This window comes from Dermochelys coriacea, chromosome 20 (assembly GCF_009764565.3).
Source record: "Dermochelys coriacea isolate rDerCor1 chromosome 20, rDerCor1.pri.v4, whole genome shotgun sequence".
Lineage (NCBI taxonomy): Eukaryota > Metazoa > Chordata > Testudines > Dermochelyidae > Dermochelys > Dermochelys coriacea.
Genome location: NC_050087.2, coordinates 19,074,032 through 19,199,869, shown reverse-complemented (window position 1 = coordinate 19,199,869; position 125,838 = coordinate 19,074,032). Strand labels below are relative to the sequence as shown.

Below are 125,838 nucleotides of genomic sequence, written 5' to 3'. Positions count from 1 at the left end.
TTGAAACTTAGTGATCAATACAATCATGGTGAAATAGCCTAACCCTAACCCTAAAACAAGCACAGACTGGTGGAACCGCATAGTGTTGTGGGTCTGGGACGATTCCCAGTGGCTGCGAAATTTTCGCATGCGTAAGGGCACTTTCATGGAACTTTGTGACTTGCTTTCCCCAGCCCGGAGGCGCAAGAATACCAAGATGAGAGCAGCCCTCACAGATGAGAGGCGAGTGGCAATAGCCCTGAGGAAGCTTGCAACGCCAGACAGCTACCGGTCAGTTGGGAATCAATTTGGAGTGGGCAAATCTACTGTGGGGGTTGCTATGATGCAAGTAGCCAACACAATCAAAGATCTGCTGATATCAAGGGTAGTGACCCTGGGAAATGTGCAGGTCATAGTGGATGGCTTTGCTGCAATGGGATTCCCTAACTGGGGTGAGGCCATAGACGGAACCAATATCCTTATCTTGGCACCGGAGCACCAAGCCAGCGAGTACATAAACCACAAGGGGTACTTTTCAATAGTGCTGCAAGCACTGGTGGATCACAAGGGACGTTTCACCAACATCAAGGTGGGATGGCTGGGAAAGGTACATGACGCTCGCATCTTCAGGAACTCTGGTCTGTTTCAAAAGCTGCAGGAAGGGACTTTCTTCCCAGACCAGAAAATAACGGTTGGGGATGTTGAAATGCCTATAGTTACCCTTGGGGACCCAGCCTACCCCTTAATGCCATGGCTCATGAAGCCATATATAGGCAGCCTGGAGAGTAGTCAGGAGCTGTTCAACTACAGCCTGAGCAAGTGCAGAATGGTGGTAGAATGTGCATTTGGACATTTAAAAGCGCACTGGAGCAGTTTACTGACACGGTTAAACCTCAGCGAAACCAATATTCCCACTGTTATTACTGCTTGCTGTGTGCTCCACAATATCTGTGAGATTAAGGAGGAGACGTTTATGGCGGGCTGGAATGTTGAGGCAAATCGTCAGGCTGCTGGTTATGCACAGCCAGACACCAGTGTGGTTAGAAGAGCACAGGAGGGTGCGGTGTGCATCAGAGAAGCTTTGAAAACCAGTTTCATGACTGGCCAGGCTATGGTGTAAAAGTTCTGTTTGTTTCTCCTTGATGAAACCCCCCGCCCCTTGGTTCACTCTACTTCCCTGTAAGCTAACCACCCTCCCCACCTCCCTTTGATCACCGCTTGCAGAGGCAATAAAGTCATTGTTGCTTCACATTCATGCATTCTTTACTAATTCATCACACAAATAGGGGGATAATTACCAAGGTAGCCCAGGAGGGGTGGTGGAAGAAGGAAGGACAAGGCCACACAGCACTTTAAAAGTTTAAAGCTTATTGAATGCCAGCCTTCTGTTACTTAGGCAATCCTCTGGAGGCCCCCCCACTGCCTCTGATAATCCACTGATAGGCCGCCATTAGGAGGGACTATCCAGGGTTTGATAATTTACTCCCCCCCGAGAGACTGGAGGGAGATGGGGACCCTGAGGACAGCGACTCATCACTTGGAGAATGTCAACCCCTGATTTTCACTGAGATTTCTCAGGATCTGTTCTCAGCCCCCCGAAAGACAAAAAAAGGAGAGGAAGGCTGCGAAGGCCTTGGGAACCCGGATCCTGACCCAGGGCCAGAAGACCTCCCTAGTAGGCAGATGGACGCAAGTAGCCAACAGAGAAACTTCCACCACAGAAGGTGAGCCAGAAGCTGCCCCCAGCATAACGGTGGTGAGCCATTGGAAGAAGCAGAAGCCGGCCCCTGGGAGCTTGGGCAGGTTAGTCCCGGGAGAGAGACTTTTGGGTGGGACCAGGTGGAGGACCCCAGATATGATAACGCCAGGAAAGAGGTGGCCAAGATCGATGGAATACCCATGGATGGGAAGGTCCGGCGTCCCGGACCTTACTTTATAGTGAAGAAAGATCTCCTGTACCGCATGGTGCAAATGCAGGAGCAAGAGATACAACAACTTCTGGTGCCACGAAAACATCAAAAAGCCATATTGTCCACAGTCACCTGTTTGGAGGACACCTAGGGGTAGAGAAAACCCAGGCACGGATCCTGCGGAAGTTCTTCTGGCCAGGAGTACATAAAGATGTCCGGCGATACTGCACCTCTTGTCCAGAGCGTCAGTTACATAGCCCTTGGCCGCACTTGCGGGCTCCTTTGCTACCTCTTCCAATAATAGAGGTTCCTTTTGAACGAATAGCCATGGAGCTGGTAGGGCCCCTAGAGAAGACAGCTCAGGGCCACCAACATGTGCTTGTTGTACTGGACTATGCAACCTGGTACCCAGAAGCTGTTCCCCTGCACAACACACCTTCCAAGACAATATCTAAGGAGTTAGTACAGATCTTTGCCCGCGTTGGGCTACACAAGGAGATATGGACTGATCAAGGGACACCTTTCATGTCCAAGTTGATGAAAGATCTCTGTTCATTACTCCATGTACAAGCCCTACGGACCTCTGTATACCACCCGCAAACAGATGGCCTTGTGGAAAGGTTCAATAGGACCCTCAAGGCTATGATCAGGAAAGTGGTGAGCTGGGATGGGAAAGATTGGGACACCCTATTGCCTTACTTCATGTTCGCCATCTGGGAGGTTCCGCAAGCCTCCACAGGTTTCTCTTCCTTCGAACTACTATTGGGGCGCCACCCTCGGGGCATATTGGATATAGCCAGAGAAGCCTGGAAGAGGAGCCAAATCCCAGAAGGAACATAGTTGAGCATGTACTGCAGATGAGAGATCGGATAGCCCGAGTTACGCCCATTGTACGGGAACACTTGGAGAGAGCACAGGAGACCCAACGAACCCATTATAACCACCAAGCGAAGCTTCGACGGTTCCAACCAGGGGATTGGGTGATGGTACTGGTGCCCACAGCAGAAAGTAAACTGTTGGCCCAGTGCCAGGGACCCTACGAAATAATCAAAGCTGTGGGAGAGGTGAACTATAAGGTGCGGCAGCCAGGCTGCCGGAAATCAGAGCAAATTTACCACATCAGTCTTCTAAAACCTTGGCATGATCGAGAGACATGCTTAGTCACGCAGGAGATCCTTCCCCAGGAGGATAACTTACATGAGCAACTGAGGATATCATCCGACTTGATGCCAATCCGAAAGATCGAGGCAGCTGACGAGATTAATCGCAACAGAGATGTGTTCTCTACAAAACCAGGGCGGATGACTGAGACCTATCACCATATCTGCACGATCCCCGGAGCCAAGGTAATATTGAGACCCTACCGAATCCCAGCAGACAAAAGAGAGGAAATCAAGGCCAAAGTAAAGAAAATGTTAGAATTAGGGGTTATTGAAGAATCTTGCAGTCAGTGGTCCAGTCCAATTGTTCTAGTGCCTAAACCTGACGGTACCATGAGATTCTGTAATGACTTTCGCCAACTGAATGAAATATCCCAGTTTGATACATACCCCATACCACACATCAACAAATTGGTTGATCGACTGGCTAGTGCCCAATTCTTGACTACACTGGATCTGACAAAAGGGTACTGGCAGATTCCTCTGACCAAAGAAGCTAAAGAAAAGACAGTATTCTCCACCCCGGATGGGCTATTCCAGTACACTGTCCTCCCTTTTGGGCTACATGGGCTCCAGCCACATTCCAGCGCCTCATGGATAAGCTGCTGCGCCCCCATACTAGTTATGCAGCTGCATACCTAGATGATATCATCCATACGCCAGACTGGGGAACCCACTTGGAGAAAGTTGAGGCAGTATTGCGCACCTTAAGGCGGGCTGGCCTCACTGCTAATCCCGCTAAATGTGCCATAGGGCTAGCAAAGGCTAGGTACCTGGGATATATTGTGGGAAGGGGCATAGTGAAGCCCCAAACGAATAAGCTAGAGGCAATTCAAAACTGGCCCCGGCCGACCCGAAAGAAGCAGGTCCGTACGTTCCTAGGCGTGGTAGGCTACTACCAACGGTTTATTCCCCACTTCGCCACTACGGCAAGTCCCCTAATAGACCAGGTGAAGGCCCGAGGTCCAGACATGGTAAAGTGCACCGATGCAGCAGAGGGGGCATTTACAGACCCGGGCTCCCTCCACACCTTTGCCCCCTGATTAATCACTGATACTGGGAGACAACTTCTCCTTACCTCCCTCGCTGGCTTATGATGAAAATGGCTCAGCAGACCGTGACCCTTGTCTCTAGAGAAAGAAGGGTTACGTGGAAGGTCACAGTGAGCCTCTGAGGCTAGCGAAATCTGCCAGGAAACACGGGACCCACGGAGGCAAGGACAGAGCTTTGTCACACCATATATTTAGTAGTCTATGGGGGAAAAAAAAAAAATCAGCGTTCTCACTCCAGCTCCTAGGACAGGGACCCACAATGCAACTGCCAGTACCACACCTCCCTCAGCAGAAACCATGGAGTGAAAGGGCCATGGGGAATCAGGCTCCACTCATTTCTAGGGCTCCTCCAGGTCAGGGAGGAAGTACATGGGTTAGGCAGTGCAAGCAAGTCTGTACCACTGCTGCCAAGTTGATCAATAGAAGACTTCACTCTCCAGTGCTGTGAAGCCAGCACTAGATTAAAATACAAGTTGGTGCTTGAAGAAGTCAGCTCTTGCTGTGCTCCTTCCCCAGCACTCTGGGCTGTTTGTGAAGAAGCAAGAGACAATTCAAATCATAGCCAAAGATTTTATAAAAACAGGAAAGTTTTGGTTTTACAGAAAGAGAAGACTTCAGCTTATATTAGGGCACATCATAAGCAGGAACTGGCAGCATTTCACCCCTCCTCCCCAGATACCCCCAAGAGAACATTCAAGGGTCATGAGCAGGGATCCCAGAATCCGTTTGCCAGGGAGAAAAATATATACTGTGTTTTTACAGAGAATCTTAGTTTTTACATTGAGGAAAAACAAACTACATTTTACTGAAAGTACCAGTAGCACTTTTTCAATGTGCACAACCTCCCGCTCTTGTGGTTGATTTTTGAACGCGCTTTAAATTCACATAGCTAAACATACTCCAATAAATTGCTTGCAGTATATAGAGGTTAATCAATGCCAAATAGGGCGTCGTATTTTAATGCATCTCAAATTTCACTTCAGCCTCCACACATGAGTAATTAAAGTTATAAAAAGATGCTGAAAACTTTAAAAGTCATCCCAAAGACCATGTCACCAAGTTTGGTAAGGACAAATTTAATGTTGATGGTAACCTGCTGTTCTGTACTGTATGCAGCAAGGCTGTAGGTGAAGTTTGAAGACAGACAATCACAAAACACATGGAAAGAGCTAAACTGACTGAAAAGAAATGAAAGGCTGAAACAGCAGGGCCCTTGACAACAGTAAAACAATGCACTGTGACTGGATCATTCCAGTGTTTTACAACTGTAAATATATCAAAACATTGTGTTCAACTGATACCTATATATTTTGTGGCTAGGGAAAAGAATGTTCAGTATTTCATTTTAAAAATCCACGTTTTTCCTCCACAATTATGTTTTTTTATTGGAGAATTTTGTTGTTTTTTTTTAAATCAGAGAAAACTAGAATTCCTGATCATGAGATACATTCCTAGCATAGATACACACATGGCAACAGAGGCAGGAAGACCAATGTCCTATCCAGTATCAATTTCCTAAACCAAAGAATAAAACTTCTCCACTACAATAAGCAACTGTGTAAAGATCTGTGCTGAACCACAGAACAGTGGCTGACTTGATGGACAAGGCAAACCTGACTTTCTCCAGCATTCTCTCTCAGAGAGTCCTGCAATAGCAGAGGTCAGCAGGTCTTCAGCCATGACCCTCATTGGCTTTGTCATGTAAGTGACTTTACTATTATATTCTTGGACAGAACGAATAATCCCAGTAATCCCCATGGAAGGATGTTGCTATACCCCTTTCCTTGCTTTCTACTCCTGCTCCAACACACACCATTCCTTATCATGGTCAGTCCCTTCATCCATTTCCTAGAAGGGGCCTGCTTTGGTCATAGCTCATCCCGGGCTGTACTGTCAAGAGGTGATTGGAGCACATCTGAGTTCTTGGCCTCCTTGCTAAGCTCCTGCTGTTCTTTCATTTTCTGGGATTTGGCACGGTCCCAGTCAGTTTTTACTCTCTCATTATTCCAAACCACAGAGGTCTCTGTGTCGCTGATGTAGCCATCATCACCAGTGTAATGTGTTGGGTAAACCAGCAGTGGTTCCACTGAAAAGGCCAGCAAATTCCGGTTTTCAAAATGTTCCATGTATTCAGAGCTGTTCAGAAAAGGAAAAAAAAAGTGGTGGTGGGGGTGGGAAGGTGTCACATCTTCTGCATTTACCCTACAATCCATCTTCAGCCTCCCACACCAGTGCATTAATCCCTCCATCTACCCTGCTTCCCACACCAGTGCATTAATCCCTCCATCTACCCTGCTTCACTCCAGACACTCCTCATCCTCCCACTGCACACTCTGGCATTCAAACCACACATCAATTTACTTAATCTTCTAACCCACAATCCTTCCAGCCCGCTCCCAAGAGAGGGACATTCATCTTCCAGAAATGTTTGTCTTTCCCTAAAAGAACAGCAGCTGTGGAAAAACATGGCTGCTCCAACAATTCCTAAGAAATGAGTGTTTTAGAGCCCTTATCCAACCCCCACCCAAGTAGCTCCAACCAGATCTCAGCCTCCTGGGGCATAATCAGGCTACAAAAGCCAGAAGCCATCTTGTTACTACTACCATGTGGGAATGAGCCTAGGACAGTCAGGAAAAACACTGCTTGAACCAGGCAGTGTTGAGCAAGATGGTCTGAAGGTGTGATGTCAGCTCTCACTGACAGGGCTGGGTTGCCCACTTGATCCTCAGTAAAGTGGCAGATTTTAGAAGCTATATCACGGAGCAGACTGGACTGCAAGTCCCTTCACAGAAATTCCAGTACAGTGATCAAGTCAGTCAACAGTGAAGGGGCTACAGCAGGCTTGTGCCCTTGCTGCGTAGGAACTCCAGTAGCCCATCCTTGGATTAGAACTAGAACCAGTCAAAGTTTTTGGCATTTAACAAACGGCTTGTCAAAATAGAAAATTCTGCAGGAAGTGTCCGATTTCACCCACGTTTCTCAGGTATTCATTAAAAACCCCATGGGTGCTGAAGACAAACATTTCTGGTTGTTCAATAAAAAAAATAAAAAAGCTTTAAGAAAAATTAAGAAAAATATAGGTATGTCAATCAGTTAACTCACACGATTAACTCAAAAAAATTAATCACAATTAATTGCACTTATAACAGAATACCAGTTGAAATTTATTAATTTTTTTAATTGCACGACAGCCCTAGAAAAATGTTTCCATTCAAATTTTTCATAGGAACTGTGATGTGTCATGCCATATTCTTTATTAAATTATGCTTATGATATAAATGACATAACTGAGATCACTTTATTTCAGATGGCTCATGCGAGATCATTGGAGGTTATGATTTATTGAATGCAATTATCCAATTTGTATACCTGTATCATTTCTGACAGGTTTCAGAGTAGCAGCCGTGTTAGTCTGTATTCGCAAAAAGAAAAGGAGTACTTGTGGCACCTTAGAAACTAACAAATTTATTTGAGCATAAGCTTTCGTGAGCTACAGCTCACTTCATCGAATGCATCCGATGAAGTGAGCTGTAGCTCACGAAAGCTTATGCTCAAATAAATTTGTTAGTTTCTAAGGTGCCACAAGTACTCCTTTTGTATAATTTCTGTATCTGAAGTTAGGAATATTGGCTATGTATCTGTAATTCAACTATGCTACTTTGGGTGACACCCACTGCTAACAATGGAAAAGCCAGACAGGGCAGATGGCCCATCAGCAAGGACAATGAGCTGTGAAAAGCTTGGCCTTCCTGTGGACGTTCCATACTGCCATTGACTCATGGACGCTGTGATCCTACAGAGTCAGGGGGTCTTGCCCCCTGATACTAAACATTACCTGGGACTTCTTGTAATTTTCCACTGTAAGGGAAGGGGGTTCCAAGTTTGGGAAACAAAGGATTCCTGCCTTATGTAAATCCTATTTAAGGGTGGGGAGGAAGGCAAACAAGACTCCTCCCCCTTCATGGCCTATCTGCCCAAGAAAGACAGACTGCAAAAGGGAAGGCAAGGTGGGAGTCCAGACTGAGACAGGGGTCTAGTCTGAAAAGAACTATAACTGGAACTCTGAACCACAGAAGCTTTGCAAACTGCCCGCATCAATATCTAGGGTGAGAAACACTATTTGTAACCAATTTCTTTAGTGAAACTAGCTTAGTTTGCATATTTGATTTCGTTTGCTTATTCTACTTTGTTCTGTTTGTTACCCCTTTTACCATTTAAAATCTGCCTTTTATAGTTAATAAAACATTATTATTAAACCCAGTTTCTGTAATTTCTAACAGAGGGTGAGGACGGGGAGAAGCGTGCACATCTCTCTCCACATTGAGGGAGGGGGAAATTTCATAATACATCTTTTGGTCTGCACTCCAAGGGAGGTTGACATCTGAGTACTGGAGCAAGTCTCTTAAGCTGATCTTCCTAGAGCTGATCTGCAGCTGTGTGTGTGAGTGACACAGACAGACAGACATGCAGTTTTAAGCGCCTGGCTCAGCAAGACAGGCTAAAGGGGGCCCATGCTGGCAGAACAGGTAGACTCGGTGGTTTCTAGGCACATCAGGTGGCTTCCCAAGGGGTCCAACCCTTCACAGGAACAATAACCATTTCCCCAACCAGCTCTAGTTAGAATCTCTCACAACAAGTTCTCATGCTGCTTCCAGGGACAAGCAGGAAAACTCTGCAGTACCCTCACACCCACTCCATATGCTACTACTGGGATATGTGAGGCTTCACTGCCAAGTTCAGAACACAGGGGTTATTCCCTGTTCAGCTACAGCAGCTGACTACAGACTCCATCTCCAACTACTGCTGAAGAAGCAGCAAAGAGTGTTTGTTCAAAGCTCTGCCTGCAACAGGCTTCTCACTTCAGAATACAATGCTCCAGGATCCCTTCCTCCTCGCACCCCTGTTCCTATAGGCTGATACACCCTTCTTTCCCCAGCACTAGGCCCCAGAGGATGCAGTCCAGACTCACACAGGGTGTTTGTCAAACATGACAGGAAGAAATTCATCCACCGGTAACATCTTGGAGAGTGGCTCAGCTGCCAGCAGCTTCTGGGCACCCTGCAGTGAAATCACATAGGCTAGAGTCCAGTAGGAATAATCTGCCTCCACCAGGTTCCGCACGTGAGGCACAGACTTCTCTGGATGCTCCACCTGCATTCGCTTCCTCCCAATGTAACTGGGGGAGACAGACAGCAGTACAAGATTATCTTTTAGAAAGAGACACACTCTAGCTCAGGGGTTCTCAAACTTCATTGCACTGCGATCCCCTTCTGACAACAAAAATTACTACAGGACCCCAGAAGGGGGACAAAGCCTGAGCCCGTCCAAGCCCCACCATGGGATGGGAGGGAAGGGGGCAAAGCCAAAGCCCCACTTCTCCAGGCTGGGGGGGCCAAAGTCCAAGGGCTTCATCCCCAGCAGGGGGCCTGTAACCTTAGCCCTGCCGCCCAGGGCTGAAGCCCTTGGGCTTGGGCCCCAGCAAGTCTAAGATAGCTCTGGAGACCTGATTAAAATGGGCTCCCAACCCATAGTTTGAGAACTGCTGCAACCTGCAGTTAGGGCCTCATGCAGGAAAGATAGGGTGGAATTCTCTGGCCAGCTTTATGCAGGAGGTCAGATTAGATGATCTAATAGCAGGGGCCTTAAAAAAAAAAAAAATCTATGAAATCCCCATGCCTGGAATCAGTCAACATGGGTGGCGAGAAGAGGTGGCAGGTATCCTTGTAGCATATGGCAGCAACTTCTGGCATAAAACAAACCCACTTTCTGGTTAACAGGGTACATGGTCCTCTCTGATATTGTGTTTGTGGTACAGAAATCTTGTGTAGTCATTAGTGGGTGAGCCTATGCTCTGAACAGAGTGCAGCTCAGCATTCTCACCAGCACCCAGGCCCTACCAGAGTTATTCCATTGGAGCTGTTGGTAACTGGGAAATCAATGACCTCTCTGTTCCCAGTTTGCCAAGTCAAAGTATCACTCTCTCTTTATTCAAATCCCTTTCAAAAAGCCACTTCTTCCTAACACCTACAAAAAGCAAGTTTTTAATAATCAAAGGTAGGTTCTCTCTCTCTTTAAACTGCAAGCTCTTTGGGGCAGGATTTATGTATTGTATAACACCAAGTGTACTGCCAGAGGTAAACAGATTATTAAAGACAAGTGCCCAGGGAAGCTGAGTAGAACATCAGTATAATATTCTGATCTTCTGCACTTACATCAAGTCCCAGTCCAGACCCTCTTCTTCTAGGTCATACATCAGATTCATTAGCCGTCGTTTAAAGAATATTTCAAACCGCAGGTCATCCTCGAACACGAGTGATTTCTGCAGCCCTCTCTCCACAATCTAGCAGACCAGAAGCCAAGTCAGAGAACCTGAAATGCCTGCCCCTCCATTGCCCCACCCCCCGTGACATGTAATTTATCTCTCCTTCTTTCACAGCATTGGTATCTATTGACTTTAGTGCTGAGGAATTAGCTCTCTCTTGCCTCCCAACCTCTTCCATGTGTATTCCCTTTTACCATCTCTAGGGCAGATCTAGGCATCATGAGTAAGGTTCAGATTTTGTCAGTTATTTTTTAGTAAAAGTCATGGACAGGTTGTAGGCAACAAACAAAAATTCACAGAAGCCAGTGGCCTGTCTGACTTTTACTAAAAATAATGGGATGAGGCCTGACAAGGGGATGACTGAAGCCTGAGCACTGGGGTTGGGGAAGAAGAGATGAGAGTCTGAACCCCGCTGCAGGGCCTCCCGCCACTCATGGTGGCTGAAGAGGAAAAGGTCAGAGGTCTCTGAAAGTCACGGAATCCGTGACTTCCATGACAATCTTACCCGTAATCATGAGATCTGCAAGACTGCTCCCAACCTGATGTGTATAAATATACCCATTGTGGCTCACACAGTAACCCAAAAAAACAGAGGAAGGCACCACCCTGCTATCTACACACTCCTCTCACCCAACTGAAACAGAGTCAGCATGTGAATTCCTGCTCAATGCAGGGACAATGCAAGTCTCTGGATGGTCCTGAGCATAAATCCCCATCACCTCCCACAAGACTATGTCCCTGCTAATCTTTTGTTCAACTGAAAACCCCCTGCCAAGAGCAGTGGGAATGCTGGAAATGGTAGAACCATGGCAGGAGCACAAATTGAAAAGGTCCTGGTTTGGCCATCACACCCACACAGAACAAGTGTTCTGAAGGGGTCAGAAGCACCAAGATTCCTGGAGCTCTCCTGAGAATGCAGACTCCCTCACCTCCTTCCAGATCTTGTAGTGACTGAGGAAGCAGCCCAGCTCCCCTTTGGTGAGTGGACGGCCATGGTATGGATCCTTATATCCTGGCAGCATCTGAATCCCCATGGCTTCCACCTCACTGCTGTTCATGGCTCTGCAAACAAGCACAATGTGGTTAATGCCTCCATCAGCTCAGAGCAGCAGCTGGCTTTGGAGTCTCTGCTAATGCTCATAAATGCAGCCTCTCCCCAAGAAATCTCCAGGCCACTTTATTTTAAGCCTCTCTTTTTGAAGAAGAGATGATGAGAAACAGAACAGAAAATGCTAGGATTACTCATTCTCACAGCCATTTTATAAAGAATGCAGGCAGTTTAGGTCAATACAACAGCTGTTCTGGCAACAGCTCAAGGCACTAGACAGCCATTGTCTTGTTTCCTCACCCTGAGGGGGCTTGTGTGCACGTGCAGGGAAGGCATTATTAGAGGAACTATATAGGCTATTCACTCAGCAGCTTCTTTGTCCATTGACAGGGTGGGATGAAGGGAGACAAAGCCTTACAATCCATAAGGGGCTTCCTACAGCAGAGAACTTTGGGTGTCAGTGCTTCCCAGTCACTTCATAGAGAGTCTAGCTCCTCCTTCTCCCCTCCACCAAGCAATGGAGTTGCCCTACTTCCCTGCATCTCCTAGGGACAGCATCAGCTCCTCCCAATAAGTCCACCCTCCAGGAACCCTCATTGGAATATTCCAGTTAATTATCATCAGGTGTTGGACTGGGCACATGCATGTTCTCTGGATGCACTCACTTTCCATCCACAGCCTCAATGATTTTGCAATCGATCTGCTGCTCGTACAGCGTCCGCAGCATTCGCTCTCGTCGATCTGCCCTGTGCTTTAAGTTAATCATGAAAACCTGAGGAAATAAAATCCATGGCCATGATTGTGTAGGGAGGTCCCTACCACATCCAGGGAGGCAAGAACTCAAGTGCAACCGTGCTGCATCCTGCACTGAACACAAGGGAAGAGACACCTTGTGCTTTATTAAGACCTAGCAATGAAGCTCAGGCATTCGAGAGTCTGAAGTGACCACAGGAGGAAGCTCAGCTTGTGCAAGCTAAACATTATTCTTCATCTCAGTAACGTGCCTGTATGGACCAAAGTCCTGACTCACCTCATCAAAACCCATCTTGTCAGGGACCTTGGGCAGGACGGACAGGTATTGTGAAGGTTCCACCGGAGGGTTCTTCACTAAGGGAAAAGACATTATCTTCCAGACATAAGGCCAAGGGAACCCTCTTAGCCCCCACAACTCCAAATGGGGCACAGCTACGGCCACACTAGGAACAGCCCTCCAAACAAACCATCACAGAGTAACCAGGTACAAACAATCCACTGGGGCTTGCGAAAGCAAAGGATCCTCTAATTTTCTATTCCACAACTGATCTCCTATATCCCTTCTCGCTGCTAGCCTTTGGCCAGTGCCCCACAAGTGCCTGACATGGATGTTTATGCTTATTAGTCCTGTTGACTGACATGCTGCTCTCTCATTTCTTATTTACTTCAGGTTTTTGCTCTTGTTGAAAGGAGATTCTCCAGCTTCAAGGAGTGAACAAAGAATACTCAACACATTAATTAGAGAACGTTTGCAGGCAGTTTTGAACAGGAAACCGCTGTCTAGAGCTGCATTTACAGAAATATTCTGCCTCTAAAGACAAGGAGAATGTAAGCTTGTGCAGCATGCTCTGTGTGCAGCCAAGGGGAAAAAAAAAAAAAAAAAAAAAAAATCAAAGGAATAAACCTCTGGCATCAAATTCTCAGATATATAAAACTATTTTAAAAAACAGTTAATATTATCCTATGACCTGGGCTCTCCCTCTTGCATTACTCAAGTTTACAGAGACATGTATTTAAATGGCTAGGAATCAGTCCCCATCCCTTTAAGTGTTGATAGGGAATGGTCAGAAAAAGAATCTCTGTGCAGCCAGGACCAATATAAAGAGATACTGTGAACCGGACCTAGGAATATACCCAGGGGAGAAAACATGGAGTCCAACACGCTCCCTATACCACACACACCAGAATTCAGATTCCCCCTCCCCCACACACACACACACACAGAGCAGCTAGGCACTGCCATACAGGCCTTCCAGACACCAGAGGCCAAGAGGAGGAAAAACAAAGAGGCCTGTGTGGCAAACTGCAGTCACAGGAGATGAGGGGCCCTTAAGGTTAGTGGAAAAAGCAACAGTCAAGTCAGGAAGAAACGCTCTCTGTTTTTAAGTGGTACAAACAGCAACCACAGGAGCTGAACAATTCACCCATATGTCAACAGGCAAGACACCATGCTGCTCCCTCACTACCTGCAGCTCCAAGCATGGCCAAGGGAACTGTGGAATCATTTGAGGTACAGCTTCCATAGAAACTACCATTCTAGCCATCCTGCTTTAACAATTCCTCAATACATTTTCCTTCTTCCGTCCAACCACCACCTATGAGGAAGCTGCAGCTGAATCCCCAGGACAGAGACAGGTCCCAAATTCAGAATGTCAGAAGTAAGAGGGAAGAAGGAAAACTGTCTAAACAATTCCCAGTCCAAGCCCATGAATGTTCTGTTTCTGTTGGCATCCAGCACTTACCCATAATCTCCAGCTGCACGTGCATGAAGCTTTCCACCTCATCCCGCATGGTGCTGTGGGCTCTCAGTGGCACCGGCAGGAAGCCATAAACCTCTTTGTTGCATACAAACATCTGGACCTCTGAAGTTAATACACAGAGTGAGAAGATGCTAGTAGGACACTGCTCGAAACCCACTCAGTGGCAAACCCAGCCCATATCATGGGACTGCATAAGGCACCCATGTCCCCGGCTTTCATAAGTCAGCCCAATAAGACCTCAAATGGTCCACATGAGACAATTGCATTAGAGGGGCATACTGTGCAGTGGCCTGTACTCTAAGCTGTCCAAGATAACAAAAACGCCAACCCAGTCCATTATATACAATTGTTTACACAAGTACAAGACAGACTGACACTCGCTGGATTGTTAAGCTGGAAGAGCTGTGCTAAAGTCACAGGGTGGCTTGAGTTGGGAAAGGAAATGTTTGTAGTTGAAATCACTTAAATGGGTTTTCTTAGTTACTGTATCATGGAATGATGTCTCCTTTCCTTTTTGAACATTGCTTCTTCACTATGTCACAAAAAAGGTCAGAGGGACAAGGAGAAGCAAGCTTCTCTATCATGGTTGCAGCTCCCCTACCATTTCCTGGAACCCTGGGATCCGCCATGACACCATTGGGCCTTTGTCATCTTGATCCTGAAAGATGTTGTGACCAGGCCAAGCCACAGAAAGGGAACCAAATGACATCATCCCCTCCCCATCGGCTTTGCCTAAACCTTGAATGTCTGAGATGTGAGTATTGGGTTCCAGCTATTGTTCCTCCCTCATGTCATTTTCCTTCCTTGCCTTATTTCTTCTGTTTCTAACTTCTCTTTTTGCCTTTGGCCTAATAAGAGTCCGGCTTTAGCTGGCCAAGACAACTCCACATTTGCACACTGGTATGACAGGAGAAGCAACTAAATGCAATTCTTTAAACAGACCAACACCGGTAAAAGGTTGCCATGTCTCAGAGTAGCTTATAAGATCATTTACTGGTCCTATAGTTTCCCAGCAGCAAGGTTGCAAGCCAAAAACAAAATCCTCACAAAACCTAGCAGAGACAGATGCTGCATTTTCTATCTTTTCTATTCTTCTCTTTCCATTTGTGTGCATTTATCTTGTCTGGTATTAAAGGAAACAGGACTTTCAACAGCAGCAGCAGCTCCAGACCATCTAAACTAACTTTCCTCTCTTCTCCCTCATCTCCCCACAAGAGGGCAGCTAATACCATCTAAAAAACTATAAAGCAAGTGTTCCCCCCATAAAATACTCTATACAGCTAAAAGGAATAAGGAAAGCTATTAAAATGAAAGCCTGAGTTAATGCAGTACATTTCAAATCCTTCAATTGTTTTTTCTTCTTTTTCTGACTTTAAATGGTTAAAAAGATTTTATAATGGTGACTGTTACAACAATAGGAGTTATAGCAATTACTTGATATGATACCCCAAACCATGCCTAACTGAACTATTGAGCACTGCAACAGTAAACAAAGGGTTTTTTAATATTTTATCCCTTGTTGGGCCCAAGACATCCCCTTACCAACACAGCAGACAACCTAATCCCCCTTTGGAAAAGGATGGCTGCAGGCTCCTCATCTCTCAATCCAGAGCAGCACCACACACCCAGCCTATGCTAGCAAGAAGTGCATAAGCAGCAATATCCATTAACTCACCTGCCTGCTTGCAGGCAAATGCAAACACAATGATGTCATCAAAAGACCAGGTGTAATCTGGGTGTGGTGGGTAGAAGGCAAGGTCCTGGGAGGCCTCTTTCCGCAGGTCAACTAGGAAAGTGGAGTGCACCATGGGGACAGCAAAGCAGCCACGGCGATCTCGCTTTCGAATGGGAATGTAGGCAGGAGTGCGTTTGTAATAACCCTAAAAAGGGAAAAAGGAGCCTCTTGCAGGAGCCCTTATGAGGGGGGCAGCTGGGAGCTGATCATGCAAGCAATGGATCCTGTACGCAAAGTCCTACTGTACACAGGGACTGGAGGAGGAACGCATGTCAGAACCCCAGGCCTCCTCCTACCTGCGAGGTCATTCCACACCAGAAGTTAGAATAGGCAGCACGAGAGTCCAACATGGGTGCCACTACAGTCTTGTTCTCTGCCATCAGCAGGCCCAGGGTGTCAGGGTTTGTCAGGAGATTATCTGCATCCACAAACTGCAAACAGCAAAGAGAGACAACAAGCACCTTCAATTCCACTGCAGTCAGTCCAGTCCCTGTGTTAGCCTGGTGTGCTCCACCCTGAGCCATTCTTGTGTAAACCCTATGAATGCTTTCTAACTACTTCTAAAGACACTCTCAGAATGTCCACTGACCTTAGGAGCTCCACAGCAACTAGATATTATTGCTTTCATTTTGATAAACACAGGTATTTCTGTTTCTCATTCTCAGTGCTGACAGAAAGGATCCATCAGCCAAGCCTGGAAACACATGGACTGCTGAGCTACAAAATATCCCATGCCAGCACATCAGCATAGCACAGGCAGTATTTGAGTCCAAATGGATTTCTATTACCTAAAGCCCAGTCAAAAAATTCCCTTAAAGACAACTGCTATTCCAAATAGAGAAAAAGAGACCCATCTTAAGAAGTGCACCCTCAAGGGAGAGGTTCCTTAAATTCAACTAGTCCTTCCTGTTTGGACATGAGAAACACAAAGATAGGTGTGACAGACATTTATACGTACATTAACTACATTTATACCTAAGCCAGTTAGATCATAAAGCTACTAAAGAAGGCTACAGCCTCAAAGCCCTCCAGGTTTGGAGCAACATCTTCACAACAGCAATATTTTAAAGATGCTTCCACTTCTCCAAGCAGGCAGGACCACCCAGTGCCAGCAGACACAAGTGCTTGGCACCAGCTGCATGGGGGGGGGGGGAGGGAGAAGACACCAGGAACATTTAGAAAACACTCATTTTCATACCACTGTCACCCGCATAGTTACTGCATGACACTGCATTGATAGCAATTGATTGGTCAAACAGAGGCACCAGCAGAGCCCAACTTCATGCATCTGAGGGACACAGAGTGCTTGCAGAGATCCAGTCAAGGACATCATATGGATTATTCCCACCCACTAGGTTATCACCATATATTGGTCGCTGCCAAAAGCAGAACACCAAAGTACATGGATATTGGGCCATGGATTGCCAGGATGCTGTCTGGCTATTCCTGTGCTGATGCAGCTCTGGTGTGCAGGACCAGGCTAGTGTAATCAGCAGCATTAGTCCAAGTGAGAGGCAAACAGAAACCTGCACAACAGACCTTGGATTTGGTCTGAAAACGGAAAATGACTGGACATAAACATAGAATCTGTCACCACAGTACCAAAGGCAGGGAGATTTTCTTACCAAGATGTAGTCAGCCCACATGTCCCTGGCAGATTTCAAGGCTGCTTGTCTGAGCTTCATCACATGCTCATAGCGAGAATTTGACCAGTGCTTCAGGCCTTCCTCATCTGGATAGGACCTGCCAGGGATTAGCCTGTGTTAAAGTCCCAGCTAGGTTTATCCCTCCTTACTGCTTTCCCTTCCCAAAAGTTACATGATGTGAATATGTAGCTGGAATGAACTTGGCACAAATGTCAAATCTGAGGGGTGAAAGGCAAGCTAGTTGCAAAAGCTGCCCAGCCCTCTTTTAGCCACACCACAACCCAAGAGGCCTTCTCTGCCAAGGAACTAACAGATCTCCTGCTTGGTTTTGGAGTCTACTCCATAGACAACCGCAAGATTTCTGCTCAGTAATGTCATGGAGGCCCTGAGACTCTACAGAAAAGGGAAGGCATTTGATAGACAGACATGTCTTGTTGATCTCTATGGACCCAATTAAACCCTTGGGCTACCAGAATACCCTCTATATGCTGTGGAGACCATTGATGCAGCAGAGTCAATAGCTCTTACCCACCAGTTTATGAGCATCTCTGAACAACCTTGTCTAGAACTGCAGCCAATCCAATCCTGCCATAAACAGTGACTTCTATCAGAACCCTGACCTGCTCTCCAGCACACTGCTCCCAAGCGACAAGCATGCTGAATTGTCTAAAACAAGCAAGACCAGATAAGGCAGAATTTAATGCTGTCTCCTTGGTGTCTGCAGATTTTGAAAAGGAAACAGATTTTTTTTCTTATATATTCAAAAAATGAGAATATTGAAGAATTTACAGGGGATTCTCGATAGCACTTGGAGACCAGCTCTGTTCAGTAATTTGCAGGCAGGTCTGCAAGGTTGTATGACCTGGGTGGGCTTCTGACAGTTGCAAGGCGGGGCAGCTTGACTTTCCTAACTGGAGCAAACACTGCATCAACCATCCTCCCATCCCTGGCACCCCCTCCCACCATCTGAGTGCATGTCTGTGAGGTCAAGGGAGATCATTGATGGGAAGGAAGCCAGAGGTTAGAAGGGAGCCAGGGTACTTGCTGGGGGGAAAAGGGGTTCAGTCATTCACCCATCCTCACTTTGACAGTTCAGTGGGACTAAGATGAAACTTAACAAAATCACATGCCCCAGAGAAACAAGGATCATCAACAAACCCTATCTGCTTCCTGGCCATGGGGCAGTCTTTCACAAGGCTCACTTAGGTCCTTTCCAATGAATGCCTACCCCTCCCACAGAAGTTAACTCCACCTTTAACCAAGTATTCAACCTTTTAATTTACCCTTTTACTGAGGAAATCAATAAACCTGAGCAGCTGTCTCTCTTCCCACTGAATGCAGATTCATTGGCAGGCAAGTTTAGCCAGGTGCTGGTAACAGTCTCTGAGGCAGGGTCTCACCTGGGCTCCTCCATCGGCCTCCACTCCACATAGTGATACAAGGTCTGCACATTTATCAGCCATTCTCGTAGCACAGCCGTTGTGTTGTCAGTATTGTGGTCTGTTGCCACCCTGAAAAACACCCAACAGTGACACACTGCTAAGTAGGGACATGAACCCTCCTGGGGCTTTCCCCCATGCCCTGCAGGGGAAGCTGAAGCAATGCTCATGGTTAAGGCAATTTAATCGTGAGTATCTTTAGTAAAAGTAATGGACAGGTCATGGGGGGGGGGAAATCACAGTCCCATGACCTGTCCATAACGTTCACTAAAAATACTCATGATTGAATCTTAAGGCAGGGGGCACTATGGGGGCAAAGCCAGGAACCCGCCGCTGCCAGTGAGGGGGTAAGGAGCCCCATGGGGGGAGAGGCAGGGAGGCCACCAGCTGAGTGGGGGAAGCCCCGTGGGGAATCGCTCCGGCTGCTGCCCGGGGGGTGAGGCGCGGAGTCCCGGGAGGCCCACTGCCGCTCCAGTCACCACCAGGGATGAGGGAGCCCTGGGGCCAGACACACTGGCAGCTGCTCAGGCGGTCCCTGGGGCCAGCTGCCAAGGGCCACCAGAGCAGCGGCCAGTGCTGCTGGCTGCAAGACTGCCCAAGTACCTGACTGCAGAACCGCTATAGCAGTGGCCAGTGTGGCTGACCCAGGGCTACCTGAACAGCTGGCTCCAGGGCCAGCTGCATGGGTGGCCCTGGGGTCAGCAACACTGGCCACTGCAGAAGTCATGGAATCTGTGACTTCCGTGACCTCCATGACAGAAATGGAGCCCTGCTCTTGGTCCACTCAGCCCACAGGAGACACCCATGTTGCCAGAATTCTGGGCTCTCCATTCTAACCCTGCTCCACCTCATACCCTATTGAATCAGGAGCCTCTTGTCCTCTCTCATCCTCTCTAGTGCAAGGTTTTGCTCTAATGTAAAAAAACCAGGCAATCAGCATCCCAGATACCCTATTCTAGTCTTGTTGAGAGTGGATCCCTGACACAAGATGCACAGCTATCTTTAACCATAGTAGCTAACAGGGGTGGGAGATGGGCATAACTTCACTCTCCACTTTCCAAGCATACAATTCACCCACCAGGGAAAAAGGGCTCACTGAGCCCTGGGACCGCTCCTTCAGCCACCATGAGTTGGCAGGAAAAGTTCTCTTCCTCAGTCTATACTTAACTCAAAGTGGTAGAGAGTTTGCAGTAATGCCTTTCTTTCCTGCTGCTGTAACGCAAGCTCCAGTGAGAATTTCAAAGCAGGTACTAAATCCCTTGGGGAAGATACCTTCCCTGTTGACAACACTACCCACCCAGCTCATCCATGTAACAGCCACATTATTTCTCTAGTCGCATGGAACGCTGGCTACATGCACATGAAGCTGTTAAAGCCCAGACACTTGGGGCAGGTTTGCAAGCATTTCATTGGGGCCAAGGTGGCTTTAAAGTGCTAATCAGCAACCTAGAAAAGGTAACAGAACTCTCCCATCCAACAATACCCAGATTGGCCCAGGGTCTCACTAGAATCCTGTCTGTTCTCAAGAAAGGCCCCAGGCCCACAGCTTGGGGCTGCAGGGAGCAGGCAAAGATTCATAGATTCATAGATACTAAGGTCAGAAGGGACCACTCTGATCATCTAGTCCGACCTCTTGCACAGCGCAGGCCACAGAATGTCACCCACCCACTCCTATGAAAAACCTCACCCATGTCTGAGCTATTGAAGTCCTCAAATCATGGTTCAAAACTTCATGGAGCAGAGAAGCCTCCCTCCAGTCAACCATGCCCCATGCTATAGAGGAAGGCAAAAAAACCTCCAGGACCTCTCCAATCTGCCCTGGAGGAAAATTCCCTCCCGACCCCAAACATGGCAATCAGCCAAACCCTGAGCACATGGGCAAGATTCACCAGCCAGATACCCAGGAAAGAGTTTTCTATAGTAAATCAGATCCCATCCATCTAATATCCCATCTCAGGGGATTTGGCCTATTTACCCTGAATATTTAAAGATCAATTACTTACCAAAATCCCATTATCCCATCATACCATCTCCTCCATAAACTTATCGAGTAGAATCTTAAAACCAGATAGATCTTTTGCCCCCACTGCTTCCCTTGGAAGGTTATTCCAAAACTCACTCCTCTGATGGTTAAAAACCTTCATCTGATTTCAAGTCTAAACTTCCTGGTGGCCAGTTTATACCCATTTGTTTTTGTGTCCACATTGGTGCTGAGCTTAAATAATTCCTCTCCCTCTCCTATATTTATCCCTCTGATATATTTATAGAGAGCAATCATATCTCCCCTCAACCTTCTTTTAGTTAGGCTAAACAAGCCCAGCTCCTTAAGTCTCCTTTCATAAGACAAGTTTTCCATTCCTCGGATCATCCTAGTAGCCCTTCTCTGTACCTGCTCCAGTTTGAATTCATCCTTTTTAAACATGGGAGACCAGAACTGCACACAGTATTCTAGGTGAGGTCTCACCAGTGCCTTGTATAACGGTACTAAAACCTCCTTATCCCTACTGGAAATGCCTCTCCTGATGCATCCCAAAACCGCATTAGCTTTTTTCACAGCCATATCACATTGGCAGCTCATAGTCATCCTATGATCAACCAATACTCCAAGGTCCTTCTCCTCTTCCGTTACTTCCAATTGATGCGTCCCCAACTTATAACTAAAATTCTTGTTATTAATCCCTAAATGCATAACCTTACACTTCTCACTATTAAATTTCATCCTATTACTATTAGTCCAGTTTACAAGGTCATCCAGATCCTCCTGTATAATATCCCGATCCTTCTCCGAATTGGCAATACCTCCCAGCTTTGTATCATCTGCAAACTTTATTAGCACACTCCCACTTTTTGTGCCAAGGTCAGTAACAAAAAGATGAAATAAGATTGGTCCCAAAACCGATCCCTGAGGAACTCCATTGGTAACCTCCCGCCAACCTGACAGTTCGCCTTTCAGTAGGACCCGTTGCAGTCTCCCCTTTAACCAATTCCTTATCCACCTTCTGATGTTCATATTGATCCCCATCTTCTCCAATTTAACTAATAATTCCCCATGTGGCACGGTATCAAATGCCTTACTGAAATCTAGGTAAATTAGATCCACTGCATTTCCTTTATCTAAAAAATCTGTTACTTTCTCAAAGAAGGAGATCAGGTTGGTTTGGCACGATCTACCTTTTGTAAAACCATGTTGTATTTTGTCCCATTTACCATTGACTTCAATGTCCTTAACTAATTTCTCCTTCAAAATTTTTTCCAGGACCTTGCATACTACAGATGTCAAACTAACTGGCCTGTAGTTACCCGGATCACTTTTTTTTCCTTTCTTAAAAATAGGAACTATACTAGCAATTCTCCAATCATTCGGTACTATTCCTGAATTTACAGATTCATTAAAAATTCTTGCTAATGGGCTTGCAATTTCAGGTGCCAATTCCTTTAATATTCTTGGATGAAGATTATCTGGGCCCCCCGATTTAGTCCCATTAAGCTGTTTCAGTTTCGCTTCTACCTCTGATATGGTAATATCTACCTCTATATCCTCCTTCCCATTTGTCATGCTACCATTATCCCAAAGATCCTCTTTAGCCTTATTAAAGACTGAGGCAAAGTATTTGTTTAGATATTGGGCCATGCCTAGATTATCTTTAACCTCCGCTCCATCCTCAGTGTTAAGCGGCCCCACTTCTTCCTTCTTAGTTTTCTTCTTATTTATATGGCTATAGAACCTTTTACTATTGGTTTTAATTCCCTTGCAGGTCCAACTCTACTCGACTTTTAGCCTCTCTCACTTTATCCCTACATCTTCTGACCTCAATTAGGTAGCTTTCCTTGCTGATCCCTCCCATCTTCCACTCCCTGTATGCTTTCTGCTTCTTCATAATCACCTCTCTAAGATGCTTGCTCATCCAGCTGGTCTACAACTCCTTCCTATGAATTTTTTCCCCTTTCTTGGGATACAGGCTTCCGATAGCTTCTGCAGTTTTGATTTAAAGTAATCCCAGGCCTCCTCTACCTTTAGATCCATAAGTTCTTCAGTCCAATCCACTTCCCTAACTAATTTCCTTAATTTTTGAAAGTCAGCCCTTTTGAAATCAAAAACCCTAGTTGCAGATTTATTTTTGTTAATCCTTCCATTTAGTTTGAACTGAATTAGCTCATGATCACTTGAGCCAAGATTGTCCCCTACAACCATTTATTCTATGAGGTCCTCGCTACTCACCAAAATTAAATCTAAAATGGCATCCCCTCTAGTCGGTTCAGCAACTACTTGAAAAGGGAATTGTCTGAATCTCACCACCCCCCAGAGCCACTGAATGGCAAGCAGTGCGGCAGTGGAAGAAAATCCCAGGCGGGTCCCAAGCCCCATCAGCTCCTTCTGGGGCCAGGGAAGGAAACAAATATGTGTTGAGAGAAGCCAAGATCCTAGGTACCTGAGTGGGGAAGGAGAAAGTCCTGTGGTGGCTGGGTGGGTCCTAGTAGTGTATGTGAGAGATTCCCAGAGATGGGGCTGGGCGGGGATGCCGTGGGGATGAGATGCCCTGGGCAGATGCCGGGGGGGCTGGGGTGGGGAATACCCTAGGGAGGTCCCAGGGGGAAGATGCTGCGGAGGGATGCCCAAAGGTGGATACTGGGGAGGATGCCTGGGGTAGGGGGCGCTGGGCAGGTACTGGGGGCAGATGCCATGGGGGGGGCAGTTAGGCAGGTCCCGGGGGCGATGCCCGGGGGTGAGGGGGGTAGGCGGGGATGCCAAGGGATGGATACCAGGAGGGATGCCTGGGGGTGAGGGGCTGGGTGGGTCCTGGGGGCAGATACCAGGAGAGATGCCTGGGGGCGGGGGGGCCTAGGCAGGTCCTGGAGGTGATGCCTGGGGGGCATATACCAGGGGGCGGGTCTCAGGGGCGATGCCCGGGGCTGGGTGGGTCCCGGGGACGATGCCCAGGGCTGGGTGGGAGGACCAGGCAGGGATGCCAAGGGGCAGATACGGGGGGGAAGGGGGACAATGCCTGGGGGCAGGGCGTCCTGGGGGCGGGAGGACTAGGCAAGGATGCCAAGGGGCAGATACCGGGGGTGGGGGTGGGCGATGCCTGGGGGCGGGAGGACTAGGCAGGGATGCCAAGGGGCAGATACCGGGGGAGCGATGCCTAGGGGCGGAGCATTCTGGGAGCGGGAGGACTGACAGAGATGCCAAGCGGCAAATACGGGGGCAGGGATGCCAAGGGGCATATACGGGGGGGCGATGCCTGGGGGCGGGGGGACTAGCAGGGATGCCAAGGGGCAGATACGGGGGGGCGATGCCCGGGGGTAGCAGGGCTGGCAGGTCCCGGGGGCGGCTCTCACCACAGCGCCGTTCGCTCCTTCGGGTGCCGCAGCCGCTCCAGGGCCCCCAGCACCGCCGGCAGCGAGTGCGCCGCGTTCCGGGCTAGCAGCGCGATCAGCACCCGGGGCGCCTGCAGCGGCGACTCTGGGCTCCACCGCTCCTCGGGGAAGTAGGCGCCGCCCAGAGCAAGCAGCAGCAGGAGCCAGAGCCCAGCGGCTGGGGCCATGGTGTGTCTGGACCAGCTACACAGCTACCCTCCGACAGGAAATGGAAATTAAAGGCAAAGGGAAGACGAGCCCGGTACTCACAGCAGTCTTCCCCTAGGGGCACCTTTAACAGGCATTCTTACACGCCGACTAGAAAGGCCGGGGGGACGGGGACGGGGACACGCACACGCCCCTCGCCTTCCTCGGGGGCTGGCCAGCGCCCGCACGTAACGCCTTAAAGGGATGGGGCCAGGCTCCGCCCCCACGTGAACCACGTTCCGCTTCCGTGCCGCGCGCGCGGGCTGGCGGGTGGGGCACGAAGCCCCGGCCGCTGCTCTGGGGCCTGCTCCCAGCCCGTAGGTGACCGAGCCTGGCGCTGCGCCGTGGTACCGCGCCCTGGACGGCTCGCACGTGGCTGCCCCTGGACTAGCCGCGCAGGGGCCTCGCTCGGAGAGCAACGCTCCAGCCCTGGCCCCCGTTTTCTCTAGCAGCGGTTCTCAAAGTGCGACTCAGGACCCCATAGTGGGTCACGGATCCCTTGGAATGGGGTCACCTGATCCAGCATGGGAGCGGACGGTTGCCTGTTTGGTTCACTCCCTCTGACGCTTCTGGCATCAGCTGTCAGCAGGCAGGAGACTGGACTAGATGGACGTTCGGTCTGACCCAGTCTGGACGTTCTTATGCCTAATAAGGAATCTATATGCCAAAAAACATTTCCTGAATCCTTTTTTGTTCTCAGTATTGTTACAGACCTACTGGTGGACAAGTATTTTGAAATTACCTAAGTAACTGAAACTGGCATGTTTATATTATTTGTCAAAAAATGTGGAATTTTAAAATAGTGTGCAGAATTTAATTTTGGCACAGAATTCCCCCAGGGGTATACAGTGAGAATAAAGTTTATCTGTGCAGAAGACAGATTTCTGGAGGTCCCAGCTGAGAGTGTAGAACAGGGGCTCTCAACTGGGGGGTGGGACCCCTTAGGGCATCATAAGGTTATTACGGGGGGGGGTCACGAGCTGTCAACTGCCACCTCAAATCCCACTTTGCCTCCAACATTTATAATGGTGTTAAATATATAAAAAGGTGTTTTTAATTTGTAAGGTGGGGGTCGTACTCAGAGGCTTGCTAGGTGAAAGGGGTCACCAGTAAAAAAGTTTGAGAACCCCTGGTGTCAAATTAACTCCCTTACAATCACCACAAATGGAGTACCTTCTCCAATGGCAAGGACAGTTTCTTTGTCCCTGACTTCTCAGAGAATACAACCACCCAGGTGGTGCTTTGTTTAATTTAGATGGAATAAATGCACCAGAGATGTTAACATAACCCAGACAGTGTACAACATTAAACATGCTTAAATAGGTCCAGAACTTGGAAATACAGTCATCACCCTACTTAGTACTATGGCAAAAACACCATTAAAAATCATGTTAACCTTTTATTAAACCTAGAGAAAAGAATAAAAACAGTTAAAAGTATTTGAAATGTAAAGTGTTAAGGGAGGCTTTAGTTTTAACAATATTCCTTTTTTCTTTAGCTGTATCCAGCGTTCAGAAGGAAAAAGTCCATGTTGCTTGACAGTATCTTGGATGTTACTAAAGATAGTACTGTAATAACTGTCCTTTTGAGGAAAAGAGGAGAAGTAGCTGAGATTGGCTGGAGATGTCTTTGCTGCTGCTGTTATAGTCCAATCTTAGAAGGAAAAGCACCCTTGTTTGACAAAAAGAAAAGGAGTACTTGTGGCACCTTAGAGACTAACAAATTTATTAGAGCATAGTGAGCTGTAGCTCACGAAAGTGCCACAAGTACTCCTTTTCTTTTTGCGAATACAGACTAAACACGGCTGCTACTCTGAAACCTTGTTTGACAGTCTCTTAGCTGGTAACAAAGATGATGGTACAGTAACTGTTATCCGAAGGTGGTGTTTGGGATTCATGTGGAGCTTGTTGGGGTGATGATCTGGGTCTCCTCCCCTCAGGATTAGGGTGACTTCCTGTTTGTTTTAAACCTGCTGCCTATGAATTTCATTTTGTGACCTTGTGGTTCTTGTGTTATGAGAAGAAGTAACACTTCCTTATTAACTTTCTCCACACCAGGCATAAGTTTATAGACCTATCATATCCCCTCAACTTTCCAAGCTGAAAAGTCCTTATTAATCATTCCTCCTATGGAAGCTGTTCCATACCCCTAATCATTTTTGTTGCCCTTTTCTGAACCTTTCCCAATTCCAATATATCCTTTTTGATGGGGTGACCACATCTGCATGCGGTATTCAAGATGTGGGTGTACTATGGATCTAAACAGGCAATATATTTTCTGTCTTATCTATCCCATTCCTAATGATTCCTAACATTGTTAGCTTTTTTAACTGAATAATAATTAATTTAAACTACAATACAGACACTATTTCCCACATCCCTCAGAAGCTGTGCAAAGGCTTGGGGGAGTCAGGGTTAATGGAGGAGCTGAGGGAAAGGGAAGTAATTGCTGGGAAGGAGCCCGGTAGTGAACTTGGACAGTTGCTATATGTGGGTGGGAGACATATGGAACAGATTTTTTTTTTGGAGGGGAGGGGGATTGTTAGGGAGCTTCCCCCCCCCGTGGACCCTGGCTGACCCCTAGCATTTCCCATTCAGTCATACATATAAGCCCCTGTGTTCCTACAACCCTACCCAGCCACCCCTTCTCCCAGCATCCCAAAGTCCTTATTCCCCACTCAGCTACCCCCCTATCTCCACGTAGCCTTACACCCCCCACTCCCACTCAGCCCCTCGCTGAATGCAGTCACCCTACTAGCTCCTATGCCACAGTCTGTCTCCCCACCATTAGCCCTTCTGACCCTTAGTCTGTGACTTTCCCCAGCAGCCTTGTGGTCCCCATTCAGTCCATCCCTCCTCACATGGTCCCAGGGGCAGGGCACTGTGGGGAACTAGCCTCTCCCCAGCAGGCTGCTCCACCTGCCCTGTTCTGGCACCACAGCAGCCTCTGGTGGACAAAAGGTGTAATTACAGCACCTCCCCAGGATAATGTATTTTCAGGCCAGTGGGGATCTGCAGGGGACGGGATTCTGCAGGTGCGCAGTGACTCACAAGGCCCCCCACCAGAAATAAGACTTCAGTGGTTCTCAAACTTCATTGCATTGCAACAGTCTTCAGGGGGCCAGGTGGGGAGTGGAGCCCAAGCCTTGCCCCTAGCTGAAGCCCTTGGGCTTCTGCTTCAGCCCCAGGCCCCAGCAAGTCACCCTGATCCTGGGTGCGGGGGGGGGGGAAGGAATAGCAGCCAGAATGATGAAGCTCATTCCAGAACCGTCTGTCTGTTCTTTCATACTTTTGCCACACAATCTTTCTTTTAAGGACCCAAAAAGGGAGTGATGGGGGTCCATCCCTTCATTATTTTGTCCACGAATAGGCCTAATAGCCAATATACCAATTGGCTCATTAACTTCCAGCCCTACATTTCCTGTTTTTAACAAGTGTTCAGTTCAACACAGTCCTTGAATCATATTGAGTTAGCCTACTATATTTGCCTTCTATATCTTTTCCCATCACTTTTTATAGGTTATTGTAACATGTTATGAACTTTTACATACTTTTTACAGTTGAGTTCACACTTTGGCTAAATTTGAAGGCTCATTTATTTCAACAGTGCATATATATTATAAAAAAAATTCCAAAACAAAATTCCCCTGCACATACTTTTCAACGGGGGGTGGGAAAGGAAGAGAGAACAAACATGTGATAGATGTTAATCACATCACTTAATCCACTACCGAATGTGCTCATAGTATGAAGCTTAGTCAATATCATGAATAACTCTATACCATCTCGCCTCCTATTTAATGCCAGACAAGAAATGGTTAAAGAATGGTCTTTATTTCCTGGCCCCCATCTTGTGGCAGGAGAGAGGGTTGCAAAAAGTTAAACTCATGTGGTCAACGTCAGTATCAGCTGACACCAGTGGCTGATGTTACATTTTCTCTTTAAAAATATACAGCTAAAATGCAATATCATCCAAAACCAACCACCACCACTCACTAGTGCAACCAATTCAAACTGGAAATCAGGTGTTTTGAACAAGTAGTAACGCATAAATTTCAGTTCCCTACAAATGGACCATGAGAATGAATAACTAGGTTAGCACTGAGGTCTTAAAAGACCATGGTTTCAATAAGACCAAATTTCAAAGTGCAAGATGTGAACTGAATGTGGTTAGTAAAGTAATTCCATCCTAAAAGCCTGTGATAGTCTTGATTCTTATCAATCAGTGCAGCTTCAGTGCATGGAAAATCTTTAGTATCATTTGATTAGCAGTTAAGAATCATCTCAATGGGGTGGATGCACAAGAGATTGTGTTTATGAAATACAGAAACATGAATGAATTTGTTCCCTTTTTGAAAACCACAAAATTATAAAGTGTCAGTTTTGTAAACACCATGCTTTGACTGTTAATAGGTTTATTCAAATAAATACACCAGATTACATTTTTTTACATCACTATCTAAATGATTGTAGTACTTAATTGTAAACACCTGTTCGTATAAGATACATAGGCTTTTATGGATTAAATAATAAGCCACATATTGGAATAAAAGTTTACAAACTTAAAAAGCTTAACAGCATGGTGGGGATTAGGAAAAGACAACACTAGATAGAGTTCCCTTCTCTTAGAAAATTATAGGTCAGCATGAGACATGAACATTATTAAAAATTCACTAAAAAGGTTTTTACATATCTGAAGTTTTAAATTAGTACCTTCTATTTTGGGGTGAAGTTGTACATATGAAACAGATATTACCTCTGTTACGGCAACCATTCCAATGAACTTCAGGTTCTGTGGTTCAGTCCAGCTGAGTAAACACGTAATAAATGAATTAAATAGGTATCCTTGTGGCCACTGTAAGAATCTCATTGAGCCTTATTACACAATAGGCCCAATCCTGCTCATTGAAATCCATGAGCTGTTAAATTTCAACAGCAGCAGGGTTAGGCCCAAAATATCAGCGATGACACCACTTCACTGTCTTCCCCTACTATAACTGCCTTGGAAGAAACAAATACAAAGAAGCTTTATACAGTGGAGCAGATTTTTTGTTTTGAATTTGTGCTTAGCAATGCAGAGGGTGGGGCCCCAATTCTCCACCTGAGCATGACTGTAGCAAAGCACACTCCAGCTACTCCTCTTCCATTCCTGATAACCTCCATCCTCCCTACTGCACTGGGGGCTCCAACGAGGGTGACAGGATCTGTCAGCTCTGTACTCACAGGAAGCCCCAAGTTAGGGGAATGGGGCTAGGCTTCACATACTTTGCGCTGCCTGAGTCACAAAGGGAGTGGAACAGGACAGAAACTATATCAGTGTATGCTGTTTGAAGAAACTGGGAAGGGTTTATTGGTGAAGTCTTTGTAGCTGCAGAATGTTTGTGGTCTCTCTCCAAAACACTTTTCCAGGACATCAATACTATGAGATAACCACAGAATACTGTATTGTGTACACACCCTGACTTGAAGACCCCTTATAAACACCTTCAGTATTATCACTTACAAATAGAATGAAAAGCCACACCAGGACGAAGGGCAGAAAGGTGAGAATTAAGAGCCTAAGGGTATTAAGCTACACTATATGATACGCATAAATATTACGTCTTACATAAATGTTCACAAAGGAGCAGTTCATTCCTTTCCAATCCTTCATCTTTTGCTCAGTTTTCTGCTCTGAGAAGCAAGACCAATTCCAGTTCTTTCAGTTCACATTCGTAAGGCCTTGAGACTGAAAATCTCTGCATCTTCCACTAAGTCTTGGTCAGTGCTGCTGAACCGCCTGCCATGCAACTGGCTGCCCCTTCACAGCCTCAGTTGCCTTGGCACTCTCCATTATTTGCTAATATAGGGATATGAAACATCCATCATTGTATCAGGAAAGTTGAATGTGCGTATTAAGCTTTGTCATCCCTCTGCTCCATGATGGTCAACATCAGTTAGATCTTGCTCCTCGTACTTCTATTTCAGAGGTTCAGTTTGACAACTACTTCCCTGGTCTCTGTTGTCTTCGAGATCCATTTCCAGCAGATCTGTTTGGAAGATTTCCTTTTCGATAGCTATGGACAGACACTCTAGAAAAACAGTCTTATCTGTCTCATTGAAGTCTGCCTCTGTCATCTCCTCCTTGTTCATTTCCAGGACAGGACCCTCATGCACATCTTCGTGTCTCAGGCTTCCAGTGAGTAAAAAGGGAACAGACTTACCTTCAGCCAGTCCACCTGCATGCCTACGCCCCTTGAATTCCTGCTGAACACTGTGCCCTAGCTCCAGCTGACAGACCTTTCTTTCCAGACCGTCCGCAGGAACCAACTTTTGGACATGTAATTCTGCAATCATTTCATCACCATGTTCCTGAAGTCAGTGCATCCAAGTGGCATCCCCTGTTTCTTTCACAGAAAATGAACAGTGTGAGATCATTTGCCCATTGCAAGCTTCCCCCACCCTGCATTTGCCTTCACCCACTGATATTGTATGCATTTCCCAACTGCTCCGATTTTCTCCTAACTTGTCTCCATCCCACTCAATTGATGACACATGATTTGTTGCAGATCTTTGTAATTTTCCATCTGTTAAATCTCCATCGTCCCTATATGTATCTCTGTCCAAACCCATAACCTGCAATGAATTGGTATTAGGCCAACAGTTAGCCTGAGAGTTGTCAGAATTTGTACTATCTGGGGTTGGACTCTGGTTCTTGGACATGCTCGTATTTGCAAAAAAAAAAAAAAAAAAAAAAAAAAAAAAAAGTATAGTTACAAGATTCCTTGCAGGGACTTTCTTGATTCTGCAATAATTCCCTGTATTCTTGGTTATTCTTACCATTCTATCCTGCTCCTTTAATCCAAACTAGATTTAACTCCAATTCGCCATCCTGCCCTTGACTGCCTTGCTCAAACATCGCCCTCCCCCATTCCTCTTGTATTTTCTCTATAGCAGCTTTGTCTACTGAATGTTCATTTATGATGTTCTGTGGCTCTTGTAGATCTTTGCTTCTTGCAAAAGGGCTCCATGACTTGTCATTACATTTGTTTTTATTTAGGTCTCCTGTGCACATTGTTTTCAACCTCAGACACAACTTCAGTCTTCTCTGCAACATGTCCTGCAGGTTCAGTAATGCAGCTGCTTCGCATGTCTGGTTCCAAGGCCTTCTTGTTTCTCCAATTCCTACCATCAGGCAACACCCTCAAAGATTTTTCTGCTTCTTTATGGCAATGGAAAGTTACTGGGCAGATTCGCCCTTTATCTTTGGGAGGATTTGCAGCTCCAGCTGAGCCTCTTTCATATTTCCATGCTTTCTTGTCTGAAGTAGTCTCACTGACTTGACAGGAGATGAGGTTCATGGTGTCTGATGTGGCATTGCCACCTAAGGCTCCTGTCCTTATTTCAGAGTGTTCCTGGGCTCTGTCCTGCTGCAGCAAGTTGTCCACACTATCCAGAACACAGGAAAAGCTGTCACTGTAAAGATTATGTCTGTTTTGACTTGAAGCCTCTTTCAAGGCTGAAACAAAGAACAGAAAGTGAGAGAAAGAAATACCAAATTTTGCTTTGCTCTCTATCCCTGTTCCCTCCCTACTGCATGTGTCTATATAGTCATAGTCCTTGTGCAGCACACACCCCGACATTAATATTCCATCTGTCCTGTGTTCTAGTTCTTATGAGCCCTTCTTGACATTTTTCTTTCCACAGGGGAAGCCAGGTTATCCCCAGTTCTAGTGTGGTAGCCAGGAGCAAGTCCCTGTGACTGCTCTGGAGGCTTTGAAAGCTCTGTCACATGCTCCCTCTGGCTTATCCCCAACAAAAAACATATGTGAAGAGTTAAAAATGGCCTTTGGGGCTGGTTTGATCAGAGGAGCCAATGCAAGCAGATGGGCAGGATGCCTGACTTTAAAATGATCACATTAACAATTTGTCCTGAGCATAAAAGTTCTTTTGTTTTTAACACTTGAAAAGCAACAACTAACACGCAGCCCTGAGATGACATCATGGCTGTAAAATGGGATTTTATTTCCACCACAATAGCCAGTGGGAAATGTTTGGGTTACAATCAGAGCAGGAAGAGAAAGAGAATGCGGAGACTGGCAGAAGTAAGATATTTCAACATAGGAATACTGGAATTTACCACAAACAACATATGGAAAGTTGTTTGAACAGGAAAGCATAAAGATGCCTATAGATGTGAGAGACCATAAGAGCATTCCCATGCCAGAAGGCAACTGGCTCCCTGGTATCTAGCAGGGAGTTTCAGCTGGCCTCACCAGCTCAGGTTTACTCTAACTCTTTATTGTAATAATCTGTATCTAAAAGGTGTCACGTTATAGGTCATTGGAAAACCAATAACACTCTCATCACTAATATTCTTGATGTTTTGTAAGGTAAACCCAGAAAGGATTATTCAGATGTGCTGAAATTATGATTAAAATGTGTTTAAATCAGGCATGTCAGAGGGAGATGAAAAACAGTTTTTTCCCCAGACAAAGGAATGCGGTGCTACTTGTTTGAATGCATCTCCCATGTAAATTGAGCAACGTGTGACCAATTAAAAGTACATTTGCATGCCAGGCAAACAAAATAATCAGAAGAGCAAGCATGGGGGAAATGATCACTTAATTTCAACAGAGGCTGAAGACAACATCCCAGGAAGACTTTCTGCGGCATGAAGCAGGGTCAATGAACTTTGAGAGAGACTTTTCAAAGGTTTACTGGACTATACAGAGAGGTGAAAAGAGCCCTAAGTTATTCTTCACCTGAAGAGACAAGGAAAACCAGCACCTTGGACTCTGTGGGGATCGTGACTAAGAGCTAGTCAGCTGTTGCAGGAAAAGGAAGACTGGTGAGGAAACTGGTATCAGGGCTGTGAGCCACAGCAACCCAGCATTTAAGGCACCCAAAGTTCCAAGGCAGGCGGTAACAACCCCTTATTGATCTGGACTGAACCCCAAAACATCACAAAATGCTTTAAAAAAAACCCAACAGCAGTCAACAGAGGGGAAGTTACAGGCCTGGCAACTGTAAACATTTTTGGTGAAGATAAACTGTCCTCTCTTTAAGAAAAGGAGTACTTGTGGCACCTTAGAGACTAACAAATTTATTAGAGCATAAGCTTTCGTGAGCTACAGCTCACTTCATCGGATGCATTTGAAGTGAGCTGTAGCTCACGAAAGCTTATGCTCTAATAAATTTGTTAGTCTCTAAGGTGCCACAAGTACTCCTTTTCTTTTTGCGAATGCAGACTAACACGGCTGCTACTCTGAAACCTGTCCTCTCTTTAGCAGAGGATAAGAACCTAACAGTGCTGACTTTGGTCTGTTTTAGGATGGAACCCAGTTTCTACTCACCTTTGGTGACTGCCTGCTGCAAAACAGCCAGAACCATTTCTTCATAAATATTTTCAACATTGATGATGCCACTGAAGTCAGCCAACACGTAATTTTCATACTTGGGCAGCTCCTACCAAAGGAAGTAGAAGAGAGAGAAATCAGCCAGCATCAGTTACAGATACACCTCACACACACACACAGATAGGCCAACCTTGGATTACACAGCACCTGAAGTGAGCCTAAAATATGATGTTCTGCCCCCACCTCAGAATAAATAGTCACCTGAAATTCTAATGGCACCCTGTAGTTTCTGGCACCTGAACTGCCTGTCCAACCTTTAATACTGGTCCTGCACAATGTTTTATGTGTATTTACAGGTTCAGAAGAAAAGTGGAGCCTCATGGTTAAACAGCCAGAATGGAAAGTGTTCAATAGAATTAGTTCAAACTCCCCAGAAGTCTGGAAGAAAGTTAACCAAGTTCAGGATCAAGCTTCCCAGACTCCTGATCACTAGAGACATTTTAATCTCTTCAGGACACAGTGCCCTCTACCACCAATAGCCCACTGACATGCCCCAGGACTACCTTCAAAGGGAGTCAAACTTAACCATTGTCCTAGTACAAGGTACTGAGTTAGGCTGGTAGCCGTGCAGAAAAATAATAAAACGAAATGGAAAATTTTGGGGAAACATTTACATGTCAGTAAGAGTCATGATGTGAAATAGAAGTAGATTCATGGCCCTCTGGAGGGAGTTTATTGGCTGCCTGGTGAGAGTGGCCTGCATTTTGGTGGCACTGAAGAACCTGTAATATTGCTTAAAGCCTCTCCTCCCTTTGGAGTCACAGTCCAGCCCTGCCACTCTGGAACGCTATAATGAAAGGTCAGACTAAATGATCTAATCATCCCTTCTGGTCTTAAATTCTATGAAAGCCACTGAGGGGAAGGGGATCTCCTATCAGCCCACTGAAGTTCACTGGGCTAGCAAAGCTTTTCTGAAGAATAAAATGGAATAGTCTGATAAGATAAAATCAGCTTGTATGAGTTTCATCAGTTCATATATGGGGTTTGGGTCCCTTCACCTTCACTCAGAATCAGGCCTCACCAGTTTACATCTGGGCTCCAGATTCTTCAGCAGAAAGGGAAGATAGATCTGAACCAGCCACTCTTGTGCAAACTGCTTCCTGGTGGAACTGCTGTCATAGTCAAATTTCTGAAAACCAACCACAACCAAATTGAAAAAGGAATCTGCGCAACAGTCAGGAAACTTCCCCACAACAACTTCTGCATCTATCCCACCTAGAGCAGCTCAGGACTGGATCATGTGAGGAACACAGTGTCCAAGGCAGCACACAAAGCAGAAAAGCCAAAAAGAGCAGGGAGAATATGATCCAAAGAAATAGGACTTTACACAAAGAGAAGGTAAGAATATTGCACACCTTACCTTCAGCACAAGAGTTTTGATCTTTTCCAGAGTCTGGGTGATTTGGCTGTGGTTAATTGCCAAGCTCAGATGTTGCTCTGAAAGCTGGTGGAATGTATGGACCGAATTCTGAATTGGCTACAAAAGAAAAAATTGTGTTAGATGAGTAGGGGAGCCAGCATATTCAGAGACCACAGATAGGACTCAGTTCCACATCTTCAGCAGCTACCCTCTGGATCATGCAGCCTGCTTTCTCTCTAAGATTGATTAAATAATCTCTTCATACCCTGCTGATGCCCAAGGGAAAAAGCAGACCCCACACAAATTAAAGGTAAAAATGGATCAGCTCAGAGCTGAACACTCAGGGAATGAATGCACTGCCCCTTCCCTTCTTCTCCACTAAGAGGTTGCTTCACCCCAGTCTGTTCTCTCAAAGTATCACCACTTACCTGCTGCATTAGGTTTTGGGCTCTGAGGACTAAACTTGCCACACCATGAAAGCCAAATCTCTCCTTCAGTCCCTGCAGACTGTCTTTGTAGAGATTAGCCTTCTCATAACATGGCTCCATGAATCCAAGTTTCCAGGGCATTTCCCCAAGTGCGAGAACCTGCATCAGACCAGTAGTCAGCTAGGTAAGGTCTGTACAGTGCCTGGAGGCAGTGAAAGCTTACCTAAATGCTAAGAATTAATATTTTTATGGGAAAGGATCTGAGTTAAAGCCATTATCCATGTCCAAGCAATGTAAAACTGAAAAGAAGGCATCTCTTTGCAGATTACTTGTCTACTTGTCTTTGACTACTTGTCTCTGGAGCCATGTTTGTCCCATAAAACCTGTTTATGGGTGATCCATGAACAGGCAGTGGAATACTGAGCAGACTCTGAGACAAGTTCAGATGCCATATTCTTGTCTAACAAAGTTGTCTCCCTTTATCAAGCTGCCTCTGTGGTGCAGTCACATTCAAAACAGCATGTGGTACTGACCTGAATGAATTGCACTATGCAGTTACAACAGCAGCTAGGTGAAAGTTACAAGAGCTCACGATCTGCACAGTTCAGGGCATAATCTCCTCTCTAGCTGGGGGTCAGGGAGACTTTTCCTCCCATTGTACAGACCTGCACAATTTAGATACATCATTGTGATGAGGAGATTACAAGTTATTATACATTGGTTCCTGTTGGAGGCAGGATACTGGAGCAGGTGCATCACTGGTGTTCCAGGGTGTATGGGACAGATGGAATTAAGTTGCCATCCACAATACTGAAAGCGGACATGTAATGTGGTTTCCGGGGAAAGAAGACAAAACAGTCCCTCTGTCATATCATCTATATCTTACCTCTTCCTGGAAGACAGTGGTAGGCAAACTCTGCACATGTCTGATCATCTCATCAATTCTGTCTGTGAAGAGCGAACGCACCACATCAAATCCTAAACTGATGGGGTATATGAGCTCCTCCATCACACAGTCCAGGCCAGGCTCTACTCCTTGGTGACAGCAGGATTCCACTGAGCTCTGGACCACCGCTGCCAAGGTAGAAACCCCTCAATTAGCCTGACAGAGTCACAGCGGAACTCAGGTTGCCCTGGATTAATTAGGCTCAAAAAGACAACTGTGGGGTCTTGGAATGTGAAATACTCATCCATTCACCTATCCTTTATTTTGGATGTGTCCATCCCCACAGTTTCTGTGAATCTAGAGTACCAATCAAATAGCATCTAATCATAAATACAGTAATCAAGATTCACATAGCATTGTCTAAAACAGTAAGACTTAATGAACTCATTCCCAATCCAACCTCTCCAGTGGCAGATAATGCTGCACACACTGTTTAGAATTTCAAATACAATTGAGAGAGTTAGAATTCTAAAGCAAAGTAAATCCCATGGATTAACAGAAGAGAACCAAACACCCCATCCCTTCAGCCCCTTTCCTCTAACCTTGGAGTTTTATAGATATCTGATCCTTTAAAATCAGCATCTGATCCAGATCAGGGCAAATCTTCTTTTCCAATTGAATGTGGAGTTTCTCATTCTCCCTCTGAAAATCCAGGAATTCGCTGGAGACCTGGCTGAAGACCAGTGTATAAACCTCCTCTAGGAACTGACAACCACAGCAAGGACCAGATCAACAAAAAGGGAGGAGAAAACAGGAAAAGTAATAGGCATCATACAGGCCATGTGCAGAGATCAGTAGAAGTTTCTGGTTGTGCTGCTGGGTGCACAGTCCTTGTCAGGTCATTCTGCTTGCAGCTGATTAGTGCACTGTCTTCTACCTATATTACATCTGTAAGCATGGGGCTCTAATTGACTTATGCAGAGCCATCTGACCCAACTCAAAGGCCACGCCAATCACAACATTTACTTGGTAGCTACATGTAGACAGCAGGATGCTCTTCACTCCCCACAAATACCCAGTTTAAATTTTGCACAACACACTACATCAAAGGCAGCAGTTTCACAGGAGACATGAAAGGCAGAGGCTGTGGGTTGGATTTTGAGAGCAGTAGCTAGCGGAGCTGTTCTTTGTGTTTATTTGTCTGTCGCAGAGCAAAGTACAAAGTCCTAATGTGCTCTCCGCAACCATAGTCTAAAAGTTAGCCAAGTGTCACTCATTAGTTCCTGAAACATCACTGTTTGGGTTTAGATGTAAGCATTGCTCTGTGGACTTATCTGGCACCAGATCCATTAAGTAGGAAGAAACGGAAAGATTTTTAATTTGTATTGTATGAAATAAAAAGATTTTACATATCGTTACAAATAGATGGAACTTTTAGGGCACATTGCCATTTTCTTTTCAGAGCTGGATAGTAGCACTGAGAAATGGAACAGAGCAGCTGTCTCAAATGAGTTCAGGGATTGGCAACATCTCTCTGCATCTGTTTCTAATTTCATGTCACTTCACTATGAAACTAGGTTCTTCATCTGGCTGAATAAAGCCCTGTAACCCACCAACAGTACTAAATGTACTCCTTCTAAAGAGAGAAAAAGGAGGCACAGAACAGCATGGAAAAAGGAAACAGGTTTAAACAGCATGAGGTCCTGAAAACCTTATGTTTTAGAGACATCGGCATGTTCAGTTTATTTAGTGGTCTCTAGCTTTGAACAGTACAGCAGTCCCATGAGCAATGGGCCTCTGCGTATGTATAATCAATATTCTTCTTTCTATATGTTGGACTTTGCCATCCTTACAACAAAAAAGAGAAAGTCCAGAATTCAGACATGGAGCTTTTCTATTTAGAGGTGGTGTTGCTGAAGAGTTCTTGAAGTTGTGTTCTGTATAATGCTGTGAGGGGCCAGTAAGACTCTGTTCCCTTCTGGGTTGCAGCACATTTCTCAAATGGGGCACATCACAGACTTACCTACTAATCCCTGGTTTCAGAGTAGCAGCCGTGTTAGTCTGTATTTGCAAAAAGAAAAGGAGTACTTGTGGCACCTTAGAGACTAACAAATTTATTTGAGCATAAGCTTTCGTGAGCTACAGCTCACTTCATCGGATGCATTCGATGAAGTGAGCTGTAGCTCACGAAAGCTTATGCTCAAATAAATTTGTTAGTCTCCAAAGTGCCACAAGTACTCCTTTTCTTTCTACTAATCCCTGGCAGACACTGTCAATCAGCCTGGTATATTCGCTCAGTGAAGTCACCAGCAAGTATCCGGACAGAGTGGTGGGTCCTCTGGGCTTATATCCTCTCCCCTGGGCCTGGACAAGAAATCCAAACAGAACTATCTTAATGAGGGCTCAAGGGCAGAATTCCTCACACACACCTTGCTGCTAGTATTTAGGGTCAGCAAGTCTCTCTCTCTAAACTTCACTCATTGACAGTATACAGCCACCTCTGGAGGTGGAATTCAGTAGCTGTGTATCAAACACCACACATTCATTTTTGGAGAGGAAATGAAGGAGGAGAATGTAACCATATAAGCCAGAAGGAGGAATTTGGGTAGGGAGGGGGCACAGAACATAATTTTCCAGAACAGTGGGACACACTGTCAGATGTCTGGGTGTACGTGTGTCTACAGGAAACACATCTGAAAGGGGTAAGAGTATGTAAGATCCATATACATTTTACAACCCATAAAGTGGGGAGAAAAGCAGCTGAAGTAGCACATTTACCTCTTTACTATCAAACCACTCCAGGGTACAGTTTCTCAGCAAAATTAAATAACTTCTTCCACTTGCAGGTGTCCCCAGTATACTGCATCAGGAATCCCTCATGCAGAAGAGCGTCAGGTGGCTTCTGGAGCTGAGAATGGATAAGAGAGGACAGGAAACAAGTCCCAGTGAAAGTGCAGATGCAATTGTAAACTCTTTGGGACAGAGACCATGTCATTTGTATCTATGCAGTGCTTAGCACAAGGGGACCCTGACTGGGGCCTTTGGCTGCTACCACAATATAAATAAAAGGACAACTGAACGAGGACATCTAGCGGACACTGAAAGCAAACAACACACACACACACACACACACACCCTGTAATTACAGTCATAGTAGTTCTGAAGGGGACTTACAAGGTCGTTCAGTCTAACCAGAGGAGAGGTCATGGTTTATTGGCTCCATCTCTGTATATAAATTTATAAAAAAAACTGTATATCATGTGGAATTGCAGTGTTATAGCTGCGTTCATCCCAGGATTATTAGAGAGACATGCAGAGGTGTTAACAGCCCACTTCACCAGGAATGGTCTCTTGCAACAGGTGTTAACTCCTTATGCTTAAGGAATCTGTTCCACCTTGTATTTCTCTGTGATGCTCTGAGTACCTTTCCCAGACCTGAAGAAGAGCTCTGTGTAAGCTTGGAAACTTCTCTCTTTCACCAGCAGAAGTAGGTCCAGTAAAATATATTACCTCACCCACCTTGTTTCTTTAGTATGGAATGAAAGATAGCAAGAGAAAATATAACAGAGTGGCAATTTTTAAACCTTCCTAATGGCAGCAGGGCAGCAGTGAAGGTTAGAATTTGGGAGTTGCCACCTCCTATTCCCATGCTTGGGCCACCAGGGTGTATATCCTCACGCTTGATTCATTCAGCAACACACACAATTATGTGTCAGAGATTATTAGCCCTAAAGAATCTCAAGATGCTAGAGAGAATGAGGGAGAAAGGCAAAGTTGTCTTCAGATCAGGGAGAAAGCAACAGCTCAGGGGTGTGGGGGGAAAAAGAAAGCTCCCAGAACTTACTTTGCTCTGCAGCAGCTGCAGAGCAGGTTTGCCTTGCGGGTCCAGCTCTTTTGAGACCGGTCTCAAAAAGGTGGTTGCAAGTTGCCTCTGATAATAGGGCATGAAATTCTTCACTGTGGCGTCTGTGCAACCTGGAAAGTGAGAACAGAGATGACCATGGTGTTTCAGTGCTCTCCCAAGGGAGGTAATGCAAGCTTCTGTGTCTAATTAGCATTGTTCCTTCAACCAACAGCTTGTGAATTACCATTGTGGGCCCCCAAGGATGAGGCCAAGAAGTTCAAATCCAGATCCAAACTTCTCCAAAGTTCATGAGCACCCCAATGTAGGAGTTCTAATCTGGGCTCTCTCTACACAAATTCTAGACTCACAGGATCACTGTAAGGCTTCAACCAGATTCTAACAGCAACTAATGCTCATCAGAGGAGGAATCAGAACAAACAACATGCAGACAGCCAATGCTGGGGAACCCTTTGACTCTAAAAGTGCCTGGGAGATGCATGCTACAGGCCTTTATGTCCCTCTCTTCACTGATGAGTACAGTGTCCCTACCAAACATGAGGAGGAGCACGTTCAACTGGCATGGGGGAAGGAAACTTGTGTCACCCTGCAATGACCTCTGCAGCTGAGCAAGGAGCAGCAGCACTGATAGGTTCTGACAAGAAGAAAAGGAGTACTTGTGGCACCTTAGAGACTAACACATTTATTTGAGCATAGATTCCATCTAACTTTCTTTGACCAAGGAACACTGACATGATGCAGGGTGTGCAGACGCAGGGCAGGAATCTTCTACTTCCATTGAGGAATGGGGGGAGCACCACAACAGAGGAGCCAGACTTGAGATATAAGATTTACTATAGCATCTCTGATGTTATTACATTTATATTATGGTAGCACCCAAGGACCCCAGTCAAGACTGTGACCCCATGGTGGTAGCTGTTGTACAAATGTAGAAAGGAGATGCTCCCTATCCTGGAAAGCTTATAGGCCCTGGCCTGACAGTAAGTTTATTTTGGGAGAGTCTTGCCACTTCCCCACCCGTATCTAGTATGGGAAGAACCAGAAGGTTTTTTCCAACCTACAGTCACAGATCAGAATATGATTGCCAGACATTTTAGCTTCACACTGCCCTAAGAGGTAGCTTAGTATGATTTTGCAGTGGGGAAACTGAAGCAGAGAAATATGAAGAAACCTTCCCATGGTCAACCACAGCCTGGAGAACCCAGGTACCCCCACTGCCAGTTCCCTATTCTAACCACAAGATCACACTCCTGAACTCCTGTACTTCTACACTGCGGGAAGCAAAAGCCAACCAAAGCAGCTGTGAAAATGGCAAACAGTGAAGCACCCACAAAAGCTTATGCTCTAATAAATTTGTTAGTCTCTAAGGTGCCACAAGTACTCCTTTTCTTTTTGCGAATACAGACTAACACGGCAGCTCCTCTGAAACCAGTGAAGTATTAGGAAGATGGCTCTGAATGTTAGAGGGTCTGATGCAATTAAAAGATAAAAGATTCCTATGTGCCATTGCTTCTCCAAACAGATTCTCTTCATAGTCTAGAAGGGGAGATTATAATGAGAGAGCAAATTCACTAATAACTGTTGAAGTTGTCGAAAGGTCATGCCTGCATTCTATTGTGACCTCAGGCAAAGCGGACAATGCTGCCACAGTATAAATTTCTGAAGATTTCCTGTGATACATTCCTCAGCCCACCCCCCTTTAGCCTAGAGACTCATGAAGAGAGAGAGAGAAAAATGTGGCTCAAACAGTGAGCGGGGGAAAGAATGACAAAAGTATAAAAACAAGACATCTCTCTCTCTCTCTCTCACACACACACACACACACACACACACACACACACACACACACTTACTTATATAGGAGGGGGACAAGAGAGGGGCACTCAGAGGCCATTCTCACTGTCAGACTAATTGTGTGTGTTTGCCTGCATATTCTAATGCCTTTGAACTGTTGGCTGATTTACTATGGAATAGAAAAGTAATCAAACCCTAAATTAGATTTTGTGTTTCTCAGCCCAAATGTGAGCTCAGTGAGCACTCAGCCAGCATTAGTAGCTTTCCAAAAATTCAGAACAAGTTGTGGGATGTGCTCATACTGACCGCTGGAAAAGTCTGCCAGCTTGTGGGAGGAAAGACAATGTATGCTACTGCACTACCCTCTTTATGGAATCCTGGATTGAATTTGATGGTACTACTAAATGGTACTGCTTAAATGGACCTGATGGTGGAATTTCCAGTAAAGCCAATGATTGCAGTGGAGATTTCAAGTTCCTTTTGCCACAGCTACTCCTCCAAAGCAACACAAACAGCTTTAGCTGAAGTAACCACATTTGTGACCCAGCACAGCTGATGACCAATGAACCTCCTTTTCCATCACCATGCACCATATGTGTTGTCATCTGCAGCTCTGCAAAATGAATGCAAACTACTACCAAATCAGAATAGCAGCATTTTACAACTATTTTGCACAGGTGTAAAGGACAACACAAGGTACCAGGCAGGGGACAATCAGCTCCAACAGTTGCAGGTCAGTTAAACAGACCTCCCGTGCCGTGCCCCGCCCCCCACCCTCTACCTCAAATGCAAAAATATGAAAAGTGAGCACCTGAAATAAGAGTGGAAGAGCTTGAGACCACTGTACTGAGGCCAGCAAAATGGGCCTCAGGAAGGTGCTCTTAATAGTGCAAATAGGACAACCACTTCCAAGGACCTAGGAGACTGATAAGTCAAAACCTTGGGGGATTGTCTTATTTTTTATCACACCAAATCATTACAGCAAGTTGCACAGAAAAATAGAAGCTGAGATTGAGTCCTCACTCACTCCAACACTTTATGGGAGGGCTCTCATTTTTTTTAAATTTCCTGTGGGCTCATTCACCCTGCCCAGGGAGATGATGATGTAACAGCAGAAATCTCACCAGAGGTTAGAAGGACTTATCTGTGAGAGTTCACTAACAAAGTGACTCACTGATAAATTGGAGAGGGTTCAGAGAAGAGCCATGATAATGATTAAAGGATTAGAAAAAAATGCATTACAGTGATAGACTCAAAGAACACAATCTATTTAGCTTAATTAAGAGATTAAGGGGTGACTTGATTACAGTCTATAAGTATCAATATGGGAACAAATATTTAATAATGAGCTCTTCAGTCTACCAGAGAAAAGTCTAACATGATCAAATGGCTGGAAGTTGAAGCTAGACAAATTCCAGCTGGCAATAAAGCGTAAAACTTTAATAGTGAGAATAATTAACCATTGGAACAATTTACCAAGGGTCGTGGTAGATTCTCCACGTTAACAATTTGTAAATCAAGATCAGATGTTTTTCTAAAAGATCTGTTCTAAAAATTATTTTGGGGAACTTCTATTGCCTGTTTTATAGGGGGTCAGATGATTATCACAATGGCCTTAGAATCTATACATCTACAAATGTGCTAGTGTTTAGTGAAACCATAATAAATACCTAAGGATAGTCATGTCTCTCTTATAAGTGTCTCTCACCTGACCTAGATACCCTGTACATGCATTGGCAGCAGTGCCTAATGATCTAGATAGAGATTACGAATTAGTCTTGTCTCCCTGGCCCAGAGTTCAGTAATGCCTGCTGATGTGCAAACGCAACCTATGTAACAAATACACAAGTTAATTAAAATTGGGACCCAGGAGAATACTCAACCTGTTGTGGAGCAAAAGGCATTTCCTGTTCTTATTTCCTGCCCACACTGGGCGTTTTTCCCCATTTTACTTGTTTAACCTTGTAAAGTCCCTGAAAAATGGCCGTGACCCATGCAGAAATCTACATTTTGTTTTCCCTGTGGTTCTACACAGTTATTACCAGGATGTTGGTGGTTATGGATAATATTTTGAAGTAAACCATCACTGGTTAATTTCAGAAGAAACTAAATAAAGACTCCTGGGGGATGCTGGGCACTGAACCTGCACTGAAGTTATTGGGAGTGGCAGGTGCTCAGCACCTCCCAGCAAAGTGCCCAGCAAAACAAATGCCACCGAGTACATCCAAGTGATTTTAAACAGAGACTGTAGCTCCTGCAGTGCCACTGGAAGTCAGACAGTGAGAGGGCAAGCAAGGTACCCGGCCTCGAGTCTATGCTAGCCAGGGTTGCTGGCCCAACAGAAAAAGAACAGGGCTCCATGAAAGATGAACTTAAGCCAGCAACTTCAGCTGGTTAATTCACATTGCAACTCTGCTGTCAGCCTTAGAGGTGGCTATTGCCTAGATGGGAAAGAGATCCATGGAGGAAAACAGTGATCTCCATAAGTGAGGTGATCGAGGAATGATGTTTGGATGACAGAATCCTTTTAGAAAGAGGAGGCTACATCCATGTCAGAGAAGAAACAACACCACACAAGACAAACAACTTGGCCATAGCTGTCCCTTGTGTATCTAAGAAGGAGTTAATCAAATTGCATTAGGGGTATATTTTGCCCCTTGATGTTTGACATCTGTGTTTTTACATTAGATAAATACCACCCTAGTCACTTCAGCTGATTTCTCTCTCTCTCTCTTGCTGTATCCTTCACTCACCTTCTACAAGCCAACGGAGGTTTTTAAAGGTAATCTGAGAACCAATAGTTGTTTGGATTAGACATACAAAACCAAAGTTCTGTCCAGCCATGGTCACTAAAGATCCTGTGTGCTGTTTGCATGAGCCCAGGTATTAACAATAGTGTCCTGGCTGAAACTGCAGCTCAGATCATTACACCCTGCCTGCTCAAACTCGCTCAGGTAGGATCAGAGAAATATAAAATGAGAAGAACAGACACTCCAATACCTGCACCCCTACAATCACAGGCAGTTACATGGGATACTGCCACCTGGTCCTAAGATGCTACTTTTCAATGCTCCAGAGGGAACCAAATAACCCAAAGGTCCCTGCCAGGTCTTCCCTTTCTGTCCTAAACTATTGTGTCTAGTTGTGCTGTGAAACTCCAATTCTCAGTTTCCCCATCTGTAAAATAATAAAAGTAATTTTAGTACTAATAATACCAACCTTTCAAGGAAGTTATGGGGCTTATACAAGCCTACCTTACAAGGAGCTGTAAGGCTTAATGAATACCTAAAAAGCACTAAAAGAAAAGGGAGTACTTGTGGCACCTTACAGGCTAACAAATTTATTTGAGCATAAGCTTTTGTGAGCTACAGTTCACTTCAAATAAATTTGTTAGTCTCTACAGTGCCACAAGTACTCCTTTTCTTTTTGAGAATACAGACTAACACGGCTGCTACTCTGAAACCTGTCATTAAAAAGCATTGTACATTTAAAGCCAAGTATCATTACACTCGCTTTGTTTCACCCATAGGTGCTTGTCCTGGCCCCATGGTGAATGGATTCTTCTATATATAGTTTGTAAAACACTTTGGAGCTTGGAACACATCTGAAAGAGTCTCTGACACTACAGTAGAGAAATGGCCACGGGCAGAATAGGGCTGCAGCACAATTACTGCACGATTAAAAATGTGGTTCCAGTTCCTGTCTACACTACAAGATGAAAGCTTGTCTTAGTTGCATTGTAACCAGATTCTCTGACATGGTAGTTTTGTAGTGTAGACAGTCCCTAAAAACAAAGATGAGTTGTTGGCTCAGATTACGACTCAGCTATTTTCAGACAAATTCTCCTGCTGCCCTTGTGAGCAGAGGCAAACTGGACTGATACCAGGATGGGAACCTTAATGATTCAGTATCAGATAGATACTCACATATGGTGCCAGGTTATGATGTACAGCTGAAGCAATGTAGACAGATGTGATAACTTTACTGATGCCTCTGTGCTCATAAAAGGCTCATCAGCTCTGCTGGCAAGCATGGATTCTCAGCACCATATATTATAGCTTGGCATAAATGTGAGTGCTGATATTTAACTGATGGCCAGGCTCCAACTTTTGAATTCCCATATGACACTAAGACTCACAAATTATGTTACAGAGGTTCACCTGTCATGTTAAGTCAAGGTAGATTTGACCACTGTGTAGAACATTGTTGATCCATATTTCTTTCCAGCCTTAATGTTGTGATCAAATAAGCAACAGTTCAAACACGGGGGGAGGATCTTTTAACTGTCCCTCCCAACATGGTTGTAGGACTTGTGCATTTTCATTCCTGGTCCTTTTTTTAATTTTTTTAAAATGTGGTTGCACTTCTAAAAATAGGTGGGGAAAGTCTTCTTTCCTTATTGTAGCAAATTTCTTTGCTATAAGCTTCCCTGCACAGAAGTCAGAGTAAGTAGTAACCACTATATCTGAAAGATCTGTAACATAACTTGTTTGGGACATTTATGTTTCAATTTGCTGTTGTCCACTAGATGCATCTTGAACCCCCTTCTCCCATCCTCTTTGTACAGCATCCCTGCCCCAGGGTTGGATTTATGGTAATCTACCATACCCCATGTCAGGCCACAACCTGCAGACACATCCACCTCAGATTACATGTTTATACATTGAACTAATTGTATGGTTTTATTTTTAAAAGGAACCATCACTCTGAAAATGGTAATCATCAAAGCTTTTCCTTACCTCTCAGGTACCTGCGCTATCTTCCATCCAGTGGACTTGAATACCTTCCTCGCATCTTCTACTTTAATATCTTGCCTGTTTCCAATGCTTCCAGTCAGAGTCATGGGCAGAGAGGAGCTGCCTGGTAAAGTGATTTTTGCCTCCAAGAGCAGCAGGGATTGTCTTTTTCTGTCACACTCGCCTTCAGATCATCAGCTCATAAATATTCAAATAATGTTGCTGTCTCACGGCAGTCCCTGCACCCACACCCCTACACACAAACAGGCCTTAAAGGGGCAGCAGCACTCAGTCCATGAACCCACACCCTGACACAGAAAGAGGCCTCAAAATATCCCTAAGCCTTTAATGTTAAAAGGGTTCCAGCTGTTTGGAGGTTCTATTTTTGTTAACCATGTGGTTATATGTGTCTGTGCTTATATAACCCAAGCTCATACAAGAGGGAGGGAGTCTGTAACAGAGTGGAACGAGCTCACAGAACATGGACATGATGGAACCTTGAATACACTGAAGAATGAAAATCCCAGATTGATTCAATAAACTGCAAAGTGCAAATTGCAATTTCTGTCCTAGCAAATCCTCTGCTTACAGACCTGAATAAGAGCTCTGCGTAAGCTTGAAAGCTCGTCTCTTTCACCATCAGAAATTGGTCCAATAAAAAAATAACCTTACCCATCTGGTCTCCACTTACTATGAAGTAATGCTGTGCAAAGGAAACAAAAAAGGATTTCTCTATCAAAGTCCTATTGCACCAGAATTTGGATTTCAGGTGCTGAAGAGTCAAGAGCTATAAACTAACAGGCTGTAATGAACTAATTTATCTACGAATGTCCTATGCTCACTTAGGGCATCCTCCTGCTCTTTAGCCTTCTGTACACCATCCATACAGATTTCAGAGTAGCAGCCATGTTAGTCTGTACTCGCAAAAAGAAAAGGAGTACTTGTGGCACCTTAGAGACCAACAAATTTATTTGAGCAAAAGCTTATGTTCAAATAAATGTGTTAGTCTCTAAGGTGCCACAAGTACTCCTTTTCTTCATCCATACAGAGCATTTCACAGTGATTCAGGGGATTCCTCCAACTGCACCAAAAGCCAGAGATAGTTCATCTGCAAACAAGGCACCTAGCAGTGCCACTGTGGGACTTTTCTGAAGTATTTCTGAACCCGAAAGCAACATTTATTTAAAGACTGATTTCGCAAGGAAATGCCACAGGTCAGTGCTCAGCACCTGCTCTCAACTCTCAGTTCCCTTCTGTACTTTGTTTCTCCTGATTAAGATTAATTCAGTAACCTTCCACTTTTAATATTATGTGACAGCCAGTTTCAGTGACACCCTCCAGGATATGTAGAAACAGGAAATCTTCCACCCCCTCTTTAAGCTGAAGCATTCAGCACTTACATTAGCTCCTATGCTAGATAAAAAGCAAGATAAACCTTTATGCATGACAGAACAGTAGGGACGATTAAATGAACAAATATAAAAGGGGCCTGAGAATCACCCAAAAGGTGATCCAAGTGTGAAGAAAAGACATGTTTACAATGTTCTATAAAAAACATCACACACAACATTGGAGGGTAAGATTAAACAAACTTGCTTCTTCATTATATTAGAGGAATTGTTTCTGGACACTTTGTTAGAACTTGGGAAGCTCAAAAACTGCTTATTAAAACATCCAGCTTGTAAGAGTCCTGAGCAAGGACATGTGCGTTTCATATGTCTGAAGAGATGTGCATTAGCAGTAACCAGGATTCTGTATGTTGAAAGTCCAATTCTGCACACGTGCTCTATGTTAGTTTTCAAGTTTAATATGAATAAAATATGACTTCAGTTTTTTTTTTATTCAGACTCAATTCCAAGGAGATCCCCACTTTCTCATGCTGCTTAAATAAATCCATGGTGAAATAGGTAGTTGCATCTTTTCTGTGAAGGGTGCGCAATGAGAACCCTATTAATGGAGGTGGGGTTGTTATTTAAAATAGTATTAAGGGAGTCTGAAAAATGACTTAACACAGCTGCATAAAGGTACCAGGTGCTTTACAAGCACAGCAAGTCTCATCCTCTGCGCCTAAGAGCGTCTATCCTACTTGCAAAAAGAAAAGCAGTACTTGTGGCACCTTAGAGACTAACAAATTTATTAGAGCATAAGCTTTCGTGAGCTACAGCTCACTTCATCGGATGCATTTGGTGGAAAAAACAGAGGGGAGAGTTATATACACACACAGAGAACATGAAACAATGGGTTTATCATACACACTGTAAGGAGAGTGATCACTTAAGATAAGCCATCACCAGCAGCAGGGGGGGAAAAGGAGGAAAACCTTTCATGGTGACAAGCAAGGGAGGCTAATTCCAGCAGTTAACAAGAATATCAGAGGAACAGTGGGGGGTGGGGGGGAGAAATAACATGGGGAAATAGTTTTACTTTGTGTAATGACTCATCCATTCCCAGTCTCTATTCAAGCCTAAGTTAATTGTATCCAGTTTGCAAATTAATTCCAATTCAGCAGTCTCTCGTTGGAGTCTGTTTTTGAAGCTTTTTTGTTGAAGGATAGCCACTCTTAGGTCTGTGATCGAGTGACCAGAGAGATTGAAGTGTTCTCCAACTGATTTTTGAATGTTATAATTCTTGACGTATGATTTGTGTCCATTCATTCTTTTACGTAGAGACTGTCCAGTTTGGCCAATGTACATGGCAGAGGGGCATTGCTGGCACATGATGGCATATATCACATTGGTAGATGCGCAGGTGAACGAGCCTCTGATAGTGTGGCTGATGTGATTAGCCCTATGATGGTATCCCCTGAATAGATATGTGGACAGAGTTGGCAACGGGCTTTGTTGCAAGGATAGGTTCCTGGGTTAGTGGTTCTGTTGTGTGGTGTGTGGTTGCTGGTGAGTATTTGCTTCAGATTGGGGGGCTGTCTATAAGCAAGGACTGGTCTGTCTCCCAAGATCTGTGAGAGTGATGGGTCGTCCTTCAGGATAGGTTGTAGATCCTTGATGATGCGTTGGAGAGGTTTTAGTTGGGGGCTGAAGGTGATGGCTAGTGGCGTTCTGTTGTTTTCTTTGTTGGGCCTGTCCTGTAGTAGGTGACTTCTGGGTACTCTTCTGGCTCTGTCAATCTGTTTCTTCACTTCAGCAGGTGGGTATTGTAGTTGTAGGAATGCATGATAGAGATCTTGTAGGTGTTTGTCTCTGTCTGAGGGGTTGGAGCAAATGCGGTTAAATCGTAGCGCTTGGCTGTAGACAATGGATCGAGTGGTATGATCTGGATGAAAGCTAGAGGCATGTAGGTAGGAATAGCGGTCAGTAGGTTTCCGATATAGGGTGGTGTTTATGTGACCATCGCTTATTAGCACCGTAGTGTCCAGGAAGTGGATCTCTTGTGTGGATGGTCCAGGCTGAGGTTGATGGTGGGATGGAAATTGTTGAAATCATGGTTGAATTCCTCAAGAGCTTCTTTTCCATGGGTCCAGATGATGAAGATGTCATCAATGTAGCGCAAGTAGAGTAGGGGCATTAGGGGACGAGAGCTGAGGAAGCGTTGTTCTAAGTCAGCCATAAAAATGTTGGCATACTGTGGGGCCATGCGGGTACCCATCACAGTGCCGCTGATTTGAAGGTATACATTGTCACCAAATGTGAAATAGTTATGGGTCAGGACAAAGTCACAAAGTTCAGCCACCAGGTTAGCCGTGACAGTATTGGGGATACTGTTCCTGACGGCTTGTAGTCCATCTGTGTGTGGAATGTTGGTGTAGAGGGCTTCTGCATCCATAGCGGCTAGGATGGTGTTTTTAGGAAGATCACCAATGGACTGTAGTTTCCTCAGGAAGTCAGTGGTGTCTCGAAGATAGCTGGGAGTGCTAAGGGCCTGAGGAGGGAGTCTACATAGCCAGACAATCCCGCTGTCAGGGTGCCAATGCCTGAGATGATGGGGCGTCCAGGATTTCCAGGTTTATTGATCTTGGGTAGCAGATAGAATACCCCAGGTAGGGGCTCCAGGGGTGTGTCTGTGCGGATTTGTTCTTGTGCTTTTTCAGGGAGTTTCTTGAGCAAATGCTGTAGTTTCTTTTGGTAACTCTCAGTGGGATCAGAGGGTAATGGCTTGTAGAAAGTGGTGTTGGAGAGCTGCCTAGTAGCCTCTTGTCCATACTCCGACCTATTCATGATGACGACAGCACCTCCTTTGTCAGCCTTTTTGATTAGGATGTCAGAGTTGTTTCTGAGGCTGTGGATGGCACTGTGTTCTGCATGGCTGAGGTTATGGGGTAAGCGATGCTGCTTTTCCACAATTTCAGCTCATGCACGTCGGTGGAAGCAGTCTATGTAGAAATCCAGGCTGCTGTTTCTACCTTCAGGAGGAGTCCACCCAGAATCCTTCTTTTTGTAGTGTTGGCAGGAAGGTCTCTGTGGGTTAATATGTTGGTCAGAGGTGTGTTGGAAATATTCCTTGAGTCTAACCCAGGAACCTATCCTTGCAACAAAGCCCGTTGCCAACTCTGTCCACATATCTATTCAGGGGATACCATCATAGGGCCTAATCACATCAGCCACACTATCAGAGGCTCGTTCACCTGCGCATCTACCAATGTGATATATGCCATCATGTGCCAGCAATGCCCCTCTGCCATGTACATTGGCCAAACTGGACAGTCTCTACGTAAAAGAATGAATGGACACAAATCAGACGTCAAGAATTATAACATTCAAAAACCAGTTGGAGAACACTTCAATCTCTCTGGTCACTCGATCACAGACCTAAGAGTGGCTATACTTCAACAACAGACTCCAGCGAGAGACTGCTGAATTGGAATTAATTTGCAAACTGGATACAATTAACTTAGGCTTGAATAGAGACTGGGAATGGATGAGTCATTACACAAAGTAAAACTATTTCCCCATGGTATTTCTCCCCCCCACCCCACCCCCCACTGTTCCTCTGATATTCTTGTTAACTGCTGGAATTAGCCTCCCTTGCTTGTCACCATGAAAGGTTTTCCTCCTTCCCCCCCCCTGCTGCTGGTGATGGCTTATCTTAAGTGATCACTCTCCTTACAGTGTGTATGATAAACCCATTGTTTCATGTTCTCTCTGTGTGTATACAACTCTCTCCTCTGTTTTTTCCACCAAATGCATCCGATGAAGTGAGCCGTAGCTCACGAAAGCTTATGCTCTAATAAATTTGTTAGTCTCTAAGGTGCCACAAGTACTGCTTTTCTTTTTGCGAATACAGACTAACACGGCTGCTACTCTGAAACCTGTCATTATGCAAGGCACTGAATTTAGCCGTAGAGAGTGGAAATCTGTCAACTTCATGAAAAAACTCGTACAGATACAGACAAACATCTTCCTCTCCAAATGCAAACAGATGGACATCATACCAAAAGGACTGAAGGTAAAAAATCCATTACAATCTACATACCACACAGACTATGCTGACAGCTTGTGCCACACACTCTCAAAGAAACTGAGGAACCACCTGATCAACATCCTCTACAGCAAACAGGGAAAGATTAAGAATGAGCTCTCAAAACTGGATACTCTCATAAAAAACCAACCTTCCACACAAACTTCCTCGTGGCTGGACTTTACAAAAACTAGACAAGCCATTTACAACACACACTTTGCTTCTCTACAAAAGAAAAAGGACACTAAGCTATCTAAACTACTATATGCCACAAGGGGCCACAACAATGGTTCCCGTAACCCACCCAGCAATATTGTTAATCTATCCAACTATACTCTTAGCCCAGCAGAATAATCTGTCCTATCTCGGGGCCTCTCCTTTTGCCCCTCCACCCCCATGAACATGATACAGTTCTGTGGTGACCTAGAATCCTATTTTCGACGTCTCAGACTCAAGGAATATTTCCAACACACCTCTGACCAACATATTAACCCACAGAGACCTTCCTGCCAACACTACAAAAAGAAGGATTCTGGGTGGACTCCTCCTGAAGGTAGAAACAGCAGCCTGGATTTCTACATAGAGTGCTTCCGCCGACGTGCACGAGCTGAAATTGTGGAAAAGCAGCATCGCTTACCCCATAACCTCAGCCATGCAGAACACAGTGCCATCCACAGCCTCAGAAACAACTCTGACATCCTAATCAAAAAGGCTGACAAAGGAGGTGCTGTCATCATCATGAATAGGTCGGAGTATGAACAAGAGGCTACTAGGCAGCTCTCCAACACCACTTTCTACAAGCCATTACCCTCTGATCCCACTGAGAGTTACCAAAAGAAACTACAGCATTTGCTCAAGAAACTCCCTGAAAAAGCACAAGAACAAATCCGCACAGACACACCCCTAGAACCCCAACCTGGGGTATTCTATCTGCTACCCAAGATCAATAAACCTGGAAATCCTGGACGCCCCATCATCTCAGGCATTGGCACCCTGACAGCGGGATTGTCTGGCTATGTAGACTCCCTCCTCAGGCCCTTAGCACTCCCAGCTATCTTCGAGACACCACTGACTTCCTGAGGAAACTACAGTCCATTGGTGATCTTCCTAAAAACACCATCCTAGCCGCTATGGATGCAGAAGCCCTCTGCACCAACATTCCACACAAAGATGGACTACAAGCCGTCAGGAACAGTATCCCCGATACTGTCACGGCTAACCTGGTGGCTGAACTTTGTGACTTTGTCCTGACCCATAACTATTTCACATTTGGGGACAATGTATACCTTCAAATCAGCGGCACTGCGATGGGTACCCGCATGGCCCCACAGTATGCCAACATTTTTATGGCTGACTTAGAACAACGCTTCCTCAGCTCTTGTCCCCTAATGCCCCTACTCTACTTGCGCTACATTGATGACATCTTCATCATCTGGACCCATGGAAAAGAAGCCCTTGAGGAATTCCACCATGATTTCAACAATTTCCATCCCACCATCAACCTCAGCCTGGACCAGTCCACACAAGAGATCCACTTCCTGGTCACTACGGTGCTAATAAGCGATGGTCACATAAACACCACCCTATATCGGAAACCTACTGACCGCGATTCCTACCTACATGCCTCTAGCTTTCATCCAGATCATACCACTCGATCCATTGTCTACAGCCAAGCTCTACGATATAACCGCATTTGCTCCAACCCCTCAGACAGAGACAAACACCTACAAGATCTCTATCATGCATTCCTACAACTACAATACCCACCTGCTGAAGTGAAGAAACAGATTGACAGAGCCAGAAGAGTACCCAGAAGTCACCTACTACAGGACAGGCCCAACAAAGAAAATAACAGAACGCCACTAGCCATCACCTTCAGCCCCCAACCAAAACCTCTCCAACGCATCATCAAGGATCTACAACCTATCCTGAAGGACGACCCATCACTCTCACAGATCTTGGGAGACAGGCCAGTCCTTGCTTACAGACAGCCCCCCAATCTGAAGCAAATGGAAACAAGCAGGGAGAACTGGAGGTCCTGGTGATGTCAAGGAATTATGACGTGATTGGAACAACAGAGACTTGGTGGGATAACTCACATGACTGGAGTACAGTCATGGATGGTTATAAACTGTTCAGGAAGGACAGGCAGGGCAGAAAAGGTGGGGGAGTAGCACTATATGTAAGGGAGCAGTATGACTGCTCAGAGCTCCGGTACGAAACTGTGGAAAAACCTGAGTGTCTCTGGATTAAGTTTAGAAGTGTGTGCAACAAGAGTGATGTCATGGTGGGAGTCTGCTATAGACCACCGGACCAGGGGGATGAGGTGGATGAGGCTTTCTTCCGGCAACTCACGGAAGCTACTAGATCGCATGCCCTGATTCTCATGGGTGACTTTAATTTTCCTGATATCTGCTGGGAGAGCAATACAGCGGTGCATAGACAATCCAGGAAGTTTTTGGAAAGCGTAGGGGACAATTTCCTGGTGCAAGTGCTAGGGGAGCCAACTAGGGGGAGCGCTTTTCTTGACCTGCTGCTCACAAACCGGGTAGAATTAGTGGGGGAAGCAAAAGTGGATGGGAATCTGGGAGGCAGTGACCATGAGTTGGTTGAGTTCAGGATCCTGACGCAGGGAAGAAAGGTAAGCAGCAGGATACGGACCCTGGACTTCAGGAAAGCAGACTTTGACTCCCTCAGGGAACAGATGGCCAGGATCCCCTGGGGGACTAACATGAAAGGGAAGGGAGTCCAGGAGAGCTGGCTGTATTTCAAGGAATCCCTGTTGAGGTTACAGGGACAAACCATCCCGATGAGTCGAAAGAATAGTAAATATGGCAGGCGACCAGCTTGGCTTAATGGTGAAATCTTAGCGGATCTTAAACATAAAAAAGAAGCTTACAAGAAGTGGAAGGTTGGACATATGACCAGGGAAGAGTATAAAAATATTGCTCGGGCATGTAGGAAAGATATCAGGAGGGCCAAATCGCACCTGGAGCTGCAGCTAGCAAGAGATGTCAAGAGTAACAAGAAGGGTTTCTTCAGGTATGTTGGCAACAAGAAGAAAGCCAAGGAAAGTGTGGGCCCCTTACTGAATGAGGGAGGCAAGCTAGTGACAGAGGATGTGGAAAAAGCTAATGTACTCAATGCTTTTTTTGCCTCTGTTTTCACTAACAAGGTCAGCTCCCAGACTGCTGTGCTGGGCATCACAAAATGGGGAAGAGATGGCCAGCCCTCTGTAGAGATAGAGGTGGTTAGGGACTATTTAGAAAAGCTGGACGTGCACAAGTCCATGGGGCCGGACGAATTGCATCCGAGAGTGCTGAGGGAATTGGCGGCTGTGATTGCAGAGCCCTTGGCCATTATCTTTGAAAACTCGTGGCGAACGGGGGAAGTCCCGGATGACTGGAAAAAGGCTAATGTAGTGCCCATCTTTAAAAAAGGGAAGAAGGAGGATCCTGGGAACTACAGGCCGGTCAGCCTCACCTCAGTCCCTGGAAAAATCATGGAGCAGGTCCTCAAAGAATCAATCCTGAAGCACTTAGAGGAGAGGAAAGTGATCAGGAACAGTCAGCATGGATTCACCAAGGGCAAGTCATGCCTGACTAATCTAATCGCCTTTTATGATGAGATTACTGGTTCTGTGGATGAAGGGAAAGCAGTGGATGTATTGTTTCTTGACTTTAGCAAAGCTTTTGACACGGTCTCCCACAGCATTCTTGTCAGCAAGTTAAGGAAGTATGGGCTGGATGAATGCACTATACGGTGGGTAGAAAGCTGGCTAGATTGTCGGGCTCAACGGGTAGTGATCAATGGCTCCATGTCTAGTTGGCAGCCGGTGTCAAGTGGAGTGCCCCAGGGGTCGGTCCTGGGGCCCGTTTTGTTCAATATCTTCATAAATGATCTGGAGGATGGTGTGGATTGCACTCTCAGCAAATTTGCGGATGATACTAAACTGGGAGGAGTGGTAGATACGCTGGAGGGGAGGGATAGGATACAGAAGGACCTAGACAAATTGGAAGATTGGGCCAAAAGAAATCTAATGAGGTTCAATAAGGATAAGTGCAGGGTCCTGCACTTAGGATGGAAGAATCCAATGCACCGCTACAGACTAGGGACCGAATGGCTCGGCAGCAGTTCTGCGGAAAAGGACCTAGGGGTGACAGTGGACGAGAAGCTGGATATGAGTCAGCAGTGTGCCCTTGTTGCCAAGAAGGCCAATGCCATTTTGGGATGTATAAGTAGGGGCATAGCGAGCAAATCGAGGGACGTGATCGTTCCCCTCTATTCGACACTGGTGAGGCCTCATCTGGAGTACTGTGTCCAGTTTTGGGCCCCACACTACAAGAAGGATGTGGATAAATTGGAAAGAGTACAGCGAAGGGCAACAAAAATGATTAGGGGTCTAGAGCACATGACTTACGAGGAGAGGCTGAGGGAGCTGGGATTGTTTAGTCTGCAGAAGAGAAGAATGAGGGGGGATTTGATAGCTGCTTTCAACTACCTGAAAGGGGGTTTCAAAGAGGATGGCACTAGACTGTTCTCAATGGTAGCAGATGACAGAACGAGGAGTAATGGTCTCAAGTTGCAATGGGGGAGGTTTAGATTGGATATTAGGAAAAACTTTTTCACTAAGAGGGTGGTGAAACACTGGAATGCATTACCTAGGGAGGTGGTAGAATCTCCTTCCTTAGAGGTTTTTAAGGTCAGGCTTGACAAAGCCCTGGCTAGGATGATTTAACTGGGACTTGGTCCTGCTTTGAGCAGGGGGTTGGACTAGATGACCTTCTGGGGTCCCTTCCAACCCTGATATTCTATGATTCTATGAAATACTCATCAGCAACCACACACCACACAACAGAACCACTAACCCAGGAACCTATCCTTGCAACAAAGCCCGTTGCCAACTCTGTCCACATATCTATTCAGGGGATACCATCATAGGGCCTAATCACATCAGCCACACTATCAGAGGCTCGTTCACCTGCGCATCTACCAATGTGATATATGCCATCATGTGCCAGCCATGCCCCTCTGCCATGTACATTGGCCAAACTGGACAGTCTCTACGTAAAAGAATGAATGGACACAAATCAGACGTCAAGAATTATAACATTCAAAAACCAGTTGGAGAACACTTCAATCTCTCTGGTCACTCGATTACAGACCTAAGAGTGGCTATCCTTCAACAAAAAAGCTTCAAAAACAGACTCCAACGAGAGACTGCTGAATTGGAATTAATTTGCAAACTGGATACAATTAACTTAGGCTTGAATAGAGACTGGGAATGGATGAGTCATTACACAAAGTAAAACTATTTCCCCATGGTATTTCTCCCCCCCACCCCACCCCCCACTGTTCCTCTGATATTCTTGTTAACTGCTGGAATTAGCCTCTCTTGCTTGTCACCATGAAAGGTTTTCCTCCTTTCCCCCCCCTGCTGCTGGTGATGGCTTATCTTAAGTGATCACTCTCCTTACAGTAAAAAGAAAAGGAGTACCCGTGGCACCTTAGAGACTACTAACAAATTTATTAGAGCATAAGCTTTCGTGAGCTACAGCTCACTTCATCGGATAAGTGAGCTGTAGCTCACGAAAGCTTATGCTCTAATAAATTTGTTAGTCTCTAAGGTGCCAGGGGTACTCCTTTTCTTTTTGCGAATACAGACTAACACAGCTGCTACTCTAAAACCTCTCCTTACAGTGTGTATGATAAACCCATTGTTTCATGTTCTCTCTGTGTGTATACAACTCTCTCCTCTGTTTTTTCCACCAAATGCATCCGATGAAGTGAGCCGTAGCTCACGAAAGCTTATGCTCTAATAAATTTCTTAGTCTCTAAGGTGTCACAAGTACTGCTTTTCTTTTTGCGAATACAGACTAACACGGCTGCTATTCTGAAACCTATCCTACTTGCCTAATCCTGGAATGTGCTGTGTGCCTTCCAGTCCAACAAAAGGCAATAAGAATTCAGCACCTCACAAACGTAACATTTGGTAGATACAGAGAGGGACTGCTCAAGGCACAGGGGGAAGCATGAGGTGAACCCACACCCTGAGTGAGAGAAAGATGAAAGCAGCAGTAAAGCAAGAGGACTGACATTAAAGGTTGGGGGAAAAAACAAAACAAAAAACCTTCCAAGTCCCCCAACCCAGATTTCACTCAGAGTCAGATGAGGCAGCAAAGTACAGGTGCATTTCCTCCTTGCAGTACTGTTAGTAAATCTGTTTCCTGTTCCAGTGTGTGCACTGCGGCTGCCTTCAGACAGGAGAGTCTGAGCCAACGAGTGGTAAGAAACCCAGATGTGAATATTTTTTATTAAGTGTGTTAGAATCTATCTGGATCTCTGTAAACTAACTTTAACAACTTAAGGGAAGGGTAAAGAGTACGGCTCGCTAACAAGCCCCACAATCTGCCCAGCCTACTGGAATTCATGCCCTAAAAGAGAAGATTGTGGAACACAAATTGGGGAGAAGCCCAAGAACCATGCAGGAGACGCATGGAGGTTTTTTGGGGGGGGAAAAAGGTGGCATGTTTATACAGTACGGGTTGATGAGAAGGGACATTGAACTGTGGGTTTGATCCATTAATGGAGATATAAAGACTTGTCATTCTAATCCCCTGGCAGTGCTCTCTCTCTCTCTCTCTCTCTCTCTCTCTCTCTCTCTCAGTTCTACCTGGATGAAAGGAAAGGAATACATCCATAGAAGGAGAAGATGTAGATGTTCTGGATCATAGTACTGGCTTCAATATCTTTTTGCTTGCAGACAAAATGCCCATCAAAGTTCTGTCCAGCTTCTGCATATCACATTTACATAATATGTATGATCTAAGGTTTAGAAGTCCTAACTCCTACGTTCTATTCCCAGCTCTGCCAGTTTTGCTGTGGATCTAAGGCAAGTCACTTACCTTCATTGCTTCAGTTTCTCTAACTGTAAAATGGGACTAAATAATATTTATTCTCCTTTGTAAATCACTTGGAGACTCTTAGATGCTATATATGTGTGAAGCAGTAGTAGTATTACCACCAGCTTCTAGCCTTGGTTCCAGAAAACAAAAATCATGAGTGGTAGCTCTAAGGCCAATATAACATTCATCAGCTCTTTGGCAGATTATTATTCCTCCTGGACTGACTGCAGTTCTAGGAGTATGTTCCTGAGAATTTAATGCTGACATCAGCGGAAATAGTCACAGATGGACAGAAGGACACAAGGCCATGACTGTCTGAAATGCAAGATGACAAGAAGCTAAAAAGTATGGTTCTCTCACATCTAACACAAAAAGAAAATGAGTACTTGTGGCACCTTAGAGACTAACAAATTTATTAGAGCATAAGCTTTCGTGAGCTCCTTTTCTTTTTGCGAATACAGACTAACACGGCTGCTACTCTGAAACCTGTCATCTAACACAAAGCGCATCTATGAGGATCTTCAACATGTACGATCCTGTAGCAACCAGATTTATGCACAACATAATGGAACCAATCAAACAGCGTAACTCTGGCCAGTAGCCAGCGCAAACCTGAGGAGAGAACCTCTCCACAGAGAATCCATTCACAAACAGTGTAACCAGGGGCCAAAAACATGCAAGTAGTACTGATGTCCATGTTCTATGATGGACCAGGTCCACTGGACAATGAAAGGATAACAGTATAGAGAGAGAAAGATCCTGAAAAGGGTCCACAAAACTGTCAAGTGAAACAAAAAGTAATCCTGACTCCAAAGTTGTTTGGAGTACTTCCAAGGCAACATTTGTTAGCAGACCTCTGACTTCACCTCCTTACCTGCATCGCTTCCCCTAAAGGAGTATAAATACCATAGTCAAGGGTTTCCCAAGTCACAAGGCTGTTCCTGCAGCCTCTCCTCACAAGAATAAGGACTGAAAGTTCATGCCTTTAGTTGATATTTAAGCAAGAAGTACTACCTGAAGATAAAACAAGCAAGAGCCAAAAAACTGAAATGTACATCTTTAATATTGTGCATTCACTTTACACCACATTAACCATTCACAAGACAGACTGCATCATACTGTCCAACTCTGCAATCTCCAATACTTCCATTTGCAGCTAGAGACCAGCTTTGAGAGTCTTATAACTCCCCTCCCCGACCACTGATTATTACAGTGTTCCACAAAGTACCACTTGCTTAAAAAAAGAGAAACAAAAGACAGTGTTAGTTTAGTGCCACATTCAAGTACTACGACCAGAGTCCTCAATCTGGAAAGTTGTAGAGCTGGCTCTATGCAGGAACTGCAGCCAGTGCTCCTGAATCGCCACCCTGAAATCCAGCCAAGTGTTTGGTTCTACAAGATAGAATGCTTCTCAAAGGGAACAGTCAACTCCTTGGCTGCAGACTCATCCAGAAACCAGTGCAGCTTCCCAGTATGAGGCTGGACAAGAGCAGCAGGGAGAGGGTTCTCCTCATCGCCTTCCAAAATACGCTGTGCAAAGAAACAGGGCATTAGCACTGCGAGTCCCACTAATCCAGGGGGATCATAGTGCAATGAGACAGTCATGGAAGTGTTCACCATGCCAAACAAACTCTCTAGAACTGGCCAAAAAATTTTCCATCAAAATGTTTTTTCAATGGGAAATGGCTTTAACTAAATGGATGGATTGTTTTTGTTAAATTTTGGGTTTTCATCAATCAACAATTTTCTTCATTTTTAAACCTTACCTTTAAGATGGCAGCTTTACTTTCCCCTGTAGCAACAAACACAACAGTCCGTGCTGCATTCAGAACAGGCAATGTTAGAGTTATCCGCTCAGGTGGTGGCTTTGGAGAATCACTAATAGAGGCAACTATTTTCTCTTTTTCCTGCCATGAAAAATAAAGCCAAAGTGTGAAAATTGATCAGAATAGTGCAGAGATAGGAGTCAAAGCAAAGGACAGTCTCACCAAACTCAAGCTTGTGCTATTTGACTATGACTAAGCAGCCAGTAAAAGGAGACCAAAGATCATTATCAGGCCTCAGATCGTGGTCAGCATTAATCAACTTTAAAGTTTTCTAGGCAGACTCATGCATCCATGTACAGCTCCACTGAAGTCAACAGGGCTCCATATGGGCACAGGATTACACCCACATGAATCAGATTGCAGGATCAGGGCTAGGTGAAGAGGAAAGAGCCAAATTCCATCTGCTTTTCCTCTTGTTCCCACTTTCCTTTTTTAAAAAATCACATTCCAAATACTGGCAACTGCCAAGTTCTAATGCCGTAACTCAGAGTTGTTCATCAAACTCTTAAAACAACCACACACGCATGCACTCAAACTTACCACTTAGAGACAAACTAGAATGGAAAAAGCCCTGTCACAGTTGTGAACAAAATGCACATTCTTATCCCAGTATACAGTATCCCCTCCCTGGGTCTGTAAAATCACCTGCAGAAGGGGATGGTCTGGAAATAGGGAGCAGGTGTGACCATCTAGCCCTATTCCCAAAATCAGCAGATCAAAGACAGGCATGTTCTCACCTTGAAAAGCCTGGAAGAAGGAACAAAAACCCAGAGAGAGGAAAGCACAAATTAGGATATTGAACAGAAAAAGGAGATATCACTGCAAAAGTATAAATCACATCAGGCATAAGGGTGTACAGCTGCTGAACACAGGGCGCTCACATACTGCAATGAATTTCTGTTCACATATACAGCTTTCTGGCATCTCACAACTGAACACACTGTCACAGAATGCAGCTGGGTTACAATGGCAGAAGTTCAGCAGTAGGTTGTACACCTTTGATTTAGCAACCACTCAAATACATTATACATCATTAGTTTAAAAACAGCATACACATTCCACTAGAAAGTCTCCCCACTAACACACACCATCTTCACCAGCTAAAGAGTCCCCTCCCTGAGTACAAGCACCACATATACACCACAGTAAACACATCTCATCCACAGCAATATTTTTAAAAAAAATCATATAGAACATAAAAATGAACAACTTAAATTTCTTTAATCTTATCAGCATTCTAGTCTATGCAAGTGGACACCAATTCCTGTGTTCCCAAGATGGCCTCCCCAGTTTCTTTTGGGAATTCAACATCTTGGTCAACTCAAGAGTGATTTTGTTAAATTAAAAAAAATGAGGAGTCCTTGTGGCACCTTAGAGACTAACAAATGTATTTGGGCATAAGCTTTCATGGGCTAGAAACCACCACATCAGATGCATGGAATGGAAAATACAGGAGCAGGTATAAATATATGAAAAGATGTGATTTGCCTTACCAAGTGTGATGTCAGTCTAACAAGATAATTCAATTGACAGCAGGATACCAAAGGAGGAAAAATAACTTTTGAAGTGGTAATGACAGTGGCCCATTTCAGACAGTTGACAAGAAGGTGTGAGTAGTAGGTGGAAATTAGTATTGGGGAAATTAGGTTTAGGTTTTGTAATGACCCACCACTCTCAGTCTTTATTCAGAAGGCCACTAGCCGTCACCTACAGCCCCCAACTAAAACTTCTCCAGTGCATCATCAGGGATCTACAGCCTATCCTGAAGGACGATCCTTCACTCTCACAGACCTTGGGGAACAAGCCAGTCCTTGCTTACAAACAGCCCCCCAACCTGAAGCAAATACTCACCAGCAACCACACATCACACAACAAAAACACCAACCCAGGAACCAAATTCTGCAACAAACCATGATGCCAACTCTGTCCACATATCTATTCAAGGGACACCATCATAGGACTTAACCACATCAGCCACGCTATCAGAGGTTCGTTCACCTGCACATCTACCAATGTGATATATGCCATCATGTGCCAGCAATGCCCCTCTGCCATGTACATTGGCCAAACCAGACAGTCTCTGTGCAAAAGAATAAATGGATACAGATCTGACATCAGGAATCATAATATTCAAAAACCAATAGGAGAACACTTCAATCTCCCTGATCATTCAATAACAGACCTGAAAGTGGCAATTCTTCAACAAAAAACCTTCAAAAACCGACTCCAACATGAAACTGCAGAACTGGAATTAATTTGCAAACTGGACACCATCAGATTAGGCCTGAATAAAGATTGGGAGTGGTTGGGTCATTAAAAAACCAAAACCTAAACCTAATTTCCCCCTACTGTTACTCACACCTTCTTGTCAACTGTCTGAAATGGGCCACTCTCATTACCACTTCAAAAGTTATTTTTCCTCCCTTGATATCCTGCTGTCAATTGAATCATCTCTTAGACTAACCTCACACCTGGTGTTTGTTAGTCTCTAAGGTGCCACAAGGACTCCTTTTGTTTTTACTGATACAGACTAACACAGCTACCACTCTGAAACTTGCTAAATTAGTTTGTTCCAAAAGTACTATGTGGGGTCTTTTGGGAAGATTATTAGCAGTCCATCATTTTGGAGCACAAGGATTATTACAGAGATAATTTTGGACAAAAGGACTGAATTTAGGTTTTGTACTTGCAAAAAATAAAGATTTTACAGAATCTATGATTAACAAACATTTTACTGACTTTTTTGCATTTTAAATAGCACATTCCTGGGTGTAAAAAAGAAAAGAAAAGGAGTACTTGTGGCACCTTAGAGACTAACAAATTTATTTGAGCATAAGCTTTCGTGAGCTACAGCTCACTTCATCACTGTAGCTCACGAAAGCTTATGCTCAAATAAATTTGTTAGTCTCTAAGGTGCCAAAAGTACTCCTTTTCTTTTTTGTGAATACAGACTAACACGGCTGCTACTTTGATTCCTGGGTGTGTGGGGAACGTTAACATTCCCCTACAGTGTTGCCAATTCAGAAACAAAAACTTCATGTTAATACATGAAAACTAGTCTGAATTAATTCCCCTAGCTAACTGAAGTGCAGTAAGAAAGCAAGTAACATTAGCAGTAAAAAGTATATTGTTTAAAATTCTCTGTTGGAGTACCAGCAAAAGTTATTGGTAACGTAGCTGGGGAACTTATTTAGTAAATTAGTGACTTTCACTCCTACTTGAAGAAGTTGGATATACAAAACAAAAACTTTCCACTGAACCTCTTTTAACTTCTCAGCATAGTCTGAAGCAGCCTCTTCTACAGGTAGTGAGGGATTAATGATAACCACTTGATTTTCTGGGATGGAGATCTTGGAGAGGAGGTGAGTCTGAAATAAATAATTAAGATTCTCAAAATTCTAACCAAGAAGTTGAGCTATATTGTTTTACACAATGGGATTTTTCCCTACTCCCAATTAACAAAATCAGAGTACATTTACTTTCATAACTTTTGGAGACAACAGCATCTTCTGGTGAATGTCAACAGGAACCAAAGGTCCTAAAGCCTGATCTACACTTAAAATTAAAGCTGACACAGCCAGGTTGGTCAGGGTGTGGAAAAAAAGCACACACCTGAGCACTATAGTTATACCGATTTAAAACCCAGTGTAGACACAGCTGTCCATGGAAAAATGCGTTACCTTGGTCTTACCAGGAAAATCTAGAATTGTTGCAACAAACGTCTTCTCCACATTCCTGCCCCGATAGCTCCCCCCGCGTCCTTACCAGGGGGTTTTCCCGCGTGCGGGGCGGTGCCCCGCAGCCCCCTCCGCGCTGAGGAGCGCCCCCCCCCGTTGGGCGAATCCCTGCAGCCCCCTCACCTTGTAGGCACCGTACGTGCTCTCCGGGTCCTCCACGGGCACCAGCCGCTCGTCGCAGAAGGCCAGGACCCAGCGGGCGGGGGCAGCGGGGCCGGAGAGGGCGGCGGCCGCGGGCAGTTCCTGGGACAGGATCCGCACCAGGCTCCCGCCCGACAGCCCCAGCGAGAAGCGGCCGCCGGACTCGGCCGCCCGCTGGGCCACAAGCTGCGCCAAGGAGGAGCCCAGCTCCTGCGGGGAGGGGAACACCGAGATGTGGCGGGGCACGAAGCCAGGCATGGCAGGGCCGGAGGCGGTGGGAGCAGGGGATGGGGTGAGGCAACAGTCGGTCCGGAGAGTGCTGGGCAGAGTGGAAGTTTGGGCAGTTACCGAGGCAGCCGGAAGCTGGGGAAAAGGAACCAGGAGCACTGTGCGGAGAGGGACCAACATCCACGGGACACGCCAGGAAGCGGGTGAGGAAGGGAAGTACTTAGCGAGCACACAAAGCTGCCAAGTTGCCGGGCAACCCCGGCCCCGAGGATGCAAGACTCGGTCATAGACGAGGGGCGCCTCAGGCGGGAATAGGGGCCCTGCCCCGTGCGAGTCTCCAGGCCCCGGGGGCAGCTTCCTCCGTCCCCCACTAGGGCAGGCGCAGCAGCAACGGGGGCGTCTGAGCGCCCAGCTTGCACTCGTTCGATGCTTGCAAGCTTTTCTCCACCCTCACACAGGCTAGAAACTTATTTCAAACGGCAAAACTCTCATGTCGACTCAGCCTCCCAGGAGCTGGGGCTTTACCTAAAACACAAAATATCACCAGACTCCCTGTCCCAAGGTATTGCTTAGTCTTCAGAACGGGCCAGTGCCACCCACAGGGTCCATCTGAGGCAGTGACTAGTTCCTCAAGAAGGACCCTGCATCCATCCAGACAGACATCAAGTCTCCTACCCCACATGTACCTGTTCTCACCCCCTCTTCTCATCCCCCTCAATCCATCGAAAATACTGTTGTGAAAAATCATCTTTCTGGGCTATCGCTTTGAACCCCTCTCAACTCTACGCTGCCCTCTTTATAAAACAGTAAAAGTCAGTAGTCAATTTAATGGATTGGATGTTCTGGTACAGAAGAGCCCATCACACCAAATGGAAATGAATGAAAGTTACACTGATTCTAAGTTTGTTTTAATGTATTTGTTTTTATTTCTGAGTTTGGTAAAACAAATAATAGTTAGACAATATAGTGATCAGTCTGAAAAACAATTTTGTTTTAAGAGTTTAATTAGTCAATACATGGTCCTTTAAACTACAAGAAACTTTAGTATATTTAAAGTTATAGCCTGCAGCAGGTCAGCTCAGTTCCCAAGCTGCAGACTCCCTCATTTTGTTTTTGAGCATGTTATAGTTCCAGATAACTAGGTTCATTCTTACCATGAATGACTTTAGTGTCTGTCCTGATAAAAGGCATATTCCAGATTTTAAAAAAATCAGTATTTAAAACGGTTTCAGAGTAGCAGCCGTGTTAGTCTGTATTTGCAAAAAGAAAAGGAGTACTTGTGGCACCTTAGAGACTAACAAATTTATTTAAAGCATAAGCTTTCGTGAGCTACAGCTCACTTAATCGGATGCATTCAGTATTTAAACCATTAGTGATAGTCCAGTTTCTTGAGTGCATTAAACATTAAAACAATGCGTTTCAAAAGCATTTGCAAGACTTTAAACAAATATTTTAGATGAAGCATTAATTCCACCAGAGAAAGGGCAGAATTAAATTTTTTCTTATGTTCCATGTAGTGTCATTGAAGTACCGTAATTAGAACTGCCCAGGGTGAAACAGAACAGAATATGGTCCTTCCAGTATAAATTGCATAAAAAGTACTAGTCCACTGAAAGTTCCTTAAAGGTATCACATGGCTGGATACACCAGCAGTAGCTGCCACTACCAGATATGGTAAGTTCAAATGCCTCCAAAACAAGGGAATAATTAGCTGCTCGGGACTACACGATTAGTCCCAAAGCCCTGAGGTAACTGGGGAAGTGGGATACTGGGAGGAAGCACGAGCAGGAGCACGCAAGAGGGGAGGGCTCCTGCCTCATACTGAGAAAGAGGGATGATCAGTGAGTTATCTCAAGTGCCTATACCCACATGCAGGAAGCCTGGGAAACAAGCAGGGAGAACTGGAATTCCTGACACAGTCAAGGAATTATGATGTGATTGGAATAGAATCATAGAATCATAGAATATCAGGGTTGGAAGGGACCCCAGAAGGTCATCTAGTCCAACCCCCTGCTCAAAGCAGGACCAAGTCCCAGTTAAATCATCCCAGCCAGGGCTTTGTCAAGCCTGACCTTAAAAACCTCTAAGGAAGGAGATTCTACCACCTCCCTAGGTAACGCATTCCAGTGTTTCACCACCCTCTTAGTGAAAAAGTTTTTCCTAATATCCAATCTAAACCTCCCCCATTGCAACTTGAGACCATTACTCCTCGTTCTGTCATCTGCTACCATTGAGAACAGTCTAGAGCCATCCTCTTTGAAACCCCCTTTCAGGTAGTTGAAAGCAGCTATCAAATCCCCCCTCATTCTTCTCTTCTGCAGACTAAACAATCCCAGCTCCCTCAGCCTCTCCTCGTAAGTCATGTGCTCTAGACCCCTAATCATTTTCGTTGCCCTTCGTTGTACTCTTTCCAATTTATCCACATCCTTCCTGTAGTGTGGGGCCCAAAACTGGACACAGTACTCCAGATGAGGCCTCACCAGTGTCGAATAGAGGGGAACGATCACGTCCCTCGATCTGCTCGCTATGCCCCTACTTATACATCCCAAAATGCCATTGGCCTTCTTGGCAACAAGGGCACACTGCTGACTCATATCCAGCTTCTCGTCCACTGTCACCCCTAGGTCCTTTTCCGCAGAACTGCTGCCGAGCCATTCGGTCCCTAGTCTGTAGCGGTGCATTGGATTCTTCCATCCTAAGTGCAGGACCCTGCACTTATCCTTATTGAACCTCATTAGATTTCTTTTGGCCCAATCTTCCAATTTGTCTAGGTCCTTCTGTATCCTATCCCTCCCCTCCAGCGTATCTACCACTCCTCCCAGTTTAGTATCATCCGCAAATTTGCTGAGAGTGCAATCCACACCATCCTCCAGATCATTTATGAAGATATTGAACAAAACGGGCCCCAGGACCGACCCCTGGGGCACTCCACTTGACACCGGCTGCCAACTAGACATGGAGCCATTGATCACTACCCGTTGAGCCCGACAATCTAGCCAGCTTTCTACCCACCTTATAGTGCATTCATCCAGCCCATACTTCCTTAACTTGCTGACAAGAATGCTGTGGGAGACCGTGTCAAAAGCTTTGCTAAAGTCAAGAAACAATACATCCACTGCTTTCCCTTCATCCACAGAACCAGTAATCTCATCATAAAAGGCGATTAGATTAGTCAGGCATGACCTTCCCTTGGTGAATCCATGCTGACTGTTCCTGATCACTTTCCTCTCCTCTAAGTGCTTCAGGATTGATTCTTTGAGGACCTGCTCCATGATTTTTCCAGGGACTGAGGTGAGGCTGACTGGCCTGTAGTTCCCAGGATCCTCCTTCTTCCCTTTTTTAAAGATGGGCACTACATTAGCCTTTTTCCAGTCATCCGGGACTTCCCCCGTTCGCCACGAGTTTTCAAAGATAATGGCCAAGGGCTCTGCAATCACAGCCGCCAATAACAGAGACAATAACAGAGAATAACAGAGACTTGGTGGGATAACTCACATGACTGCAGTACTGTCATGGATGGATATAAACTGTTCAGGAAGGACAGGCAGGGCAGAAAAGGTGGGGGAGTTGCATTGTATGTAAGGGAGCAGTATGACTGCTCAGAGTTCCATTATGAAACTGCAGAAAAACCTGGGAGTGTCTGGATTAAGTTTAGAAGTGTGAGCAACAAGGGTGATGTCATGGTGGGAGTCTGCTATAGACCACCGGACCAGGGGATGAGGCTTTCTTCTGGCAACTCATGGAAGTTACTAGATTGCAGGCCCTGGTTCTCATGGGAAACTTCAATCACCCTGATATCTGCTGGGAGAGCAATACAGTGGTGCACAGACAATCCAGGAAGTTTTTGGACAATTTCCTGGTGCAAGTGCTGGAGGAACCAACTAGGGGCAGAGCTCTTCTTGACCTGCTGCTCACAAACTGGGAAGAATTAGTAGGGGAAGCAAAAGTGGATGGGAACCTGGGAGGCAATGACCATGAGATAGTCGAGTTCAGGATCCTGACACAGGGAAGAAAGGAGAGCAGCAGAATACGGACCCTGGACTTCAGAAAAGCAGACTTTGACTCCCTCAGGGAACTGATGGGCAGGATCCCCTGGGAGAATAACATGAGGGGGAAAGGAGTCCAGGAGAGCTGGCTGTATTTTAAAGAATCCTTATTGAGGTTACAGGGACAAACCATCCCAATGTATAGAAAGAATAGTAAATATGGCAGGCGACCAGCTTGGCTTAACAGTGAAATCCTTGCTGATCTTAAACACAAAAGAGAAGCTTACAAGAAGTGGAAGATTGGACAAATGACCAGGGAAGAGTATAAAAATATTATATGGACATGCAGGAGTGAAATCAGGAAGGCCAAATCACAGCTGGAGTTGCAGCTAGCAAGAGATCTTAAAAGTAACAAGAAGGGTTTCTTCAGGTATGTTAGCAACAAGAAGAAAGTCAAGGAAAGTGCAGGCCCCTTACTGAATGAGAGAGGCAACCTAGTGACAGAGGATGTGGAAAAAGCTAATGTACTCAATGCTTTTTTTGCCTCTGTCTTCAAGAACAAGGTCAGCTCCCAGACTGCTGCACTGGGCAGCACAGCATGGGGAGGAGGTGACCAGCCCTCTGTGGAGAAAGAAGTGGGTTGGGACTATTTAGAAAAGCTGGACGAGCACAAGTTCATGGGGCTGGATGTGCTGCATCCGAGAGTGCTAAAGGAGTTGGCGGATGTGATTGCACAGCCATTGACCATTATCTTTGAAAACTCATGGCGGTCGGGGGAAGTCCCAGACAACTGGAAAAAGGCTAATGTAGTGCCCATCTTTAAAAAAGGGAAGAAGGAGGATCCTGGGAACTACAGGCCAGTCAACCTCACCTCAGCCCCTGGAAAAATCATGGAGCAGGTCCTCAAGGAATCAATTCTGAAGCACTTAGAGGAGAGGAAAGTGATCAGGAACAGTCAGCATGGATTCACCAAGGGCAAGTCATGCCTGACTATCTAATTGCCTTCTATGATGAGATAACTGGCTCTGTGGATGGGGGGTAAGCAGTGGACACGTTGTTCCTTGACTTTAGCAAAGCTTTTGACATGGTCTCCCACAGTATTCTTGCCAGCAAGTTAAAGTAGTATGGGCTGGATGAATGGACAATAAGGTGGATAGAAAGTTGGCTAGATTGTCGGGCTCAACGGGTAGTGATCAATGGCTCCTGTCTCGTTGGCAGCCGGTATCAAGTGGAGTGCCCCAAGGGTCGGTCCTCGGGCCAGTTTTGTTCAATATCTTCATTAATGATCTGGAGGATGGTGTGGATTGCACCCTCAGCAAGTTTGCAGATGACACTAAATTGGGAGGAGAGGTAGATACACTGGAGGGTAGGGATAGGATACAGAGGGCCCTAGACAAATTAGGGGATTGGGCCAAAAGAAATCTGATGAGGTTCAACAAGGACAAGTGCAGAGTCCTGCACTTAGGACGGAAGAATCCCATGCACTGCTACAGATTAGGGATCGAATGGCTAGGAAGCAGTTCTGCAGAAAAGGACCTAGGGGTTACAGTGGAAGAGAAGCTGGATATGAGTCAACAGTGTGCTGTTGTTGCCAAGAAGGCCAATGGCATTTTGGGCTGTATAAGTAGGGGCATTGCCAGCAGATCGAGGGACATGATTGTTCCCCTCTGTTCGACATTGGTGAGGCCACATCTGGAGTACTGTGTCCAGTTTTGGGCCCCACACTACAAGAAGGATGTGGAAAAATGGGAAAACGTCCAGCGGAGGGCAACAAAAATGATTAGGGGACTGGAACACATGACTTATGAGGAGAGGCTGAGGGAACTGGGATTGTTTAGTCTGTGGAAGAGAAGAATGAGGGGGGATTTGATAGCTACTTTCTACTACCTGAAAGGGGGCTCCAAAGAGGATGGATCTAGACTGTTCTCAGTGGTAGCAGATGACAGAACAAGGAGTAATGGTCTCAAGTTGCAGTGGGGGAGGTTTAGGTTGCATATTAGGAAAAACTTTTTCACTAGGAGGGTGGTGAAACACTGGAATGCGTTACCTAGGGAGGTGGTGGAATCTCCTTCCTTAGAAGTTTTTAAGGTCAGGCTTGACAAAGCCCTGGCTGGGATGATTTAGTTGGGGATTGGTCTTGCTTTGAGGACCAGGATCTGGTTGGACCAGATGACCTCCTGAGGTCCCTTCCAACCCTGATATTCTATGATTCTATGATTAAAATGAGAAAATAATCCATTATTAGGATAGGTGGAAGCACAGCACACATGCACTGCACCTGTGAAGGTCAATCCCTTTAATTCTCCAATTTTAAGAGTTATATTTAGTTCTAATTGTGGCAAAAGCACCAGGAAAACAAGTACATCAGAAATGTCTGTTAATGGACTTGCCCACATTAAACAGAAAATAAAATTCTAATTGAGGTTGGAGTAGACATTAAAATTATTATGTTCCCATTTGTCTTGTCATATGTGGCCTTTATTGGTGTTCAAAAATTGCCACTTATTTCCAGCAGAGGGCAGCACAATTTAAAGATGAAAACTACCAGTAAATATAAAAATAAAATTAAAGAAAATACACAGCAACATTACAATTAACTTTTTCTAAGACCTCACATTAGCATTAAAAGGTATAACATTACCATGTGAATCCTCTGTCAAGACCTGCCATTTACCTCATTGTTACCTAGCCCAGTAACAAGTTTAAATACATTGTTTGTTCACTGGCATAATGTCCCTAGGCAGTGGCCCTGTGCCCCTAATTATGCTTTTTAGCCATTTACACCCAATCTACTTTCTTCAGTAAATTAACAACCTATTTATTCTGCAGACCACAGTTTGTGAAGATTCACAGAGACCACTCCAGGGGTCAACAATCTGATTAATTCCCAGTCCTATTTATTATCATAATGCCTAGAGCCCCAGTCATGAACCAGGACCCCATTGTGCTAGGCCCCACTATACGAACAGAATACCTTAGGTAAATGAATGATAGACACTTCAGAGCGAGACTTCCCACTACAGCGAATCTTAGATGTGTAGTTAAAAAAGAGAAATGTGAGGTGGGACAATCAAAGGCTCTACCTGAAGCAAATAATGCTACTAACTAAAGGTCTATAGATAGCAACATAAAGTTGAGAGATAAAGCAGAAGGAAACCTGCTCAGGGCATATAATTTCTGTTCAGTTACATCCTCAGGATGTTACAATAAATAATTCAGACCATAAACATCTCGCATGTTGCACAGAGTCCCTCAGTTTGTAGTGGTTACAAAGAGAAAAAAAGTATCTCTAGACAACGAACATTGCATGTCTATGCCCAGGATAGGAATAGCTCACAAATTAATGTGCTTAAGACATGTGAGGACATCATCCTACACCCCAATGAATTTGTCACGGTTGCCAGTGCACTGCACGAGGACCTTGCACTACTTATCTAGCAGGAATCCCTCGCTTTCACAGGCAGGGTCCCTTCTTAAACTAGTCAGTAGCATTTCCTGCAAGACACACATCCCAGACCAGCTCACAGAGTGACCTTTCTGGCACGGATCCTCTCAAAGAGGCACTCATTCAATGGAACATATTTTCCCAACTTTAGATCAAGAAAATATAACCGGTCTGATGTTTGATGAGGGTCAAATCCTTCTCTCTGTAAACGAGTTTTCTGGATTTTGAACGTGCCTTGAAAAAGAGAAAGAAAACACTAAAGTAAAAATTTTCAGAGCTGGAAACCAATGGAAATAGAGTTAGGAAGATAAATGTGAAACAACACAACACTTGTTATTAGTGTTAAACCTAGAAGCCAGGTACTTCTCACCACCATACACCAGAAGTAACTCCACTAGCTGGTATAAGACAGGATGAATCAGGCCCTAGATGCCTTGGGATCAGTACAAAAGACAAATCACAATCCATTCATGGTATACGTGCTACAAACCCCATAGCTTTTGTTTCTCCTTTCTCCACCAATCTCTGACAGTACAGGATCTGTGCAATTTCAATTGTGCATTGTGTTCTTGACCTAAGCTAGTGGTCACCAGACTGTGGGGCATGCACCCCACCCCTGAGGGGGGCATGGAGGAATATTCAGGAGTTGGGGGGTAGCATAGTGGAGCCTGGGCCAGCCCCCATGGTGGATGGGAAGGGAGTGCCACCCAGCTCTGCTCTGCCCCAGCCCCAGCTGCACATCCAGTCCCAGCTCCCAGCTGCAGGCCCCCAGCAGAGGCCCCAGCCAGGGGTGGCAGGTTTGTAGAAATTTTGGTGGTGCCCAGAACCCGCCCTCCCCAAACTCCGCCCCCCACCTGCCTAAGGCTTGGGTGGTGGGGGGGAGGAGAGTTTGGGTGGGGGGAGGTGGTTTGGGGTACAGGCCCTGGGCTGGGGCAGGGGAGTGGGGTACAGGCCCTGGGAGGGAGTTTGGGTGGGGGAGGGGGTCAGGGCTGGGGCAGAGGGTTGGGGTGTGGGGGGAGTGAGGGCTCTGGCTGGGGCTGTGGGGTGGGGGCAGGGTTTGGGATGAGCTTGGGGTGCAGGCAGGCTGTCCCGGGGCTGGGGCCAGAGAGGAGGACTCCCCCAGCCTTCTCCCCATCAGCAGCTGTGAGCTCTGGGGGAGGGGCTCCCCTCTCCCCCCTGGCAGCACACTCACCTTGTACCACTGTCATTGTATGTGCTCCATGGGCCCCTCTCAGGTCCAGGAAGCCCCCTCGCCTCCCCTGTGGTGGGTGCTGGGAGGGCTGCCATCACATGTGCCCCTCCTTCCCTGCTGCTGCCCCTCATTGTAGCCTCAGTGGGGGTGAGGGATGGGGCTGCCCCTTGCCCAGCGTGAGGCAGGAGCGGTGACTGAAGGCAGGGAGGCCCCCTGTGCTGGTGGAGGGTCCCGCTGGAAAAGGGAAGGGTCCTAGGCAGAAGGGCAGGGTCAGGGCACCCTGCCCTGCCATTAGTGGGTGCAGGGCACTAGGACCCTGCAGCAGCAGTTGATGCCGGGAGCCAGCAGGGCGGCGTCAGCGTGGGGCTGCAGAGGAGAGGCCGACGCTCTGGGGACCGGGGGAGGTTTGTGGGGGCCAGGGGACACTTGGGAGAGGTGCAGGAGAGGGGGGGTTGCAGGCAGGGCGGGGGAGAGACCTGGCCCCAAACGTTGGTGGACCTGGGCCCCAAATATTGCTGGAGCCGGGGCATCATAGGCCCATACAACTCGCTGCCCCTGGCCCCAGCTTCAACGCTGGCCCTGCTCCTGGCCGAGGCCCAGCCCCTGGCTCCCAACTGTGGCGGGGGGAGGAACTAAGTAAGGGGAGGGGCGTTCAAACAAAAAAGTTTGGAGACCACTGCTATAGCCCAAACCTTACAGGGACATTGTGAGACATTGTTCATGTTTGTAAAAAGACCTCAAGATGCAATGTGCAATATATTGCAGGTGTTGTAAAAATGTAATATTTGGATTCCTGTAAGTGCTGTCTGTAGCACGGAATCCAAGTGGCAATGTTTTGAGGCATTCAGTGGCTCAGTTAAACCTATTTGCTGCTTTAGAGATTATGGTATGTGGAAAGAGTGGAAGTGGGAACCCTGATGCTTTAATTACAAGGTCAGTCTTTAGCTGTCACGTTGAAAATCTAACCAACATCTTCCTGGCTGCAATGACTGACAGCACATCCCTTAGAATAAGCCTGAGATACACCAGGAAGATCAGCCTTTTGATGCAGCTGGTAGTTACTGCACAGTGGTGAAATTTCTGCCATTTAATTTTCAGTGTGAAAGTCCATGTAGCTTCCGTCTAATAATTAATAAAGGCTCTTATTCAGGTTTGTAACTATTTCACAATCTCAATCTTGTGTCATACTGGTCTGTTGTTTCTGCCATCTAGAGTTGGTTGTTATTTACTACGTGTGAGCTATGTAATTTCTTGCTTCCACTTCTGCAAAAGACTAAAAAAGAATTCTCCTGAAAAAGAGACAACAGCCACCTCTAAAACTGCTTAATCATCTGACCAGGCAGTTAGTCAGAGTATGAGAAAGCGTGAATGTTTGCAAAATCTCCAGCATGAATGAGGGCAAATGATCAGGCAGTAAATAGTCTGTGCAAGATGGAGTAACTAGGACAATAATACTTCACACCTCAGTGGTTCTGGAGCCAAATTAGCAATCAACATTACCCAAAAGAGCCAGAGTCATGTGAATTCATTGTTTCATTTACTATAGTACTAGTCATATTCAAAAAGTATGACAGTGGAAATATTTAGTGTATATATGGAGGTAGTCAAACCATTACTTGGGAGCCTCATGCGGTTCTTTTGCAGTTAAAGTGCAACTCACAGAGCTCTCCATGCCCTCACTCCATTCTCCACTTACCAGACTAGGGCCGGGGGGAGTCTCGGGGCTTCTGCCCCACAGAAGGTGACTGCCGGGGCTCGGGGGTTTCAGCAGGCGCAGGGCTGAAGCCCCGAGCCTTGGCAGGCACGCTCTATGGGGCTGAAGCCCGGCTCTCAAACTTCTGAAGATTTATCGCATGTGGCTCAGAGTGTCAGTAAGTTTGGCCATCCCAGGTATGTATGTATATGTTATTCTCACAGCAAATAAGTTAATAACTTAAGCTGATAACTTAATTGGTTAATAACATAGTAAAAGCATTCTGAGTGGCTAATAATTAAATCACACAGTGTTTTAATATCAGGTGCTGCAAAGAGCTGCAGGAAACACATTAAAGAGCCACTTGCAGCTTACAAACCGCAGTCTGAGTATCACTGAGCGAGAGGGTTGCGAGAGCCCCAGTATGTGTTTAAATTCCTTCAGCAGATTACGAGGACCCTTTCAATTGTTTAATAGGTAGTTATATTTATATTCCCAAGCACGCTACTGTTGGCAAAAGGCTCCCATTGACCCATATATAGAGAGCTGGCCTATACCACAGCACTGAACTCAGAACAAGTATTAGAAAGCACAAAAATCCTTTCCTCTCCAAAGGTCTCTTCAGTTAATGGCCTTGGTCCAGCTATTCTCTTGTATAAAACTCAACTACAGACATTATTTCACTCATAGGGTTTATGTGCAAAATCCAGCAGAATCACAAGAAATCCATGAAAGAAAGGAAGACAGACACATGGCAGCAGCCAATTAACTCCAAATAAAACCAGCTAAGTGCAGGTTTCTTATTGCTACACAGCACAATGAAAAGAGAGGCAACTTTGACACTTTCCAACTTTGAGTTAGCTCTGGGGTCTGAAGGTTACCGACACATGCATTGCTAACAAGAAAAGAACTTGCAAGCGACCCATCAGTACCTGTGGTGTCAACTTGGGGCAGGAGACGAAGAAAGATGGGCCGTGCATAGGGAGGCAGCACCTTCTGTAGTTCCTGATACAAAGCATTAGGACTCAGTTTAGCTTTTGGATCTGCTATTGCTGCCATTCCAGCTTTCCCTTCCACCCCTGAAATAAAACAGGTTTCAGAGTAGCAGCCGTGTTAGTCTGTATTCGCAAAAAGAAAAGGAGTACTTGTGGCACCTTAGAGACTAACAAATTTATTAGAGCATAAGCTTTCGTGAGCTACAGCTCACTTCATCGGATGAAGTGAGCTGTAGCTCACGAAAGCTTATGCTCTAATAAATTTGTTAGTCTCTAAGGTGCCACAAGTACTCCTTTTCTTTTTGAAATAAAACAATAGAACTCAGTATATAGGACAGAGAAAATGGTGCTGGATTGGGCTTTAGACACTGAGTACAGGTGTAAAAACAGATACCCGCCCAAACCTTACCCTTTGCTCCCTCAGTTGCAAGTGAGGGCAGCATGTCAGAAGCACCATGCTTTAACCATTGTGGTAGGGAACTCCTTGCAATTCTGATGGACTTGGAAGGAATCCACTTCCAGCTCTCCTCAGTCAAAAGTAAGGTCACAATGTCCTTATCTAAAGCTAATCCAACTCGATCTTATTAAGATTCCTCCTCCACCCAGACTCAGTTTGCGATAAAACCAAGGAGACTGAACCGCCATTTAATGGGAACTTTTCCAACCAGACACTTGCTTGAAACAGGTTTCAGAGTAGCAGCCGTGTTAGTCTGTATTCGCAAAAAGAAAAGGAGTACTTGTGGCACCTTAGAGACTAACAAATTTATTTGAGCATAAGCTAGCTGTAGCTCATGAAAGCTTATGCTCAAATAAATTTGTTAGTCTCTAAGGTGCCACAAGTGCTCCTTTTCTTTTTGCTTGAAACAGTTTCGCTTTTCATAAAGGGCCTTTTCCTCCTGCTCAGTGTAGCTTTCTCCAGATCTTTTATTTGTGCCCAGAGAATTTAAGAGCCATTTATGTTTTATAAATGCTCATTCTGTTCTGTATCAGTTCTCCACACCAGAGACCCAGGCTTCATGATTGAGAGCTATGGGGAGGGACAGCAGACAAGTCTCTCAGCATTGGAGTGGCAGCTCCCAAAGTGAGCCCAATGACAAGCATCCCTCCAACCCCATCCCCCCCCGGGGATTATACTAAGATGCATGTTCCTGTGTGGAATCAAACAGGAGCCTCAATGGAATCCTGAAGATTACTTTCACCAAGAGTTTCTGCTGAGCACAAACTATAAACAGGCTAAGACATCAAACACATGAGTCTCCTTCTTCCTATTTCTCCTCCTTAAAAAAGCCTTTCTTTTTAAGAACAAATCATTATAAACCAAGGTGGAGAGCATGCACTGAACACTCCAACACTGAGTTGGATTATCTGGAGATCAGAGCTCCCTGGGCACCCAGACAGATTGCTTCTTAGTTGGATTCAACCACTAATGATCACACCTTTCCCCATGTGTATGGATCTCACCACAGCAGCATAAGTTACAAGTACTCATTAGTGAATTATCCCTGGGGCCTTCATTTCACTGCTCACGATGAGTGCTGGCCAAATCAGACCCCTCTGTTGCCCGCCTATCTTCCCCCATTTTGGGGCACCCTGCTCCAGCAGAGATGGTCAATTTCAAATTGTCCTGGGGAACGAGATACAAATTTGTATATCTGCCTGACTTCCCCCCCACCCCAAAAGCTTGGGAGTTCTGGGTCTCCAGTTACCTGGTACCTCCACTCCATACACTGCAACATCTGTTTGATTGAGGATGTGACTCAGGGTTCCCTCTACTTCTGTGGTGGAGACATTTTCCCCTCGCCACCGAAATGTGTCCCCACTACGGTCTTTGAAGTACATGTAACCAAGTTCATCCATCACTAACACGTCTCCTGTGGGGGAGAGAAGCCACAATCAATCTCAGTACTTGATTAAGGAGCGCTAGGCCCTGCCTTTCAGCCCTTGAATATGCCATCTAGGTTCAGCACATACAGTTGAAGAGAATACTATTCCTACCTACCCTCCCAAGGGTGTGGAGCTAAATCAGTGGCCATTTCCCAAGTGCCTACAGGATCTGCAGCCAGACCAGGATGAGGGAAAGAAATGAGAGAGAAAAGCTAAAGCAGTAAAGGGTGGGGTAGAGAGAAACCATCCCTATGGGTTTTCTATTTGTAGTTCATACATTCTATATGGAATCTAGAATACGACACAGATGGCAGCAGAACAAAACCCTAAGGTAAGATTTCTTGTCAGCCTCTACAAAGAGCTGATTAAACCCTGGGAGCTCTAAGAGCCATTTCCCCTGCCAAGTGACTGAAACATATTTGTGTCTAAAACATATTTGTGTCTAACACTGGTGAAGCCAGCACTTGTTCTGACAGTACCTGAAAGGTATGCCCGGTCCCCTTTTTGGAACACATTGCATGCTATCTTCTTATTGGTGGCACTCTCATTGACATAGCCATCAAACCTGCGCAAGGGGTCCTGCTGGTTTATTCTACCCACAAGGAGGCCTGGCTCCCCTAGAAAAAACAGGACAAGACCCCATGAGATCACAACCTGCTAACAAGACTGGCCATTGTGCTGGCAGTTTTTGGAACACAGACTTAATGCAGGTTACTATATTGCTGTATGATGTATTTCGTTGAGCTGGGCTACTTTTGAAACAGAGACCTGGAGGTGAAAGGCTTCATATCCCACCATTCGTTCCTTGAATCAGCTAGTGCCCATTTGTTATTCTTGTAGAATAGTTAAAATTTTGAGCACTTGGTGTACACAGTAACATTTACCTGGGCAGCAGGGGATGCAGAGCCCACTGGAGTCACGGATCAGCTCCATGGTGTCTTCATTTACCTTCACCAAGCGAATGGGATAAACATTGGGCAAAATCCGGCTGTTGAAACCACAGGCTCCAACCTTTCAAGAGATGGACTGAGACACATGAGGAAGTGAAGGGCTAAAATGAATCATTTAGCCTCTGAGTTGCATGTTCCTTGTTATATCTGTCTGTCTATCTTCTCCTAAAAAAGGTGTGGGTGGGAATTTTCTAATCATTCCCTATTAAAAAAGGAAATCATCCCCCACCACCAAGATGAGAATTTATCCTGTAAAAGTGGTGCACACAAAAACAATCACAGATTTAGCTCCCTGCAGCCCAGTGATACGTCCCAAAAGACACTATGCAGAACAGCCAAAAAAACAGGTAGAAAGTATATCTCCCTCTGTACTGTATCCCTCTTAGTATATATTTCTCTCCTTGCACTGTAGTCATCCACTGCGTACCTTTCCATCCAAGTTAGCAATGCTGCAATTACACTCTGTGGCTCCATAGAACTCCCCAATCTGTTTAATTCTGAACCGCCTTGTAAAGTCTTCCCATATGGTAGGTCTCAATCCATTTCCCACTGCTAGTCGTACGTGATGTTGTGCTTCTGCCTCCCGTACTGGTTGGTTCAGAAGATACCTGCAGATCTCCCCAATATACTGAATAATCTGAGGAAGCAAACACAAATATAGATCAGTCTCCAGGAGACCTTTATGATGCCCTGGGAACAGCTGAAACATGGCTATAGAAAGGCAATCCCATAAATAATGTAGCTATCTCAGCACCTCCATTATTAAATTTATTGTGGTAATGCCCAGAAGCCTTAATTACAATTGGGTATCCTTCTGCTGGGTACCGCACAAATATAAAATAAAAGTACGTTCCCCAAAGTGCTTACACTCTAAACAGACAGAAGACGATGACAAGGAGTGAGGAGACGGGTACTGCCTGCAAGCAAAGTGACTAGGGTGATGGGGGCATAGTGCTAGTGTCATTTCCTGAATATTTATTATGGTTCCTGGTGTGGAGCAAGGAAAGGAGTTAATATGACCAAAGCCATACAGAAATGGAAGAAAGGGCGATAATGTGTGGTAGGGAAGGAAGGATGGAGAAGAGCACAGAGGGTGAGGAAGTGGCAAGACTGGCAGTAGAGGGACTGCCAAGAAGGGTGGGGAATGGAGGTTGGGCCAACAACCAATCAGCAGAGGGGAAATAATATCCAGCATTCAAATAAAGTGCAGTGTGCTGACAATATTGGTGTCCAAAGACCCTGCACTTACCTCCCTTTCTTGCAGCTGCTGCTGCGCAATCCTTGCTGGCCTCACTCCAGAAAGTCCTGTTCTGCTTCCCCTAGCCATAGTTTGCATCAGAGGATCTCAGATATGCCCCTCTCTCCTCACCCCTGGAGGAACCTGCTCTGCTCCTCCCCTACATTTGTTATCCTGAACTCCAGTGAAGCTCATGCCTGTCCAAAAAACGGGCTGCTCCTAATCATAAGGTCCCTTTAAGAGCAGGAGCTCATGGGAATGCTGCTTTTTGGGGTCAGACTGCAGTTAAAAGTAGTTCAGAACAAGCATCTGGAGCCATGGGCAATATGCATAGAACTTTTAATACCAGCCTCTGAGACATGTAACAGCAATGCCAATGTGGGAGAAGAAAGACATGTGATCAGTCCAGTCCTCCCCATATTGTGCCTGTCATGCTACTTATCAAGCAAAGATCCTCCTGTAGCAGATCTGCCTGCTATTAGAAGAGAGACAGTCATGTGTTTAAAGCCAGGATTTATCTTCTCTCTTAATCTTCCACACAGCATCCAAAATAGACATCTGGAACAGGCTTTGTCCTTTCTCCTCCTCTTCACGTGCCAGCAACCCATTCTCTGATTGTCTAGCTCCAAAGAATATTTGAAGTCACTTCATGTGTGTATTATTAATTGCATTATTGCAAAAGTCAGAGGTGTTAGGGCTGGTGCTCTCATGTTTTATATCTATATGGAGGTTATGAATTTTACAATTCATTTTTCTATGTTGTATTTTAACATGACTGTAGATAAAACTCCAGTGGCAAGTTAAGCTCACTGGAATTGTGAAGTGCAGGGGCATAATTTACCATGTCATCTCTATGCACCATATTTCCTGATATTCCTCTTTTGCTCATTTAGGAATGGACTGGCTAAAGATGTTAGACTGGTTGATGTTAGTCCAGCGGTTAGTAAGCATGCTTTATATCACCAGGTGGGAAATTCAGATTCCACTTCTTGTCTTTGTCTCCTGTAGTCATGAGGACCTTGAAGCAACACAGATTTGGCAATGAAGGGCTTACAGTCTAATATCTCATGGGTGGTGGTGGAGGTGAGGTGTGATGCTAACTGGAGAAGTAAGAGGGGCTACAGTTGAACGCTTGAGGTGGACGGCAGGGAAAAGTCAGAGCTGATAGCTGGAGATTCCCTGCTGAAGCTAGAAATAATCCCACTGCCCATATCAATTTGCTTCCATAAACTTCAGGCTGCAGAGACATGGCAGAATTCAAGACACTGCTTACTGTGCATTTGTATTTTGTACAATCATCCCAAAAGCGACTGGCTGAGAATTTCTTCCTGATCACCACAGTGAGGCCATGGATTAGACACTGGCCGACTCCCATGATGTTACCTGGAAGACAAAGAGGGGCAGAGTATCAGTGCTGGCTCTGCCTTCAAACACTTTGGATAAATTCATTTACAACAGTACTTGAAGGTCCTCAACAGCACCAGAAGCAACCTGGGCCCTAGGATAGGCAGCAATATTGTGAACCTTTGCATCCTAAGGAGGAAGCATACCTGCTGAGTGATAGAGTGGCAGGCAGTTGTAAAGGATATCTTCAGGGCGCATTCTGTAGGCACAGTACCCAAAGGCAGCTATGCGGTAGTACCTGCAAGAACACAAGGGATGTTAAGGAATGGAAATGAACACAGCACTGAGTATCACTGAATGAAGAGCAGCTTCTCTTCAGCTCCTCACCTGCTGTGCACCACAATGGCAGCCTTTGGCATTCCTGTCGTGCCAGATGTGTAGATATAGAAGAGCCGATCTGGAGAACAGAAACACGAGCCAGGCATATGACAGATTCTCTTCAGCTGTTTAATCCCTTTTTCTGTGCAGGGCTAGGTTTTAGCTTTGCTCCTATCAGTGATCTGCTGATCATGAGTGACTACTTTGATCTATTGCTGGCATAGGAGAGGGTAAACTGATATGCTTGGCACAGAAGCCATATTACAGCCCTAGCGGAGAGATGCCAGTAAACTTCACCCATAAAAACAGAGGGTGAAAGGCAGTCTCAATTCTAATCTTTGAATCAAGAATTCAGGGCCCTAAGGGCATGCACTTTTCTTCTCCCTTCTCCAGAATGCCTTGGAATTAGGCCAGCTGCCAGACTCAGATGCTACTGGGGAGATGAATCTAGAGGAAAGGTCACTTCAAATGGGGGCAGGGGTGTCTAAGGCAAGCTACGCTGTGAGGAGAAAGAGAATAGCACAGAGGAAGATTTTGGGGATTTTGTAAAGAATCCAGCAAGCTTGCATTACTAAGCATCACGTTTCTCCATGCAGCAGGAGTTATTGATCCTACCATAACAGTTACTGAAATGGGAGGAAGAAAAGGAGTACTTGTGGCACCTTAGAGACTAACAAATTTATTAGAGCATAAGCTTTCGTGAGCTACAGCTCACTTCATCGGAACACACTCACCAACAGCGTTACACATCTCACAGGTGTTATATAGCCTATTTCTGATTCTATTAAACATGAAACACTAGTATCTAGCCAGTTCCCTTCCTCTCTTTCCTCCTCTTCTCCACAAGTAAAATAAAAAAAGAGAGAGGGCTGAGGTCATTAGTAATGAAACCAAACCGCACAGCCTACATATTAGGGGAAAATTGAGGGAATCTCTATAAACAGGAAAACCCTTCTTCACCTTTCCTAAATACGAGTAGGCTGCTCATCTGGTTTCTCTTGGGTTTTTAGACACACAGAGTTATAGCAATTCCTTTCTCTTTCATCTGGATCTGGTACCAGCAATACTGATTGGAGTTAAGCATCATGGGTAGCAACACCCTCCTTCCCTCAGTTAGTAAGATATATCCATTTTCTAAACCTAGTAACCCTAGGAAGCCAATGAACTCCAGTGACAGATATTCACCCAGAATATATTAGCTAGGATGCTGCCTTTTGCCAACTTTTAGCCTCACTATTCTCTTTTATACCTGGTGCTTCAAAGTGGGGTTAGGATTACTCTCTCCTTCACTGCTTGCTTAGTTGCCCATTCAGTCGTTATCATATCCCAAAAGGAGGACTCCTTAAGTTCCAGGTCTCACACTTATACATGCATCACAGGAAAATAAGCTCAGTGAGAAACTTACCATCTAAACCTTTGGCTTCAATCTGATCTGGAGGAGATTTCGATGCAGTACTCAGAAGAGGATCAAGATATTTAGTCTCCACAGGGACAGAATCTGGGTTAAAATCTCCAGAGCAGAACTTCACCATGTTCTTGCCCAGCATCCCATTCACTTCAGATATTGCTGCAACACACAACTACCTCAGTTACAACAAGCATAATACTCTGGGCCACAATAACAACATTGCCAATACTGACTCTTATTCTTTCTTTGCATCTAATAAGAAATCTGCAATGTCAAGACCAGAAAAGCCAGAGACTTAATTGAAATACTGAGATACCTATCCAAGTAATGATCAAATTACCATGACCTTGGTGTCCTAGATCCAACATGAGACCTTACTGCAAATTTAGGCAAAATTATCTTTTTATCCATTTTTGTTGCATGAGCTGCAGCTCAACAGTCTAGAAGGATTTCAAGGCCACTGATTCAAAGACACATTCAGAATCCCTAAATTAGATATGTTAATAAACTGTGGAAGAAAGTTTAGTTCAACAGCAATATAATGCACCGTGTCCAATATAAAGAACATACACTTAAACTCATTGTATAGAGCAGTGGTTCTCAAAATGAATTTTTGCTGTGGCTGCATGTGCAGCCACTGCAAATTCACAACGGCTGCAGTTTTTGACAGTTAAAATTATACTAAAAAGAAAAGGAGTACTTATGGAACCTTAGAGACTAACAAATTTATTTGAGCATAAGCTTTCGTGAGCTACAGCTCACTTCATCGGATGCATTCCTAACAAATTTATTTGAGCATAAGCAAAAGCTTATGCTCAAATAAATTTGTTAGTCTCTAAGGTGCCACAAGTACTCCTTTTCTTTTTGCAAATACAGACTAACACGGCTGCTACTCTGAAACCTAAAATTATACTAGTGACACTCTAATCATGTTATCTGGAAGTGTCATGTAAATAAAATAATAAATATTTTCAACGTAAAGAGTATGTACTATTAATACCACAAAAGTTACACAGTTATTACAAAAAGAAAAGGAGTACTTGTGGCACCTTAGAGACTAACAAATTTATTAGAGCATAAGCTTTCGTGAGCTACAGCTCACTTCATCGGATGCTACTCAAGGATTGAACTCACAACCCTGGGTTTAGCAGGCTAATGCTCAAATCACTGGCTCAGACATAGGTTAGGGGTTTGTTACAGGAGTGGGTGGGTGAGATTCTGTGGCCTGCATTGTGCAGGAGGTCAGACTAGACGATCATAATGGTCCCTTCTGACCTTAAAGTCTATGATTTTATGATACAGATAACCTTCCTTTTCTCTGTGTGCACAGATGCAGAGCTCCTGGAGTGGGGAGTTTCTAATCCTCTTTACAGCTCCAAGGAGACCACACCTAACTAATGAACTCAGACGTGGGCAACTCAATAACAGGAAGACACTGACATTAGAGCAGAAGTAATATTTGTAGCTTCCCACAATACTACTCCTATCCATCATATTACAGACTTCTCCCCCTTTAGTAACTGATCAGCAGTGACTCAGTTTTCCCATTCTGTTCCCAGTGAAACCCAAATGAAGGAGGAAAGGAACCTCTCTAGGAAACATGCCCTATGTCAGTGGTGTCCAACCTGAGCCTGAGAAGGAGCCAGAATTTACCAATGTACATTGCCAAAGAGCCACAGTAATACATCAGCATCCCCCCATCAACTCCCCGCAACCCCCTGCTCCCAATGCCTCCTGCCCACTGGCAGCGCTGCCGATCAGCGCCTCCCCATCCCTCCCGATCAGCTGTTTCGACGGATGCAGGAGGTTTCGGGGGGATGGGGGAGGAGCGAGGGCATGGCAGGCTCAGGGGAGGGTGCAGGAAGAGGTGGAGTGGGGGCAGGACCTGTGGCAGAGCCAGGGGTTGGGCAGTGAGTACCCCCCCGGCACATTGGAAAGTTTGCGCCTGTAGCTCCAGCCCCGGAGTCGGTGCCTATACAAGGAGCTGCATATTAACTTCTGAAGAGCCGCATGTGGCTCCGGAGCCACAGCTTGGCCACCCCTGCCCTAAGTCCTTACTTAGAACTACTCCTAATTTCAGTGAGAACTTGCCTCAATCAGGACTAAGTAAGAACTTCAGGAGTTAGTCCTTAATGTGTGCCAACTCTCAAATGTCTCACCTGCAGCCAGCTCTCCTCCAAAGATCACAGCCTTTGCCCCTGAGGTTGTCACACAGTAAACCAGAGAATCCAGACGCAAATTGAAGTTAATGAGAGCTGCCTCAATACCAACTTTTGCCATCCCAAGCCAGAGGCCCACGAACTCAGGACGGCTCTCCATGAAGATGGCAATGACATCACCCAGACGGAACCCCTGCTGGTAGAAGAAGTTAGCCACGGCATTGGAATACTCATCCAGCTGCCGGAATGTCCATTTTTCATCACTGGCCTCATAGATCAGAGCCACTTTGTCAGGGTGCCTGCGGACGACATCGTGGAAGATCTTTGGAATAGTGTTTTTGGCTCGCTGATGCTTTCGCAACTCATACTTGACACGTATCAGCACTGAGAGACCACTGCAGCAAGGAGAGGAAAGTCATAATTCCAGCAGAAAGTACAACACCCCTCACATAGTTTAACATATAATCTGATATATTTTGACTCATGCTTCTACACTGCCGTATGCAATTTGAAAATTTCACTCACTTGCCAGGAAAAAAAAAATTTTCCCTGAAGAGTTGGGAGCCCCAATCTATTAATTTCTGCAGAATCTAAGGTTTAATGTTAAATAAAGCAAGTTTCTTTCTAGCCCTTATAGTTCAGCACTTCCAAATGTGACCCAGTGCAGTGCCATGTTCCTACAGTTCCTGGGCCTCTGCTGCCCCCAGGGCTTCTCCGGCAACTTCAGAGGGAAGTGAATAGACTCTATTCAGAGAGAGGAGGTGGAAGAGGTAATATCTTTATTGGACCAACTTCTGTTGGTGAGAGAGACAAGCTTTCAAGCTTACAGGGCTCTTTCTCTGGTCTGGGAAACATACAGAGTATCATAACTAAACACAAAGTGGAACAGTTTGTTTAGCATAAGTAACATTTCAAGGGACCTTTCAAGATGAAGTGGCCAGTTAACACCTTTCCAGTCATGGAAGGGAAGTGAAGTGTGGGCGTGGGGGGGGGGGTCAGTTGATTATATATTGTTGTAATAAATCATAAATCCTGTGTGTCTATTGAGTCCAGGATTTCTGGTGTCTAGCGGAGTAAAGAATTTAAGTTCCCAGGCTCCTCTTCTGTAGGTGTTGTGCAGGTTTCCTTTGAGGATAGGGACTGAGAGTTCAGTGCATTAAAATGCCCCAGTAACAACTATGTGGGTGAAATGAGGCAATCACTACATTCTGGAATGAACTCTCACAGAAAAGTTATAAAAGACAAACACCATATCATCTATAGGTGAACACTTTTCACAAAGCTATCACTCTATATCTGACCTCTCAGTCCTCATCTAGTGATGGAAAAATCTAGTGAGCCATGAAATATCCTTACAAAATGAGGAGGATGCATAACAGCACAAAATAAAAAATCTCTATTGGTTACTTAGCTGATGGGAACAGATTATATATTTATGCACCAGTTTTATTTGACCTCAAGCCCCAAGACTTCTTGGGTCTGACTTGTCTATTTCTCTTTGTTATTCTGGATGACAATAAAGTGGGAGATTTTTATCAGGATAAACACTGAGGCTACCTCTACACTACAGATTTACAGCTGCGCCGCTATAAGGTCTCCCATGTAGCCACTTTTTGACGGCAGGAGAGAGCTCTCCTGCCAGTATAATTAAACCAACCCCAACGAGCGGCCTTCTGCCTTCATAGCACTGTTCACACCAGCACTTTTGTCAGTGAAATTGATGTCAGTCGGGGTGTGTTTTTTTCACACCCTTGACCAACAAAAGTTTTGCTGACAAAAGTGCTAGTGTAGACAAAGCATGAGTTCATAGTGGAACTTTAAAGTTTCTCTCAGAGATGCCTCCAGATCCTAAGGCCAGTTTTCCAAAAAGAAAGAAAAACAAACACACATTCCACAGAGGAGTCTGACTCATAGGCTATTGGCCTAAGCCAGCTAAAGCACTGTTCTCTAATTGGAATTCTGGACCACTGCTGTCCCACACAGAACAATGATTGCTGGCTATATTTCTGTTATGTTGGAGAGACAGAGAGCACCACAGCCAGCCTCTTTAGACACTTAGATACACACAGAACCCCCACACATATAATCCACAGCAAAATTAATTTGAATACCTTAATCAAATTAAAAAAGACATGTTGACAGAAGACATGGATGAGACTATATTACAGATCCTTATTTTAAGGATTTCATTTAGGGGGATTAGAAAACAGGAAGCTTGCTTGCTTTCTCAATAAGGAAATAATTGCAAATACATTTTGTTTTAGAACAACTCTTGCTTGCCATAACATGCTTTGCAATGTCCTAGGGTTATGTTATCTGCTCAGTAATTTGCAGATCCTGTGGGAACACACAAAAGTATTTCCATAATTCTATAAGGAAAGTTTAAAAACAAAACCACAGCTTGGACATGTAGCATTAACTCATAATCTGAGCTTTAACAGAACAGAGGCAGACTTCCCATGTAGAAAAGCCATACAATTGTGATTGGGGATGTTGTTTCTTGTCAGAGAAAAACCTCCAGCATATTGCTCTTCATATGCATCTTCTTACCATTCAGACCCCTAAACTGTTCCAGGAATGGTGGTGAGAAATGGTCTCTTGATGCTGCCAAATGAAGACTGTGAGGGAGGGAGAGGATAAAACAATAGTCTACAAATAACTGGAGGAAGCAAACACTAAAGGGGGGGAAGGAAGAGATTGTTTAATGATTTATGAGGAATTATAACTAGAAGGTAATGGATAAAATGAACAGAGGAAAAATTTAGGTAGAGTAACTGAAAATCCACAGACTGAAATCTACGAAAAAGAAAAGGAGTACCTGTGGCACCTTAGAGACGAACAAATTTATTTGAGCATAAGCTTTCGTGAGCTACAGCTCACTTCAAAGGATTTAGGGCTCTTGTGATCACCAGAGACTTCGTGGGCACGAAAGCATATGCTCTAATAAATTTGTTCGTCTCAAAGGTGCCACAAGTACTCCTGATCTTTTTGCAGATACAGACTAACATGGCTGCTACTCTGAAACATTTCCTAAAATGTAACTCTGGATTCTTCACACTTATATTGTTTTGTTTCTGTTGAAGACACTCATGGTTTGTCTCAATTTCTATACTTATTGTAATTTCTCAATAGGCAGAGAATTAAATATGCTAACATACTACCATAGCATCAACACCCAAATGAGAATACCCACCTGGACCCTGCTTTCCTAAAGGGGAGGAAGGTGGTGGCTGTATTTTCTCTACCATCAAATAGGAAATAGTTGTGTAACAGGAGTTTGCAAGAAGCCCCAAAAAGTTGAAAGGTAATTTATTACCAGCACTGTAAAAGCCTTAAAACCCCATGACCGTCAACAGCAGGAACCCTGGTCAGCAAAGCCGTAGGATGGGGGAGGGGGTTGTTTTAGAAACAAGCTGCAGGCATTTTGTGAGACTGAGCTGGCCTTTCACGGTGACCCTATACTGAGCTGTGCCAGAGACAGAACAGAAGAGCCTTTTCACTTGTTAGCTACCCTTTTCACATTCTGAAGGGACTTTATTCTCTCTATTTATTTTCTGCCATTATTCCTCACTTGCCATGCAGTCAGGAGGAAACAGTCCTTCAAAAGTCCAATGACAGCCACAGTAAAGCTAGGCAGTCTCTGGTGATCACAAGAGCCCTAAATCCTTTAGAACAAAGCAGTTCCCTCACAGAAGCCCAGGAGGCACAGAACTAAGTGAGACACTAATTACAGAGTCTCTGGCTGCCCCAGGAGGTAGGGGAGAGACTAGAGCCTGATGTATGAATCACAAATTATTATTCTTTTACAAAAAGAAAAGGAGTACTTGTGGCACCTTAGAGACTAACAAATTTATTAGAGCATAAGCTTTCGTGAGCTACAGCTCACTTCATCGGAAGTACTCCTTTTCTTTTTGCGAATACAGACTAACACGGCTGCTACTCTGAAACCTATTTTTTTACAATCTATTAACTTAATATTGACTGACTGTCCCTTTAACTTTAGCAAGAACAAGATACTTTGTTTCTGTAACACTTTCCACACACTTTAAACAAATGTTTTACAAACCTCTTGTTATATTTCACAATCAGAACATTTCCTTAGTGCAAGTCCTCATTTTGAGCCATTCAACTTATCTGTGTTCCTAGATAAACTAAGGTTTCAGATTTTAGAGTAGCAGCCGTGTAAGGAGAGTGATCAGTTAAGATGAGCTATTACCAGCAGGAGAGCGGGGCAGGGGAGAGGGGGACGGGGACACATCATCATAGGGCCTAATCACATCAGCCACACTATCAGAGGCTTGTTCACCTGCACATCTACCAATGTGATATATGCCATCATGTGCCAGCAATGCCCCTCTGCCATGTACATTGGTCAAACTGAACAGTCTCTACGTAAAAGAATAAATGGACACAAATCAGACATCAAGAATTATAACATTCAAAAAGCAGTTGGAGAACACTTCTACCTCTCTGGTCACTCGATTACAGACCTAAAAGTGGAAATACTTCAACAAAAAAACTTCAAAAACAGACTCCAAGGAGAGACTGCTGAATTGGAATGAATTTGCAGACTGGATACAATTAACTTAGGCTTGAATAGAGACTGGGAGTGGATGGGTCATTACACAAAGTAAAACTATTTCCCCATGTTTATCCCCCCACAATTCCTCAGATGTTCTTGTCAACTGCTGGAAATGGCCCACTTTGATCATCACTACAAAAAGTTTCCTACACACACACACACACACCCCCACACACACACTTCTCCTGCTGGAAATAGCTCACCTTAAGTGATCACTCTGGTTACAGTGTGTATGGTAACACCCATTGTTTCATGTTCTCTATATATATAAATCTCCCCACTGTATTTTCTACTGAATGCATCCGATGAAGTGAGCTGTAGCTCACGAAAGCTTATGCTCAAATAAATTTGTTAGTCTCTAAGGTGCCACAAATACTCCTTTTCTTTTTAGATAAACTAAGCCTTTCAAGCCACAATTCACTTCCCCTCACATAAAGAACAGACAACAGAAAAAGTTCTAACTGCAAATTAAACCTTGAAACATTCAAACTTAATGACACAAAACCAATTTATTATAAGTTCTTACTCTAAACATTTCCAAACATTTCAGGAATTATAAGGTGGAAAGGTTTCAGCTAGGGTCCAGGAACGTTATAGTCACCGTAGATATGTTTCCAACACTCTAGGTCATAATTCCCCTGCTGTGCTGCTAATGCAAGTTGTTAGAGTTGAAATAGATACAGATTTATTGTTAGTAGTGAAAGATTATTTTATGGAAACACAAAACCAACACATTACAGAATAAGATTAAGGCCCACAAAGCAATACTTACAAGAGATCCCTCAGAGCTGTCTTAAAGATGATACGGAGAAACCTCCATCCTCCGCTGCCAATGTAAACACCCAGTGTGGCTGCCAGACTCCATGACCAGGGCACACCAAAAAACCGCATAAGCCCAAGCGAGCCCAGGGAAGCAGTGCAAACCCCAATCATGTGCATTCTAGAAAGAGAGAGAAGTTTAAATATGATCACTGCCAGACTCGACCCAGACCCCCTAAATGACAACAAACAAAAGTGCAGGGATACATCCTAGAAAGCAGACGCACAGAGCACTGTTCCCTCTAAGCTGTGCACGTGTGTGCACACACAGATCCTAAACCCTGCGCACACAGCGAAACACCGAGTGCACAAAAAATGAAATTCTACATCGGAGCCAGGCCAAAATACCATTTACACGTGACTTTTGACATTGTTCGCCCGCCATCCATCAACACAGCCAGATTCTACTAGCTGGCAAAGGGGGGAAAGGAAAAGGAGGTTAAATTTCCTTTTTCTAAGTATTTAAAAATGACATTTATAAAATAACATGGTGTAAAACTATTATCATCACAAATTGCAAATAAAAACTTTTCAAATGCATAAGCATTTTACTCGCTTGGGCGCATTTGCCTCATGGCGCACACATTTGAACTCTACTTCAAAAATTTGCACAGAAGAAATTTTTTGCGCACACAGCCCCGGTTACCTGCTGCAGCGCGGGCGGACCTCCTCGTGCCCCGCGCCCAACTCCCCTCCGCTCCACCTCCCTGGGCCTGAGCGCGAAGCTGCCGCTTGTTTCTCAGCCCCACCCCCGGCTTCCTGCACGAACAGCTGATTTGTGGGAAACCAGAGTTGGGGGGCGGAGAAGCAGAGCGGGGCGGTGCATTCGGGGAGGAGGCGGAAGCGGAGCGGAGGTGAGCTGGGGCTGGGCTGCCGGTGGGTGCTCTCTGCACTCACCAAATTCTCCCTGTGGGGGCTCCAGCCCCAGAGCACCCATGGAGTCAGTGCCTAAGGCACCATTTTTGATGGGATCAGTAGGGGGAGCGGCCGCTCCCCCTGCTTCGCTACCCCACTCCTAGGAGCCAGGGGGACCTGCCGGATGCTTCCTGGGAGCTGCCCCTGGTATACACCACCGGGATTCCCCACCTCGCCCCCTGGCAGGTCCCTCTGGCTCTTAGGGGCAGGGTGGGGTGGGCACCCACTACGGTGGCCCACGAGACCCCCCTGCCCAGTTCTGGGGGCAGTCAGGGAAGAGGGATGGATGGGGCAGGGGTCTGGGGTGGGGGGGCATCAAGGAATGTTGGGGGGTAGGATGGAGCAGGAGTCCGAGGGGGCAGGCCACGACCTCCTCATGGGGTGAGGAGGGAACCAGTTAAGATTTTGGCAGCTCATCACTGGTCACAGGCCAAAATTATTACAACCCAGAACAGCTTTGAAATAGCAGTTTCAAAGGACATTTTGATACAGAATCTGGATTTAATTATATTTCTTTCAATTACCAAAAAGACAAAAAATCATCCACCAAACAAAATATTTGCTATGTGTCTAAAACTTGGTAGAAGTGGATGGCTTAAATGTATACCCCAAATTAAAAAAACACAGTAAAAGAACTAAAAAAGAGCCAGCGTGGCTTAACAATCATGTAAAAGAAGCAGTGAGAGGGAAAAAGGCTTCTTTTAAAAAGTGGAAGTCAAATCCTAGTGAGGTAAATAGAAAGGCGCATAAACACTGCCAAATTAAATGTAAAAACGTAATAAGAAAAGCCAAAAAGGAGTTTGAAGAACAGCTAGACAAAAACTCAAAAAGTAGTAACAAAATGTTTAAGTACATCAGAAGCAGGAAGTCTGCTTAACAATCAGTGCGGCCCCTGGACGATCGAGATACAAAAGAAGCACTTAAAGACGATAAAGTCATTGCAGAGAAACCAAACAAATTCTTTGCTTCAGTCTTCACAGCTGAGGATGTTAGGGAGATTCCCAAACCTGAGTCGTCTTTTATAGGTGACAAATCTGAGGAATTGTCTCAGATTGAAGTGTCACTAGAGGAGGTTTTGGAATTAACTGAGAAATTTAACAGTAACAAGTCACCGGGACCAGATGGCATTCACCCAAGAGTTCTGAAAGAACTCAATTGTGAAACTGCGGAACTATTAACTATGGTTTGTAACCTGTCATTTAAATCAGCTACTGTATCCAATGACTGGAAGATAGCAAATGTAACGCCAATATTTAAGAAGGGCTCTAGAGGTGATCCTGGCAATTACAGACCAGTAAGTCTAACGTCAGTACCAGGCAAATTAGTTGAAACAATAGTAAAGAATAAAATTATCAGACACATAGAAGAACATAGGTTTCAGACTAGCAGCCGTATTAGTCTGTATTCGCAAAAAGAAAAGGAGTACTTGTGGCACCTTAGAGACTAAGACATTTATTTCAGCATGCTCAAATAAATTTGTTAGTCTCTAAGATGCCACAAGTACTTCTTTTCTTTTTATAGAAGAACATAAACTGTTGTGCAAAAGTCAACATGGTTTCTGTAAAGGGAGGTCATGTCTTACTAATCTATTAGAGTTCTTTGAGGGGGTCAACAAACATGTTGGATCCAAGGGGGATCCAGTGGACATAGTGCATTTAGATTTCCAGAAAGCCAAAATCCCTCACCAAAGGCTCTTCTGTAAATTAAGTTGTCATGGGATAAGAGGAAAGATCCTTTCATGGATTGAGAACTGGTTAAAAGAGAGGGAAAAAAAGGTTTAGGAATAAATGGTAAATTTTCAGAATGGGGAGGGGTAACTAGTGGTGTTCCCCAAGGGTCAGTCCTAGGACAAATGCTATTCAATTTATTCATAAATGATCTGGAGAAAGGGGTAAATAGTGAGGTGGCACAGTTTGCAGATGATACTAAACTGCTCAAATAGCTAAGACCAGGGGTCTCAAACATGCGGCCCACTGGGCTATTTTCTGCGGCCCGCCAAGCAGCCCGCACCCCCCTGGCCTGCCTCCAGGCCAGAGGTGGGCAAACTACAGCCCGCAGGCCGGAGCCGGCCTGTGTGATTGCCCCCCATGGCCCCTCCAGCCCCCTGAAGTGGCCAGCACAACATCCCTGCAGCGGGGGAGGGGCCACGGGGGGCAACCTCAACTATACATACAATATGATGGGACCTAATTTAGCTACAACTAATCAGGAGAAAGATCTTGGAGTCATTGTAGATAGTCCTCTGAAGATGTCCACGCAGTATGCAGCAGTGGTCAAAAAAGGAAATGGGATGTTAGGAATCATTTAAAAAGGGATAGAGAATAAGACGAAGAATATCTTATTGCCCTTATATAAATCCATGGTATGCCCACATCTTGAATACTGCATACAGATGTGGTCCCCTCATCTCAAAAAAGATATACTGGCATTAGAAAAGGTTCAGAAAAGGGCAACTAAAATGATTAGGGGGTTGTAACGGGTCCCATATGAGGAGAGATTAAAGAGGCTAGGACTTTTCAGCTTGGAAAAGAGGAGACTAAGTGGGGGTATAATAGAGGTCTATAAAATCATGAGTGGTGTGGAGAAAGTGAATAAGGAAAAGTTATTTACTTGTTCCCATAATATAAGAACTAGGGGCCACCAAATGAAATCAATGGGTAGTAGGTTTAAAACAAAAAAAAGGTTTCAGAGTAGCAGCCATGTTAGTCTGTATTCGCAAAAAGAAAAGGAGTACTTGTGGCACTTTAGAGACTAACAAATTTATTTGAGCATAAGCTTTTGTGAGCTACAGCTTATGCGCAAATAAATTTGTTAGTCTCTAAGGTGCCACAAGTACTCCTTTTCTTCTTTTTAAGAATGTCTGAGGAACAGTGGGGGGGTGGGGGGAGGGGAAATAAAATGGGGAAATAGTTTTACTTTGTGTAACGACTCATCCATTCCCAGTCTCTATTCAAGCCTAAGTTAATTGTATCCAGTTTGCAAATTAATTCCAATTCAGTAGTCTCTCCTTGGAGTCTGTTTTTGATGTTTTTTTGTTGAAGAATAGCCACTCTGAGGTCTGTAATCGAGTGACCAGAGAGATTAAAGTGTTCTCCATCTGCTTTTTGAATGTTCTAATTCTTGACATCTGATTTGTGTCCATTTATTCTTTTACGTAGAGACTGTCCAGTTTGACCAATGTACATGGCAGAGGGGCATTGCTGGCACATGATGGCATATATCACATTGGTAGATGCGCAGATGAACGAGCCTCTGATAGTGTGGCTGATGTGATTAGGCCCTATGATGGTGTCCCCTGAATAGATATGTGGACAGAGTTGACAACGGGCTTTATTGCAAGGATAGGTTCCTGGGTTAGTGGTTCTGTTGTGTGGTTGCTCGTATTTGCTTCAGGTTGGGGAGCTGTCTGTAAGCAAAGACTGGCCTGTCTCCCAAGATCTGTGAAAGTGATGGGTCATCCTTCATGATAGGTTGTAGATCCTTGATGATGCATTGGAGAGGTTTTAGTTGGGGGCTGAAGGTGATGGCTAGTGGCGTTCTGTTATTTTCTTTGTTGGGCCTGTCCTGTAGTAGGTGACTTCTGGGTACTCTTCTGGCTCTGTCAATCTGTTTCTTCACTTCAGCAGCTGGGTTGTAAGAATGCTTGATAGAGATCTTGTAGGTGTTTGTCTCTGTCTGAGGGGTTGGAGCAAATGCGGTTGTATCATAGAGCTTGGCTGTACACAATGGATCGTGTGGTGTGATCTGGGTGAAAGCTGTAGGCATGTAGGTAGGAATAGCGGTCAGTAGGTTTCCGGTATAGGGTGGTGTTAATGTGACCATCGCTTATTAGCACCGTAGTGTCCAGGAAGTGGATCTTTTGTGTGGACTGGTCCAGGCTGAGGTTGATGGTAGGATGGAAATTGTTGAAATCATGGTGGAATTCCTCAAGGGCTTCTTTTCCATGGGTCCAGATGATGAAGATGTCATCAATGTAGCGCAAGTAGAGTAGGGGCATTACGGGACGAGAGCTGAGGAAGCGTTGTTCTAAGTCAACTTCAAAAAAACTTAAAACAAAACCCTTCAAAAACAGACTCCAATGAGAGACTGCTGAATTGTTTGCTAATTTGCAAACTGGATACAATTAACTTAGGCTTGAATAGAGACTGGGAATGGATGGGTCATTACACAAAGTAAAACTGGTTTCAGAGTAGCAGCCATGTTAGTCTGTATTCGCAAAAAAGAAAAGGAGTACTTGTGGCACCTTAGAGACTAACAAATTTATTTGAGCATAAGCTTCCGTGAGCTACAGCTCACTTCATCAGATGCACCCGATGAAGTGAGCTGTAGCTCACGAAAGCTTATGCTCAAATAAATTTGTTAGTCTCGAAGGTGCCACAAGTACTCCTTTTATTTTAACAAATAATAGGACGTTCTTCTTCACTCAGCACACGGTCAACCTGTGGAACTCCTTTCCTGAGGAGGTTGTGAAGGCTAGGACTATAACAGGGTTTAAAAGAGAACTAGATAAATTCATGGAGATTAAGTCCATTAATGGCTATTAGCCAGGATGGGTAAGGAATGGTGTCCCTAGCCTCTGTTTGTCAGAGGATGGAGATGGATGGCAGGAGAGAGAGATCATTTGATCATTATCTGTTAGGTTCACTCCCTCTGGGGCACCTGGCATTGGCCGCTGGCGGTAGACACGATACTGGGCTGGACCAGACCTTTGGTCTGACCTAGTATGGCCATTCTTATGTTCTTATGCTATTAGTCAATGAATTTGGGATGGGATTGGTGTGCCTATCATCTTGTGATGAAGGAGTCTCAGAAACATGTCTATCTTAGAGTTTTATATTGCCATCCACTACCATAGTAACTGAGCACCTTTCATGTGAAGTCAATAGCAACAGCAAAATCCCTATTAGACTTCATGGAATCTCTTACACTTCTCCCTTCTCAAGGTAAAAACTCTGCTTGAGGTAGGATTTTTGTGTGATTTTTTTTTTAGATATTATGAATTTTCACTATATATTGACAGCAAGGGTTTATGTAAGAACGGCCATACTGGGTCAGACCAATGGCCCATCTCGCACAGTATCCTATCTTCCGACAGTGGCCAATGCCAGGTGCTTCAGAGTGGATAAACAGAACAGGCAATCATCAAGTGATCCATCTATTGGATAGAAAGCAGTGTCAGAGTTGCAAGTGTCCTCCTTATAGTGAAAAAGCATTTGGAACTTTTGTAGTACCATGAATAGGGGGGAAAAATCCCATTGTAGCACCCATCCCATCCCCCAGTGCAGATGAGGAGCAGGGATGTGCATTATTTCCACCATGGGGGGGTGCAGGGAAAGTTTCCAGCATCAGCATGAGACAGAGTAAGAGGGACATGTGAGAAAAATCTTCTCCAGTGCCAATGGGAAACATCATCCAGACATTAACATGACTGCTTACGCTATTCCAGGATGAAAAGGAGTATTTGTGGCACCTTAGAGACTAACAAATTTATTAGAGCATAAGCTTTCGTGAGTTACAGCTCACTTCATCGGATGTTTCTTGCCCATCATAGGCACTGGTCTAATCCCTAGTATGGTCCACTCCTCACAGGTACCCCAGTCACTGCCCTAGACCGTTCAGACATTTTACCATTCTCTCTGAGACACCACATGGGATCTCTCAGACTTCACACCCAGAAACTATGCCTCCCAACCACATCCTCCCCACATCCACCACTGCGTCAGCCCCTTCAGGTTATATCCCCCCTCCCCAAGGGGTATATCAGCACCCCTCAGATCTCACACACCTCTAGACATCATGCCAGCCCTACTCCTTCACAATCTCAAACCCCATCCATGCACCCTGCCACTATGTTAGGACCCTCCCACACCTTCCCTCCTAAGATCATGTCAGTTGGATTACTGAGCCTACCCCCATACTCCATTCCCTAGGGACCATGCCAAACCCCAATCCTCAAATTCAAACCCCTCCAGACCCACAGAGCCAACCACCCAGGGACACCATGTCCAGACCCACAGAGCCAGCCCTAAAGAAACTGCCGCTTCTCCCTGATCTCTACCCCCACCCAGTACTGTATCAACTACAGTGCCCAGGCCCCTGACATTTACCCACTGTCCCTAGGTCAGCCCAACAACCTCTACCCCCAAACCTGTACCTGCTGCCCTTTGTCAGCCCCACCACCCTTATCCCCAGCCCTGTGCCAGCCACCCCGACATCTACCCGCCACCCCCGGGTCAGCCCCACCACCTCTATCCCCGGCCCTGTGCCAGCACCCCCAACATCTACCCGCCGCCCCCGGGTCAGCCCCAACACCTCTATCTCTGGCCCTGTGCCAGCCCCCGACATCTACCCGCTGCCCCCAGGTCAGCCCCACCACCTTATCCCCGGCACTGTGCCAATTCCCCCGACATCTACCTACCGCCCCCGGGTCAGCCCCAACACCTCTATCTCTGGCCCTGTGCCAGCCCCCCCGACATCTACTCGCTGCCCCCTGGTCAGCCCCACCACCTTATCCCCGGCCCTGTGCCAGTCCCCCCGACATCTACCTGCTGCCCCCGGGTCAGCCCCACCACCTCTATCCCCGGCTCTGTCCAGCCCCCCCACCCTGACATCTACCCGCCGCCCCCGGGTCAGCCCCACCACCTTATCCCCGGCCCTGTGCCAGCCCCCCCGACAACTACCCACAGTCCCCGGGTCAGCCCCACCACTTCTGTCGCCAGCCCTGTGCCAGCCCTCCGACATCTACCCGCCGCCCCCGGGTCAGCCCCAACACCTCTATCTCCGGCTCTGTACCAGCCCCCCCAACATCTACCCGCTGCCCCCGGGTCAGCCCCAACACCTCTATCTCCGGCCCTGTGCCAGCCCCCCCTCGACATCTACCTGCCGCCCCCAGGTCAGCCCCAACACCTCTATCTCCGGCCCTGTGCCAGCCCCCCCCCGACATCTACTCGCCGTCCCCAGGTCAGCCCCAACACCTTATCCCCGGCCCTGTGCCAGCCTCCCTGACATCTACCCGCCACCCCCGGGTCAGCCCCAACATCTCTATCTCCGGCCCTGTGCCAGCCCCCCCGACATCTACCCGCCGCCCCCGGGTCAGCCCCAACACCTCTATCTCCGGCCCTGTGCTAGCCCCCCCGACATCTACCCGCCACCCCCGGGTCAGCCCCAACATCTCTATCTCCAGCCCTGTGCCAGCCTCCCTGACATCTACCCGCCGCCCCCGGGTCAGCCCCAACACCTCTATCTCCGGCCCTGTGCCAGCCCCCCCGACATCTACCCGCCACCCCCGGGTCAGCCCCAACACCTCTATCTCCGGCCCTGTGCCAGCCCCCCCTCGACATCTACCTGCCGCCCCCAGGTCAGTCCCAACACCTCTATCTCCGGCCCTGTGCTAGCCCCCCCGACATCTACCCGCCGCCCCCGGGTCAGCCCCAACACCTCTATCTCCGGCCCTGTGCCAGCCCCCCCGACATCTACCCGCCACCCCCGGGTCAGCCCCAACACCTCTATCTCCGGCCCTGTGCCAGCCCCCCCTCGACATCTACCTGCCGCCCCCAGGTCAGTCCCAACACCTCTATCTCCGGCCCTGTGCCAGCCCCCCCAACATCTACTCGCCACCCCCGGGTCAGCCCCAACATCTCTATCTCCGGCCCTGTGCCAGCCCCCCCGACATCTACCCGCCGCCCCCGGGTCAGCCCCAACACCTCTATCTCCGGCCCTGTGCCAGCCCCCCCGACATCTACCCGCCACCCCCGGGTCAGCCCCAACACCTCTATCTCCGGCCCTGTGCCAGCCCCCCCTCGACATCTACCTGCCGCCCCCAGGTCAGTCCCAACACCTCTATCTCCGGCCCTGTGCCAGCCCCCCCAACATCTACTCGCCACCCCCGGGTCAGCCCCAACATCTCTATCTCCGGCCCTGTGCCAGCCCCCCCGACATCTAACCGCCGCCCCCGGGTCAGCCCCAACATCTCTATCTCCAGCCCTGTGCCAGCCTCCCTGACATCTACCCGCCACCCCCAAACCGGGGGACACCGCGCTCACCCGAACCTTTGCAGAGCTCCGACTCCCCCTCCCCGCTACCAGGTCATACTCCGGTGGCTTCTGTCCCCGCCCCAGAAACAGCCTGAGCTCCGCCCGCGAAGAGCCGCCCCAAGGGGAGCACAGCCAGATCATAGAAAGGGCGGCTAGAGTGGCTGGTGAGGGGGGCATAGAGAGCTGGAGGCTAGAGGAAAAAGCTGCGGGCAGAGCGAATTCAGGGACGGGAGAGAAGGAGGAGCACAAAGAGCCGGGGGAGGAGAATGGGGATAGAGGGGCCGGAAGGAGGAGCATGGAGAGCCAAGGGAAGGGGATAGAGGGGAAAACAGAGAGCCAGAGGAGGGGGGAACATACTGAGCCTGGGGTGGGGATTAGTGGGGCTGGAAGGAGGGGATAGAGAGGTTGGACGGAGGAGCATGGGGAAGGGATAGAAGGGCTGCAGGGAGGAACATAGAGAGCTGGGGCGGGGATAGAGAGGTTGGAGGGAGGAGTATAGAGAGCTGACGGGGGGGATAGAGAGGTTGCGGGGAGGGGTAGAAGGGCTGGAGGGAGGAACAGAGAGTTGGTGTGGTGGGGGTTAGAGAGATTGCAGGGAGGAGCATGGGGAGGGGATAGAAGGGCTGGAGGGAGGAACAGAGAGCTAGCATGGTGGGGGATAGAGAGGTTGCAGGGAGGAGCTTGGGGAGGGGATAGAGTAGTGTTCTCCAACTTTTTACTCCCAAAATCATTTTTTGAATTTAAGGGCAACCCTGGTTCTATTCCACCCCTTCCCTGAAGCCCCACCCCCACTCGCTCCATCCCGCTCTCTCCATCACTTGCTCTCCCCTACCCTCACTCACTTGCACCAGACTGGCGGAGGAGGGGGTGCAGGCTCTGAGCTGGAACCAAGGGGCTTGCAGTGTGGGAGGGGGCTCTGGGCTGAGCCTGGGGCAGGGGTTTGGAGAGCAGGAGGGGGCTCTGGGCTGGGGCACAGTGTGGGGGTGGTGGTGCTGGCTCTGGGAGGGAGGTTAGCACATGGGGTGCAGGAGGGAGTTTGGGGTGCTGGCTCCTGGAGGGGGCTCAGAGCTGGTTTTGGGTGCTGGGTCTGGGAGGGGACTTAGGGCTAGGGCTGCCACTAAGGCTGGCTCCCTGCCTACCCCATCTGCACGCTGTTCCTGGAAGGGGCCAATACACCCCTTGGGGGGGAGGGAGGAACAGCACTTGGCTCTGCACACTGCCCCTCTCTGCAAGCACAGCCTCTGCAGGTCCCATTGGCCACAGCTCCCCGTTCCCGGCCAATGGGAGCTGCATGGGCGGTGCTTGCAGGCAGGAGCAGTGTGTGGATGGAGACCCCTTCCACCTAGGGCTGCGCTGGCCGCTTCAGGGAGCGGCATGGGGCCGGGGCAGGCAGGAAGCCTCTCTTAGCAGCAGCCCCGCTGCACTGCGGGAGATCATGATCGACTGGGAGATCCTTTAGGATCGACCCATCATTGACCACTGGGATAGAGGGATTGGAAGGAGGAGCATAGAGAGGTGGGGGGAGGGAGGAGCATAGAGAACCAGGAAAGGGGAGAGATGGAGGAGCATAGAGAGCCTGGGGAGGGAAGAGATGGGATGAAAGGAGAAGCACAGAGAACCTGGGGGGCTGGGATGAGGGGAGGACCATACAGGGGCGAGCTGGGATAGCATTTTTGGTTTTCTTGGGTCAGGCCTTTCTGCTGGATATGGTGCTTGCTCCAGGCACACTGCAGCAACCCTTCCCCTTGGCCTAGCTCTACAAGCCCATGTACAGGTATCTGGCAGGGCCCAAAGCTAGTGCAGAGCAGAGGTGCATCATGCGCTTCTGGTGGGCACCCCGAACTGGTGATGCACATAGCAAACAATGGGATCGTTTCCAAAGGTGACTGAAATAATCCAGAACAGAGTTACATCTAGGAAAACAAAAAAGCTTAAAACATTTTGTGGGCTGTGTATTTGTGGTGAGTTTAGGTATTCCCCTTATCAGATTTCCCCAGAGCTACCCTGATTCCCTTTCATTCTCAAACACAAAGTATATGAATATATAGAGCGCATAGGATCAGATTCTGATATGAAAAATGGAATAAATGAAGAGTAATTCCATCTAAATTAGTAACTTTACTTCTGAGTTACACAGATATAATTGCATTCAGAATCTGGTCTATGGAGGATTTCCTTTTTTTGTTTAAAGAAAAGGAGTACTTGTGGCACCTTAGAGACTAACAAATTTATTAGAGCATAAGCTTTCGTGAGCTACAGCTCACTTCATCGGATGCATCTTTTTGCGAATACAGACTAACACGGCTGCTACTCTGAAACCTTTTTTTGTTTAAAAATGGATATAACAATGCTGCCTCTGGTGGGACACAAGAGTATCACTTCAGGACAAATTGCTTAGAGCAGGGCAGTTACAGCCCAAGGCTGGGTTTCCTTTATCATTAAAAAGAAAAGGAGTACTTGTGGCACCTTAGAGACTAACAAATTTATTAGAGCATAAGCTTTCGTGAGCTACAGCTCACTTCATCGGATGCATTTACCATTAAGGCACACCAAACCAGCCAAACAGAGAGGACTTTGGTCTCACCCTACTGGCTAACCATAAGTACAAGCAGTTGCCTGAGACGCTCCAGTTTCCCAGTATCACCACCAGTGCCACTTGTTATGGGGATGAATGGTTATGAAAACCAATTCCCCAGTAAAAGAAAAAAAAAAGCATTCTCCGGATCCCAAAGGACCAAGCCCCAGACCCAGGTCAATATACAAGTCAGATCTTGCAGACAAATCACGCTGTTGCCAATCCTTTAGAATCTAAAGGTTTATGCATAAAAGAAAGAAATATAGATGAGAGCTAAAATTGATTGTGCTTTCTTTGTTCCAACCACAAACTGTTGTAGCCAGCATTGCAAGGTATTTACATGCCAGGTATGCTAAACATTCGTATGCCCCTTCATGCTTTGGCCACCATTCCAGAGGGCATGCTAATGATGCTTGTTAAAAAAATTATGCGTTAATTAAATTTGTGACTGAACTCCTTGGGGGAGAATTGTATGTTTCCTGTTCTGTGTTTTACCTGCATTCTGCCATATATTCCATGTTATAGCAATCTCTGATGATGACCCAGCATGTTGTTCATTTTAAGAACATTTTCACTGCAGATTTGACAACATGCAAAGAAGATACCAATGTGAGATTTCTAGAGATAGCTACAGCATTCCACCCAACATTTAAGAATCTGAAATGCCTTCCAAAATGTGAGAGGGACCAGGTGTGGAGCATGCTTTTTAAAAGAACAACACTCCGATGCAGCAACTAAAGAACCCAAACCACCAAAAAAAGAAAATCAACATTCTGCTAGTGGCATCTGACTCAGATGGTGAAAATGAACATCCATTGGTCTGCACAGCTTTGGATTGTTATTGAGCAGAACCCATTATCACCATGGAGGCATGTCCTCTGGAATGGTGGTTGAAGCATGAAGGGACACATGAATCTTTAGCACATCTGACATGTAAATATCTTGCAATGCCGGCTACAACAATGCCCTGTGAACGTTTGTTCTCACTTCCAGGTGATGTAAACAAGAAGCGGGCAGCATTGTCTCCTGCACATGTAAACACACTTGTTTGTCTGAGTGATTGGCTGAACAAGAAGTAGGACTGAGTGGACTTGTAGACTCTAAAGTTTGACATTGTTTTATTTTGAATGCAGTTATTTTTTGTGCATAATTCTACATTTGTAAGTTCAACTTTCATGATAAAGAGATTGCACTACAGTACTTGTATTAAGTGAATTGAAAAATACTATTTCTTATTTTTACAGTGCAAATATTTATAATAAAAAAATTAAGTGAGCACTGTACGCTTTGTATTCTGTGTTGAAATTGAAATATATTTGAAAATGTAGAAAATATCCAATATTTAAATAAATGGTATTCTATTGTTTAACAGTGCGATTAATCAAGATTGGTTTCTTTAATCGCTTGACAGCCCTAACTGTATGTATTAAACAGTATTTGAAAATCAGTTATTTTTACCTGCCAAATCTTGAGTCTAGGGTTCTTTGTTTTCCTGCCAGAACAACTGGTATCATAATCACCTAAAACAAACATTTCTCTGCAGTGCCTCCTCTACTTTAGGTGTTTGTGATCTCAGTAGCAAGAGAAACAACTCTGAGGTCAAAATTTTGCAAGTGGATATAAAACAGATTCTCTAATATTTTATTTTATGAGGTATTAAACTCCATATATCTTTGGCATAAGCTTATCATATAGCACTGAACACAGCTGGAGCTTACCTATTATATACAATATTGTATAAACTTATTAGGCTAGCATGTTATTGATTTGAGATCTTAAAACAGTTTTTCATGTTAACACTAATTCCTCTTTAAAGATCATGAGCATAGTGGACCCAGACTCTTTTTAAATAGAGCAATTTTTCTGTCCTCTTGAAGAGAGGTTATATGAAAGTACAGTTGACAGAAATCAGATTCACATCATCATCCTTATAAGATGCATCTCACACCACGAAAGCATATTTTGTGCAAAAGCAATGCACAGTGTTGTCATTGAACATCTTCATTTAAGAATATCCTCAGTGGCATACCAGACATTGTAAAGATGCTCCCCTTCTCTCCTGCTTCCTTTAGCAACAACCATCCCCCCACCCTGCTTTCCTACCAGGGAATTGTTACAGCTTTTACCAGATCCTAGTGCATTTCTCTGATCGTTTAACAGCTGCTCTGAAGTTTAAGAAGATTAAAGAAGTCTTTGCAGAGTTTGATGTGTCAGATACTATTAATAGGCTGGGAGATGAAGCACAACAGGAAGACTATTGGATTTACTGTAAACCCAGGCAGAGCCTAAGCAGCAGCAGGACTGGTGGATTTTCTAACAGCATTGTGAAGGGAACAGTATGTAGAAGGAATGATCTTACTGACAAACTCCTGGAGGCAAACAAATTTCATGAGGGGACATTACAGGGTGGAGGTTCCCTGAAGAGGTGCTGCTATCTTTCCTCACACTGAATTCCCAGACATAGGGATGGAATCCTGCCTTCATTGCGAAAGAGTCTCAAATTGATCAGTTGTAATTACTTATTAACTAACCTTTTATCAGCCTGATCTCCTAGGCTTAGTTAGCCATGGTTTCCCTTTTCATTGGGAAGATCCTGATTACAAACAACAAGGACTGTGATGAAGTGGACACTGAGAGTGAACTTAGCCAGAGACTGGATAACAAAGTGATGCTGCTGTATTTTGGATCTGGTGAATGCACTCGATGCCAGGAGTTTTCACCTGTCCTCAAAGATTTCTTTGTGAGACTCACTGATGAATTTTATGTGGAAAGGGCTTCCCAGCTGGTCCTGGTATACGTGTCTCAGGATGAGACAGAGGAGAAGCAAGAAAAGTTCCTGAAGACCATGCCAAAAAGGTGGCTGTTCTTACCCTTCCAGGATGAGTTCAAAAGGTAAGATCTTTTAAACCAACAAGACAGATAATTTAATCTAATCAGACACAGATAACAGTTTACAACAGACACAGAGATGATAACATAGCACTTTGCACTTATCTAGCACTCTTTATCTGCAGAAGGAGTTGGGTCCCCATTATTATAGATGGAGAAACTGAAGCTCAGCAAGGGGAAGTGAGTTGTCCAAGGCCACACAGTGAGTCAAAGGGGCATAGCCAGAATTAGAAATCCAGTCCCAAGATCACACTGCTAGATCTAGCTGTCCCTAGGTTGAGGTTTCAGATTCATGGTAGCACATGTATTTTAATGACAGGTTTCAGAGTAGCAGCCGTGTTAGTCTGTATTCGCAAAAAGAAAAGGAGTACCCGTGGCACCTTAGAGACTAACAAATTTATTAGAGCATAAGCTTTCGTGAGCTACAGCTCACTTCATTGATGCATCCGATGAAGTGAGCTGTAGCTTACGAAAGCTTATGCTCTAATAAATTTGTTAGTCTCTAAGGTGCCACGGGTACTCCTTTTCTTTTCATGTATTTTAAAAGTCTGTTTGGTGGGTTATTATTGGCAATCTTTGTGAAAGGAGTGAGTTTTAAGGGTGGTTTGAACAAAGACTGGGGAGAGATTCCAGTTGTACGGAAAAGAATACAAAATGGGTGTAATGAGAAGGGAGGCTTTGGAGAAATATAGACAGCAGGAATAAATAAAGCTGGATCAGTGCAGTTTGTCTACAACAAACTCTTCTCTGTGAGAACCAGTATTGTCCAAAGGACTTAGCATCAGAGTACCTTGATTCTATTCTTATCTCTGCCACTGACTCACTGTGTGGTCTTCAGCAAGTTTTTCACCCCTCCTGCCTGTTTGTTGCTTTGCAAAATGGAGATAATACTGTACTTTATCATTTTGCAAAGCTCATTGTTACCTGGGTGAAGTGAGCTAGGTATGTACAGGGAGCTAGATAAGTACAAAGTGTTTTGTTATAGTTGTTTTTAAGCAATTTTTTGATATATTCCTAAGGAGTCAGAGACATAAAGGCTCATCTAGTGCTGATTTCCAGATCCTCAAAGCTTTGTTACAATTGGTGTTTTCTGGCAATCTGGATACTGAGTGTTTTGTGTTCTTTTATAGTGCCTGTTTATTTCTTGCTCTTAAAAGGATTCAACAGAGTGACTGTCCCACCGGGCTGCTTGTGAGACACTAGAAAACATAAAAAGAAAAGGAGTACTTGTGGCACCTTAGAGACTAACAAATTTATTAGAGCATAAGCTCTTGTGAGCTACAGCTCACAAAATATTGTACCCACATTAGGGGCAGAATAAGCAGCAATGTAAATAGTAGTCAATTTCGAATGCTCCGTGCCCACTTGACAATAAGCCTGAGCATGTTACAGCTTAAACGCTTCTTACGAATTTTAACTATTTAGCTCTTACTTCCCTCTGTGAGGTGGGTCATTGAAATTAGCCCCATTTGCTGGCACAGAGAGGGGAAGTGACCTGCCCAAGTCTGTACACAGAGTCATTATGAGAAGCAGGACAAGAAAGCAGGATTTCTAGCTCACTTCCAGTTCATAGACCCACTTCCATGTTGCCCTTAAGGGTCAGGAGTGTTTTCCTTCCCAGAGAAGATACTGTACACATCATGCAGTTAATCACCTAAAAAGGAGGTTTGGAAACTCACCCCACAATGCGGCAGCAGCAGCATGGATATCGCCAGCAGCATGGCTATCCACAGCACTCTTCCCAGCAGAAGGGATATAATGTCTTCAGTGCCTTGCCATGGAGCTCTGGGCTTTGTGATTTAAGGTTTCTTCCCTTGTTGATTTCCAGGGAGCTGGCGTTGAGGTTTGCTGTGTCCAACACACCTGTAGTGGTGGTGCTGAAGCCAAGCGGGGAGGTGATTGCTGGGAACGCTGTGGAGGAGATCAGGTGCTTGGGCACTGCCTGTTTCAGAAACTGGCAAGAGGCCGCTGAGCTAGTTGACAGGAGCTTTCTCTTGGCAGAGGACTTTGATGACTTGGCCAAGAGGAGCATCACCGATCCCATCCGCCGCCTCAAGTACAAGCTGGACAAGAAGACAAGGAAAAAGAAGGAGAAAGAGGAAGTGCTCTGTCCTGATATGGAATTATGAACTTACAGCAGTACATACATTTGCTAGGCTTTTGGTTATCTTGAAACAGGAGCCTAGAGACTCACTATCAAAACTCTCCAGACTCAAGGGGGTAGCTTTACTGGAGCACAAGTTAGTATAGACATTTGTATCTTCACAAAGTCTCGGGATCTCAGTGGCAACTGGAGGATTCTGAACAGGGAACAACATGTGGCTGGGGAGATGAGATAGCCATGCCAGGATTAAAGATGCAGCCTGAGGAGAGGTTTCAGAGTGGTAGCCGTGTTAGTCTGTATCAGCAAAAAGAACGAGGAGTACTTGTGGCACCTTAGAGACTAACAAATTTATTTAAGCATAAGCTTTTGTGAGCTAAAGCCCACTTCATCAGATGCATGCAGGAGAGAACAGACATTTCCTATTCCTCACTGACATCTATTCATATAATAATAGGTCAGTTTATATTATAATGGGGACATTATTGGACAGAAATGCCCCAGAGAACATTTCCTCCTGTTCTCACACTCTCTTTTTTCCCTTTATTGCCTAGAGAGTTTCTGTTAGTAGCACATTAATGACAGTCTGGCTGTATCAGCTCTCACATTTTGATTTCTTGACCTCAAGAATCTAAACCTGCCTTAGTGAAAATCTCATATTGAGATCTCAGCCATTCATTTACCTAGAAATTAGCCAGAAAATGAACTACTACAGAACAGCAGACAGTGGCTTTCAGAAATACTGCTCTGCACAATAAAGCAATTGGTAATTCACCAAAAAAAGTGAGGAAGACATTTTAATTTTTAAAAACAATAGTGTATATATGGGTTGCTATTAATATGTTATGCACAGACCACTAAAAGGACTATGAACCAAATCCTCCTGTGGAACAGGTGAACTGGCCAACACATTTTACTTGTTATGGACCCAGGTGATACTGGTGTGAGTGACAGTTTCTGATTCACCTTGCTTATCACTGGTAACATTATGCAGTTTAAAGTTCTAGAACATGTTAATTTCAGTGCTGCTGAATGGATTTTTTCCCCACCATCACTGTTTGATTTTTATGTTCAGTGATGCTGATGCACCCCTGTGGGGCTATGTGAAATAATAAATAAACCATAAAAAGAAAAGAAGTACTTGTGGCACCTCTAACAAATTTATTTGAGCATAAGCTTTCATGAGCTACAACATCCAATGAAGTGAGCTGTAGCTCATGAAAGTTTATGCTCAAATGTATTAGTCTCTCAGGTGCCACAAATACTCCTTTTCTTTTTGCGAATACAGACTAACACGGCTGCTACTCTGAAACCTGAAATAAACCATAGTTTTAGTCTCTAATCTGTGTTGCCATCTACTGTTAGTATGTAGCAATTGCTGAATACCTGTCTGTCACAAATGAGGGCATGACTGACAATTTACAGTCATTTTAGCATCTTTTAGGCAACTCTTTTTACTCTTTTGTGCTAACTAGAACCTCATTCAAAATTGAAGCATTTCATTACTATGGGTCTAATAAGGGATTAGAAAATACTTTCCTTTTTTTGCCACAGGAGGAACTAGGACTGAATCCTATTTTCATTAGCCCATGATTTAACAAGGCACAGTCTCAAGGAAGCCTGCAATGAGGGATCTTTGACTGCCCCTTTCCAAATTACTACCTGTGGCCTCACTCATTAACTATCCAGGTTGAATTAAAATAGTTTTGTATGAAGGCAATTGCTTTAGACAGCTAGGCTAATAAATAACCTAGTCCCTATTATCTCAGTCCTAATACATAGGATAACTCAAGACTTCAGCAGCTGAGTCAGCAGAGAGAATGGACACAACTCCAATCCTGCTATCCGGTTGCACCCATAACTCCAACTGCTCGGCACCTCTGGAAATCAAGCCACTTAGATAGCTGTGTAAATAAAAACTTAGGTGCCTAAATTTAGGCATCAGTGTTTGAAAATTTTAGCCTAAGTGACCTGACCACAATAAACTCATGGAAGAGCAGGGAATAGAACCCAGTAATCTTGCATTTCAGTCCCTGATTTTATATTCTTAAATTGCCCAGCAGGCCAGTTTAAATAGCCTGAATGAATAAATGAAAGAACTGAAAGGTGTGTTTCTAGTGAACACAGAGAAAGGCATAAGGCAGGACCAGCCTGTTCAACTTGTTTTCTCTTTTAATCCTCCCTCTATTTACCTAGCAAGGCTGGCAGGTAGAAGGGAAAAGGGGGAGGAAAAATGTAAACTGAATGGCTGCAAGGGGTGCCACCCTCAACTCTAACACTATGCAAGTCCTGCCTGGTCTGTAAAAGGAGTGTATCTGTAGACTTGCTATATTTCTGATACTCTAGGATACAAAGAGAAAAATAATGAAACAGAATATCATGTGGGTTTTGATATTCTGTGTAAATGACCAGTTGCATCTTATTATTTCTCAACCTTCTGGTCATCAGCAGAGCCAGAGTATCTCACAAAATGTATCTGAAAAGGAAACCATTTCAAAGTGTGATTAAAGGTTACTTGAGAGAACAATATGTTCAGCATCCAGTTCACTGTCTTTGGGACATTTTCTGTGTTCTGTACAGCACTTTGGTGCTTAATAAATAGATAAAAATAAAAACATTTGGGATGAAGTAGCTTTGGGATGAGAGATACTGGACTTCCTGATCCACTCCAAGTCTCAAATAAAGCAATGTACCAAGTTACTTAGGTCACTGTACAACAATACAACAGGTGATTATACCAATATAATTTTAAACCCCTCTAAATTAAAAATCAAGAAACAAAAATATTACTGTATGGGAGGAGGAAAAGGATAATGGTTTTATACACACACCCACACCTACCTATCTAAAGACTGCCAGTATTAGTGTTATAGCTACTAATTAGCATCCATAGTGCTTCCTATACTCCAAGCATTGTGATGCTATTGAAAGGACACTCTCCACTTGAATTCATGTCAGACATTTTCAAGTGCTGTACCGACTCATGACTCCCTCTGCTAATTTTTGCAGTTTTACAGTCATATTTTCTGATGTTTCTTTCATTTGTTACTGTTCGAAAAATGCACAAAGTACAACTATACAATGGAAATGGAACAACTATACAAAAGAAAAGTGAACCTGCCAAAAGGCAAAGTGCTGGCATGCTGAAAAACAGAGTCATTTGTTTGCTCTAACCTTTTTCTGTTACAGGCTCTGAGGAGTTACTTGTGACAATAGCATTGGCACAGTTTTCCGAGAGAAGTGTGATTTAAGTGAACGGTGCCACTTTAACTAATGACCACTTTAACTAATGGCATAGCCTGGAGGGCTGTCAACACTGTATTTCAAAAATAAGGGACTGTTTCGTAGCACCCCACCCCTCCTCCTGTTATTATCATTATTATTATTAAGAAGAAGAAGAAGAACTCATCTACATTTGCTAGGAGTATTTCTTGCTGCTTTTTGCAGCATTTGGTGACTCCCGATCTTGGTGTACATAGATGAAAAATAAGGGACGTCCCTTGTATTAAGGGACTGTTGGCAACCCTAGGCACAGGGCCAACTTTAAATCAACCTGCCACTGTCTAGACAGCCGCCAAGGTACAGAATTGACTGTGAATGCTCCACCTACTGAGCAAACATGCTATTGCACCCTGTACCCACTCCGAAACAGCAGAGAAGCCTGGCTGCAAATCCTGCTAAAATGGGATTATAGTAGTTGAGTGTCATGGGCATAAGCATGTGGGTTGTTGTGTGAGGTCATCTCAGGATAATTAGGGTTCAGCTCACACAAGTTGCTGGGAAAGACACTTTCATGCTAAGTTTGGCTAATGGGGGCTTTCCAGGAAAAGAGTGACTACAAGTGACGCCAAGATCCAACTACTGTACTTGACACCTCGGCTAAGCTATCCAGGATCCAGAAAGACAACAAGGGTACAAAAACTCTGTGAAGGAAGTAATCAGCTGTATACAAATGTCAGATCCAGTGCTGCCTAGTTCTGTGTTTCCAAAGTGGGCCAAAAAGAAGCTTAAGTCCCAACAGCACCAATTACTGAGGGTGCAACAGGGATCTGGGCACATACTCAAGTTAACATGCACCCATTTGACAAGCTTTTTATATTATTGGTAATATAAATGATGAAGAATGCTGTATGAAATAGTTGTACAACTAAGATGGAGTGTTATTTGGGTAAGTCCTTCAACACTGGAATAGCACTGTGTACAAATAGATCTGGATATCTAAATTTTTAAAAGACAGTACAGTGATTAGAAGTTTGATGAGAAAAGCAGTAAGTAGAGAGGTAGAAAGCTAAAGAGGTATAAACATGAGTATGCTTTGTACCCCTATAAAATGCTCATTGAATACTTTAAATATATTATTACAGAAGCTTAGTATTATCAGCACACATGGCATATAAGTACTCTATTAAAGGTAGTGCTCATTAGTGGCTAGAGCACAGGATTAGAAGCAGGGAGTTCCTGCATTCTAATGCTGGCTCTAATATTCTCTCCGTCTGTGGCCATGGGCAAGTCACTTAACTTCTCTGCATCTCCACTTCTCCATCAATGAAATGAGAACAATACTGTCTGACTGACCCAGATCAGGGGTGTTGCAAGGACTGATTTCTTAATGTCTGTAAACATTTTTAAGTTTAAAAGCACTATATAAAATACTGAATATTATATGAGTGAATGTGTATATAAACTAAACTTTTTATTATATGTGTATAGTGCACATTGGGCATCCCAATCGCTTATTGGGGCATCTAGGTGCTACCATAATACAATAATAATACATTTCTGAGCAATTCATTTTCCAAACTCTCCACCTGCTGGCTTGTGTGCATAACTCATTTTTCTTTTTGAACTATACATTAATCTTCCTATAAAGGATCTTGTTATGCTTGTGTAATTCAATTTGCTAATAATTTTTACTATGAAGGCTGTTTGCAGATCTTCAGGTAGTAAAGGGGTTAACAAAAGAGTGGTAGCAGGATCAGTTTGCTCCTATAGATGGTATAGATACTCTGGGAAATGAGTGATTTCATAACTTGCAGCAGGAATGTGGAAAATCCACATAGCCTGACACTTGTCTGGAGTTTGAGAGACTCATCCCACACAGACAACACGTAGTGAGACTTCCAGGACTGGTTCCTTCTGAAAGGATTCAGACTGAGGGGCGTATCAGGAGAGTTCAAAAACTGGCTGCAAACATCAAGAGCTGTTGCTGCACGAAGGACTGAGTCAGGACAACTACTTGATTTTCCATTTTTATCAGCCAAGAGTGAGATGCCTTTAAACGCGGGACAGTCAGCAAATTGGTTTTTCAAACAGGTTGTCATTTTTGTTTCCCCCCTACCCCCAACTTAAATAGGGAAGGAGAATGAAGGTGATTCATAACATTGTAGCATCAGAGGGGTAGCCGTGTTAGTCTTTATCCACAAAAACAACAAGGAGTCCGGTGGCACCTTAAAGACGAACAAATAAATCTGTTAGTCTCTAAAGTGCCACCGGACTCCTCGTTAACATTCTAGCAGTGCACCTAGAACACAAATACTTTTACTTTTAAAGAATCTGACTTTAATTAAAAGACTTCACATGAAAACACAGTGCTGCTGCATGTGGATGTTTGAGTTTCACTTTGATATCAGTCTCTCTGAGGAAAACCTGAACTTGGGTCTCCATTTGATGAAATGTGCAGGAGGAGGAGTTTTTATAATGGTATTTACTATACATTTGAAGTGATTAAAGTCTCGTTTGCTAGACCGTCAAAAGGCAGCAGCAACAGAATTAGAAAATTATATTTAAATAAATGCTCACAGCAATGATTCTTGAGAATTAATCTCAAACCCTCAGTTATTCCAGGCATTTTGTATTGAATTTTGAGGCCTTGTACAGAATGTTTCTTCTACTTATTTTAGGAACAGCAAGCTGTGCAGAAGTCTGTAGGACTGCAGAAATGTGTAACAGAAAACATGGTTTGTGAGAAAGAGGTTCTCTTCTGTGCTTACTAATACCTCTGACATTACCATGAGTCGCACAGGAGTACAGGACAATGCCAGTTACATTCAGATTGGAGGCAAATCACCAGACAATGGGCACTTCACTCCTGAGCATGACTCTGCGTTCCTGACTGCTGTTTGGGCTTCGGTCCAGAAACCTACCTCTGGTAACTGCATTGGCCAAATGGACATGTGTACCAACAAGCTGCAGCATGTCACTGGACATCTGAGAAACATCAATGGCAAATTCCAGACCCTCCGGGAGCTTTTCCAAAGAGAAGGTAAATATCTAATATTTAAGTTTGTTCATTTACAAGAAAGGCTAGCATAAAAGTTATACCAAATCTAGGCTGGACTTGAAAAGGTCTGGACAGAAGCCAGGATCTTTGTTCTGTAAAGCACCCAGCATTCTTTGGTACACCACATATAAAAACAATGAAGTCAGATGACCCTCAGACCTTTCAGACCAGACTTTCAATGCCTACTTCCCCTTTTTAGCAGGCACTTAATAATGTGTACTCTTATTTGTATTAATTGCATCCATATTCACTGCACCTGTAAATAACTGCAGGCACTTTTTATAGCACTTCCGCATATAAGAACCCAGTTGCTTCATCAAATGAAAAGCGAAGGCTCCTAAGTGCTATAGATGGCACCTGCAATTACTGGTGGATGAAAAATCTGCTTTACAGCAGTTCTAATCAGTAGTGTTAGTGACTGCAATGAATAACACCCACTGAAAGGAAGCAGATGCTGACAATCTAGCCTGCATTGCTAACAGCAGCATTGTCTAACTATATCCTGCATCTTAAAGACTAACAGATTTATTTGGGCATAAGTTCTTGTGGGTAAAAAACCCACTTCTTCAGATGCATGGAGTGAAAATTATAGATGCAGGCATTATTCATAGAATATCAGGGTTGGAAGGGACCTCAGGAGGTCAATTATTATACTGACATATGAAAAGAAGGGAGTTACCTTACAACTGTTTTTGTGGATACAGACTAACATGGCTATCCTCTGATACTTATATCCCGCATAGGGATGGATCGTATCCAAGGAGGGTCCTAGCTACATTTATGCTACATGGCAAAGTGGGTCTTTGTTTAATGGCATAGCACATCAGCATGGGGGAAAGCTGGCAGGTGTGCAGGAGCAAACAGTGTGGTACAAGACATCCCTTAGAGGAGGATTTACTAAAGGGGATACTCTGTATCCTAATAAAGAAGAGAGGATGGAAGTTAATAAAGTAGAGTTAGGAACTGAAGAGAAACAGTCAAATGAAAAGGAGTCTCCTTCAATTATATCACATGAAGGCAGACAACTAAATATTGACAAATTTTATAAATGCGTATATACAAATGCAAGAAGTCTAAATACTAAGATGTTGAACTTGAGTCCCTGGTATCAAACAAGGATATTTATATAATAGGCATCATAGAAACTTGGTGGAACGAGGATAATCAATGGGACACAGTAATATCAGGTACAAAATATACAGGACAGAGTAGGTCACTTTGGTGCACGAGTGGCACGATATGGGAAAGAAAGCATAGAGTCAAATATAGTAAAAAAAAATCTTAAATGAATCAAACTTTAACTCTGTGGACGGAAATTCCATGCTTGAATAATAAGAGTATAGCATTAGGATTTTACTACCAACCACCTGCCCAGGATGGTGACAGTGATTGTGAAATGCTCAGGAAGACTAGAGAGGCTACAAGAAAAGAGAAATCCCAATAATAATCAGGGATTTCAACTGTCCCCATATTGATGGGGTACATATCACCTCAGGATAAGATGCAGACATAAAACTTCTAGATATCATTAATGACTGCTTCTTGGAGCAACTGCTGCTGGAGATCACAAGGGGAGAGGGAACTCTTGATTTAGTCCTCAGTGGAGCACAGGATCTGGTCCAAGGGGAGAATATAGCTGAAGCATTTGGTTATAGCAACCATAATGCAATTAAATTTAACATCCTTGTATTGGGGAAAATATCAAAGAAACCCAGTATAGTCGTATTTAATTTTAAAAAGGGAAACTACAGAAAAACAAAGAAGCTAGTTAAATGGAAATTAAAAGGAACAATCACAAGAGGGAAATGCCTGTAAACTATTTCAAAACACCATATAAAGTCTCATCCTAAACATATACTCCAAATTAAAAAAAACAAACAGTAAGAGAACCAAAAAAAGTGCCACTATGACTAAACAGAGCAAAGAGGTGGTTGGAGACAAAGACATCCTTTAAAAATTGGAAGTCAAACCCCACGGAGAAAAATAGAAAGGAGCATAAACACTGGCAAATCAAGTATAATTAGGAAGACCAAAAAATAATTTGAAGTGCAACTAGCAAAAGACACAAAAACTAACAGCAAAACAAATTTTAAGTACATCAGAAGCAGGAAGCCTGCCAAACAATCAATGGGGCCACTGGATGATTGAAGTACTAAAGGAGCCCTCAAGGAAGAAAAGGCCATTGCGGAGAAACTTAAATTAATTCTTTGCATTGGTCTTCACTCCAGAGGATCTGAGGGAAATTCCCACACCTGAGCCATTCTTTTTAGGTAACAGATCTGAGGAAATGTCCCAGATTGAGGTGTCATTAGAGGAGGTTTTAGAGCATATTGATAAATTAAACAGTAATAAGTCACCGTGACCAGATGGTATCACCCAAAAATGATGAAGAAATTCAGATATGAAATTGCAAAACTACTAACTGTGGTATGTTAAATCAGCCCCTGTTCCAGATGACTGAAGGACAATTACGTGAGCTGTAGCTCACGAAAGCTTATGCTCTAATAAATTTGTTAGTCTCTAAGGTGCCACAAGTACTCCTTTTCTTTTTGCGAATACAGACTAACACGGCTGCTACTCTGAAATCTGATTTTTAGAAAGGCTCTAGAGGTGAGCCTGGCAGTTACAGGCCGGTAAGCCTAACTTCAGTACTAGGCAAATTGGTTGAAACAATAGTGAAGAACAGAATTATCAGACCCATAAAGGAACACGTTATGTTGGGAAAGAGTCAAAATGGCTTTTGCAAGAATCATGCCCCACCAATCTAGTAGAATTCTTTGAGGGTGTCAACAAGCTTGTGGACAAGCACGATCCAGCTGATATTGCGTACTTGAATTTTCAGAGAGCCTTTGAAAAAGTCCTATATCAAAGACTCTTAAGAGGGAAAGTCCTCTTATGAATCAGTAACTGGTTAAAAAAGAAACAAAGTGTAGGAATAAATGGTCAGTTTTCACAATGGAAAGAGGTAAATCGGTTCCCCTAAAATCTGTGCTGTTCAATGTAAGAACATAATATAAAAATGGCCACACTGGGTCAGAACAATGGTTCACCTAGACTAGTATCCTGGCTTCAGATAGTGGCTGGTGCCAGATGCTTCAGAGGCAATGAATGAGGCAACTATTGAGTGATTCATTCCCTGTCATCCAGTCCTACCTTCTACCAGTTAGAGGTTTAGGGACACCCAGAGCATGGGGCTGCATCCCTGACCATCTTGGCTATCAGCCATTGATGGACCAACCCTCCATGAATTTATTTAGTTATTTTTTTAATCCAGTTATACTTTTGACCTTCACAGCATCCCAGGGCAACAAGTTCCACACAGTGAACCTGTGTTTTGTGAAGTATTTGTTTTAAACCTGCTGCCTATTAATTTCATTGGGTGACCTCTGATTCATGTGCTATGGTGAAGGGGTAAATAACACTTTAATACATTTTCTCCACGTTATCCATGATTTTACAGACCTCTATCATATTCCGCCTTAGTCATCTCTTGTCTCATCTGAACAGTCCCAGTCTTTTTAATCTTGCCTCGTACGGAAGCTGTTCCATCCCCCTTATTATTTGTGTTGCCTTTCTCTGTACTTTTTCAAGTTCTAATATATCTTTTTGAGATGGGGTGACCAGAACTGCACCCACTATTCAAGGTGTGGGCACACCTTGGATTTGGGTCAGGTTCCCAGGGTCTACTTCCTGGCGGTATTCCACCTAGTACATTGTGGTTTTCACATATAGGGGAAATGTTTCTCTCTTGGATGTTAATTCTTTTCTCTTTTGCATGCTTCTCTTGTGTGTGAGAGCAATAAGGTGTCCGTGCCCCTAAAGAGGGGATTTAGCTCTGTCTGGGGGGCAGACAGATACTTACTGTGGAGGGGGAGGGGGAAAATTATGTAGTGAAACAGTAGTCATCTATTTTTTCCCCTTTTACTTTTTTAATTATCCCTCAGTATTAAATCATGTGGATGTTTTCTTTTTTAAAATAAATAGCCTTCATTACTTAGAATTGTTTATTGCTATTCTTATTTCAGGAGCTGTTGTTTCAGGAGCTGTTGAAGCTAAATTGGCAGAATTGCTGCAGGCAATCTCTTCCCTCCTGAGCAAGTATCCTGCTTTGAACTGTGCAGTTATCCAGCTTGCCACATCAGCCCTCATCACCAGCATGAATGGTAAATCACCAACCCGAAAGAGTCAGAAGTGTGTGTTAGTTATGTTTGTACTGGGGTAGCTCAAAAGCTCTGGTCAGGATCAGGGTCTCATTGTACTGGTGCTGCACATATGGAGGCAGGTATCTGGTCATGCATAGAATGTATATTACAGATGTCATGAAGCAGAAAGTAAGGAATTGTCCATATTTATTCCCATTAAAAGTTCCAATTTGGGGGGGAAGCTGCTGCTAAAACTTATAAAGAGAGGAAAGTTCAGAGTTGAGGCATCTTCTTTCTTTTTCCTCCCACATCTGCAAGTGCCTAGGGCATCCACCAGTTTCTGCTGTTTATTTTCATTTTGTGCTGGTAGATGATGTCTTATTTGTTTCTCTGAAGTACAGTTTGTTCAAGGCATCTGCACCTTATTTAACTTGGCTGTTACAGTCATGTTAGCAACATGTTAGTGTAATTTTCACTATTAAAGAAGTGCCAGGGTGTAATGGTTAACCCAGGGAACAGTAATCAGGATGCCTAGGTTCTACTTCTGGCTCACATCTAGTTGCTAGAGGGACTGGCTGGAAGTCAGGACTCCTGGGTTCTGTTCCCAGCACTAACTTGCTGTGCAACTTTAAACAAGTCATTTTACATCTGTCTCTGTTCCCCCATCAGTGCTTAATTAAATAATCCTTATAAAGTGCATGGAAAATTAGAAGAGGTAAATGGCATCATTACTCTTAGGCACTGATGTAGCCCTGCAATAACCTAGCACTGGGGTAAATGGAGGAGGAAGTGTCCACCTTCGTTATGGATTTGCTGCCATTGGGAGATTGGAAACAAATCCTTAATATTTTTTTATCCTCCTGTTGTTACCTTCCAGTGGGCTCAGGATTCAATTTCTCCTTTGGGTCACTTAAAGCAAGCAGAGAGTTACTCAATTTGAGAAATACAATTTCCCTCTTGCTTAGAAGCGAATAGCAAAGCCACAGTAGACTCCAGGCACCAGAGTATAAGTTTTCTCCTGACAAACCCTTCCTGTGATAGGGGCAAGGAACACTTGCCCAGTCATTATGGCCATTCTTCCTTTAAAAGCTGCATTTTCTTCTGCTTCTTCCTTGTGAAAAGAAAATGTGTGAGATGCAGCTGCCTGCAAATTCCTCACTGTCAGTGTCAATTCCATAAAAACAGTTGTTCTTAGAACTTCCTAAACAGCTAATCCTCACAACCCCTCTGGGAGGAGGTAACTAGCTATACCCACATTACAACTAGGTTGTAGAGAGAGCCTGAGAGGTGAAGTAACCTGCCCAAGGTTACAGAGGGAATATAGTAATTGTCAGAACCAGGATTATCACATGCTAGTTTTAGTACTTAGTCCCATGCCCAAGCCACTAAACTACAGCTCTTTCACTCTGAGGCCAGTTCAGCAAGAGTACTGAAGGAGAGACTGGGAATTCTTAGAGCAGGAGTTTAGAAAACTTTATTTGCGGAGGGTTGGGGAGCCTCTCAGGGGAGGTCCACCACAAGCTCTGACTAGCAGACCTCATTAGGGACTCTTCTGAGGCTGGCCCATACCTGCTCTGACTATTCTGCATCCTGCCTGAACAGTTCAGTTTGGATGATAGCAGCTTTGGCTATTATTACCACCTGGTCATTTCTACCCCACACAGGAACAGAACCCAAACCACAGCGAAATAGTGAGACCCTACTTAAGAGCAGCATTGTATTTCAGGCAAATTTTTTTTATCCTAGCACTCTGCTAGCAAAAGTAAATTTGTTTGAAGATGAAGAAGCGAGTGTTTTCCTAGTTTAAAACAGTAAATGTAATTCAGGAACATGTACAAGAGAACATGCTATGCTGTCTCCCCAGGAACCTAAGGATATGCACCCCCATCTGGAAGGAAGGAAGATGCAGCAGCTTTAGAGCAGCAGCTGTGCCTCTCTGCCACACTTAAAAGGCCTGCTCCCATCCCTGACCCCCAGAAAGGCATGCTGGGAAAAAAGTTCTTATAAAAAGACTGGTGCTTTTCCCAAAGGGAAAGGTCAATAGAAACATAGAAGAGGCTGCTCTGCAATGTAGCACTTAACTTTTTCTAACGCAGTCACTGAATGTACAGCTGTTAATTAGAACAGCAATAAGGAGATGCAGCAACTGTCTTATAGGAGATCTCAGTGTTGGGTGCAAATGAAAAGGCTCCCTGGTCTAGCGATAAAATATAATCTTGCTTCAACCGCAAGTGGGGGCTGTGGGGAGAGACAGGGACTATTTATGAGATTAAATGTCTAAGGGATATGAGTCTCTATTACTCCCTGTATGTTGATGTGAATGTAGAAGCTGATCCATTTCTGAAGAATTCCTATACTTACTTTTTGTGGGCATCTCCCCAAAGAAAGCTCAGGATTCTGCTTTCTGTGCTTTAACAAAACAAACACAGTAAGAAAAGCTGAGTGGTTAAACTCATGAGACTGGGAGTCAGGACTCCTGGGTTCTACACTACACTTCCCTATTTTTGGTGTACTTGAACCTCTATCTGAAAAGTTCTTCCCATGGGGATTAGATTCCTCCTGGGAATATTCCTTGTATTCTTTCTACATAGTTATGAGTTGAAGATTTGCTAAGAATAAAATCCAAGCAGCCAAACAATCCTTCCCCAGTGCTGTCCTACCTTCTTCTCTCCCCTGGAACACTACTCTTTCCCCTCTAGAAGAGTAACTGAAAACAATTGGCTTGTAAAGGAAATAATGTTCTCATTATCTAATCACCTGTCCCTCACTACTTCTGTTTGGTAGAGGTCATGCTGAAGTTAGTAATTAAAGGAAATTAGCTGAAGAAGCTGCCAGTTCAGAATTGATGCTCCTAGTTTAGCTCCTTTTGGAGTCCTGTAGAAATCTGGAGTAGGCCTGAATTGCAAATTTAATTTTCATACTTCCCCAAAGTTCATTAAAAAGAAAAGGAGTACTTGTGGCACCTTAGAGACTAACAAATTTATTAGAGCATAAGCTTTCGTGAGCTACAGCTCACTTGTGCTTGAGTCCAGGGTTCTGGTTTGGCTCCATGTCTAACAGCTATGTGTGTTGTGTTTTTCCAATGCCTCAGTAGCGGGCTCAGATATCGCCACTGGCTCTAAACATGTGAATTCAGAAATACACAAAATTTAAATATTTACTACTTTACCCAAACTTTTGATAGCTTACATCTCTCCCAGCTCCTTGCAATGATCTTGGTTCCAATAAATCTGTGGTATTAGTTCTTCATTTCTGAAAATGTTCAGTTTCCTCAGGCTTTGCACCTACTGGCTTGTACATTTCAGAGTGATTTATTTATAAAAGACTTGGTCGTGAGTCTGAGTTTGGTGTTGAAACTGGGAGGTGAGCAGAAACTGCTAGGTGTGGAAGGCAGAAATGAGTTGGCAGCAGAGTGAGTCAAAGCACTGGCCTCTCCCCTCTGACTGGCTGAGATGGGAGAGGAGATCAGGGATTTCAGGATCTCTGGTGTGATGTTTCCACTAAGAGCTTATTGGGCACTGACTGAATTGGGTACGATAGGTCCTGATTAAGGAAAGTTTTACTAATAATCCAAATAATTTGAGGTTGGAGGCATTGATATCCAGATAGTTGCGTGAATAGCTCAGAGACCTGAGTGTGGGAAATCACATTTAAAATGTCAGAAGGATATGACACTTAATCCAGATTAGAAATTTGATATAAACTTCTATTAGGCACTATTTCATACTGTATGATAGAGACACTGTGACTGAATGTAATTGGTTTCAAAAGCAGCCTTGTTATATTAAGAACTTTTATAGTGAGGGAAGTGAAACCAGATATTATAGGGATAACAGAAACATGGTGGAATAGTAGTCATGACTGGACTACAGGTATTGAAGGGTATGTCCTGTTTATGAAAGACAGAAATAAAGGCAAAGGTAGTGGCATAGCATTGTATATCAATGATGAGGTAGACTGTAAAGAAATAAGAAGTGATGGAATGGATAAGACAGAGTCTGTCTGGGCAAAAATCACACTGGGGAAAAAAGCAACTAAAGCCTCCTCTGAGGTAGTGCTCGGGGTGTGCTATAGACCACCGGGATCCGATTTGGATATGGGTAGAGACCTCTTTAATATTTTAATGAAGTAAATACTAATGGGAATTGTAAAAAGAAAAGGAGTACTTGCGGCACCTTAGCGACTAACAAATTTATTAGAGCATAAGCTTTCGTGAGCTACAGCTCACTTCATCGGATGCATTTGGTGGACAATTGTGTGATCATGGGAGTTGTGTGATCATGGGAGACTTTAACTTCCTAGATATAGACTGGAGGACAAGTGCTAGTAATAATAACATGGCTCAGATTTTCTGGATGCAATAGCTGATGGATTCCTTCACCAAGTAGTTGCTGAACCAACAAGAGGGGATGCCATTTTAGATTTGATTTTGGTGAGTAGTGAGGACCTCATAGAAGAAATGGTCGTAGGGGACAACCTTGGTTTGAGCGATCATGAGCTAATTCAGTTCAAATTAAATGGAAGGATAAACAAAAATAGATCTGTGACTAGGGTTTTTGATTTCAAAAGAGCTAACTTTAAAAAATTAAGGAAATTAGTTGGGGAAGTGGATTGGACTGAAGAACTTGTGGATCTAAAGGCAGAGGAGGCCTGGAATTACTTCAAGTCAAAGTTGCAGAAACGATCAGAAGTCTGCATCCCAAGAAAGGGGAAAACATTCATAGGCAGGAGTTGTAGACCAAGCTGGATGAGCAAGCATCTCAGAGAGGTGATTAAGAAAAAGCAGAAAGCCTACAAGGAGTGGAAGATGGGAGGGATTAGCAAGGAAAGCTACTTTATTGAGGTCAGAACATGTAGGGATAAAGTGAGAAAGGCCAAAAGCCATGTAGAGTTGGACCTTGCAAAGGGAATTGAAACCAATAGTAAAAGGTTCTATAGCCATATAAATAAGAAGAAAACAAAGAAAGAAGTAGGATCACTAAACACTGAGGATGGAGTGGAGGTTAAAGATAATCTAGGCGTGGCCCAATATCTAAACAAATACTTTGCTTCAGTCTTTAATGAGGCTAATGAGGAGCTTAGGGATAATGATAGGACAACAAATGGGAAGTAGGACATTACCACATTCAAGGTAGAAGCCAAACTTGAACAGCTTAATGGGACTAAATCGGGGGGCCCAGATAATCTTCATCCAAGAATATTAAAGGAACTGGCACATGAAATTGCAAGCCCGTTAGCAAAAATTTGTAATGAATCTGTAAACTCAGGGATTGTACCGTATTACTGGAGAATTGCTAATATAGTTCCTATTTTTAAGAAAGGGGAAAAAAAGTGATCCTGGTAACTACAGGCCTGTTCATTTGACACCTGTAGTATGCAAGGTCTTGGAAAAAATTTTGAAGGAGAAAGTAGTTAAAGACATTGAGGTCAATGGCAATTGGGACAAAATACAACATAGTTTTACAAAAGGTATATCGTGTCAAACCAACCTGATCTCCTTCTTTGAGAAGGTAACAGATTTTTTAGACAAAGGAAACACAGTGAATCTAATTTACCTCAATTTCAGTAAGGCATTTGATACGGTTCCACATGGGGAATTATTAGCTAAATTGGAAAAGATGGGGATCAATATGAAAATTGAAAGGTGGATAAGGAACTGGTTAAAGGGGAGACTACAATGGGGCACACTGAAAGGTGAACTGTCAGGCTGGAAGGAGGTTACTAGTGGAGTTTCTCAGGGATCAGTTTTGGGACCAACCTTATTTAATCTTTTTATTACTGACCTTGGCACAAAAAGTGGGAATGAGCTAATAAAGTTTGCGGATGACACAAAGCTGGGAGGTATTGCCAATACAGAGAAGGATCGGGATATCATACAGGAAGATCTGGATGACCTTGTAAACTGGAGTGATAGTAATAGGACGAAATTTAATAGTGGAAAGTGCAAGATCATGCATTTAGAGATTAATAACAAGAATTTTTATTATAAACTGGGGATGCATCAGTTGGAAATAACAGAGGAGGAGAAGGGCCTCGGAGTATTGATTGATCACAGGATGACTATGAGACGCCAACGTGATATGGCCGTGAAAAAAGCTAATGCGGTCTTGGGATGCAGCAGGTGAGGTATTTCCAGTAGAGATAAGGAGGACCATTAGACAAGGCACTGGTGAGACCTCATCTGGAATATTGTGTGCAGTTCTGGTCTCCCATGTTTAAGAAAGATGAATTCAAACTGGAACAGGTACAGAGAAGGGCTACTAGGATGATCCGAGGAATGGAAAACCTGTCTTATGAAAGGAGACTCAAAGAGATTGGCTTGTTTAGCCTAACCGAAAGAAGGCTGAGGGGAGATATGATTGCGCTCTATACATATATCAGAGGGATAAATATCACAGAGGGAGAAGAATTATTTAAGCTCAGTACCAATGTGAACACAAGAACAAATGGATATAAACTGGCCATCAGGAAGTTTAGACTTGAAATTAGAGGAAGATTTCTAACCATCAGAGGAGTGAAGTTCTGGAACAGCCTTCCAAGGGAAGCAGTGGGGGCAAAAGACATAACTGGCTTCAAGACTAAGCTTGATAAATTTATGGAAGGGATGATATGATGGGGTAGCCTAATTTTGGCAATTAATTGATCTTCAACTATTAGCGGTAGATATGCCCAATGGCCTGTGATGGGATGTCAGATGGAGTCGCTGGTAAGTCTTGCCCACATGCTCAGGGTTTAGCTCATCGCCATATTTGGGGTTGGGAAGGAATTTTCCTCCAGGGCTGATTGGCAGAGGCCCTGGGGGTTTTTCGCCTTCCTCTGCAGCGTGGGGCATGGGTCACTTGCCTGAGGATTCTCTGCACCTTGAAATCTTTAAACCACAATTTGAGGACTTCAGTAGCTCAGACATAGGTTAGAGGTTTGTTACAGGAGTGGGTGGTTGAGATTCTGTGGCCTGCGTTGTGCAGGAGGTTAGACTAGAGGATCATAATGGTCCCTTCTGACCTTAAAGTCTATGATTCTATGATTCTATAGTGCCAGGAAGTTCTTAAGAATTAAAGCCTCTGCAGTGCCTAAGATTTATTAGCATTTATCTGTTGTATTACATTGCATCCCTGTTTGCTATAAAAGTCTTTGCACAACATAAAACATTTCAATATACTTTTCATCTATAAATATCAAAATGCTTTACAAAGCTGGGTAGATATAATTATCCCCAGTTAACAGAGGGAAACTGAGGTATACAGCAGTTAAGTAGTCACACAATGAGTCAGTGGTACATTTATTGGAAATATAATTCAGTCCTGTGTTCTAACCACTGATGTATGTGGCCTGAATCTGAAGTCAAGAGACTTCCACCAAACCAGACCTTAGAAAAGAAACAGAACATGGGGATACTGGTTTATTTTCTCTTTTCCTTTGCTGTATTTATCAGAAAAGTTGGACAATGGATCTAAAACTCGCTAGTTCTGGAATTTGTTCTGAATAAGCACAGAACCTGTTGCCACCACAAACAGCCAGAGAAGTTGCACTGCAGCTGCTATCCTGAAGCTGAGCTTTTGGTTTTAGGTAGCAAAAGGGGAAAATGTTCAGGAAACAAAGGTAATTCCACATTAGGGAGAAAAGGGAAAATATGAACAAACCCCCCACAGCCTGCCTGGAGGAGATGTGACTGAGAGTTGAATATTGGTGAGGGCACCAGAAGGAGGAGGGAGAATTGCTAGCCACCAGCATAGGGTCTAAGGCCTTCTTTGTT

The 125,838-nt window shown here is 44.8% G+C and overlaps 6 protein-coding genes and 3 long non-coding RNA genes across 14 annotated transcripts; 3 read left to right on the top strand and 6 right to left on the bottom strand.

The window, feature by feature from the left end:
- Positions 1–4,657: 4,657 nt before the first annotated feature.
- Positions 4,658–24,867, bottom strand: COLGALT1 (collagen beta(1-O)galactosyltransferase 1). Of its 3 annotated transcripts, none has more exons than XM_038379123.2 (12): positions 24,430–24,867; positions 18,766–18,876; positions 17,345–17,462; positions 16,016–16,150; positions 15,660–15,864; positions 13,967–14,086; positions 12,502–12,578; positions 12,137–12,243; positions 11,353–11,485; positions 10,314–10,441; positions 9,071–9,277; positions 4,658–6,237 (listed from the first exon to the last, which is right to left on the bottom strand). In XM_038379123.2, the coding sequence occupies exons 1-12, from the start codon at positions 24,462–24,464 to the stop codon at positions 5,970–5,972; spliced, it is 1,644 nt and encodes a 547-aa protein (XP_038235051.1). In that variant the 5' UTR covers positions 24,465–24,867; the 3' UTR covers positions 4,658–5,969. The 3 variants fall into 3 exon arrangements, with proteins under 3 accessions (XP_038235051.1, XP_038235050.1, XP_043362907.1); XM_038379122.2 differs by having other exon boundaries at positions 24,142–24,821; XM_043506972.1 differs by lacking the exon at positions 24,430–24,867 and adding an exon at positions 24,142–24,408 and having other exon boundaries at positions 9,071–9,159.
- On the top strand, positions 24,561–40,276 carry LOC122458398. Its single transcript, XR_006278441.1, has 3 exons — positions 24,561–25,093; positions 33,678–35,433; positions 39,284–40,276. It is a non-coding gene; the product is annotated as an uncharacterized LOC122458398 (long non-coding RNA).
- Positions 28,181–38,468, bottom strand: NIBAN3 (niban apoptosis regulator 3). Of its 2 annotated transcripts, XM_038379354.2 has the most exons (8): positions 37,040–38,468; positions 36,438–36,625; positions 35,552–35,710; positions 35,124–35,240; positions 34,785–34,892; positions 33,701–33,812; positions 31,185–31,863; positions 28,181–30,751 (listed from the first exon to the last, which is right to left on the bottom strand). In XM_038379354.2, the coding sequence occupies exons 1-7, from the start codon at positions 37,077–37,079 to the stop codon at positions 31,397–31,399; spliced, it is 1,191 nt and encodes a 396-aa protein (XP_038235282.1). In that variant the 5' UTR covers positions 37,080–38,468; the 3' UTR covers positions 28,181–30,751; positions 31,185–31,396. The 2 variants fall into 2 exon arrangements, with proteins under 2 accessions (XP_038235282.1, XP_043362909.1); XM_043506974.1 differs by lacking the exon at positions 28,181–30,751 and having other exon boundaries at positions 31,185–33,397; positions 33,620–33,812.
- LOC119845953 lies at positions 38,698–47,704 on the bottom strand. Its single transcript, XR_006278439.1, has 5 exons — positions 46,833–47,704; positions 40,282–40,412; positions 39,612–39,660; positions 39,216–39,345; positions 38,698–38,801 (listed from the first exon to the last, which is right to left on the bottom strand). It is a non-coding gene; the product is annotated as an uncharacterized LOC119845953 (long non-coding RNA).
- A 702-nt stretch (positions 47,705–48,406) lies between these two features.
- On the bottom strand, positions 48,407–58,872 carry LOC122458397. The gene is made up of 2 exons (XR_006278440.1): positions 58,142–58,872; positions 48,407–48,906 (listed from the first exon to the last, which is right to left on the bottom strand). It is a non-coding gene; the product is annotated as an uncharacterized LOC122458397 (long non-coding RNA).
- A 1,319-nt stretch (positions 58,873–60,191) lies between these two features.
- PGLS (6-phosphogluconolactonase) lies at positions 60,192–65,263 on the bottom strand. Its single transcript, XM_038378737.2, has 5 exons — positions 64,833–65,263; positions 64,233–64,340; positions 61,618–61,719; positions 60,913–61,053; positions 60,192–60,676 (listed from the first exon to the last, which is right to left on the bottom strand). Exons 1-5 carry the CDS (start codon positions 65,256–65,258, stop codon positions 60,539–60,541), a joined length of 915 nt encoding a protein of 304 aa, XP_038234665.1. The 5' UTR covers positions 65,259–65,263; the 3' UTR covers positions 60,192–60,538.
- A 6,082-nt stretch (positions 65,264–71,345) lies between these two features.
- On the bottom strand, positions 71,346–100,507 carry SLC27A1 (solute carrier family 27 member 1). Of its 3 annotated transcripts, XM_038379326.2 has the most exons (13): positions 100,108–100,340; positions 91,104–91,271; positions 85,750–86,144; positions 83,588–83,749; positions 82,192–82,261; positions 82,011–82,102; positions 81,734–81,843; positions 79,651–79,860; positions 79,158–79,284; positions 78,753–78,890; positions 78,096–78,260; positions 76,327–76,473; positions 71,346–72,743 (listed from the first exon to the last, which is right to left on the bottom strand). In XM_038379326.2, exons 2-13 carry the CDS (start codon positions 91,268–91,270, stop codon positions 72,586–72,588), a joined length of 1,941 nt encoding a protein of 646 aa, XP_038235254.1. In that variant the 5' UTR covers position 91,271; positions 100,108–100,340; the 3' UTR covers positions 71,346–72,585. The 3 variants fall into 3 exon arrangements, with proteins under 3 accessions (XP_038235254.1, XP_038235251.1, XP_038235250.1); XM_038379323.2 differs by lacking the exon at positions 71,346–72,743 and having other exon boundaries at positions 76,075–76,473; positions 100,108–100,507; XM_038379322.2 differs by lacking the exon at positions 71,346–72,743 and having other exon boundaries at positions 76,075–76,473; positions 100,114–100,253.
- On the top strand, positions 92,403–100,254 carry LOC119845756 (extensin-like). Its single transcript, XM_038378459.1, has 3 exons — positions 92,403–92,446; positions 98,186–99,422; positions 99,592–100,254. Exons 1-3 carry the CDS (start codon positions 92,403–92,405, stop codon positions 100,252–100,254), a joined length of 1,944 nt encoding a protein of 647 aa, XP_038234387.1.
- Positions 100,508–104,828: 4,321 nt separating the features above from the next.
- On the top strand, positions 104,829–108,804 carry NXNL1 (nucleoredoxin like 1). Its single transcript, XM_038379329.2, has 2 exons — positions 104,829–105,565; positions 107,391–108,804. Exons 1-2 carry the CDS (start codon positions 105,240–105,242, stop codon positions 107,689–107,691), a joined length of 627 nt encoding a protein of 208 aa, XP_038235257.1. The 5' UTR covers positions 104,829–105,239; the 3' UTR covers positions 107,692–108,804.
- The last annotated feature ends 17,034 nt before the right edge of the window (positions 108,805–125,838 follow it).

Coding starts and splice junctions, on each gene's coding strand:
- COLGALT1 (XM_038379122.2), bottom strand. CDS start 24,347: ATGGCCCCAGCCGCTGGGCTCTGGCTCCTGCTGCTGCTTGCTCTGGGC. Junction 12,579..13,966: donor CGTGCAGCTGGAGATTATGG/GTAAGTGCTGGA, acceptor CTTTTCCCTTAG/TGAAGAACCCTCCGGTGGAA. Junction 11,486..12,136: donor ATTGAGGCTGTGGATGGAAA/GTGAGTGCATCC, acceptor GCTTGTTTGCAG/AGCCATGAACAGCAGTGAGG.
- NIBAN3 (XM_038379354.2), bottom strand. CDS start 37,079: ATGCTGATTTTAAAGGATCAGATATCTATAAAACTCCAAG. Junction 34,893..35,123: donor TCAAAACTCTTGTGCTGAAG/GTAAGGTGTGCA, acceptor GTTGGTTTTCAG/AAATTTGACTATGACAGCAG. Junction 31,864..33,700: donor GCAGCAGGCAGTCACCAAAG/GTGAGTAGAAAC, acceptor TCTTTGTTTCAG/CCTTGAAAGAGGCTTCAAGT.
- PGLS (XM_038378737.2), bottom strand. CDS start 65,258: ATGTTGGTCCCTCTCCGCACAGTGCTCCTGGTTCCTTTTCCCCAGCTT. Junction 61,054..61,617: donor CAGACCATCCCCTTCTGCAG/GTGATTTTACAG, acceptor TTTTCATGGCAG/GAAAAAGAGAAAATAGTTGC. Junction 60,677..60,912: donor GTAAAGCTGCCATCTTAAAG/GTAAGGTTTAAA, acceptor TTCTTTGCACAG/CGTATTTTGGAAGGCGATGA.
- SLC27A1 (XM_038379323.2), bottom strand. CDS start 91,270: ATGCACATGATTGGGGTTTGCACTGCTTCCCTGGGCTCGCTTGGGCTT. Junction 83,750..85,749: donor TGGAGGAGAGCTGGCTGCAG/GTGAGACATTTG, acceptor TGTGTGTTGCAG/CAATATCTGAAGTGAATGGG. Junction 82,103..82,191: donor GCCATTGTGGTGCACAGCAG/GTGAGGAGCTGA, acceptor GTGTTCTTGCAG/GTACTACCGCATAGCTGCCT.
- LOC119845756 (XM_038378459.1), top strand. CDS start 92,403: ATGGAGCAGGAGTCCGAGGGGGCAGGCCACGACCTCCTCATGGG. Junction 92,447..98,185: donor GGCCACGACCTCCTCATGGG/GTGAGGAGGGAA, acceptor CACTGTCCCTAG/GTCAGCCCAACAACCTCTAC. Junction 99,423..99,591: donor CATCTACCTGCCGCCCCCAG/GTCAGTCCCAAC, acceptor GCCCTGTGCCAG/CCCCCCCTCGACATCTACCT.
- NXNL1 (XM_038379329.2), top strand. CDS start 105,240: ATGGTTTCCCTTTTCATTGGGAAGATCCTGATTACAAACAACAAGGAC. Junction 105,566..107,390: donor TTCCAGGATGAGTTCAAAAG/GTAAGATCTTTT, acceptor GTTGATTTCCAG/GGAGCTGGCGTTGAGGTTTG.